The sequence below is a fragment of the Oreochromis aureus genome, linkage group 12, assembly GCF_013358895.1.
Source record: "Oreochromis aureus strain Israel breed Guangdong linkage group 12, ZZ_aureus, whole genome shotgun sequence".
NCBI lineage: Eukaryota > Metazoa > Chordata > Actinopteri > Cichliformes > Cichlidae > Oreochromis > Oreochromis aureus.
Window position 1 is genome coordinate 13,680,943 of NC_052953.1, and position 131,094 is coordinate 13,812,036.

General features: G+C 41.2%; 1 protein-coding gene across 3 annotated transcripts; it reads right to left on the reverse strand.

Annotated features, from left to right (window-relative positions):
- Positions 1-16,435: 16,435 nt before the first annotated feature.
- Positions 16,436-121,446, reverse strand: sema6a (sema domain, transmembrane domain (TM), and cytoplasmic domain, (semaphorin) 6A). Of its 3 annotated transcripts, none has more exons than XM_031727303.2 (19): positions 121,071-121,446; positions 75,965-76,115; positions 74,987-75,104; positions 63,674-63,734; positions 62,312-62,374; positions 61,575-61,676; positions 53,840-53,930; positions 52,399-52,518; positions 51,813-51,901; positions 49,920-50,137; positions 48,140-48,271; positions 45,898-46,053; positions 43,229-43,402; positions 41,059-41,199; positions 40,855-40,932; positions 37,021-37,079; positions 36,078-36,098; positions 32,353-32,532; positions 16,436-20,841 (listed from the first exon to the last, which is right to left on the reverse strand). In XM_031727303.2, exons 2-19 carry the CDS (start codon positions 76,062-76,064, stop codon positions 19,679-19,681), a joined length of 3,066 nt encoding a protein of 1,021 aa, XP_031583163.1. In that variant the 5' UTR covers positions 76,065-76,115; positions 121,071-121,446; the 3' UTR covers positions 16,436-19,678. The 3 variants fall into 3 exon arrangements, with proteins under 3 accessions (XP_031583163.1, XP_039476595.1, XP_031583165.1); XM_039620661.1 differs by lacking the exon at positions 121,071-121,446 and adding an exon at positions 79,604-79,785; XM_031727305.2 differs by lacking the exon at positions 32,353-32,532 and having other exon boundaries at positions 121,071-121,445.
- Positions 121,447-131,094: the final 9,648 nt, after the last annotated feature.

The following is a 131,094-nucleotide window of genomic DNA, read 5'->3' on the forward strand; positions in this document are numbered from 1 at the left end:
ACTGTTCTTCATGCCGGGTCGTGTAGTTGAAGAAAGGAAACACTCAGCTACTACCAATATAGGCTTCAGATCTTTCCATGTATCTTTACACACAAGGACTGTGGGTCTCATCCTTCGTGTATTAGATTCAAACTGATTTGGGAACATGTCTGAAAATCTGAATTAGAAAGGGACCTTTGATGGCCAGCATGGCAAGAGGGAAAGAACTCAGCAAGCCAGACTTGTAGCAGTATTCAAGAGCACTCGTGCAACTAGGGCATCAGCTGGGACTCTGATATCTGTGGTGTCTCTGTTCCGATGATGGTTTTCAAATGAACCAATAGCTGGAACATAAAATAGAAATCTATTCTATATCACTTGAAATGTAAAATGTTGTTGCCCCTTTGCATGCGAGGCTATATCTGAAACACTTGGGACTGCATCTCTAGAAGAAGAGTAAGATTAAAAATGTTATTTATCGTGTGATGGAAAGTTTGTTTTGAAATGTTTTGCCCACACCTGCTTTAAATTGCTTAGCCTGCTTCTTCTCACATTTCTTGGAGCTGCAGTACTTATGTTGGATTTTGCTTATTGAAAAAGCCTTCCTCTTGGGAGCAGAGCGACTGCTTTAAGTGGCCACATCTGTGGTTAGTCAAATATCCCTTTTCTGATATCAGAACTGCAGTTTGGGACGACTGCCACCACTACACACGGCTGCATCTGCATTCGCACATGCTGAGCTGATATCACCGCGAGGCTGTAATGTGTGAAGATATGGGAGGTGGATCATCTGGTAGAGGGGATCTGCTTACCCAGGCCTCTATTTTAAGTTTTTTTGTATATTTCTCCCAGGAACACATTTTGGAAAATGGGGAGTCTCCTTATGATAGAAAAAGACATCCGATTTGCACACACATGCTTAAAAGATAAGTAATGATAAAATTATGTGTTTAATCGTTTAAAACCAACCATAAATCTTTATGTGGAGACAATCATTTTGCTTTCAAACACGCCATTCTCTCCTTCATTTGCACGATAAATCTGAGCCATAAATGTTCCTTTTATTTGCACATCTACAGCTACCCCTGCAATATCTTTCTGCATTACCTGCTTCTGTACTTGAATTCATCTCCCTTTTACATCATATCTTGGAGAAAATAACTTCCGATGACCTTTCCACTCCTCTCTGTACACTAAAGTAATTGCAGTCTTGTGGGCGTGTTTCAGCATAACCCATTCCTCAGTCCGAGGCTGACTCCTCTCGACTGTGTCAGAGCCAAAGATGTTACACAAGCACACAAGCATCCTTCCCACGTACTGTAATATTTTTCTCACTCATGCTGCTGTTTCAATACTCAGAGCCGTTGAACTCCTTGTCTCTTCCTAACACAGTTTCAGTGCAGTTCACAAAATGGTCACGAAGGCTCCTCTGCCTCTAATTCCATCCAAATATGATCTACTGAGCACATATTTGCACTAATATCAACTTAAAAGAATTTAGCCTTCAACATAATAATGATCAGTTTTTCAACCAAGCCAAAGATGATATTGCTGGCATGTCACATACTTTATTTTGGCTCTATTACAAACAAGCTGAATTATATCCAAAATGACCTTTCTGTGCCAAAGATATTTAGATAGTTTGTGCCTGTCCGTCTCAACATCAAGGCTGTTCTTTTCAAGTTGTAACTTAGATAAAGCGAGACAGAGACCGAGTGAAATGATTATCATGACAAGCCTTTCACTTTTTCAGTCTTATAAAGCTTAATGTGGATGTCTGAGTCAGACAAACCAGACAATCTCCTTAGACAACAGTTGCCAGGTGTCACGAGTTCAGACAGTTTTCTTTTCAAACATGTGAGACCGCTGAAATGCTATTAAGGCACTCTTGATCTTTGCCGAAGCCATAGAATAACTTGAATCATGAAACTACTTTTTCTTAACAAGATGTTCTGACCCAGTGGGGATGACTGGTGGCTCAAAGCCTGCTTACAAATCCCTTTGTGATCTCAGCTGGATGTTCTTGTTTTTTAGGGTATGGCTGCTAAAAGAGAAGAGTAATCACACTCACAAAACAACATGTTTCTTTTTACTCTTGTGACTGACAAGCCCAGGCAATCTCATCCAACAGCAGCTATCAACAGCCATGTCTTTCCTGGATGAATGACCACTGTGTAAGATGAATGAATGACTGCAGTCTTCGACAGGAGGTCTTTCCAAATGTAGACCGCATTTCCACATAATTGGCACCTTCTGCATCATGGCTGTACAATGGCATGAGCTGATTTGTAAGTCCACCAGAGATTTGCAACAACAGCATCTCCAGAATATATATATATATATTTGTTTTTTCTGTCTAACAGCACCTGGAGTCAATTTTTCACCTATCCAGCATTACTAAGTTTGACTCATATGTTTATGGTGTCAGTATGATGAAATATTTTGACTTTGGTGACTCCCTTTCCATCTTTCATTGCCACTGATCTATAAAAATCACTTGTCAATGTTTCCCATAGGAGTTATTATCACTTCAGTCCTCATGTTTTATCTAGAGCAATAATCCTTTCTAAGGTATCCAACAGTTTGATGTTTGATTGAGTACTTGAACTAATGGCAAACACATCAGTCTCAGCTACACTTAGGGCTATTTGTCATCACTGGCAGACTGCTGATGTTGTGACGACACTGCATACTGACGCTGCAGTGACCTCGCCAGTGCACAAAGCCCGGGTAGGTATACAGTGGTGGAAATAATTATTTGATCCCCTGCTGAATGTTGCTGTTTTCTCACTTACAAAGAAATAATCAAAAATTCATGGTAGTGAACTAACGATTTGATTCCCAAGCAAAACATGACATAGTGCTTGGTGGATAAGGAGGACAAGCTCACCCGTGTGGTGTGTACTCTGTCTCCAAAGTCGCTGAAATGGTCTGTTGGAAAGATGAAATCCAAAACACTTTCTAGCAACATTGCAGGAGTTGCCAGATCGTTGATGTATGGGGCCTCAAGCAGCGTTTGGGACTCCTACTCTAGATTTTTTCTGTAGTGATGGACTCCTGAGGCAACATATGAGTATGGCCACAATGTATCAGAGGTTTGAAAGTAGCATTTTCCTTCATTTTTAGATGAGCTACCCACCAAGGTTAACAAGCCTTGTCTACCCAATCCCAGTTGGCAGGGCTGCCACCAAATGGGATGCTGACAGGCTGACTATTTAAACCATAGGTGAAGCCTTCATTCTGTGCCAGAGCAAAACTGGGAACAGTGGCAATTAAGGGACTACTCGATTTTCTCCAGAGCTCTGAAATTACCAAACCAGAGCCGAAGCCTCTGGCTACAGTTTAATATCGTGCCCAGGACAATTTGTCCTGGTAGGTTGAGTTTCGGATTCCTTTATTCTTTGTTATTCTAATGGTGAATCTGATTCCTAATGATATTGTTATTTCTTTGATTTCAATCTTTACGACATTGTTAGCATGTCGTCTAGCCTTATTGCATTATTGATTTGCGGTTGCTGTGCAGTTATCATGTAGTTTTGGAGATCTGTTTATGATTTGCTGTGCTAGTAGTTTTGAAAACCTGCGTTCATCCGTCTCTGTGTTCATATTAATGTGAGTCTCTTCTCTCATAATTTGTCTTTTTACTTATTTCTTCCACTTCCTGTCTGTTGTCCCACAATTTTCCTCATTATCATCATTTGTGTGTGATTGCTTGCACTCATGTCTGACCACAATCTTGTTTGCCCTTCTGATCAGCCTTCTGTGTATAAAAACTCCCAGCTTCCCCTTAGTCTTTGTCATGGCATCTGTTATATTTCTCCATGTCTCTTTTCTGTAAATAGCCTTGTGTTTTCCTTATATAATGTCGAGTTGCTGTTTATTTTTTTTATTCCTTGGACTTTATCATTCATGCTCCTGTTTCCAGCCTTATTACAGTAAAAAGGCTCATCTTTGGTTATTTAGACCAGTATTTCACTCCTATACTTAACAGGTCACATTATCACTGGAATGTGGTGCTATCATCCTGATATTAGCCTAGATCAGAACCACACTGTGGAACCTCACAGACCCATATATACTGAAATTCATAAATCAAATTTCAAGCTGGGTGCAGATTTGCTTTATATTTTATCTGTACATAACTATTTGTATCGTTATCTGAAGAAAGCTTTTCTCCATTTAAAAAGGAATCTGTCTCTAAATGTTCACCAACCCCCTTTTTTCATCTTTTTTTCACACTTCTTCTCTCCTCAGTTGAATGACTGGCACTTAGAGAGGGGAGTAAAAAGTAAACAGTCATGAATCCCTTTGATACTTAATCATTGATGACAGCTTCATCAATTTTCTATGTTGATGTTATCCTGGAAATTTGGTCAAGCAACAGCGAGAGCAACACTGGGGCAAGGCCTCTGCAAAATAAATACACAGTGAAAGATGATATAAAATAAACCCAGACAAAGGATTAAAAAAGATAGAACTTAACTAAAGCAAGATGTTATTGTACATTTTCACAGGGACGGGAAAGACCAGATCACAACCCCTTCAGTGTAGATGGATGAAAAACCTGTCAGCAAATTAACAAATACGTGACAGCTTTCACACATGCGTGTTTTCACTTCTGTCCCCTGTGGCAGATGCCTGAGAGGGAGGGAGGAAGGAGAGACTTTCAGCAAACTACTCTTATGACCTCTTCCTCTCACATTTTTGATGACTGCAAAGACATAAAACAGGTTTTGGGGCGAGGACTACAGTGACAGTTCAAACAAAAAGAAACCAAGTTCCTCTATTTAAGCTGCTCTTGTTTTATTGCTTCTTGGTCTGAAGGATCAAACAGCTTCTCTGCCTGTATTGACTTGTTTGGCATAGACTGTGTGATGGCAGTTTTACACACGTTGACAAAATGACAGACATTTTTTAAAGTGGCCGTGTCGATGTGAAACTGTGGCACTATATGGCAACCACAGGTGTCACTAATCACAATAATTAAGGCTCACTTCCTAAACAGAACAGAAGCTCCATTAATGTCAGCAGTAAATAGTGGTTACAAGGTCTAATTTTCTATTTAAGCAGTGATTAGAGAGGAAATTGTTTTGTGACACTGAAATTAAAATATTTTAAAAATTCATTAGATGATATATAAGGATAAGTAGTGTATTACTCACATCTGAAGCCAGTGATAACTGCATTCCAGGGGGTTATGAGGTTAGCAAAAGAAAAATAAACCCTACTGTAATAGGAAATAGCATTAATGATGATAATCAAATAGTAAACACATTTGACCAATGTTTGACTGTAGGAATATACAGAGCTGCATGAGATAACTGTGAAAAAGTAGAGAAACCTTGGTTGTTTTCTAACCTCTGCACGCCCGGCTAATTACTTCATGAAGTGAACGTTGGATTGGTTTCAGAAACGAATGATTGCTGGATTCATTTCCCCCAGTTCTGATACCAAAAGGCACGGAGGAAAGAGGTTTCAGATGCCGTTCCAACATCTGATGAGCAGTCAGATGAGTCGAAGCATAATGATGTTATGAATATTTGCAATACTGAAGGTTTTGTCACCCCAGTTGCGGCTCTTGGCTCCTCCTGTGACGACGCCATTAAGAGGAGCTCTTTTCCCATAAATTATGAATTTTACCCTTGAAATGATCACGATTTCTTTCTGCTGCTGATTGTACCAACAGTGCTGAAGTCAAGCTACATAACAGAAAGTCAGAGCTAAAGCTTTAAACTTTTCTAGACATTACCCAGTGGAGGTGAATATTAGATTAATCCAATACAGTCGACTTGGACATTTGCGGCCTTGCCTCTGCCAGCTCCCGAACAAAGTCTGTCTGATGTCTGATAGAGTGCTTGTGAGGACTGCAGCCAGCTAGTGTCTTGCCTCCTCCGTCCTGTGTCCATCCAAGCATTATCCTGGCTTAAAACAAATGAAATATTTCCACTGGCAAGAACTTGTGGTGGTGTTTGTGTGTAAAGAAGAGCAGTTTCAGACAATGTCCTGATCTGATTCTCCCGACATTGTCTGGAGTTTATGTGTGAAATCAGCTTTACGTCTGAACACAAATACAAACCGCCTTCTGTGTTATCTCACTGAGACTTGCAAAACAGATCCTCAGACTTCAAGCTGATAGTTTTGTTAATTTTGTTAAAACTGTCATTCCCGCAAAGATCTGTTTCACATTCCCTCAACAGTCCCTCTACGCCAGTTTACAGCTTTGGGAGTGAGTTGTTTATGCGCAAACGCAGTGATGAGTCCGTCCTGTGCAAAATTAACAACATATGTGAATTCATAAATCAAATGGCATTTCCCATTTCTATCTTTGACACCTCAGTTGTGGTTCTTGGCCCCTCGCAGGGTGACACAATTTATAGGAGTTGTACTCCCATAAATTCTGTCTTTTTGGTTCTCTCTACATTTTTGCCCACATTTTCCTGCTGCAGAGTGCACCTACTCTGGTGGCAGTCTTTATCGCACTAAGGGCTTGTGCAAATACAACTTACACTATTTGTTCCACACTATATATACATATGGTGTTCAGATCAGGCCAATCGTAACTCTGAGCTGTGACTATGAAAACACCAGACATGTTTGCAGAAAATGTTGAAATGTCATGGAACAAAAATAATTGGATGGAGCTGTTTTGCTGTTATTTTTCACCCCTCAAAGAGACCGACAACACTGAGAAACCAGGTCACAGATTATGACTGTGGTATGAAGTTGATTGGCATCTTCACTCAACATTTGGAGGGTGTTTTCTCCTGGCCACTGAAAGCAAGTTTCTCCCCACAAACACAGTTTCACAGGATTATCCTTGGAACTCCTGGCAATATCAGCCAGTTAAAGCCTTGTGCTGGTAGTGTGTGTGCACGAATGCATGTGGGTTTCAGCTTTCTCTCCTGCTGGTGTGCCTTTTTGGGTTATCTCCCTTTTTCTTATGGTCATTATGCTCTTAGTGAATATATGTGTGAGTGTGTGCACATCCCACTGTGGATAAGACCAGAAGATGAGGAGCAGACTTCCATCCCAAGTCTCAGAGCTCCCCTCCAACATCACCCATGGGCTTTGTTTTGATCTCCTCACCAGCCATTCTCCACAGCCACCTCTTAAGCCCCATGCATACTGTACTGTATGTGTGTGTGCAGGGCCACAGGGATGAATGCACAGTGTCCCCTTAAGCCTTTTGTGCTCCAAATTTACACTGTGTTGCCCTTATTCCCACTGCCAATTTCTCCCCTGCTTGTACGTCAGTGTATGCAGTTCAGGGCTTATAACAGCAGAGCAAGGCTTGGCTCTTTCCCCTGTTCACTTTGCCATCAGAACTCTCAGAGGTATACTTCTCTTGCTGCTTCTTTACAGCCTAAGGCTTTTTTCAAAAGCGTGAGAGACAGTTGCTCTCGCCCTGGTTCCTGCAAATCCTTGCTGAGACTCTTCGGCTGGATTCTTTTTGGGTTCAGAGAAGTTTGAGCTGAATGATGCATGATTCAGTGCACTGGAAATCATACAAGAATAGGCTGTTATCACCATGACAGTGTTCAGCATGCTATGCTGCATCTTTCTGCTTCCTCACTGAACCATCATATCATAACACCCTTTAAAGGAAATTTTAATGGATTCCTGGTTAAAGTAAATGGACCGGGTGCAGGCCTGGAATTCTAGAAATTAACATTGTATGAATATGGACAAAAAATGAGAGTGGCTACTGGTCATACAATGATTCACTGTATTGTAGTTTAATACAGTGACTCTCATCTTCACAGTTTTGTGTCAGGATAAGGTCATAATCTATTTGCTTCCCTCTATTTTTATGTTTTTGTATTTCCACATTTGACTCTGTTTTCTGTGGCTGTCAGACTTCATGATTCAATTGCACAAGTCGCTTGGAGGCCTATTTCATTGTTTAAACCTTTCCAGGTTTCTCCCACTTCACAACAAGGCCACCTAAATGCCTTAAAGGTACATTTAGTGCTGTTTAAGTGCTTGAGATGTGTTAATGTGCTTCCTACAAGGGTAAAATGTCTCTAGTGTACTTTTATGTATTCTACAAGGCAATAACGTCTGCTCTGCACTGAATTTTGGCCAGCATCCAGATTATTGCAAGACTTATTTCAGCTTAATATGAATTAATGTAGACAGTGTTTAGTGCACAAGGCACCAGGTGCCATGTGAAATACTGCTGCAAGAGAGATCCTCCACTTAGCATGGATTACTGCTGTGGTCCTTACTGCCACTCTTTTTTATAATAATTATTCCATTTACTTTCTAATTGATAACAAATGTATTGTTTGGCATTATATGTCATCAAGAACTTAATGAAGGTACAGAAAAAGTAACGCCATCAAAAATTAATCGAGTATTTGATTAATATTTTGTTTAATTGTAAGAGCATCTTGTGGGGCTGTTTGCAGCACTGCAGGAAAAACAGGGCAAGTTCACAGGAAAATAATTTTTCTTTTCAAGGAGTCCCAGATTCTAGAATTCATAAAGCCAGAATTACTGGGCGCATGCAGCCACATGCACAGACAGCGTAATAAACAGAAAGGAAAAACGTTCTTTGAGATAAATATGGAGACGCAAGGTTAGGCTCTGATATACTTCATATATTTAGATTTATTTGACAGAGTGGTGAAATTATGTTAAACAGATAAACAAAGGCCCCCTTGCATTCTGACTTTTTTGTTCTGGCTAACTGGTTCTGGCAGGTTTTAACAGCTCTGGCTAGCTAGCTAATTAAGCTGACACTGCTGCTTTGAAGTGTTTGCCTCCAGACTACTTTATGGTGTTTCAGGCTGACTTTTTAACAGAAAGTGTTGATGCTGCAGTGTAGAGTGTCTCAGTTATTTAACTTTCACATAATCCTTTTTAGCTCCCGCCCCCCTTTTTTCTCCAAATGTGTTTGATATATCTGGTCGTCACATTGAACAAGATAAGGCGTTATAATGAGGATTAAGAAATGTGCATATAGTATAATGCTATCTAAAGGGTAAAACTGGGTAAAGCAAACTTCCCCAAATGCAGAAAAAGAAAGAGAAGGACGAAGTTGATATGACCTTGAATTAGAGCATATTTCCCAACCTGAGCCTTCATGGTTTTTTGCATTGTCCAAAATTTGAAGTAGCTTGTACATGCATCAGTATGCATCTAAAGCACACCTAAGTCGGCTGGGAACACAGTGATTTCATCCATCCTTTATGTACAGTCTATCCCTGCAGTACTTATTGTAATATTATTGTAATATTATATCCATGTAACTTTATCACTCCTTGTATTTACTGCTTGGAAACATGGTAGCTTACCATAATCATCTGTTTCCTTGTCATTTATTTTTCATAATTTTTCAGCAATACAGGAAATACGTAAATAAAAGTAACCCCAGAATTAAACAGTTACATCTTCTCTCTCATAGTGTGTGTTCTAGGCTCTCCTTTTTCTTTTCATTTTCCCCTAATCGCCCAACAGGTCGCAAGATTTCAAGATTTTTTTGTGTTAAAAGGGAGTTTTTACTTCCCATCATCACCGAATGCTTGCTCATAGTCGTTTGTGTTATTGTTGGGGTTTTTCTCTATAAGACTCTTTACCTTAGAGTGTAAAGTGCCTTAAGGTGACTATTTAAATATGCCTAATAAATAAGCTTGAATTGAAATGGGAATTATCTCTTGTTTTTTTAATACACATTGATTACTATTATATTTCTTGTCTGTAACAAACCAGTGAAATCAGTTAAAGTGATTTAACTTTCATTTCATTATAAACTTTCATTCTGAGATCATTTAACATAATATGCATATAATGTGCAAATATTCTCTTTCCTATGCTCTCAACAATAAACTGACACATTCAAATACTCCTTTATTGATTTTTTCCCCTCTAGATTTAAACAGGATTTTTTTTTCTTTTTGTTTATTTTAAATTAAGTAATTTTTTTTTACTTTGGAATGTAAACTGTGTTTCTCAAAACCTCAGATTGCCAGAATAATTACAGATGACATGACCTGAGCGTCCTCATCAGTATGATCCCAGACTATAACACGCGCACACACACGATTGTAAAGCAGACTCCATTATGACACTGACCGTGATACATTAATGACAAACCAGCCAACATGGGAATGGGCATTTAGGGACCTACTGACCCCCATTAATGACTCATAGAGAGCAATATAAATTCACAAGGGACACATAATTTATCGTGTTAATGCGTGTGTGAGAGGGGAAATCTGTTTGTCTGTCTGCTTTGCTGTCTATTTTGACTTTAAATCCATGGTCCCTTTTTTCACACTTGGCAGGTAATTATTCCCTCCGCTTGTTTATTTGTCTGTTTTCTTTTGTGTGTGTGCGTGTGTGTGTGTGTGTGTGTGCGTGCGTGCTTGTGCGTGTGTATGTCTTTGTGTCTACTCCTTTTTCCTTTTTTCTCTGAGTCATTGTAGCTGGAGAAACCATATTTTGGAAGAAAGATGCATGAAAAAACCATTAGGGTGTATGCCATTAAGAGCAGTGATTGGTGTAGACAGTATCAGTGAGAGGATAATGATTTGCTGGATGGAACAAGGCGGATTAGCACGCAGCTAAGCTTGTTGTGACCACAGATTGTGGGGCACTCGAAATGAGCACTTCTAGGCCACGGCCAAGCAACAAGCAAGGTGGATTAGAGCTGTGAGGGTCTGGAGGGGGTTGGGGGCCTGCTGGCTCCACGAATGACTAGGTTAACGTAAAAGCAACTTGTCTGAAGGGTTTTAATGGCTGGCTTGTTGGTTGGTTTACTGGTCTGCTGGTAGGAGGTTGGATTGTTGGCTCGTTGAAAGCCCATCAGGCTTCCATCTGTTGGGGAAAATAGCCACCAAGCTCTGGATCAACAAGTCATAATGTCAGGTTATGAGACAGTTTTGATTGATTCACTGAGATTTAAACTAGAAAGATTTACAGCATGTGGTATTTCCCAAGCAACTAATCATTGAGTGATTTAAAGAATCTCTCTGGCATCCACAGTCAAAGTTATATTTATTAGAAACATACAGTTTAAACTAAATACAGTCAAATAATTAAGTAAATTGAGTTATGTGGCACATTTTAAACCAAAGTGTTTCCCAATAAGAAAAAGAGAAGGTTTTCCAGATGACTCTCTGAACCCACATTCATACTAGCATAAATAACACAACAACAAACCATCTCGATCAACCTCGAGCAACGTTCCAGAGATCAGCAGCATGTCTCAGACCACTTCTGCAATCATCCCAGGGTCTTGGCGCAATGACAGCAAAAACTCGTCCCATTTTTTTTGTTATAAGCTTCAATTGTGGGATGGTCAAAAGTTATTGGCATGCAAACCTTAAGGATCTAGAGCGAATATACGGATGCCCCATGTCAACCACGCTATTGGTCAAAAATCTTAGAACACCCCAAATTTTACAGTTTTTTATTGAAAATTATGCAGTTTAATGTCTCATTCCACTCTGATATTAAAGCATAGTACAAACAAGCAGTTGGAGTTAAAAAAAGAAATCATGAAATTACTTTGTAGACCAAAATGTATTCTAAACTTTTGACTCATCAAAGTAGCCACCTTTGGCAGATGTAACAGCTGAACACACCCGTGGCATTCTTTCTACAGTATAAACCAAATATTCCTCAGAAAGTTCTTCCCATATCTGTCACAGAAGCTTCCATAAATGTGTGGCACTTGTAGGTTGCTTTGCTTTCACTCTTCTGCCCAGTTCATCCCAAACCAGCTCGATGGGGTTTAAGTCTGGAGACTGTGCTGGCCACTCCATGTTTTCAAGCTTGACTTCTTGTTCTGTTTTCTTGAGGTAGTTCTGGCATATTTTGGACTTATGTTTTGGATCATTATCTTGCTGTAGGACGAACCCCTGACCAACTAGCTGCATACCAGAGGGTACTGCATGGCGACCCTGGATCCAGCAAAACAGCCCCAGACCATCACACTTCCTCCATGTTTGACAGTTGATGCCAAACACTGTAGAACCATCCTTTCACCTACTGGATGGCGTGCAAAGATCCTGAGTGATGAACGAAAGATTTCAGATTTTGATTCATCAGTCCATAATACCTTCTTCCAGTCTTCAGTAGTCTAGTGATGGTGTTTCATGGCCCAGGCAAGCCTCTCTGTCTTATTCTGACGTCTTAACGATGGCTTTCTTGCTCCAACTTCAAGTCTTCGCTTCACAGTTAAAACTAAGACTTGCTTATAACGACATCCTTGAAGCTGTTGTCCTGTGAGCTGCCTATCACGCAAGCAGTTTACTCTCAGAAACTTGTCCTCTGATTCAGTTGTGTCTTTGGGTCTGCCAGACCTCTGGCCAGAGTGTGCCCCAGTTCCTGAGTGCCTTTTGATGGTGAAAGAAACTGTACTCAGTGACACCTTGACTTTCTTTGCAATTTCTCTGCAGGAAAGACCAACATTTGTAAGTGTTATGATGGTCTGTCTCTCTTCCATTGTTAATTGCTTTTTCTCACCATTTTTGCAGCAACACACTATTTTTTGCAGTACAGCACTGTTCAGTTGATGCTCACGAGGGTACGGTATCACAGTGTGTTCCAACACTGTTTTTATGCAGACAGAGGGGTTGTAAGTAATCCAAAAAAATTGGAACACCTGTAGGAATTAGTAGCACCAGCTTTCAAGGCTTGATCAACCTCCACTGCTGCAGAACAGCTTTAAATTGTTAACCCAGTTTGCATTCCCTGAAAAGGCCTTTTTGTATAATTCTGAAATGTACATTATTTTTCAGTTTTGGGTAACCTTACGTGTTTTTTTTGTTTTTTGTTTTTTTTAACTCTGGCAGTTCACTGCTTACCTTTTTACCATTTCAAGCTATTCATTGGACTTCAAAGTGAATTGCAATAAATAACTGGAAAAATATGAATTTTCTAAAACTTTTGACTGGTATATGGAGATGAAAGAGCACTTAAGTAAATAATAAATGTTGTCACTTTTTTCTGGATTCTATAAGACACAGAGTGCAGTGCAAAGCTGCTAACACAGGAGTATTCTGGTTTGCTTTTGTTTTCCCAGTCAGTAACGCGCCGGCAGCATTTGGACTAATTGTAAACAAAGCAAAAGACGATTCATCAGTTCCAGTTTACAGTCCGTTAAAGTAGCACAGTTTAGATGTAACAAAGCCTTGAAGAACTTTTACTAGATGTCATGGATTTAAAAAAATTTAGTCTGAAAATTGTTCTGAGGTGGAAGAAATAACTCAATAAATTATAAGAGACCTCCCGATAAGCTGCAGGCTTAAAAAGATGGATGTAACTGCAGGGTCTTAAACGTGAAGCCAGTACAGAGGTGCCCTACACCATGACTCCTTTAGTAAAAGAAAGAAGAAAGAAGAAGAAGAAGAAGAAGTATAGTAGCATAAAGGTATAAACAACACGCTCTTTGGTAATATTCATGCTAATTTTCTATTTATGACTTGAATTGCTATTTTCAAAACTTACCTCTCCTGCTTATCCAATTAAGGGTTGGGAGGGAGCTGGATCCTATCCCAGCTGCTGTAGGGTGACAAGACAGGGTAGACCCTGGACAGGTGACCAGTATATCGCAGAGCTTCATATTTTTCCATGATCCTATAATATATAAACTACACAGCTTGTGTGTCCTGCTGATCACAGTATCAGGCATTACTTGCTGTCTGTATCTCTCACCATCAATCTGCCCCACAACCATACCCAAGTTTTGACTCCTTGAAAGTTAACCTTTGAAGTACACTCTGACTAGCTCTGTGAAAATACCAGCTCACACTAGTCATCATTAGATACAATTGTGTGCTTGTCATGTTAGAGAAGACTTAGTGGTGAATATCTGAATCTTGATCTCTGAGTAGTGCAACAACACAGGGGTGCCTGAAAGGAAACTTCACAATGCAGCATTGTGAAGGCAGCGACAGGCCTCATTAGCTGCACCGCATCCTGGTTATCTGATCTCCATGCAAAGGCTGACTTATACCAATGATTGTGACTCGTGACTTACCCCAAGATCAAAGGCAGAGTGTCAAACTACATGCCAAAGCCACATTTCATGACAAAGCAGTACCAAAAAAGTGCTAGAGCGCGAAACTGGAGACCCTTATTTGAAATGGGAGCTTTTCTGGTCAGTGTTAGTCAGCAGTGATCATCTGCAGGTAATGAGATTTGTTTTCATGATCTGTGAGTGAGGAATCTAATGAAAGTTATACTGCAGGTATTATAAGGTCAGACTGACTGTCAGTAGGGGAATTTGAGGTGAAGTTTTGAACTGTGGTTTTCTCTTTTGTCTCCCTTTATGTGAAACCTAAGAAGGCTCATCTAATGCCTTGATTCATTCTTATGCACCGAAAAACAATAATCTCTTACACAAATCACCCACCTGATACTACTGAGTGATGGCTTGAATTAAGCATGCCCTTAAACATTATTTGACTCAATAAAGAGAACATTCAGGGAACCTGAGAGACACTGTGAAAGATCATGACAGCAAAAACCATTGTGTTAGAATCTTGGGAATCATGTTTGAGTCTTGTTCAAAATTACAAGACAATATAGTTTGCAGTGTTCGTGTACACTTGATAAATGCAAGTCCATTATTTCACCTCTTTTTATATTGGTTTGAAAAAAAAAAGAGTTCTGTGCTAAGAAAATAAACTCTAATGTTAGTTTTTAGTGCTGTTGATAAGACAAGATATGTGCCTGAAATAAACATAAATTAAAGTCAGTGCTGGGCGTAACACATTCAAAAGTACAGAATTACTGAAATCACATTATATTTTTCAGTAACGTGGTAATGTAACTGTACTAAATACTGTAATTACACTGGAGATAGAATTGTGTTCTTCTTCAATTATCTTCATGATGGTATGATAGGAAAAAAACAATAAAAACATCAAACATGACTCTTTCTTCCTGCACTACAAACAGCTGATATTACTTCATGGTGAAGAAAATGGTGATGTCGTCCACAACCTCTGAGGACAGGAGATGTGGAAATTAAATTTATTGTTATTGTACAAAAGTACAAGAGTGTGATGTAAAATGCAATCAGTATCCAAAACAGAAACATTCTGCTGACTCGAACTCGACTCTTTGTAAGGATAAACTTTTCCTTTATTTGTTGACTTTTGTGTTCAACCTTAAGCATTAGAAGCAAAAAACACACTAGAACAAAAATCTTGAATGTTCTTTTTTATGACGAGGATTTGTGTCATTATCTATGTCGTAACTTACGAAGTAACTGGAAACCCCTGTTAAGCCTGCAACCCTCTTCTACGCCAGTCGTTGCTGCGGTAACCTCACGTTTAGTTACATTTCTCAAGAAGTGCACATCAGGTTATGCTGAGGGTTACAGCTCAGGGTTAAGAAGGATTTCTGCATATGTTGTAAGTTACAGATAGATTTCCCGCTGAAGCATTAGGCATTAGGTTGATATTATTAACTACTAATTATGTAACAATTTATAGGTCATGTGACAGAGCAATATATGAAATTAATGTAACAAGTAGTGTAACAAATTATTTTCTTCATTGAGTCATTAAGTAATATACCACATTGTTTTAAAGAAAGGTAATAAGTAATGTGTAATATATTACTTTTTTTTTTTTAGTAGTAACTCCAAGACACTGTAGTACTCTGTGGGCTGATTGGATACTGTGAATGGATTTGGGGGATCACTCTCTGTGGGTTAATCTCTAGTGGCCACCTGCCTCTCATAGTCATTTGATAACAATATTGATTACTGTCATTTTGAGAAGTTAACAGGTAATGTTTTTATCTGTGTTTCCAAAGTCGAGCCATCTGTCTCTGCCCTTGAGAAGGGATCGAACTGATTTCACTTAAAAGTCCACGTACACAAAACTTGCAAGGCTTTTGAATGGAAGTGAAAGAAATCTCTGTTATATTTCATTTGCCTTCAGAACATCTGTGAAGAATTTTGTTGATTGCCTGTATGGCATTAAATGGATTACACCAAAAATATAATGGGCCGAGCTCCTTCTAGGTTAAAAGGTCATTTGGAGTGCTCAGTGTACCAACCTGCATACAGAAATCTGCTTTCAGTCTCCATCAAGCTGCCTGCTTCATTTAACCAACATGATCAACCATAGAAATGGAGTACAGGTTTCTTCCCTCTGTCTTTTTTCACTTATCTATAATGAAGTTAAGAACTACTTAAATTTAAGTTTCCTTTTATCAGCTCAAGCTTGCTTTGTAGGAAATGTTTGTCAGATCTCAAGGGGTTGGTGGTGGTATTACAAGCAAAAATAGAATAGTGTACTTCAGGTCATAAAAGTACAATATTTTCTTAAAAGGGATCTTCTATCAAAAGAACGTTTAAATCCTGGGTAAAACCAAGGCTTGGTTTTCCCCAGACAGTGTTGCACAAAATCCAGCGACTAAAGATGTTCCCAGAATAAAGATAACCTCAGGCTAGGAAACAAGTGGAAAGAGTCAAGGACATATCACAGTCTTCATGACAAGAATTTTATTTTCTTTTTTTCTTTTTTTATTACATTTTGCATTAAATTAAAGAGTTCTTTTTTTCTTTACAACATACATTAAGCTGTGAATCAGATGTTAAGGAAGTGGAGAGAGTAGGGCAAAAAACTTTGTGACGTCACGATATCTTACAAGCTTACAAAGTTCAAAAGTTTGAGAAGTTGAGAAGAGAGTAGATTTGCATCTAACAGCAGTGTATTATAACAAGGGTGAAAGACAAAAAGGCACACACCAAAGAACCTCACTGTCCACAGCAGCCTTCAGCCTTTAAAACGCTCAACCTTTCTCTAATATCAAAACACTTGATGTTGCTGAATCATAAATGCACCCACAGCCAAAAGTACTTGTCTACACAGGATGTGGACATTTAACCTTCAAACCTAGACAGGTTCTCTTGTTCACATTCAGTGTGGACATGACAATTCATCCAGGTGGGAGACAACGCAACTGAGCATTTCAAAACCAGAAATACTCAGCTGAGGACAAGCCTTACTCCAGGCGTGGGAATGTTGCTGGTTCATGCACTCAGTGCACCGGAGGGTGTAAATAAGGTGTTCAGACACTAATTTAAAACAAAGTAGTATTATGAAAGTCTGGAGTGAACACACCTCTATGCTTATCTGAAGTTTGAAGGTCCTCGCTTCAAATTAATCGATGCTATAACTGTTGCAGCTTATCCCAGACCATGTTTTAGATGGGACACGTTCCTCTCGGTTCATATTTTGAACTAATCCGTCGCCCATGACCTTGTCACGTGCAACCATTCCCTTCGAGCATCTATGTACACATTAGTCAGGTCCCAGATCCTGCATGTCAGTCTTATTCGAGCTGTGGACTGAGACACTCTTGGCTTTCCTCCAGAAAGAATATTGATATCGAGAAAACTTTAACCTATCTACACATACAACACTAAGGGAGTGCTCCAATGACTTAAGTGTTTCAGTGTGGGGTGATCCATAAAAACCCTCAAGTAAAAAGGAAGTGAAATCATCTGATTAGTTAAACTCTCAGCCATTCATAAGGCTTTGATAACGAGAGTTAGTGAGGCAAAATAAAATAAAAAATCTCTAAACTTCCCAAACTGTGTTCGCTTACAAAAAGGGGGTTAAATAAAGTACAGTTTTTAATAGTGTTGTTTCAAAATGTCATCTTTTTTTTTCTTTTCCACAGGAACCAGCCTGTTTATGCAACCGTCTAACAAATGAATGTTTCAATGCACGCAAGAAGCCTCGACTCGTGTTAGCACACTGGGTGTTCACGTGTATCTCATACTGTACGTTTGCTATGGTGCTATCGCAGTGCACCAAGGGAAGATACACCTACGTTGGCCTCCTTAAGCAACAAATGTTAATTGTTCCGTTAACCAATTAACCATCACGCCAAACGAACACCAAAAACAAGTAAAAACAAATACCAGGACTTTGTATAAAACAGGAAATCAAAAACACTCACAAAGTCTTTATCGACACTGCCAGCACAACATAAAGGGTCGTTTTAAGCGCATTAATGGCACAATCAGAAATGAATCACAAAGATGAGTGTGTGTGTGTGTGTGTGTATGCGTGCATGTGTTTATGTGTGTGTGCCAGACAGAGAGAGAGAGAGAGAGAGAGAGTGTGAATGAAGAAAGGAATTGCTCCTTCCTCTCTTCCCTCTGGTCTGTAAGTGTGTTTTGTCTAGGGACCAGAATTACAACAATAACACCTACATTCTTTAATTGCATTTTTATCAAACAAGGGAAATATCATGACATAAGAAAAAAAAAGAAAATAAAAAAATACAACAAGGAGACAAGAGTTAACAGCTATTAAAGAAAACATTGTCACTACTTCAGGGTGTAAGGCACAAATTTACATGTGGAAAAAGAAGCAGGCAAGACAGATGTTCCTACAATTTCCTTTTTTTCGCCCGCTCTTCCGCGTGACGCCGCTAGAAAAGACGATACGTTCCAAGATGGAGGCACCGCTCGTTTGCTTGCAGCCTCACTTGCAGCTTCTTTTTGTATGCAGATCCCCCCCGTGCTGTTGCTGCAGCTGCTTCTCTTATATTTGCAACATGCAACAGTGAGCTTTGATGGCACCAGTAAGCCAGCAACCAATCAGGACAAATGTTTGGGACTCACACAAAACCACAGTGCTGATTGCAGGAGTGAAAGGGTGAGATTCAGGATTTCTTTTTTCTTTTTTTTTCTTTTTTTAAATGATTGGTCTAAAACAAAGGAGATTCTGGTCCGTAAAAGTAAAAGTCCTGGTCTGGCACAGTTTAAATAAATATCTCCTCGTCGTCACAGAGGTCACGTATATTCTCAAGCTGCAGGTCCCACTGAGCACACAGTAAGACCTAGTTGAACTTTAGTCATTAAGAAAGTTCTACTGGCTCCAGTTTAATGACTTTAAATATTTTCTTCCTCACTCTTGATTAATTAATATTAAAAGATCTCTTCTTTGTCCTCTTTCTCTCCAAGCCTAGAAAGTCAGTCTGTTTGTTTTTCAAAAGCACTTAATAAAAATAAATACAACAAGCTATTAGTATTAACAGTCATGTGTTATTCAGTCACCAGTACAGTAGAAGATTCTTCTGGCCCAGGCTTTCAGTCATGCCCAGGCAGGACTTGATTGCTGTAACACTGAGAGGCTTTTCACAGTTTCTGCCAGAACTCAGGCAGCTGTCTGTCCTTTCAGTCCGAACTCGTTCTCTCTGAGTGCTTGTTTGCTCAGATCCTCCTGTCCTCAAGGTATTGTACAACAATTATTCTCCAACCCCCTTGTGACGTCTTCGTATGTGCTTTTACCAGCATGACGAAGTATCGAATCAAGTCTCAGTGACCAAAGACACCACAAACAAGAGAGCCACTGTCTTGAATGCTACAGGGTGCCAATGGATGAAATATTCAGGACAAGCATCATCTTCTTTTTCAGTAGCACATGTTCCCATGTGTGTTTACAGAGGAGCTGTGAGCCAGCCAGAGCATGAGCTCGATGACTGCCACAACCGACAACAACCATGGTATAATATTTACATATTTATATAAAAAGAAAGTGTTTTCTTTAAGAAAAAAAAACTGTGTTGCATTTCCACTGTACTGTACACCAAAAAACAAACAAAAACACAAAAAGGAGATGCAAGTTGTACAGTATTCCCTGTTTTTTCTCTCTGCCAGAAAACACCTTTCACTACTGTCTGTTCACATTGGACCGACAGGCTAACAACCTAACTATGTGCCAGAGTCACTGGACTTGACTTTTGTGGAGAGTGAGACTACAGAGGGTTTGGGGGGGACATCAGGCTTGAGATATTTGACGCCCGTTCGAGGCAGTGATCCATAGGAGCTCATTCCAGGCTGCCTTGACAGAGATATGCCCTGTGCTGTCATTTGTATGGAGTCCACCCTCTGAGGCGCAGGTGGTGGAGTCTCAACACGGTTGAAGCTGTGGTGTCTCGCCAAATGGGAGGAGTTAGAGGAGTTGGTGTTGTGTTTCTTGAGGGCGGAGGATCCACAAGCAGCAGATGCTGATCCTTTCCGAAGCCCGTAGACTGACGAGTGGACCTCCAGGCGTTTGCCCATCTGTGGGACAGCAGGTGGGATGGTGAGAGAGGCCTCCCGCTGGGGCACACGAGGTGGCAGCACCACATCTGGATCAGCCATGTTGAGGTTGTGGCACGGGCTCTTGCCTGTCTTGTACTCCAGGGTGGCCCCCTGGTCGTCCATTACACCGTGGCCCATGCTCATATCGCTATGATGGGGCTGCTCCACATACTCATGTTGGTAGGACTGCTGGTGCTGCTGCAGATGAGGCTGAAGCTGGTGCTGATGCTGCTGCAAAGGTAGGACTACGACGCTAGGGATGTGCCCCGGTGAGGCCCTCAGCGGCAGGTCGGTAGAGATAACAGGCGACCCCATTGGTGGCATGTCCTTGGTGCATGCGTTGATGAGGTTCTGGTTTCTCTCCCACTCACGGCTTCCCCGGCTGGGCTTACGACGCGGCTGCATGGGGGTGGATTCAGGCGTTGGCAGAGCCGCAAGGTCCAGGTGGTGTTGGTCTGCTTTTATGAGCATCTTCCCATTTGGCGTCAGTCTTCCATTGTGCATCAAAGGTGTGAGAATAGCCTCGGGGCGACCTTCTTTGGCCTGCGTCTCAAACAGACCCGTCAGCTTGGTTACACTGTTCATGGATCCCCGGCGGGAGTGGAGGTGGTGGCTGTCCTTTTCTTTACGGCCCGTCAAGTCCATGTCTCGACGACGATGGTCACAGACACAGTAGACAATGATGCCAGAAAAGATGGCGCCCATGGCAAATGCTAGGATAACGGCGATGGCCAAGAGGGTTACAGGAACCAGCTGGTCACGACCCTTCTGGTAGCTCTCACGGATCACGCCTGCAGAGAGACACAGAGATGACATTCAGACAGGCAGACTAAAAAGAGATGTTTTGAAGCCAATTGTTTCAAAGAAAATAAAAGAGATGCTGAAAAAGATTCCTCTTAAAAGATGAAGCAAAACATAAAAACCAGTTACAATAATTAAGATATCTTCTGGGCAAAAAGATTAACGGTTTAAATAATTTTACGAAAAACATGCAAATGCAGAAGGATTTGTTCCATCATAGGAAACATCTATTCAAAATTGTAGCTTCAAGTAGCAAGATTCAATGTTTCCCCCAAAAATCCAATCTCAGAGTGAAAATGTGTTTTGGAGGGGTGATTATGATTCACATTTTAAATCCCAGATAAAACCTTCTGCTGAAATGAAAAAAGATATGAGCTCCGATAAAGGAACCTGAAATACCCGAGCCCTTTCTTCTCATAGATGCAAATGGAAGACTTTTCATAAAGCTTGGATCCAATCTCATGAATCACAGAGAATACATTAAAAAGCCTCTGATTAGGCGCTAAATCCAATGAGCTGTGTCATCAGTGTCTTATGAAAGCGCCACTTTCAAAGACTGGCAAAGACGCACTGTGATACGGCCAAATAAAAGATAATTCAATAAAGGAAGCTATGGAGCATTTTAGCGGTGGGTGAGCGGGAGCGGCAGGTTGTATTTAATAAAACAGGGTCAACAACAGACTGCACGCACGCACACACACGAGCGTGGACACATGCACCTAGCACACATGCATGCTCAAAGATGATAGCCTGCAGCCTGTGGATGAATGCAGACATCTAATGCAGCACACTATTCTTTGGGTTAAGCACACCAGTCCACAGCCGAGAGATTTATAATGCCTTCACACATGACCTGTGGCCCGTACAGATCAGTTACCACAGATAGAGCCCACCTGCCTAATCCTCCATCGTGTAAAGGGGCTACAGCAGGGGCACTGCTCGTCTCCACAACGTGACTCAGTTTCACATGTGTAAGGCATGTATAGATTCCTCAACACTGAGGAATCTTTACCCCAAAATGCTGAAAAAAATCAAAAACAAGCTGGAATGTATGTGAAGTAATTTAAGCTGATATCCGTGAGTCTTTTCTGTACAGAGGAGGTTTGTTTACAATGAATCGGTGTTCTAAAATAAGCAGTAGGTGGGTGATATGATTTGTATAACAGCTTTTACAAATCAGACATTTTCATTTACTACTAATCCAGCTACAGGTGGAAAAATTGGATGAAATTTTGTTTTTTGTTCCTTTTGTTTCACTTCTTTGAGATTGCTCTTACTGAAATGCATTAATAAAATATTTCCGCTGCCACCTTCAGACTCTGCCTTGTTAATCTTTTTTTTTCTGATATTTTGAAATTCAGTTTTTGCAATTTAGAACAGTGACACGCTGCGCGAGGAGCAGGACTGCCTGAGGTATTATTGCAGATAATGAAATATACAATGGCTGCATGAATATAAACATTTGTTCACAGGCAAGCTGAACAACAGTTGTCAACAAGCAACGAGTAATTTCGTCCTTTTACAGTTTGCCGTCTTCACGAGTCACTTTCTTCATCTTCCTTGCAAATTTTTCAATTTGCCCTGTAATTTTTCAAAAGCAGTTTCCACAGAACAAACATTAGTTCCAATAATTCTCCGAAATCCTGAAGGAGCTGGGTAATCATGTTTGGCTTTTCAGCTCAGCGGTGTCACTGAGGATGTACTTGGAGAATATCTTCTTTCTGCATTTCCTCAGTGAGACATAACACAGACACAGAGAAAGCATGGTAATCTTTTCTCATGGATCTGAAATCCACACTGTCTTAAACTAACATCCATAATCTGACTCGCTGCAGTCATACTTCATTAGCCCAACAACATGAGTTAAAGCCCATTTTTCCTAGCCGGAGTTAAGCACTCTTTAGTCTCTGTCTGGACTTTGAAGCTCAACCTGGATAAGAAAGGACACTTACATTTACCCAGATCATTCCTCATTTATTGTAAAAACAAAACTTCACTTTTCTCCTTAATAGAGTGCTGACAACATGCAGCACAGCCATAACTCACTAAAAGTTAAACAAAAGGTTTAAAAAAGCATCTTTCCCGGCCAAAATCTTTCCTTATCAAGGACACGCTCAGCCGTGTGGATAGTGTGAGAAGTGATGAGTGTTATCTGCAGCGAAGCATCCACGTCTGACGAGTGTTACGCTGCGAACTTGCGTGACCAAATGGCCGGCCTGTCTGATGAAACATCTGCTTCCCATCTCATCCTGTAACATCTGAGAACGAGAGAGATACTTTTCTGCGCTGCTATCTTTAACTTTGACTTTCCACTGTCCTCACTTAGATCTTTCATTCACACTTTCTGCCACTTCTCTCCTTTGCAGAAACAATGAATCACTTTTTTGACTTTCTTCTTCTTTCAGAGTGTTTTCTTTCACACTGTTCAGCCTCCATATGGTAAGTGTTCAATTCAGTGGAGACCGGGAAGGCTGTAATTACAACCTTGTGATCTTTCTAAGTTATCACCCTTTAGCAGAAACAACAGCGGCGGTGGGGGCTGGCTGCTCTTTGAGAGTTGCTGGGTTAAATATTTCAGCGCACACAGAAGGGATGTAAAAGGAATTCAGCTTCACTTGAGAACAGGAGACCTGGAAATCTCCAAAGGACAATTATGTAGGAAAATAAAAGTGCAAGCATAAACAAATACATTGGCAAATCTCTCGTTTTTCCATAATCCTTGTTAAAAGTAAATACTTTCATATGTCTCTGTCTGTGGAGCTCACATAGAAGCTGAAAAGAGGAAATCAAAACTGTTATGAATTTTCATGACAGTGAATTTATTACTGCTAAAGGTTAACTTTCTGCGACTGAGCGTTTGGACTTCATATTGAATAACAAAGCCGGAGGGCGGCAGAGCCAAATGGTTCTCCATTCTGGTGAAGGAGGTGAACTGTGGAGCTGGATCTTTGTCTTCTCTTGTGGGTGTGTGAGCCAAAGTTAAAACCCTATTTAACCTGCCCTGTAAGGCTCCTTTTTTTCTTCTTTTAAAGCTTTTATTCTTTTTCTCCTCTCCTTCCTCCATCACTCACTTCTCCTGCACACGCAGACATTTCCAGAAGGTACTTAGCCCAAGGCCTCGGGTAAAACACAAAGAAAAAAAAAAAAGCAAAACTTTGAAGACTTCCATCTTTCAAGTGAGGAATTGTTTCTCATCTTAACATCAAAGAGGATGAAAGTTGCCACAGAGGACACCAAGGCCGTCTCAGTTGAATCACGGGACCTCAGGGTTTTGAATCAAGATGGCTATGCCGCTCATTTCTGATCATTTGCGATCTTTGTAAACTTTCTAAAACTTCCACTACTTGACCTTGAAAAGTATCAAAGTGTTGCTAAAACTCACAGATTTTCCGCTTTAGTCTCATCTTGTTGAGGTTCTGACTATACAGTGACTTATAATCTTCTGGTTTCGCTCTTGCCTCGCCCCCAGAATGCATCATAAGGCATCCTGCAGTTCAACACTTCTCTCAGCGGATGAATTGATTTGAATTTCACACCGCCTCGAGCCTCAACATTCAGATATTAAACACATATCTCAGATACTCAGATATGTCTTGCTGTCAAAACAGGCCGGGTCGGCAACACTTACTTATAAATCAGAAACATTGTAATCTATTGTGACTGGAACTTGTGAATGCTCTCTCTATCTGTCTGACACACACAGATGCTCTTCCACTCTTTTAATCTTTTGAGACGCACCAACTGACTTAAGCCCACAGAGCTTGTCTTTGTGTTGGTGTAAAGAAAACTTCAAAGGCAGTTAAAAATCACAGAGGGGTTACAGAGAGGGCCCTAACCTCTGACTGCGGGCGACTGCATAAAGACATTGTCTGCAAAATGATAAAAATCTTAATTGCACTTAACTGCTACTTACTATGTTTCACTCGCTGAAAGATAAAACAGTGGACCTTACCGACTACAGACAGAAGAAAGGATGAAAAAGCAGATAATGTTAAGTGGTTTGCATTTATTTACTCTGACGCGAGAGCTCTGAAAATGCCCTATTTTTTCATTAGGAACCAGTTTGTTGTCATCTTTTAAAAAGGACACTGGTATTTGGATGGTGACAATTCATTAACTTCTATTTAAATCCCCTGTTAGGAAATTATCCCATTAAGTCTTGTGTATGTTTGGGTTAAGAGCCACTTGCATTAATGGTGTTATTCAATATTAAAGCATTCATCAGACAATCCTGAGTCAGAGCAATGCATACTGATGAGCGAGTTAAGATATAATTAAACCCCTAATTATATTATTCAGCACCTGAGGTATTAACATTGATGTACTAACCTATCCAACTCCCTGCATACAAACTGTAATATTTAATAGTCACAAGATATCAGCATAAATTAAACATCCCATTTTTCATCAGCTATTTGATGCCTTGATTTGACAGCGCTCCCGTTCGGATTACTGGGTGATAGATTTTTACATGCTGATATACTGAACACAAAAAGGTCCCTCACATTAGAGTTTAAATGCAACTGTTAAAACAGCTTGTCACTATTTAAACAACGTAGACTTTTAAATCATGTGTGCATTCGTGTCTATAATCTCGAGTTCTTTCAATTAATATTCAATCTCGATGAGTCTGAGTGTATTTCACCATGTCGGCTGCAGAAAATGACTTCTGTGTATCACTGGAGTGCTATGTGTGTGCTAATACGCATTGTATTTCATTGAACGTATAAAGGCAGCCATTGGTAATTGTTTAGAAATGTTTTAGTGCTCAACAAGAGAACAAAGCCTCGGCTTGTATCTACTTGATGAGGGCTCACTCATGGACAACGTGAACATAACTGTTTAAATCCAGTTCAAAGTATAATAATGACAGCTGAATGTGGGTTAGACAAGCTTCAAGAGCACAAAGGGATGAGCCGCAGTGATATGAGATTCAGTCTCACATGGGCGAGAGACAAAGCAAAGCTTTTGTACGAACCAGCAACGGTTAGGGGGTCTTATTAAAAAGCATAACCAAAACATAAAAGTGGAAAAGTAAGCAGCGAATGTGTGTTTTAAACAAAAGCAGTTTAAGAGAACAATAAGCTAATCAGTGGAGGAAATTATGGCTTATGGCTTGACGTCAGTCCGGGAAGTGCGTAATGCTGGGAACGCATCCAATTCGCTGTTTCTATTATGATTCACAATGAGCTGCGAATAATTCATCTGCTTCACAAAGACCCAGCCCAATCTTTGACCAGTAAGAAACACTGAACCGAAATCCACTACTTAATTGCGAAGGTGTTGGAATGACAGGAACATGGGTTGTGGGAACATTTAATTAAAAAATTTTTTTTAGTCTTTGCCACACACACAGACATTCAGCCTGCCCTAAAGGGCCACTCCATAAAGTTTTAACTTAAATCCTATCATCCTACTTTACAGGATTAACCTTAATCCTATCATTCAACTGCAAGGACATATGAAACTACTAACATTAAATTTCCAAATCTGCTAAACCTCATAGGCTCCTTAAAAACTTCAGGAGCCAAGTGCATTATCTGACAGTGAGCAGAGTTCGTGGTAAACTAAGTCTAAGCCTCTATTACCTCAAAACCTCTTGGCTCACCTACAAAAGAGGGCATTCTGAAACAAGAGCCATATCCATAATAATCACACAAGCAAGAAAATAATCTTTTATCTTTTTTTGTTGCTCACAGGTTGCAAAAGAAACGCAGCTACATTGTAAAATGTGATCATTACTGGCCACATTCGAGATTGTGACTCTGCCCCCTTCTTCTATTTAGCACTAGTTGTTTTTGAATGAATTGTAGAGCTAATATAAAGACAAATCAATGGTTAAAGGCATCTTTATGCGATATAGAAGTATCCTTTTTGGCTTTTGTTTTTTCTAAGAGTACAGGATTAATTGTTTTTATAAACCCATCACTTAGCTTCTCTCTTGGAATAGAGCTGGAGGTTAAATTTGATACAATAGAGTGCAATACAGTAATGCTTGGAACAATTATTTGACTGCAAACAAACATGTGCTATTTTCTCTGCTGCATAATTGAACATTTTTCCTGGTGAAAGTAAAGCTAACATTTAAGATTGACAGGGCATCCCCAGTAACTACGGTGAGATGTTCAGTCAGCTGCTTTCCAGCAACTGAGATGAAGTCAAATTCAAGACTTTCTGTCATAGAAAGAATTGTGCTGCAATCCTGTCTGAGCAGGGTCATACTCTCCTTCTATCATAGCAGCCTCACCTTGGCACACAGGTGTCAGAGAGCTGCCTGCAGCTGAAAATAACCCTTGCAGAGCAGCTGTCAGATGACAACAGCTATTAATGTGAAAACCTGACACTGAGGGAAATCATACCGCTAAAAAAGTACAGTTGTTGTTTTGTAACATTAAAATTAAAAAAAAAAATGTAAATGAAAATATACTTAATGCTGTACAAGAAACACATTAAATCCAAAAAGAAGTTTTCTTCATCTTGTTTCCTCTTTTTAATCAGTGTGGTAAACCAATACTTAATGGTACTACACGAGAGAGCAAAACATTTCATCAGATAATTATGGCCTCTAATACTTGCATTTAGTCTCTTAACACTTTTTAATACTTTCTTAGTTAGTCTATAGTAAGAATTGCACTTGTTGCCTGGATTATGTGTAATACTCAGGCATTAAAGCTTGTGTAGAAATGTCTATATGCTATACTTTACACTCAAAGCAACCAATAAGTCGTAGCTTTTTGAAGGGATAACACTTAACTTCAAGCTCCACACATTACTTAATTGGTAATAAGGAAATAATAAATGTCTTATTAAAATATGAAGAACATATATAGCATCGTTAGGAAGTTAGACTACATAGCATATTCATAAGTAAGCTTCTTTTGGCTGCCCCCTTATTTGTCTTATGGTTTACACACCATATGCATATGCAGCCATCCTCGGGATTTAGTTTCTCCTGGTCTAAAATCTGGGATTTTATATGTGTTAAAATGTGTTACGTCAGTGTGTTAACCAGTACACTATGGAGTCACAGGATTAATAGTTAACAAAAAAACAAAAACAAAAACAAACAAAATAAAAAAGACTGTTAGGAAACACGTATAAGATTTGTTATAACCGTTCCTAAAAGCATTACACACACTTTAAATCAAACTTGTACAGTTTGTTATTGTTAGAACATTACTAATGTGTTTTTGTTACTAATATTAATACATGTTGTGTTATTAAAGGTTTTTTTATTTTCACTTAAAATGTGGAAAATAAGCCACCAAAACAAACACGTGGAGCTAAATGATAAGTTGACCCATTGAAAATAAGGGAGCAACCAAAAATAATTTCTCCTGTTATACATCCTTTTGCTACCACATCTGTGGTGGTTAGGGGTTATGTGAATTCAATTAATTAAACTTTCTCCTGCTTCATGTTGGTGCTGACTTTTTAAAGGCTTCCTTGGGGTTCCTTAACGTGACCCTAAAGCTTAATACAAGCCTTTACATTAAAACTGAACTGGACTATTGTGGCCAGATTTTGTTGACCACAAATAAAATACTTAATTTGAAAACCTTTTATTGTTATTAATTCTAATTAATAAATCTATTCTGTTGATAATCTGGGTGTTTTTTTGTTTGTTTGTTTGTTTGTTTGTTTTCCAAAAATAAATATGCTGTAAAAAGTGTTTGTAGGTAAATTTAACTGAATTCAGTTTCCTGTCTTGATGTATGACAAGATATCAGTTTGGCTGAAATTCCCATACCGATGTTTACAGGAATGCTAATGTAATTATTATTTTAACAAAGACCTTCAACATGATTAATCACTACCAGACTCTTGTTGTGGCCCATTGCTAGCTAGACTTTAACATGAAACCAGTGTTCAAATCTAAACGCAACCTAGCTCAATTAACCATAAAAATATGGAAACTAATGACTGAAAATTAAATATTTAGCAAAAGTGATATTAAACTGTAAAAAGTAATAACTGCTTGCTGTTCATGATTTGCTTCCCAAAAGCATCAGCACTTACTGTTCACAACCTGAGTCACAGAAAATGCTACATTACTGCAGATAACATCCTGTATTTTTAGAGCAATTTGTTTCAGTTTCACCAGATGTACAGTTTGATTGTTTTTTTCACATTCAGTTCTTTTAGCGTTAGCTAACTAAGCATAAAATATAGACTGAAGGGATAGAGAGAAACAATATTGTTCACTTTGTTTATCTACAATATATCATTTCCTCTCTGATTCACCTGTCCTGCATCTTTTCTGTTCAGATCTTTCAGCTAGTTCATTCACCTGCTGTCTGTTTACCGCTTTGTTCAATGTTATATTATTGCCCTGTTCTGTCTAATAAATCTTTATCATGTGTACCTCAATCCCTTCATTTCCCAAGTCTCTTTCCCCTCTTGTCTCGCTCCATCCCCCTTTCCTTCCACCTCTCCACTTTCTTTTTCCCTTGGATAGCTGCTGTAATGAACCCATAAATTGGAGCAACACAGCGGTGGCTACAGGTCGGGTTTAAGGGGGAGGGGTGGATGTAAGTAGGGAATGAGGTGGGTAGATCTGAGCCTGCCAGAGAAAGGGAGACAGGTAGGGAAAAAAAGGAGAGAGAGCAAAGTGGGGAGCAGAGCAAGGATTCATTCCTGCAGACAGGGGAAGAGATATGACTACAGTTGGAGAAGAGGCAGACTGCAAGGGGAGAAACTGAAGAGGAAGAGATACAGAGATGGTGGAGGAAGAGAGGGGGAGGGACATTTGAGGAAGGTTTCTCCATAAATTGGTTCAGGAATTAATTTGAGCTAAGGTAAGGTATAGCCTTGGAACATGCCATCCCAGTCAGATGAGAGGTCCTGTGGAAGGGAGACTGATCACAATGGCAGCAGATGGTGGAAAAGGCAGAGCTGGTGGTGGTTTGGGGGGTTGGATGAGCAACGGGAGGACAGACGACGAGTGTATGGTGGAATGACAGAAGTAGAAGAAAATATAACAGAGGCAGATGATGCCCAGACAGACAGACACACAGACAGACACTGAGCTCAAATGTACTGTGAAACACAAGCAGCCACCTGACTACTGTGAAGGCTCCACTGGAATGGCAGACAGTGATGCTGTTGGGTGCTGAATATCATTCGCGTGCAAATACTCATCACTTTGCAGCATTTCTAATTACTCTGGTGGTGCTGGACTAATACATATTGGCAGCACTGTAATATTCATTAGCAGATAAGATTCCACAATGTCTCAACTGCAAATGAAAAAGTTAGGGACGTAATTGTAATTTGTTTTAAATCACAAATAAGCTTGCAAAAGACTTTGGATATGAGCTAATACATTTTCACTCAAGCATAAACTTGAGATTGATCGGTTAAATGTTTATCCCTGATTTCTTCTGCAAAATAGGCTGCGTGGATGTGTTTCTTTGCAATTAAAATTCCGATAAAATGACTTCTTTGCTTTCTTTTTCTAATATAGCTTATTCATGTTTGGGTTTTCACTCTCGTGCATGCAGTTTGCTAAGTTTTCACAGTACAGTTGACACCTGAAGCCAATCATACTGAGGGAGACAGGAAGGAACAGGAGGAAGGATGGGTGGAGCGGGAAATGAGTACTCTTGATTGTGGTGCTCAATTTGCCATGCTGAAAGCATTAAGCTGTATGGAGGCAAAACTGTGCTTAATACCATCAAAGCAATCAACACAGGAAGAAAGGCAAATATATAAATAGCAAAAAAAGACGTAGTGTGAGATCAAGCCATGCAAAATATCAAGAACTGCTCACAAGAAACCACGCAAATCAGTAAAATAAGAAAAGAAATATCATCAGAGCCGACTTTCATAACGAAGGAAAAAGAAAAGACCGTAGAGCTAAAATTGAACAGATAAATAGTGACACAAGCTGCAAAAGTGTCTCATAAAAATGATAATAATAAGAATAATAATAATGACCATACAGAAAGAAAAAAACAACAACAGCAGGAAGCATTGTATTGAAATATGAAGTCCTCTTGCAGTTACCTGAGCACGGAGTTAACCACAAATCTCCCGAAATCAGAATGTTATTCTTGGAAAAAGCTATTACCGTAAGACAGCTTTGGCTCTCGTTACGTTTGATTCTCAGCATTTCTTGCCATTCCTCGTTGGGTTACACCTGCTCAGGCAAAGGCAACAAGGGGAGCGACAGCATGTTGTGATGCTGGTTGTAGGCATGCTGTCTGAAGTCTCTGCCACCATTGTGCTTGGATCTACCTAGTGGTGCTTAACTGCTTCCAGCTGACGTGCTTCAATCACTGCTGTGCCTCATCACTTTATTCCATAGACAGGAGACACTTAAAATGTGCACTAGTGACTTTAGCTAGCCCCAGTTTATGCTTCTCTTGTGAAGACACTGCATTTGAGTCATACCGCCATGTATTTTTAAACTCTTTTGAAATGTATTTATTCAGCGCAGGTAAAATCAACCCGTCAATCTTACTTGTCAACACTTCAGCATCTTCAAAGTCTCTTCCAACCCTGTGAATGAGAAAGTATTCTGTATGTTCTTTCTTAGGTTGAAGCTGCATTTATGCCCTGGGTAACTGAAAGAGGCATGCATGTTTTTTTTAAACACTGACTTCAGTGAGGAAACATTTTAGACTCAGCTCGTTAGCTGATTTTTCTGTCTTTCTTTACATTTAGTATGTTTATAGAGAGCATGCTACTGCATCTTTCAGGCCACAGTCAGAATGAAAATATTAATGTCATTTCAATGAATGTTTCGGGGTAATGCCTATGTTAGCATGGACTGCATTAACTAGCAGAAACATGTTGCATGCTGCTATAATGGCTTCTAAGCTTTGTCTGTTATAGTAAAGAGCAGGCTGGATTGGCAGCACCGCAGTGACCTTTTTTTCTTTCCCTCTACGATGTGGGTTGTCCCTCTCGTCTCCTCCCCTTCCTCCCTTTTCACTCTGACTCATTTATCCAGTGAGCCGTCCTTGAGGCGGTACAGCATTAGGCAGGTTGTTAACACAGGAGAAAAGGGCGTTCAATGTCATGTCACCGTGTCGCAAAGCATGACAGAGCTGGGGACTGGGCCATCTTCCCAAGGAAATAAATACATCGCCATCTTCCTTTTCAGAGTGTAATGGTCTGGATATTACATCTCCTGTGGGGCATTACAATCCACGGACAATAAATCCATCCTACAGAGTGGTGTGTGCATGAGGGTTGGTGTGTACATAGCCTACATGCTACCTTATGACCACCGAATGTCTATGTGCATGTACCTACAAATGTAAATGTGTGCGCATATGTTTCAGTGGGGGGTTTATGTGCACAGTGTGAAGCGATTTGTCCCCTAGAGAGAAAGCGATCCGCCATCTCTACACTTCGTCAGCTGGAAGCAGCTAGGCGGCCGTAAATCTCAATTACGCAAACCCTTCCCTTCCCCTTTATCCCTCCCTTCCCCCTCCCTTGCCACAGGTGACAATGGACCAAACTGACTGCTATTGTGACGTTCCAAGGCTTACCATTGGCTTCTGGTTGAGTCTGAGAGGGTACGGCCATGTAGGGGTCCTCCCCTTTGTCTGAACTCATGGGGGGGTCCTTCCGCTCCACCATGCGGCCCCGCCCCAGGGGGCCATCCGCGGCCTCAGGCAGGGCCGAGGTGGGAAGGGAGAGGGTGTGGTGGTGACGGTGGTGATGGTGGCCTGCCGGACACAACACAGGTTAACTGACTCTCGTGGCAGTCAGGGACCAGATTCAGTGCATGAAAGCACAGCAGGGGTGCTTACACACACACACACACACACACACACACACACACACACACACACACACACTAGCACGCACTTGCTGGGCTGTGTAAGGCAACAAAGTGTGACCCTAGGCAACTCATTAGTGAATGTGTGCGTGTGTGTGTTTCTTTTTGTCTGTCATTCTCAGAGTCTCTATATCTTTATCATTCTCCCCCCCTCCTGTTCTGACTGACACTGTTGGGCCCGTCACAGCTGAAAAGAGTACAATTGTATTTCTCTACAATCACCGTAGGGTGCCTGCCTTTGATATGAAGGACAAGAGACAAAATTTCTTTTCCATCGCTCCTGTCAAGAAGTCTGCCTGTAACTTTTCTCCAGCTAAAGTGGTTCTAACTCTGCTCATGTTCATCCTGCTCCCTTTCTCAAGCTAACTTCAAATCTGGCTTTCCAATCATTTCTGCAGCAATGTTTAATTCATTTCGATGTGCACTGATGGCTTCTCCAACTCAAAATTGCAGTCTGTATTAAACAGCAGCCGAAAGAAAATTAATATTCATTCTGCAACTATTTTTTTAATCATTTTCAAGCCAAAATCCTAAATATTTTGCAGCTCTAGTTCCAAACCGTTAAGATTCACTGGTTTTAGTTACTGAATGTAATAGTGTGCAAAAGAAAAACATACAATTTAATAATTAGGGTTTTTTCAGACAATACATTAAGTAACTGTACAATACAAAATACATATTATTTTCATCTTGTCTTCACTGCTTAGATGGGATATAATTTCATTATGACATAGTGTTTACATACTTCAATACATTTAACTGAAAAAGTGTGGCATGCATAAAATGTCAAACTCTTTGGCAGGTGTTTTATCAGTTTCTGAAACAAACACATGTCTATCCTCTGCGCAGTGGAGAAGCTGCTGTTTTTGCATTGCTCTTAATTCTTTAATTATCTTCGAGTTTGTATTAAAACCAAACCATCTGCAGAGGAGAAATTTGGCTTGGAAAGTTGCCATCTTTGGAAACCAATGTTGCGTATGTCCCCGTGCATCTGAGTCAACACAGAGGGCACGCTCAGAATAAAATGCAGCCTGAAAGTATCTGATAAACTGTTTACCTGGTACTATTTTCCTACTGATCAGATGCTTCTTACACCCCTCGGAAACTCATTGAATCCCACCGTTTATTTTAACTGAGGTGATTTTTGTGGAGCACTTTTATTCTATTTGGGCTTTTAAACTGATTATAAGCAGAATATCAGGCTCCATGTAAATGTACCCATTAACACCGAACAAAATACACCAGCTGTATCTCAGAGGAAATAAATGCAGTGCTACTGCAACACAGTACTCTTTCGTTTGTGGAGGATGGATCATACCTCCCTCCTCTCTGTCCAGCTTTGCATATAACTCATACACTCTGTGCTTGCCTGTATCTGTCTGTCTTAAGTTTTCTCATTTTGTTTCATAGGCAAAATCTGTACATAAGCTTTGCTGGAGAGTTTATTTTTGAAGCATGCTAATCACATTACCATCCCACATGCTTACAGTTAAGCCACCCTACACAATTCTGAAGAAGCTATACATTGTGTTTAATGTAATGAGCCGCGTGTTTTTTGTTTTTTTGTTTTTAATCTTCCCTAGATGCAGAGTGACAACACTTTTATCAACAGCCTCTTGTGGAGCTCAGCCCCCAGTTACCATTTTGACACGCTATCTGCGTGAAGGAGGTGACAGCAATGTGCGTGTGTGTGTGCATGCGCATGTGCGTTCCTTTTCAATATGTGTTTAGGCGTGCGTTTGAAGGTGGAGAGGCATTTCAAAAGGCTAAGGTTGATGCTGCTGGTAGAGTACGCACAACAGGCACCTACACAACACCACCCAGAGCCTCCTCCTCTTCTGTGTGGCGTGGCAATCATTAAAATGATTTATTTAACTATTGGCCCAAGGCTGAGAGATTAGTGTGACAGGCCTATTTTATAATTCATTCCCCCACCGCCAGGGGAAGTGCAATTTAGGCAGATGACACACATAGAGAGAGCTCGGAGCCTCAGAGCTCCTCCACGGATCAGGGGAGAAAAAAAAGGGGGGCCTAAACTGCCGACGGATGCACATCTCTCTCTCTCTACAGATTAAAAGAGAGGCAAGGAAGTCTAGTCTGGAGTAGGAGAGAGGAGAATGGAGAAAGGGCATTTATTTATCTTCAAATCCATATCAACCACTGACAGATAGATGGAGGGGCTGAGACTTTGTTTGGGGGGGGGTGTTGTAAACTAGGTGTGTTTAAGTGTGTGCCTGAAAACACACAGCCCAGCCTGTGGGAGCATATTCAGCGCTACAGGGGTGTACACCAACACAGATGCTTTTTCCATGACCCTGGATTTCCAAAAGGAGGGAGATTCACAGTGGGGGTACAGCCACAGGAGGGTTAGCGAGAGAAAGTGCTGGGCTTTCTGGTACGGCTTCAAAATATCTATTCTTGTCATTCTGTATGGATCTGGCTGTTTTGATCTGGCAGCTGCGAGGTATGTGTGTGAGAGAGAAAGAGATTCACTAAAAACAAAACTAATGCCTCCTCCGATTAGATAAAAATAAGGTGGATGTGCACGTAGGTGTGGGTGATATGGATAAAAGGGACTTTACTGCAGGCTAATCACATCTGTGTATCATTCCTTAAAGAGACTTCAGTGAGGAAAATGGTATCAATCGGCGGCAGTGAAGTGTGATCGTAATATCGTGTTGTGGGATTAAGAGAGTAAACATATCTGCTAGGAAAGGAAGCCAGCCGTAGAACAGTGTGCATGTATGTCTGTGCATGTTTACATTAGCCCTTTTGAATTAAGCATCTCAAACTGTGCAAAGAGTCTGTGCAGTTAGTGGGAACATATTTCCAGACTCTAAACAGGCCGGTTTTATTTCTCGCCATCTTTCTCTCTCTCTCTCTCTGTCAGCACATATCCTGTTTAATGTGCATGCTGAAGTATTTCTTTACCACCAAGGCCTTTAACCACTAACAACTAGATCTATCCAATTAGCAAAGCAAAGGTCAGGGATAATCGATGCTGTTGCACATGGGGATAAGGCGATTGGGCACTGGGAACAAGGAGGGGGAAAAGAGAACTAATAGAATCACAATCAGCATTAAAGACCTTTAATTCTGATTTCTATCACTACGACCTTTATTCTAAACACTGCGAGGAGCACAGGGAGAAATAATATGAGCAATGAAAGTGACCGAGTGTACTTTAATGTTTCATTACCTTCGTAACTGGAAGGGACGTCTATCAAAAAGAAGGAGTGAAATCAATTCAGTTAAAACCTTGAGTCATTAATAACCCTTCTTTATACATGTGGGAGGAGTTTTCATTTCCTTGAGAGGGGATGATTGACTGACTAGACGAAAAGGTGTGGCTGAAGTTAAAGACTAAAGGGAGATGAAATGCAGCTCCTGTCTTTTATTGGATTGCCTGTGCAGGACATGCGGGGTACTTACCATTCAGGGCCACAAATGTATCTAGAAGAAAAAGAAAAGAAACGAGGGAGAAACCTGTTATTGCTTGCAGTAAAGGGAGCTTATGCTTTAACATGATCAAAAGCCATGACTTTTAAAGTAATTTAAAATCGACTGGCTGCTCGATATTCTCCCAGCCCTAATCAGTGGTGATCTATATAGCTTCTAAAGCTAATGAAGGTCCAACACTATGGGTTCCCTTGACTAAACATACTAATGAAACCAGAGGGAAAAATGCATCGCCTTTATTTACTCTCAGTAAACAGCTGAAATTGAGATGAGATGAACCAAAATGAATGATTTAATATCAAATTGTTTTGAAGTTTCTTTCGCAAACTCAGCTGCTCACTAGAATATCAACAAGGTTTCCCGTCGGATAAACCCAAGCTGTTATTTTGGACATAAAAAGATAAGAAATACTGTCTCTGTATATGCGCCATTCACTGTTGTAGAGTAAAAGAGGCCTTTTCGAGACTTTTTGGCCTCACTCGGTTGAGAGCCCCTTCTTGTTTTGTGTTTCAAAATGAACCCTGTGACTGCTCACAAGCGAAATCCCTTCCCTGTGTTTCGCTGAATGTTTGTGTTGTGTTTTCGAAGTGATTTGCAAGAAGGAACCTCAGTCTTTCGGCAATAGGACACAGCACTCTATTGACCGGGGGGGACCAAAAAGCAGCGGGAAAACAACAGAGGAGGATGAGGGCCGAAAGGACAGATGGATGGAAGTGGGTGAAAGAGAGGATTGTGAGAGTGGAACAGGCGGATGGGAAAAAGGTAACGGCAGCAAAGAAGCACACGGAGAGCCGAGAGAAGAGGGAGATGGAGTTAACAAAGAAGAGAGGAATGGTGGTGGGGGTGGTTGTGTTGGTGGTGCTGGTGGGGGTACAGAGTGAAGGAGGAAAGATAAGAGTGAAGAGGGCCTGCTTACTTTGGCAGTCTCCCAGGCCATCTGTGTTGCCATGCTCCACGTCCTGCTCAAAGGCTGATCTGCAGGGAACAGAGACATCATGGTCAGCAGTGGAAAACAGGCCAGGCCATGCAGGCTCGCCACACCTAACAAAGTAACAAAGCTATAGGAAAGCAACTACAAAAAACACCACCAATCGCAGCATATTCTATGCTAACACACAGTGTGAGCTGCAGAAAGCCCTTTGCTGGATCAGAATCAAAGAACACCTAGCAGGTGCCCCGGAGACCTAAAATCAGTGGCTATGAAGAATGCAAGCAGGTTAGTAAATCCATAGCTGGCACAAGACTTATTGCCAGTAGTGTTGATAAAAACAGATTTTCTTTTATGTGGCTGCAATGAAAACTATTATCTCATGCTCTAAAGCTTAAAAAAAGTGTTCAACAATTTGTATCCCTAATTGCTTCCTTGCTGGGAGTTAGATGGGACTGATTTCTTCATCTACAAGGTGAATGTGAAGCTAGCTAACCCAACTTAGTGCAATAACATATGTGGAAAAACATGGAGAAATAGCCTATAGCTAGAAAGACTAAATTTTAATTTAGTGAGCTTTATTATTAACGTGAAAGCATGCTATTTTGGAAACACCACTTCCGGTTAAGATAAGCTTGCTCCAGTTTCAAAATCATCGTATAGCTGCGACAGAAGTTTTAATCTTCTCACCGTACTCTTAGAAAGAAAGCAAAAGGGTGTATTTCCCAATTTACTGCTTTCACGAGAACTTCACTTCGTACAGTCTTGTCTTCTATTACAGAATGCAGTGTGTGACTCAACTCGCTTTAGAAGAGATGAGTGTGTAGTTACAATCACATGGGCCAAGACCAGAGCAGTGAGGGGTAACCATGCTTGAGGGCCATCATATGACACAGAGGGAGAGAGTTTAGAGATGTGATTTTCTGATGCAATCTGCACCAAGACCTGTTTTCTCCCCGAAAGACCACCGAGCAGGCAGTAAGAAGATCTGTGAAACAGAGCGGACCAACTGTCAAGCAGGATCACGATCACGCATGACAGCTCTTCACAGTCCTCCTTAGCCTACCCCCACTCCCCACCCATCCTCTGCTGCTGCTCCACCTCCTCCTGCTTGTCCACCCGCCTCCCGCCTTCTTCACCCTCCACTGGTCGCAATTACAGAATAAAGAATTATTTTCTAAAACAGCATCATCCAACCTTTGTGGCCTGATCCGAGTCGAAAATGTGTGAAAAAAGCAGCAGATTTAGGAAGAACAGACAGTTGGAGCCCTGTTGTTTGATACTCAGATCATATGTTTTGAAATATAGTCACAAACTAATTTACTATTCTTTTTTTTTTGCCCCGGTTTAACAGAAGCTTAATTTGAAAGGAGAGGGTTAACTTTACAGTTTTGATTGCTAATTTCCCCTTCAGTTTCAAGCACAACAACAACAACAACCACTACACAATAGCAGTATCCTCTCTTCATATCTGGGGGTACAGTTAATCAGCTTATCAGATTTGCTTATCGTCCACAGTCATAATCACAAAGCAGATGCAGAGTTGCACATTTGAACCTGTCTAAGCACAAATACAGTCCAGGCACTCTAGGAATCTGCTGGATTTTCCTCAACAACATCATTACCTCGTCCCACCCTATCACAAAATATTATTTGGCCTGCAAAACACAGGTGCGTCATGGTTTCCAATTCAGGCTTATAATAGCACCAAGGAGGGCGAATTAGTAATGAGCAGACATGCTATACAGATGCAGTGTCTGGGCTTTTCTTGGCACATATAAAAGTGAATGAACCAAAGTGCAAACCTTTAGTTAACGGGTTCACGTCCTATGGCGGCTGCATTATAGCAACAGAAGTGCAGTCTGTTCAAGTGTGACATTACAGATGGTTCAGCTTGGGGTTAAGATCCCACCGAAACTACATAATGCATATTTAAATCAGATTCAAGCAACATTGTACATAACTGGAGGCAGCCAAGCCCTCCGTTTTATATTACCTTGCATCAGACGTGATTATTATGTGAGATATGTGGTTGCACAGAGAACTGCTTGCCGAAAATGCAGGTCAGGCATAATAGCATTAATTATTCATATCAGAAGTGAATGGGCGGCCAGGGATTTCATATACTGGGTGTACAGTGTAAAGAGAGTAAGCATAATGTTCCCTCAAAGTCACCCATTCATTTTGATTCATGTCTTTGATTTACAAAGGATCGGGGGGCTCACAAGAGCACATTCACTCAGTTTAATCCAGAGAAAACTCACTGCAGTGTTTTAGACAATGGTGGAAAAACACTGCTGATGCTCATAACAACATAACTGGGCTTTTTGTTTACAAAATTAGTACCATCCAGGATCATATGCAATTAAATGTATGAACACTGGGCAACTAGGGGCCATATTGCAGGAAACCAGAGTGCAAGCTGTTTATAGGCAGCGGGTATAAGAGGCATAACTTCACATGGGAAAGCTGGCACACTAGCGTTAGGGCCAGATGGAAGAAGAAAGGAGGGGAGGGTTACAAGAGAGAAAGAATATGTCAGAGGAAAGATAGAAAAAGAAAGATGGGTAAAAATAGAAACACAGACATGGATGGATATACACAAGTAACGCGTAGCTGATTAGGTAGACAGTCAAGGAAGCAGGGTTTTGCTTTTTAATTTTAATGAGGAGAACGGAAAGTGAGAAAAGCAGAATGAAATTGTCTTCTCTGCAGGGATCCATTTGTGTAAGCAAACAACAAAATGTCACCGACTCTCCCCTCCCTTATTTTATCCATCCTTCTGTCCAGCCTGGCAAATGTTTTGAATGGCTCACCACAGACCTGCAGTTCCTATCAGATCTAATCCCGTCCCTCTCTCACTTAAAAATATTGTACAGTAAAGGAGCGAGGTCATCTGCCCTCTTAATGCCTGTGTGTCAGCTCCTGCTCCTCCTGCTGTGGAAACTCAATCAGAACAGTCCACCGCTTTGGCTTTGCAAAGTAATAATAGGATGAGCAGTGTGCTTGCGTGTGTGAGTGTGTGTGTTTTTTTCCACTAAGTTTTGTGTGTGCATGCGGGAACGTGTGCCTTTGGTGTATTGGCATGCCAGACCAATCATTTTGCAGCAGGGGGATCAAATTCATTCATCGTCAAATAGCCAGTGGAGCACCGCGCCTTTTGTTATGACTTCATCTGCAAAATGTTTTTTCCCACCACAAAACTCCATATGCTGTTTGTTCAGAAAGCATAAACTGGTTCTGTGTCATGACTACAGCCACAAATTATAGTTACTGCGACCATCCAGCTTTCCCGAGCGCTGCGTACCAAACCCCGAGCCCGCTGCAAACAACACTTTCCTTCCATTCATCCTTCCAATAGCCCCTTCAGCTGAAGGAAATTGCAGTTACAAACCATAAAATTAGAAAGATCACAGATATGACAAGCAGAGAGAGGACTGGCACCAGGTATGACAAAAAGGCGAAATGATGTTTTACTAGTTCGATTCAGCCAATTCCAAAGCAGTCCACAGAAACAGTTTAAATGAAAAAATACACTGTTAGAGATAAATGTATTATGAGATGATGTGGTGGGCATAGTACATGCATCTAAATACTACAATACCCATGAGCCTCAACTGCAGTTAGAGGAAAAGGAAGAGCAGCAGAATAAAAGAGTTTAAAAAGCTAACAAATAAGTGCTAAATTTCCACAGAGCATATTAACCAGCTCACTAACGTATATAACAGTATCTAAGTTATTGAATGAAATTTAATACATTTTCAGGGAGCCAAATACCCAAAGCATGCAGCTCCTTTGACTTCGATTGTCTTTATTACTTACTTGGTGTTGCCAACCACCTGTCTGCAGGCTCCTTCTGGGACCCAACCACAATATGGGTCTCTGGAGGCTATACAGGACCTGGAGAAGAATTGCACACACCATTAGGCCCATTCTGCACATACTGTTTTCTTCTTTCAGGAGGAATCAACATTGCTCAACCACTTGAGTAGGAATGATGATTTAATAGAGAAGTAGCAAACTTACTTCTTGCACCGCCCGTGCCTTTCACACCGAGAGAGCGGCACTTTAACCACACAGGAGGTGAAGGCGACCCACAGAGCGTGACTCTTGCTGTCTATCTGTATACCTATGATGCGCTTATCTTCTATTCCATCTATGCTGCACCTAGAGGAGGAAAAGAAGACAAAAACTGATTACTGTGTATTTTCTTTTTCAGCTGATTTATTGTGCTTTTCAGTAGATGCTGTTAAAATGGTGAATGCTCAATAAACTACAGGCAAAATTTCAAATAAATTTCACAGTTTCTTCGGGTCTTGGATCCACATGGTGCCAAAGAGAGTGGATATCTATAATCAGGTCTTATCAAGCACAGTTCTGACTGAGATCGCAAGAAATCACCTGCTCTTTAACTCTCCTGTTTTCAAAGGGTAGGCAACCAGAAAAAGTTGGTTTAAGGAGCAGACTCGGAGCAGCTAAAACTCTTTGTCTCATTTCATGGAATGAACTAAAGGGCCAGCATAAGATAAATGAGGAACATTAGCAAAGCTGATCTAGAGTATATCGCCCTTAACTATATGGTAGTTTAAAGACAGAGTCTAGAGAAAAGTTGGGCATCGTAAAATGAGATTTAGCTCATTTAATGAAAGAAAGGGGAAGATTAGGATGTGGCAGAGAGACAAACTGTGAGGTCAGGGAGGACAGAGATAATGCTGGACTTGGGAACATGAGGTCACAAACAGAGCGGGAGATAAAGAGAGATAAAGAAAAGGGTGATACAGATACAACAGATAAACAGACAGATGGGCACTGTGAGCAGTCAGCAATAACACTGCACTTAACTGGAGAATCCTCTAACACTAACTCAAAGCCCCCCCAGCTCCAACATTCCTCTATCTCAGCTAGTCTTCTTTGTCTCAACAGCCCCATAGGAGTGCACTGTAATCCCTCTGGGGCGTGTCAAGCATCACTCTATCCCTTCTCTCTCTCTCCCTCTGTTCCTCTGTCTATTCTGCCATCCAACTCCTGGGATTTAATCTTTCCTTCGCAGAGCTTTGGTCCTGTATTAACGCTCTAAATTGGGGCTTACAGTCCATCTACACCGGGTAATGCACAGCAATCAGGCCTACACTGATCCGGCCGGCCAGGCAGGGAAGCAGGCAGGCAAAGTCACACACCGTATGCGGCTAAAGCCAGATGGCCATCAGCCCACGAATGCTCGGTCCCAGCCAGAGAGACACAGAACAGGAGAGAAGGGAAACAAAGAGAGGCGATACTGGGAGAAGGCAAAAGGAGACACAGCAAGTAGAAGTGAAGAAGTAGAAGCGAGGGCCTGCCCTGCATCCCGGACATATGGCCCATCACATGGTCGCAGCATGTTGGATAATCAACAGTAGGAGCCTTGAAAGCCCTCCCATCAAGTCTTCCGTCTCCTTCCCGTATTCTTCTCTGCTGCCTAACACAAGCCTCTAGTCTTCCCATCTCTTCCCTCTGGTCTTTACCACTCTTCTCTCTCCCTCCTGTGTTTGTGCTTCCATTCGCTCCCTCTCATCCATTACCTCTCAACCAAATATTTGTTTTGGCAGAGTGAAACTGTGGCTGATTTTTCCTTATTCACTTATACTTCAGATGTACAACAATACCCAGCTCGACCCTCTGTACCAAGTTCATGAACACGCACACTCACACACACACAAACACACTTACATCCATACATGCACCAACAGATGTGTAATGTATTAGCGAGAGATCCCAGGCTGGCTCTGAGACACACACAGACCTCAGTGTGAGTTTCTATGCGTGTGCTTCCTTTAATCAGCCAAGGTTTTGGCTCTGCTGTGGTTGCGAACCACAGTGCTACGTTATCCAGAGCCTTAGGGTCTATGTCTTTAATTTAGTAGCTGTGGCTGGGCAGAGTGTAACCTGATAAAACTCTTTTAAATGATAGAGTAGCCATCTGGTTGGCTGGCTTCGCAACATAGCTTGGGTCAGGGGAACGGACTGGTAGTGATGGAGCTGGTGGGTTGGTGGGTTGGCTGAGCCGATAGATGGTGGAAACAAGCAAAATTAAACACATTCGCTCTCTACAGAGCACACACGCATGCAATAACTGTACTTTTTGTGTTTATAGCAACTGTATCCATGTGTTTCTCTATTTCTGTCCATTGCATATACACGTATGCTCGGTTTTACATACTTGTCAGGGTTGTAGACACTGAGCTCCTCAAGAAACAGGCTCTCGTTGAGGAAGCCGTTGTTCATCTTGGCCAAGAATTTGAGGATGATGCCTTTCTCAGACCCCAGAAATACTACTGTGTGGTTTTTATATGGCCCTGCCTCATTGTCCACCACAATGCGCGTCAGACGATACCTGAAAAAGGAGCAGCAGGTAAAAAAAAAAAAAATCAGTCAGTTAATTAGCCTGTTAGCCTGCAAGCAGAGGAAAATGTTTGCTCACTAGAAAAGCAACACCAACAGCAGGGACCTAATGCAACTGTTTTCAACTTTTTCTTCCACATCTGGGCCACTGGAAAAAGTTAGCCAAAGAACAAAATGAAAAAAATAGGGGGATGTCATTTTCCAGATAATAATTACCTAATCAGCCAATCAATTAACACACCTTCCATCACGCACGTCAGATGTCTAAAATAGACTAAAGAACAGCAGGGGGCGTGCATTAATCTCACTAACTGATTGTCATTTGATTAGAAACTCACAATCTGATTGCCATAGGGCCTGTCAGGTGGTTCCTCAAGTAAAAGCAAAGAAGTTGCTCAAGCAACAGATAACAAGCTCTACTTTCAATTTCTAATTGACAGCTGCTGATCGCACAGTTTGGCTTAGCACCAGTTGGATGTGCATAAAACTCAGAAGCATACCAAACACTTTAAGGTTGGAAAATTAGACACCTGCCAGTCAGTGAGTTCTGGACCGGCACCCTGTTATCCTTGTGGGTGAACGGGTTTTTAGAAATACCTCCTGAGGCTGTTTACTCTTACCGACTGATGCAAATATCTATCTAAGATACTGTTTAAGTCATCACAAAGGCATGCTGCCTATGTGAACACCAATAATCACCAATTATTTTTAATTGAAGTATATGTGATTTAAAGATGAGAGTGTATTCAGAAATCTTGGAAGTTTGTTTTGCCCTCGATTAATGTTTACCAGATATTGTCTAGGTGAAAAAGTTTGTCATCAGATCATATTTATTTGGGGGTGATGAGACTAAACTTAACCCTACTGGAGTACAGTTTTACACCATGAGCCCATTAAAAAATAATAATAATAATGATAAACACAGCCACATCCTCTTATCCCATTCACTGTTTTTGTTTTCTTTATATATCCTTTGAAATGCTCTGTGCCTCCAGCTTTATCTAGTCAACATTACCACCGGTCTGAAGATTTAATTTGATTTTGATCTATTCACTCATAACAGATGCTCCAATAACCATTTCAATGAGGCTGATCCCAGTTAAATAATACAATCTCAAAGAATAAGACGTTCACTGTCTTTCCTATTCAAGATAATAAAAATCACAAGAAGGGGATTCTTCACTGTCTCACCCGTCTTGGTGATTCATTGTGCCCAGACAGCTGAGGTCTGTGCCACTGCACAGCAAGTCTCAAGCGGTCTCAAGATGGAAAAGATTTTTCAAATTTGAACTTCTTTCTGTGTATTGAGGTGTCCCCTCTGGGGTGTAACAAGGATCAAATCCTATTACCGATTTCATTTCCAATTGACTTCAGCTGAAGAACAGTATTCCACATTGAAACCCTGACAGATATCATAAGAAGCCTCACTCCTCTTCCACCGCATATGCTTTCATGCTGCTTTTTGGGACTACATAATACTTTCAAGAACCGACTCTGACTTCCCCGCAAACTCACCGTGCTCGCTGTGATGACATTTCAAATCAAATCAAATAGTCTGATTGCTGATTATGTAAAGATAAAGAAAAAAAAAACCGTGTCACTCATAATGTATTCTTGTGATATAGCACACTAATGAACACAGAGTTGTAGGGATAACCTTGATGAAAGCTGTTCATATTCTGACTAAGCCACTGCAGTATGTAGGTCAGAGCTCGGCAAAGGAGCAGCAAGATGTGATATGATGCAAATAACTTGTAAAACGTATGAAGAATTCTTTATGTAGCTATCTTTAAAGTGATATTACCACCACTGAGGGCTGTCAAGGATCAGGCAAGCTGTCCCAACTTTAAATCTCGAGCAGCTGTAATCCATATCCAAGCCCAAATGAAAAACTAGATTTTTTACTTTTTACCAAATGCTCTGTCAGCTACTTTTGCCCTGCCGATGGGATGGCGGTGTGCTGTCGCGTTCCCCCCAGAGGCTGAAATGTCTGTGTGTAGTGCGAGTAAAAGCCAGACAGACCTTTATGATCAAACGGCATCAGCCACAGTGCACTGGCTTTTGAGAAATGGGCTCAACTACAGAAACTCACAGGAAAAGTCACCACTGAACAAAAAAAAAAAAAAAATTTTTTTTTTTTTTTTTTTTCCCAGTGAAATCTCCCGAGAGGATTTTAAACAAGTGACAAAGAGCTGAACTCATTGTTCTCATGTAAATGACACATTTCAGCATGAAGATAAGCATCACTAAGGATTCAAACTGTTTGCTTTGTCTTCATGACATCACCACGCTGTCACTCAGAGAGAAAGCTAGTGTAGCTAGGTGTTTCCTCTACTACAATGAAAATAGGTCAGTGGCTGGAGTACCTTCAGGCTTTCTTTTAATGAGCCTGATTCTCACAGCAGCACTTCATGTAATTATTGTCCTGGGCTGAAGAGGCTCGTAGCCTTGATGATGATGATGGCCTCTGGAGTGTGCGATACTTACCGAACCATGGTCTTGAGAAACCAGGGCCTGTTAGCAATGGAGGGTACGGCCTCGTCCATCAGAGGATGCATCTTGATGAAGTTGAGTGTGTCATCAGGGAACTCATTGGATACCTTATACCTCTCCATCGGTGGAGTACCAGCACAGTTGCCAGGCCTACAAATGGAGTGGAGGAACAGGAAGGTAATGAAGAGGAGGGATAATGGCAGAGGGAAAAAAATAGTGAATAGAATATGGAAAAAAGCACAAATGAAAAACCACCACTTTGACCGCGGCAGGAATGAGACATTTTTTATGGTAAGAGCTTCAATGGAGGAAAGAAAGTTCAACTTTCTTAAAATCAATGAAAGTGCTGCTTTAAATGACTAAACTCTCATTCCAAGAGGCTTTTGGTCACATAGGAGGGCGCAAGATGTCTCCTTTTCCGTGGCTTCAGGCTAAAGCACTGAGGCATTGTATCTATCTGATCCTTTTACGGGGAGTTGGTGAGCTTCTTGTAAAAGAGAAGCTTCTTTTGATAGCATATCCCCTTTGCAGCCATCTCACCTCTGAGAGCCTTTAAAACCCTTTACTGCTTGGTCTTTGATACCCTGCCATAGCATATAATCCACAACAGATCCCAGAAATATTAGCCATCTGGCCACTAAATGTGTGACATGAAAAGACCAAACCCTATAGTCTGTTATAAAAATATACAAACCTTACTATGTGTATTTGCACATGTTATTTTTAATTTATTTAATTAGAATTTTATTGACAGAATGATGCAGTGAAAGTTTTGCTGATTTGTATGAAATAGAAATTCATTCGTGATAATGAAATCTCCATGTTTACATACAAGACCTTCACTGTATGACATTCTGGTGCCAAACTAAAACTTGATTAGATAAGTGATCTCCGTTATATAGTGGCTGTGTGCATCTAAAGCCATTAGAGACGCATGTGAATTTACAACAAATTACCTTGTGGGCTGAACATGATTAGCAGAATTTTCTGTGTTATATGGCGGCTGTGTGCATCTGAAGTCGTTTATAGCAAATTATCTCGGGTGCGCAAGATAATAACTTGCGCACACCAGATATAAACATCAACTTACAGGACTTTAGGGAACCCCATAGAAAAACATGTCAGCTGATTCTAATGCTAAGCTAATCTCAAATTTATTACTGCTTCACTGTAAAAGAAGAGAATAATAGTTTGTGCTAGAATTATAACATTTCTGTTACTGCATTTACGTCGGGGCGCATATGGGCAGCAGAATGAAAGCAGACATCTCTTAAATACAAAAATCTGTAAATGATTCAGTATGAGTGTCTAACACATGGAGTAACAGTCTGCTGCGGAGCCAGACCTAGGTGGCTTTGTTACAACTCTCCGTCTGTTTGCTCAGTGATAAAAGGTCTGAAAGAACCAAGGGATGGAAATGAAATCAATCACATCAGTTACTACAAAAACAATGGTGGCTGTACCTGCTCTTTGAAGCGTCTGACCTTGTTGAACATAAACAAGTAATTACATGCTAATTGAGGTAAGTGCGTGAACTCACACAGATACGCACATTCACACAATGCATGGAGATTAATGCACAAAATACAGTACGGACTCTCTGATGGTGAGGAACTGTGTCCTCAGCCATATGGGACACACACACACACACATTTATCATGGCCCAGATCTTTGTCGCAAATCTCTCTCTCTTTTCTGGAGGAAAGGAGAGCATCTCTTAGCGCACTAATTAGTTTGCAATAGATGGGAGATTGATCAGGTTGGTACATTTGTGGAATTAGCCAGCCATCTGTAAAATGATGTCATGCTTCGTTTATTGATACTAAATTAGCTGCGTGTGAGGTGTCGGTGGCAGGGGTAAGGTGAGGTAATGGGATATGAGTGCAACTTTGAAGAAAGGTGGTCTCTACATGAGTAGGTGCGTGCTGCATGTGACACAATTTGACACATGATGAGCATTTTCTGACGAATTTAGCGATGCACTAAAATATGAGGCAACATGAGTTAAGAATATGTGATAATTATCACGTTGTGGTATAACAAGTCTTATGAATTGACTGCATAGTTACATATCTTGTCTGTGCGTGCACGTGTGAGACAGCCAGGAATGAGGAGAAACACAGGAAGAGAAACACTCAGTGACTGGTGTGTGTGCGTGTGTGTGAGACGGCCTTAAATCCTGTGCGTGCCTGCGTGTATGCAAGTGTGCTCGCTGGTTAATTAACTGCTGCTGTACCTTGGCTTGGGAACCTTCTCTTCAGGAAAAGGTGTCCAGGTGGAGTCTGGTGATTTCTGTTCTTTGAAACGCCCTGTGAACGTGTTGGCCACCTCCGCCATGTCATAGGCACACACTGCCGAACCTGGAATACTGCGACGGCACACACAAGCACACACAACTAAATAAACAATCCTCTTGACTGAGCATATCAAAGAAACACCTTGCTATCACCAGGAGACAGAAAAATGGATTTACAATCCCTTTTCAGAAGGGTTAAATCCCTTGAGGATGGCTTATTTTAGCTGTTGCCTGTTTACACTGGGTGATACAGTCAAGTTTTGAGTGTTGTGAAGGTTCTGCCAGATTAAAAAAAAAAAAAAGAGGCACGTTGTTTATCCTCACTTCCCTTAGGTATACAAGAAGACACTTTACACTTTTCTCTATTTTTTAACATAATTTGATTAATGTTTTCATTTATAAAAGCATTTATTTGTTTTGTTCTCTTCTGATCATGCATTCACTTCTGTGTTATTGAATGTAGTGATTTATGAGTTCACACATTCCCTTACAGTAACCTCTAACACTGACTTTCCCCGAAAGCCTCCAGGCATCAAAGTTCATCACCAGTCCACGCTTGGGGCCAAATATGGGCAACAGATTATCTTATTATCACTTTTCATTCTAAGGGGAAAAATACCCATCTTATGATTGCAGTGGAGCCACTGATTTCTTTGTGTCTGTGTGAAATCAATGCATAGCAGATTACTGAGTCACTTTTCTATTTTTTATGCTTTTTTTCTGTCCAGAAATAAAAACTAAGGGCTGTTTACAGAAAGAAACCTCTCTTTCTCTCTCAGCTTGCTGGATTTCCATGCTGTTACATCATGGGTTAAACTCATCATGTAGACATTTGGAAGACAGCAGACACAAGGGTAGCATTATTGAGAGCAAGGTCAGAAAGCTGTTAATTCTTGTCTTAGCTACTAAATTACAGTAATTACCCTCCGCATTGAATATGTACAAAAAGTTAGACAGTCATATGTCTGTTTATATCGGGCTGCTAACGAGACAGAATTAGCTGGCCGGTTAGCAAAAGTCTGGGCCGTGAAGCAACTCAGCAAGACAATCGAATGACACAAAACCCTGAGTGCTGCCTACTGTCTGAATGTGCTCCCTTCACCCCCTATGAAATGGAAAATTAATGCTAGGATCAAAACTCCCGCTTATAGAAATTTTCAGAGGCACTGCTTCATTGGGTTTTAATGTCCATTAACCATGCTCAATTGCGTTGTCACAAGCAATTGTCTTATCTGCTAAAAAGCAGCCATAAAATGGAAAATTACAATATGTGTGAGCTATCAGCCAAGCTGTATGGCTTTGTGGTAATTTTCAATTTAGATAAAAACTCCCACTGACTGCGAACATGAAAGCCGTGCAGAATATGAATTATAAAAGGGAAAATAAGATTAAGCACCTGCATGTCAAAAGGGCAACAACGCTGTTTTGACAGAAGATGTGAATGTTGACCCAGTGGGTTTAGAAATTACACGCCGCCAAGAGGCACGGCAGGGACACACGCTACCAACGTTAACAAAGGTCAGACTGTCAAAGTGTTGATGAAATTCAAAATGTCTTTCAAACTGAGAAAGATAATCGGTTTAATAAAGGGAAAGTTCATGTGCTGGTGCATGTGAATTTATCTGAGATGCTGGGAAACGCTGGAAAAAATACCCTCAGCAAAACCAGTTCATTGCTCACTTTTCACTGCTTGTTTACTTTTACCTTCTGTCGTCGTTACCTGTTGTAAGGCGTGGAGAAAGTTGCCATCACTACATCCCTCCCATTGATGTGAATGACATCGGTCACAGCCTGCAGGATGTTGAAGTAGAAGTGGGAGTCGCCAGGGATGGAGCAGTTCAGGCGAGACTTTAAAAATGAGGTCCACTGCTTCTCCAGAACACGCGGCGATCCGCCTCGGTCGTTCTTACAAACCCTCGCCACCCGTGGAAACACCACCTGAAGAAGTCAAACGTGGGTTATATTTAAGAAGCTTAAGATTTCACCTTGAGATTTCTACAGTCACACATTTCACATCGATAATCTTATTGCTATAAGGCCTTTTTGAATGGGAGAAATTGTAGGTACACCACAATGTGTTAATCTAGGGTTTCGTCACTTTATAGCAAATTAAAGACAGAAGAAAAGTGGTGCATTTGATATGCTGTTAAACAGTCAGCACCTGGCAACAGAAAGTTTAAAGTATACGGCTTCAAATAGGCCCGAGCTCTGTAATTACAACTCTGTCGTAAGTTCACGTAGCCAGAATTGTAATTAGTTGTTGTGACACTATACTTAACAGCTATAAATCTTGCCCTGAACTGAAATTGATGGTGTGAATTGGAACAAACATGCATTTAAAACAGATCCCTACTCACACACCCACAGACAACCACACACACACCCTCACTCTTGCAAACACACCACGACCCTCCGCTTTCCCATTGAACCATGCACAAATATGAATTAAGCAATGCAGCAATTCCAGCTAAGACTCTAGAACCTGCACAGGCCCGTTCAGTGTGAAATTTTAGATTACTGAGATTACACAAAGTGTATCAGTGGGTCACATTTCTGCACTCGCTAATCTGTGAGCGACTTGATACACGCATATACATAAATGGTCCAAATATACACATCGCTTCGCCAAACAAATGCCTTAGTCGAGGCTTTTTAATTCACTTGTGCACTGAAAGGTTTATCCTTTTGTATTTTCTAGATAACAACGTAACAACCCGACATTAAACCTAAAGCAAACAACTTGCCACAGCGGATTTATCAGTTTGCCATAAAGCACAAACGACTGTTTACATTGTCAGGGTAGGCCAGTCTTTTTCATAATAATAAAGAGATATCAATTCACTAAATGTTAAATTGCTCTCTGCGCCATCAGTTCTACCACCACATACATAATTATACTGACACTGCTTTCAAAACACCCGGCAGATTGAGAGGCCTGATCTGTATTCATGCTCTGCAATAACACATGGCTGTCACTTCTGGCAGTGAATCCATTATTTCTATGTTACCTCCGCTCTGTTCTCATCTCGTCCCCTCTGTCTTTCTCACTCTCTCTTATGTGTTTTCTTTCATTTATTCGGCACAATATAAAAAGAGTGATTCATTTGCATAACATATTTTCTTCTACCTGGTGTCCAATTAAACTTTTGCAGGACAGGGCCCAAAACTGAAATGAAGAGATTAACAGAAACGTTTCTGTCCCTATGGTGTAATACCTGAGAAAAGCTTGGGTTTTTTTTCCCTTCTTCTTCTGATACTTTGTCTCACTTCTAAGAGACACTTGGGTGGTTTCTCTTGGGAAACACTGAGAGGGCAGGCCAAATGGGAGCAATGCAGGACGGATGCGGACGTGCAATTCAAGTAATATATTTAGACTTTAAAATGGGATCTCAAGACATCCATATATATTTTTTTTAACCTATTTTAGGTGCTGTTTCCTGCCTAGTGTTTATCTGTTGCTGGAAAAGGGTTTGTCCACTTTGCTGCTCCTAAAAGCCTCCTTCCCGTTACGCGATACCCATATCCTGTTAGTTTCCTTGGGCACTTCCTGATTCTCCCTGTAAATAGGAAGTCACCTCTGATTAGAGTTTAAAACAATAGTGTCTGTGCTTACCTTTCCCATTGTATTGTACTCCATAGCAATTTCCCGAAAGAAGAAATAAATGAAGTCTCCATAATTGACTGCCTGGACGAAGTAGGGCTCTGCGAAGGGAAAAAGAAAAACTATCATGAGTCAAAGAAGCATTTTTGCAGTGACAAAACAGTCCTGACACCATATTTCACAGTAAACAGCCAGAATATCTGTCATATTATGCAGAAAGGTTGCGACTGCGAGCCTTGAGAGCCTCAAACTATCATCCATCATATCAGCGAAACAATTCACATGCAAGAAAAGGCGGATCTCTCTATTGAGTTTTGACAGACTGGACTTGTGCTTGTTTCTCCCCAGGGCAGAGTAATTTCAACACTACTTGTGCAGGTTGGCAACATAACTGCATCAAACAGAGCATGTAGCATAAACGCTCCAGCTCTTCATACCGTCATTCATACACAGAGGGACAAACACATGTTTGCACATGAATCATAAAATACAAACACGTGGTCAAGCATGCATGTCCGAACCCTAGTTTTTTTCTTTAACTTGTCAGTCAGCCTGGCACTTTCCAACCACAGGGACTGTGTTTGTGTCCCCTACTCACCTTTCAGCCATTTGGAGTCATGTTTGACAGTGCGCAGAGTCGGGCTGTCTCCAAGGCTACGATAGATGACCGCATCGATCGCTAGAAAGTCTGTTACGGTGGCCGAGTACAGCTTGCCATCTGGTGAGCGAACACAGAGGGAGAAAGCGCAATAAGGAGGAAAGATGTAGACGAAGAGGGAGGGGAATGGACAAAAAGCCAAAGACACAGAGAGACATAAAGGAAAAGGAAAAAAGGTGAAGAGAGTAAAGTTAATCAAGACAGAAATGCATAAAGCCACCCAGAGATTCCTGCGCCCTGTGGTGAGATACACAAACATGTTTCAGATGATTCAGACCTGGAAAATGAATGAATCACACAAACAGAAGGCGCTCTTTGATGGACAACAAACAGGCTGTACGCACTTAAACATTTGTAATTGGCCAATCTTGCAAACACTCTCCAAAAGCACAAACACTGTAGCCCTGCACTCGCATACAGTCTTCGAGCACCACAGAAACCCAAAGTCGCACGCTTACATGCACATACATACACACACATTCTTCACAAACACAATCCACCGCTAGCATGACCTCAGCCTGCCTCAGCTATAACCACAGTGGAAACTCAAACTACATAATTGAAAGGATAGCAGTCAGAGGAACCCTGTTGATTACTCAGTGCTTCCAGCTTCTTCCAAGCAGCTCTGCTACACATTAACTGGTCAAGCCAGGCATTTACTCTTGTCCTCTGCTTTAAACCGGCAGGGACAGATCATCAATACTGCCAACAATCGCTTCACAGCAAATGTGTATAGGGACTGGATGTCTTTAGCAGCCCGTGGGTTCATTGCACCAGAAGAATCTCACCACGCCGACGGAAAGCTGACTCATTCTGGTCACATCCATTTGCGACTTATTTTAATCTTGAGCATTTTGAATGGAAGTGAATGAGAGACAAAGAGAATGACAGAGAAGTACAATAGAAGGCGCAGACAGATGAATCTGTTACCACAGTACTATTAAAGTGTTTCCAAAAGGCTCCAATAAGAAGAGCAATGTAGCTCCAAATCGAATGACTTGCTCTAGTGCATGTAACATAGATTGGCTTTCTTTTTTGACATGTCAGAGTACTGCCATTAGAGTAAACCGCAGGGTATTAAGAAGAATATTAAATAGAACCGCAACTAATCCTTCACTCAAATACACTCAACTTTCCCATCTAGCTCAAACTGTTTCCAGCGTTAAATAACTGCAGATAGGAGAAAATTGGGATTAATGTTTTTGCCTCATGGCATCCAATGAAGAGTAGAAATATCACATAAACTATTTTAACCTCATGGAAACGTGTGTTTCTTTCATTTCAACCCAAAGGACAGTGACTGAAGTTTGAAAATCACAATAATGTTAAATGCATTATAGATCGCTGTCAGTTTAACATGCGCAGAAATGTTTAATCTTACCAGCAAAGAGGGCAACGTTGGCGTGCTTGGCATCATACGGACAGCGCGCCATTCCACTGATCTCCTCTCCCTGAGCCTCCAAGGTGTCAATCTAAGGTCAGGAATGAGATGAAAGGTCAAGAGAGGGTCAAAACAAAGTGGTGTGCGGTGTCAAACAAAACAATGTACTTGAAAAAAAACTTAGGAAGTCTTGGTTCCCAGTTGGAGGTAAAACTCTAGGAGAGGAAATGTGTCCAAATGTCAAGACAATCAAAAACTATAGGCAGCGCTTAAAAAGTGTTGAAGTATGAGTCATAATAAAATAGCCCTCAAAAAGCAGCCCGGGAGTGTATCCATCTAAGTGTAGCCTTAACTAATATCACTTGTATGCCATTCTGGTGTCCTGCTGAGGGCTGCCAAAGCAACTGGGAAAATCTCAAAACTGTCACGGAGGGGAAAAAAAGACATTTCCGCAGCAACACGTTTCACAGTAGTGGTTCGCTTCCCCTGTCATCCTTTATCCTTCAGCTGTACTCATTTTAAAGAAGCGTTATAATGACCCTCAAGACCGATCTTCAGCCCATTTACAGCTTTCCCCTGTCCTGATTTCTAAAGCTTGAGCTTTTGTTCTGAAGAGGAAAAAATGAGCAGAGGAAAAATAAATTAGCACACAGCCCTGAGCTGGGAATGTGAGAATTTTTCACAAAACCAGAGTACGTTTTAAATACGAGCTCATACGGTGCCGTTTTTTAAGTCGTATTTTGCAGCACAAACTTTTTCATGTGCTAAGAGCTCTTCCTTGGGCAATGCTTACCTCCTGATTTTGTATATTTCATAAGACATACTAATTTTAATTCTGCCCCTAGACAATCTGAAAGTTGTCTTTTCTCAGCATTGTGAGTTAAGTAATTCAATTTTGTTATTCAGTCACTCAGCAGTCTCGTTTCTTAGAACTATTTTGAGCCATTGTCCATTGTTTAAAAAGTGCTAGTTTGTGCCTCCTTAGTGCGTTGATCACTGTGAACTGGAATTTAGACAAGTTTCTGTTGTTTTGAGTCCAGTTTGGTTACAGTGCAATTGGCAGAGCATGGCAGAAATCAGATGTGGGTGAGAGGTCACTATCATCCCACCGTGGGTAGGCTTGTCTTCCCCAGCATGCCTCAGGACACTCTCTATGGCTTAAGCTCAGGAAAACACACACATGCACACAGAGGAGAAGCTGCGCTGCGCTGACCAGAAGCTGAGGTCAAAGAAGATTACAATACACACACTTTGCCAACAGTTCACAAATACATAGTCATTTTTCTTCTCTATCGCTACTTCTATCTATCCCATACTCTTCTTCCTTGCTTCCCTTGCTCTCGACAAAGAGGTCCGTAGCTTGCCAAGGCTGCAAACTGCTTACGCCGCCCTTTCTGGTTTCTAAACAGGTCATTTTGTTTTCTATTCCTGTCTCGGCGGAAACGGTTATCATCTGCCCACTAAAAAGGTCACACACACACACACACACACACTCCGGCGCAACGCTGAAAAAGCTTGCCAGAGAAATTGTTGAGGCTGATTTGGCAGAGAATATTACAAGTGACCTTTTACAACAAACACAGAGCCACCAGCGGCAGTGTATTTCTCGATTTCTCATTCCTTCTGTTTCTCCAGAAATTGTGGAAGGACAATATATGGAAGCAAGCTGGACATATATTGTTATTAGATTGGGGGGAGGGGGCTGTAATTATAGATTAGACTGAGTTAATCATAAGAGACGTGAGTAGCTGAAGGTCGTGTGTGTCTACTGAATCACAGCGTCTGTGTGTACAGAGTAGAGATGGACCGATCCGATATTACGTATCGGTATCGGTCCGATACTGACCTAAATTACTGGATCGGATATCGGAGGGAAATAAAAAATGTAATCCGATCCATTAAATATCAAAAAAGCACCTCACAAAACTTGCAACACGGCGTAACTCGGCTCATAACCGTAGCATGTCGGAGCAGTATGCATCACGTGATAGAGCGGCTGTGTGTATTTGTAGCCTCGCTACCAAACCAGCATTTCATCTCCGAGGAAGTTATCCCAGAGAGAAGTAAAGCAAGTGTGTAAGTTCATCTCTGAATGTTTGTAAAGCGTTCCCACGTTAAGCTTAACAAGTGATATATGGAGCGACTGCCTCTTCTTGCTGCTGCTTCAATCCTGAAACTGCTTAATGATCAGCTGATCGGCTTTTCTGTCGCGAGTCCGTCTCTCTTCTTTGTTTTTGGCCCACTTTGCACCAGAAAGAGGAAACCAGCGGCTGAACAACAGCAGCACGTTTAAGCTTGATAAGCTGTTGTTAGAATTTATTTAATATTACTTTCTACACCAGGATCCTTTTCTATGTAGCTGACGGCTGGTAACTGTGCAGGGGCGGATCTAGCAAAGTGTAGCCAGGGGGGCCGATAGGGCATGAACAGGGAAAAGGGGGCACAAAGACATACTTTTCTTTCTTATTCTCATTTAAAATGTCTAGCTTTTAATAAATAATTATCTGAATCTTACACCCAAAGTTTTAATCTGATGTAAAATGTATAGAAGTCCATTACTGTATATAGTAACTGTTAAGTCTAATATACCCTAGTAAGCTATAGTACTTTTTCCTTTGGGAAGGTACCATCTGTGCAGTCTGCAATTCTGTAGAAGAAAGATGTTGAATCTATTTAATTATTCTTGAAAAATAATTTATTTCTGTGCATTTTTTTTCACCCTGCATCAAATTAAAGTTGATTACATCGATTAAGCATCATGAGGTGGAGGGTGGGGGGTGGTTCCCTATTTTTTTTTGCTGGGAGTTTGCAACCCTATTAGTTAGGTTGCTTAATATTTCTGCTAAGTACTCTTTAAAATACCAGAATAGGGAGGATGGAGCAGGTTTAAGTTTATTAGATTGATCAGTGTTGCTGAACTATGAAATATTTTGGGCGAGGTGTATTTTTTACACACAGGTATAACAGAATAGCTTTAGTGTTGTTGTTTATTTAAACTTGAGTATGAACTTATACAAAATGCAGCAAGATATTAAAAAAACAGTTTTATTGATTAAAAAACACACTATATCGGATTCATATCGGTATCGGCAGATATCCACATTTATGATATCGGTATCGGTATCGGACATAAAAAAGTGGTATCGTGCCATCTCTAGTACAGAGTGACATGGGAACTTAGTTAAGCTTGAAACGTCAGCAGCTTCTGTGTCAGCTACCTAACACAAACACTCCCTCCTTCTCTGACACATCACAAATGCACACTCACATATCTCTCATGCCAAAGGAGCAACCCCCAGCACTCCATCTCCTCCGTTGGATTTCACCAAGGTAGTGACCTTTGTCTCCTGGGTTTGGCCGGCTGTCATTAATCTATTCCTGCCGTTTGAACAGGGGAAGACACTCCCAACCCGGCCGCAGATAGCGCATGGCTTCAGTCTCCTGTCAAGTTTGCATGTGAAGAGAAACAACAGCCGACTTCCATGCCGTTGTCTAAAGCAATAACCAGTGGGTTTTTTTTGAAAGGGCAAAAGAAATCTATAAAGCTGCCACACTGAACCGCAATGTTTTTTTAAACGCTACCATGAAGAAATTTGATGTCTAAGCGGCCAGATGGATTCTTATTCCTTTACCTTGTTTACCAGGAAAATGTTATTATACTGTCAACTCCACTAGCTGCAAAAAAGAAAGAAGTGCTTCAACTTAGTGGGAGCACAATTCAAAGTAATTTGAACAGTGGCGCTGTCACACTTTGTCAGGCCCGCCTTAAAAGCGCACTGATCTATAGGGATCTACTGTAGCTTAGCAGAAGAATGTACAGCAACCTTGGCTGGGAGCGCAGTGCATCTAGATGAATTAATTACTACAACAGCGCATTGGTGTTTTCCATAGGCTATATGCTAATTAATTAGACAAATACAATGTAGATCCAAAACATGCCCATCAGGAGTGTTTTAATTGGTTCAGCATCAGCTCCAGTATTCGGGGGGTGAGGGACATGTTCTGATTCCATGTCTCTGTTGTTTTTATGAGGACGCTTTTATGGGCTTTATTTATCATTGCTGGGGGATTTGTGAAATCTTACTGAGGACAAACATAGGGTAAACTGAACCGGCGTCCCACTTATTAAGTGTTTGCTCGGAACAGCTTCCTTGAAATATCACAGACTTGTTTATTTAAAAGAATAAGCACAGTAAAGGGCATATTTACTGAGACATATCCATTTCCAAAACTGCGCTTCCAAAATAATGCATGACTTAGGCACCTCATGAAAGGCCAGCCACTGTCAGACTATACTGGTGCTGGCATACTGATACATTTTTACATGGTGACCTAAAGTTTGTAGCACGCTTTTAGACCCAGAAAATTTATTTGTATGCAATCCATACACCTGCAACAACCTTCCACATCTATAAAGGTCAAGTGCACAAGTTCACACCTGGACCAGGAGCAGTTGTATAAACCAAACAAGGACATATCTCCTGGGGAGATTAATAGTCATGGCCCATTTCTCTTCAACCTGTTTCTGAGCAGTGGGAGGGTGAAAACTTTCCCCGACACCAGAGCAGGAAATTCAAGGAATTCCAGCAGCTGCTGAAAGAGATACGTCTTTAGTTTTGTTTTTTTTCATGGGGGGAAAAATATATATATAAACTAAAATTACTGATCTTTTTGAATACGCTTTACTGAAGAATCATTACACAAATATAACAATTGCTTTTGTTAATTATGTAAGGTTACTATTGAAGAATTATTCATTAATTAATGAATGCTTTTGCATTGTATTGAATTTGTATTGTTTTTTATTACGTGTCAGTCAGACAGCCTCTGGGAAAGCTGCAGCAAAAAAAATGGCATGGATGGAAGCATTTTCACCTCGTCATTTCAAATGCAAAGACTTGGAACGGATGAAATTTCCCAGTACACCTCGGTTCGCCGGTATCAGGTCTAAAACGCATCACCTGGGAGTCGCTGCCTCCAAGACTCCCCACTGATTCCCCCTGCTTCACCCGGCAACAGGCGATGAAACTGACTCCAGTCATATATCAGCCCAGCTGGACGGAGTGTTTATTATTACAACACAGCAAGGGAGTGACAGAGGGAGAAAGCAACAGAGGGAAAGATGGCGGAGTGGTGGGAGCAGTGGAGGGGGGGGGATTAAGGCTGGCTGGAGAAGAGGAGAGGTAGGAGGGAGGATGAATAGAAGAAAAAAGGGAGTTGGGTGCTGTGTGGTGCTAAGGGAGAGGGCTGTGCCATGCTGCCAAGGTGTCTGCCTGTGTTTTTTCTATATGAATGCATCTGTGACAGTGCATGTTTTTTTTAAATGTTGACACCACCAATTGAAGAAGCAGCTAATAAAGAGAGAAAATTGGTAGGTTTGTTTAAAAAAAATAAATGACAGAAACTCAAAGACAGGTAAAATCAGAGGTAACCAGGCAGGGGGTTGATGGAAAAACCAACACAAAAACCAACATGAGGTGTTGCTGGTTTGGGCGGTTGCCCTGCCTGCCCCCTCTGTCTCCCTCCTCTGTCTTCCACCACCTTTTCTCCCCTTCCATGCCTCCCTTTCCCTCCCGCTTGCCCTCGCAGCACTGTTGATTAATGTGGGATGAGGCTGGCCCCGAAACAGAAGCTCTTTTCAGTGCTGTCACACTGGGGAGATGGAGAGGCAAACTGTGGCCAAGGTGGATTTAACCACAAACACATATACGCACACACAAACACACACAAATACACTTCTGACCAAGCGAAGTGGATGAGCCCAGCACGCCATCAAAGGCCTGGTATCTGCCCAGAGAGTTTGCCAGCCTGCCAGCAGTACAGTGTGTGTGTGTGTGTGTGTGTGTGTGTGTGTGTGTGTGTGTGTGTGTGAGAGAGAGTGAGATGCCTATTTTAAAATGTACACAGTTCACAGTCAGTGTTTGCATGGGTGCACATTTTCTCGTATATGTGTTTCGTGTGGATTTGTATCTTTGCGCCCATAATCAGTCATATTTTTTGCATTTTAAAAGGTGTCAAGACTTTCTTGTAATGATTTTGGTAATAACTCAGTTGTTTCCTGGCTAAAACGGCTATTTTATTCAACTAAACATGAGTGTTTTAGGGGGTGTGGAAGGGCAGTTGCAAACACATAAATTCACTTGGGTAAGGTAGGGCAGGTCGGACTGAGCAAGTACGAAACATGAATTTTAATGATCGGTTTTCTTTAAAGAACAATAGTTGCCTTTTTTTATCATACCATTATTGACTGAAGTTTTACTTTTAACATAATTGATCAATAAAAAGCATCAATTTTTATACCACAGGTGCATATAAGGCTGCGTGTAAATGTGGAGTCATTTTACCAAACCTCACACTGATGTACAACACTCCCTTCCTATTAACTTCAGCCGACTAGCAGCGACATCAGTGCAGTAACAGCTAAAACACAAACCTTGAAACCATAACCGGAGGCGCTATAAAAGCTAACCATGCCTGATAAATGCGGAGACATAAATTCCACTTTCCCTATTGGAGGAGTCAGTGAATTGAAAGACGTCCACTTTGTGTGCTTAGCATGCTGAACCACAAAGGCAGTGGAGCGAAGATGTCTTGCTTTTCTGGTAAGCAGATCTGCTGAACCAAAGCAGGGGCGTTTTCCCCACAGGCCACCTAGATAACATCTCTGTGTGCTTTGACCATCACAACACATCCTTATAAACCACAGAACAACACCCTTCAGGACAGGACTGCTACTAAGTCTCCCTGTCCTTTTGTCTCTATTACTGTCTGCATGTCTATCCGACTGTCCCACTGTCCCACATTCTTTCTTTTCTGTACGGTGTCCTTCATACTGGGTCTGTCTGGACAGCAGTCCATAGTATTTGTACAGTATTACTATGATTAAAGCTCTGATACTGATCTTTGGTTGGTTTCCAGAAGATTTGTCATAGAGTATGCTAAAAAAAAAATTAGATGAATACCAATTAACACTGTAATATTTTCCAATATTTTCAACTGTTGCTTAGCAAACTTAGTAGGTCAACCAAGCTGAACGAACTAAGACTATAATAATTGTGTTCACTTTTTCACACTGGAGCATCAGAAACATCAGATTTATGTCAACAGCAAATAAAAAAGGTTTGAACACAGCCCATCTGCTTTTAACGTTTGTCCATCTGCTTCCATGTATGCTAAACTTTAATCATCTCTCTGTATCTGCTTTTTTATTGGCATCTCTATTTTGGTGCACTAAGTCAATCTTAATGTGTACCTCTGCTCTCCTTAGTGACTCATAGGAAATAAAATGCACCATTTCTTTTCGTGGTTTTACTTTTCCTGAAGGAATCTTGAAGCTATTCCATAAATTGAATATGGACGGAAATATGTTTTCAGGAAAAGGTTAAAACAGATCTGGCGGTGTGCGAGCATGCATGAAAGCAGGTAAGATTGAGTAGTTTTCTCTGCTTCTGAACTGAGTTTGTCAAAGTACACCTGAAGGTAAAGGCACAGGAGGACGGCCTGCTGAGTTGTGAAAGTCATCCATCTATGTCCGTGGCTCCATAGCCCACCCCCTCTAAACTCTCACATGGCTGGGGTCAAAAATCCTATAAGTGTGTGTTATGTGTGTGTGTGTGTGAAAGAGCAAAAAGACAAAGTGGAGAGGAATTTGAAGAAACCTTCTGTATATGGTAGATGTGAAAAATGTCACTGAGATAAAACAAAAGTGTGTGTGTGTGTGTGTGTGTTTTCCTACCTTGTAGGTCCGACAGGAGGGGTTGAAAGCATTTGTTCCACAAACAAATAAGGTGTCTTCATTTTGCTGCAGAAGGACTTTGATGAAATTGTGACACTCATCCTTCGGGGAGAGCAGGGCAGGAAAAAAAGAAAGAGAAAAAGAAGAAAGGAAGTCCATGGTGACATCTGTATCTGTAGCCACATGTGGGCTGTTATTTTTTTGCTTTTCTGTCTTTTGAAGTGCAGCATGTGGCACGCGGTGAGCAGGGAGAGGCATATGTAACAAACACAGTATCGTGACATGCATTTGATCACGGCACATAAAGGCAAATCCGCAGGAGATTTTAATGTGCCATTTAACGTCTTCTCAAACAATAATGAAAGTGTTATTAAGTTCAGGAAAAAAATTAAGTTATACAACCATGAGATATGAAGATTCCCACTGATATGCTCTATAAATTCTGACAGCAGAAGGTTATATGAACTGCAAGAAGTGTGTTATTGCACCTTCAGGATCTTGTGTCTTTAAAATGTGTGTTAGAGTGTCTGTGTGTGTGAGTGAGAGAGAGAAAGACAATGAAACAGAGACTGTGCGCAATTACATCAGTTACAGGTTGTCTGCCATGCACAGTGTGTGACTGACTAAAAAAAAGGGGAAAAACGTGAGTGACGTTTGCTCTACAAATGATGTTCGGGTGTAAGCACGGAAGCTGCAGTGTTTGTGTGTTTGAGCGTGTGTGTGTGTGTTTTCCTTACCTTATGCTTCCCTTTCATTCTGCACGTGTCCACATCTCCCTGTCTGGACTTCCATGTCATTTTCTGTAGAAAAAGATGGAAGTGAATTGAAGCTAAAGAGAAAAAGAGCGAGTCACAAAGAAAGGAGGCTAAACAGTGAGGTGGGAGGGGGAAAAAACAGACGGCACTATGGAGCTCAATAACTCTATCTATATTAAGATCAATAATCATCATTTGAGATTCTACATCATTGATTTCTCTCATGGGGTACCTGCTCTGAGGCAAACTTTATTCTAAGTTTGTTTGGAGATCATTTTACCTCCTTGAACATTGAATTTTCTGCCAGAGGGAAGGAAATACAATACTGACCCCGGATCAGAACAGACTGTCCAAGGACAGATCCGTGGACAAATCTGTGGATTAATAGGCTTGCCATCTTTGCGTGTGCACATACCCACACACACACACGCACTGCCTTGACCTGTGGATCAGCCCTCTTTTACTTGTCACTCGACTACAAACAGACATACGGGTAATTATACTTAAGTTATAGCCATGCACACAAACGTACACGCACATACACTCCACGCCTGTCCCTGGCCTGTGTCACCTGAGGGTCAGCTCCCAGCCGCAGGTTCAGACCACTATGTACCTGCCGCTGTTGTACAACATGTTTGGAGCTCAGCCACTGATTAAAGACCCTCGGTCATCAATCAATCTGCGCGTCTCCCACCAGCCTTTCATCTGCAGCCTGCTCTCATTAAGACCCACTTGCCAGGCTCTGACATTGAAGTGGATGAGGTGGAAGGATTGCTGGTTGTTGTATACACGAGAATGGCCTTGTCTGAATTCTGTTTGCATGCATTATGTTTAGGGCAAACGATGCTAGCAAAGAGTGGTTGAAATGGAATAAAGAGTGGGTTACAACAGTCGAGGCCCTATGTAAATATGAGGCCCTTTTTTGAATAATTTGAAACTATACAATGGGATCTTCTTCACCTCTGCATCCATATTGTCTTTCTTCTGCTATTCATCTAACGTTTGCTTTTGCTCTCCATTTCCTGCTCCTCCCCCCTTCTCCTTCCTCCCTCTCGCTCTTCTTCCACTGTCCCCTCAGCTTCCGTTACGCACCCATCAGACCTCTCGCTGTCCCACTGATGAGCGTGGATGACGCAAGCTAGCTGATTGATTAAATAATCTTCTTAACAGGGTCACCATGGCGAACGCGCCAGGTCCAATCGGTGAGCGGGTGAGTAAGACTGCTGGCAGGCACACAAATGCACCCACATGCACATACGTACACACTGTAGCAGTCAGAGTGAGGTTACACTGTCAATCACGCAGAGAACAACGCATCCTCAAAGAGGCAGACGTCTCACTCACCTTACTGAAAAATATCTCTTCACTGTTGGCAGTGTCTGTGTCCACTGTGTATATATGATCCCTGCAAGTGATTGAGGGAAAGCGAGTGAGGAAGGGAGAAAGAGATTGGGAGAAAGAAGAGGGAGAGATGAGAAGAGGTCAGACAGCAGCAGACAGTCAAAATTCAACAAACAATAAACCCATTTCTTTTCTTCCCTCTCTGTTTTCCCCCTGCAGGCAGCAAACAGCGTCAGAAAATGGGGCTTTGTATAAACTTTGTTCAAACTTCAAAAAATGACAATAAACAAAAGGAGGCCAGATCTATTTGCTCTGTCAGACAGAAACAGTCAACAAAGGTTCGGAGCGCCGTGGCGCAGGCCTGGGGACAAAAGCCTCTTTGTCCCAGAGAAAGGTCTTGGTGGGGGGTGAGGGAGGAGGGAAGGCTTGAGACGGGAGGTGCCAAGTCACTCAGAGCTGTTCAGGTCAATTAAGCCTAGTGTTTGAGCCACAGGAAATCTATACTAACACTCATTATAGCTCAGACAAGAAGACTTATGTGTGTTGGCCTGGAAATATACAAGCTTCTCCTGTGTTACACAGTCAGGCCATAAAGGCCCCAGCAGGGCATATGGAAGACATAAAAATCACAAGGGTTAACTACATCTCAGACAGACAGACATGGCTAGTTGACCAGCCGTGCCGCTACACCTTCTTACCGTGGAGAATTGGGGTGCGGACATGGAGAGGGGGAATACAATGGTGTAGAGGTGGGAGGTAGAAGGTGTAGAGGTGGCATGAACGGAAGAGTCAGAAAGGAAAGCTGGTTTATTTCTTTTAAGGAGAGAACCAAAGGTGACCGTGCCAAACGATGTAACCACTTTAATTTGTTGAAGATTAGCTGTTGAACGTGTTTTTAATCAAAGTGTGTAACAGTGGCATCATCAGACTCACGGCTTAATTATATTCCAGCTCCCCAACCTGCGCTTAGCCAGCCTGGCTGCCTTGCTCTCTCATTAACTAAATCTAATAAAGTCTTTGGAGGAACAGGCATCTTGAAATGAATCCACTTATATCGCTTTCCTGGGGGCCACCTCAGTCTCATCGAGGATAAAACCCAGTCTACTGTACATTATCAGCCACAATTCTTAAATTGAATAATTAATCTTTAAGAGTGGTTGAAATTAGGAAAACATTTCAGCTTTCATCACATTTCCAGAGAGGCCAGGGGCTAAATACCTGTTTTTTCTGTCGGTTTAACTTCTGAAATTTCTCAAAGAAACTGTAAAATACATCAAACGAATGCCTGTTTTCTCTTTTTTTAATTTCTCCATACTGAGGCTGTTTATGGTTTCTATAGTAACTGTCCAGTGATCAGACCTATCAGTATAAAAAAATATACATAATCAATATCATCGCCGTCATGAAATACACAAAAATTCGTTAAGCAAATTGCCATTTAACACTTAAGAACAAAAAATGTCACACGTTCAGTTTTTTTAAAACCCTTCTCAAACTAATTTTCACAACACAGCGCACTCAAAAGTCCATTTTTACGGACAATAATGACTCATTTCAAAGTTGGCCTGTGGATTACCTCTCATAACTAAATGTTTGTGATTATTGCTTTCAGCTGAAATAAAAAGAAAAACCTTTTCATGAAAAAAGCCAAGAGCAAAGTCAGCTTTAGGTCACTCAGATTCATCCCATGGCCTTCCTTCCAAGTTCCTTTGCTCAAGCAAATGCCAGATGCTGACTGTCACTGCGCAGTCTGCCGTGATTAAAAACTGAGCAACAACAAGTTACAGGTTGTTGCGGCTCAGGCCAAAACCACAATCTCCCCTCCAAAATGTTTTTGATTAGGCCAAACTGGTTCCACTGCCATTGAACTGCTCGGTGCTAATTTTTCTGGACTGATTTTCCCGGGTCAGTCGGTCTTGCCTTTTTCAGTATTCCTTTCACTGCAGTCAGAATTACATGTTCTAGAGTAAATTTAAAAAGCTGGCTTATAAAAATCAGCACCACTACATTTAAAATAGTGGAAAAACAGAGACACATTTAAATGGAGATGAAACACACGAGGTGATAAAAACAGTGGATGATGATCACTAAAATGTTCTGACTTGTCTCCTTAAGTTCAGCAAGTTAACTTGTTTTATCTTTATATTAAAATTCAAACTTCATATTGAAAAAGACCTAAATAAATCAAAAGCTATTAAATCAAAGGATTACTTAGCGGATTTATTGTAATCCCCTGGGTTATTTTACTGTCTGCAATTTTAAAACAGCTCACGAGCAATCTGTAATTGACTTCTCCATAATTTTCAGTAGTAACCATCCCAACGATTCTCCCTGACTTGTGCCTCTCTTATCCCGGTGCTGACAAAGTCCTCTGGGCTGAGGCCTTCCCGCCGCAGGTTTCTGGTTCCAGCAGAGATTAGAGCGAGCCAAGCGATGAGGCGCTCCTCAAACATCCTGACTGGAGATGGGGGAGTACAATGGAGCGGCTGTGTCTGTGTCAACACCAGCTTTCCAAACACACACACACGTGCACGGAACAACCCCCCACCCCTGAGTCTTTACCCCAACAAAATTTCACATGCACCCTTTCCCCTATTCAGCCCTGCACCTGAACTCATATTACAACACAGTCACTTCCTTGTGGTCTCTGAGTCACATCAATGAAACACGCAGAAGAAAGAAAAGAAGCAGAGGCAGAGTACAACATGTATCTGTACAACATTAAACTGGATGTTGTAAACATCAGTACTATTTTTTTTAAAATCTGAAGTTTTAAAATCAATTATCTACCTTCCAGGCATTCAGTATTCCAAGTTACATTTATCTTTTATTATATGAAAGTCAACTTGCAGAGATGAAACCTGCATAAAACACAAGATCCATCACCGTCACATTGTTGCTAATTTGTTATTAGTTATTGTCATGAAGTATGATCTGACCTTTTAAACGCTTTAAAACTGTTACTATTATTTCATTCTTGATTAATTGATTAACATTCAGCTTATGTTATGACAAAAAATGGTTGTTTCCCACACTCCAATATAGACCCCCTAAAATGTACATTTTTCTTGTCATATAAACCCACCCACAAAATATCCAATGCATATTTTCTTAACAGGATAAGTTCTGAGAAAAACAGCACATCTTCACACAGCCAGAGAATCTTTTGACATATTTTCTTGAAAACATACCTGAAATGAATAATGGATTTTTCTTTTTTCTTTTTTTAAATAGTTGCTGAAAAAATTGATTCTTGGATTATAAAGGCTTCATATAAACTTTACACTCTAAAGTCTTCGAGAACGGCGCATAAATTGATTTTCTTTTTCAGATTGTGGTGGGTTGAAGGTAAGTCATTAATTTGAAAAACTCTCGGGAAAATAACCAGGAAATGTTTTACTACTATTTTTATGTTACTACAAAATAGGAAACCTTCATCGTAGATGTCACTTTGAATATATTTCAGCATTTCATCTGATGGTTTGCAAATATTTTAGCCCCCAGAATAACCCCGCAACATATTCTGATTTCAGAGACGCTCTTGCCTGCTGAGCACAGTACAGACTAAACAACCTGTTGTGAGTAGAAGCTTTTGTTCTGCTGGGACAAAAGTATGGCAAAGACCAATTTTATTATGCAACATCCCATTTCCATATGTGCTGAGCAGTTCACTGTGAACACAAAAATAGGTGTCCTATTGTCTATTGTTTTCAGGCCTGGAATCCATTTGCCGCTCTGATGTACGAATTTTACTTGTAAAATTATTTATGAGAATGAAAAATGTGATACTCTGTTTAATTTGCATGCAGTATGCAGCTTAATCCAGGTGTTTTAGATCAGATAAGTGTCTTAGAATCAAGTTTTGTAAAGAATTAGAGAGCATGGCATAAGTAATAATGACTCTTAGCTCACATAGATTATCCACAGAATTTCTTCTTCGCTCTGCTCCCTTTAGGAGTTCCCACACAGGATCATCTGCCTCCATCTCATCCTATTACCAACATCCTCTTCTGTCACACCAGCCTTCGTCTTTCACTACATCCATGAACCTTCTCCGTATTCTTCCTCCTGCCTGGCAGCTCCCTGTTACACATCCTTTGCCCATTATATCCACTATCCCTCCTCCGTACATCCAAACCACTTCACCATTCTTTCTAACTTCAGGAATATAAAAACTCATGTTATCGGTATAGTCTACGCTTTATTGTTTTTCTGAACCTCAATACTTTAAAAATGAAGATTTACTGTGGGCTACAACTTGAGCCGTGTTGTGTTGGCCTATATTTGTTTGGCAAATTGGCAACATTAAAAAAATGAAATATCTGCACTTAGCAGCTCTGCAGTGTAACTGTAGACACAAAACTATCACTGGATTACTTTGGTAGTGAAGAAACTGAGAAAAGCCTAATCGTTCCCATGCAAGTCGTGGAGTTGGCAGGAGTTTTGTTTTTCTCTTATTTCTCATGAGATTCATAGATGTTTATTCATGCTGAATGTGGGAGATAAATAATTACATCTCCAGATCCTGTAAGATGCTCAATTTGAGTGTGCGTGTTTAAAGTTACAGTTTTGACACAACTTGCAACAATCAGCTACGAATTCAAAAGTGCTTACAAGGAGCTTCTGCTGCAGTAACTGTGAGAGGTAACCCTTAGCAAACCTCTCATTGTTTTTAAAACACCAGTATGCACCTGTACCTTTTAGTTTAGGCAGTATAGTCTCGTGCCCTCTGCCGACTCCTCCTCCTCGTCTTCCCAATAACCTCCTCAAGAGGTACTCGTCACATCTTGAAATCTTTGCCATGCTCTTTGCAAGTTTTGCTTGTTCTGATGTTAAGTGAGATTTTTTAAAAGCAAATGCGTTTGACCCGGTCTTTACTTGGTTACAACTTTAGTAACTTTCTTAGCTAAAATCCACAAGGTGCTTTGCTGCAAGTCATTCACTTTCCCATAATTTTTCCGCTTTCAGCTGTAAATCAAACAGTCTGAGGATGGCACAGTACTTTAACACAAAGGAAGCGGTTCTATAGCGCTGTGGTGCAGATGATGAAATTAGAAACACCGTGAGATTGTGAGGAACGAGAAATAACAGGCGTCTTTGACAGTGGATGAACGCGATACATTGGGTATCAATGTGAATCACTTGGCGTGGGCTTCTCATTTCCCGAAATCCTGGGACAAAAAATGCGTGAGTAGGACGGAAGGTATGCAAATATCCTCTTAGGGACAAAGATGGAGACACTGTAAAAAGATGGGTACACAGTGAGAAAGAGCTGAATGATCCAGTCAGAACAGTAGACTAACTGAGCGTGGGCAAGAGTGTGAGATTGAGTGCAACAGAATGACAGAAAGGGTCTGCGTCGGACATGTAGCCATGCGTGGCCACGAGAACACAGGCTCTTTGTGTGGAGGAATGTCGTTTTCATAACAGCGCATTTCTTCTGGGGTAACCACAGGCCAGCGCGGTCCATCTGCTGGGCCTTTGTGAAACTATCTCCCACTCCAGTGGCAGAAAATAGGGGAACACAATTAGAATGCGCCCCGCACCTTATTCCACCATTCCACTTTCCGCAAACCTAACCCACCCTCCCACAGTTTCTCTCTCGTCACCCTCTTCACCTATATTCCCCTTTCTTCATAACTGGATCATGGGTGGTGGAGGATGGCCCATTCTGCATTGTTTTGGCTTTCACTGGTTCAAATCCTCTTCACAAAGTAGGCGGGAGGAAACTGGGGAAGCCAGCAGGCACCTTCAGGCTGTGAAGGGAGCTGTTGAAGTTCTGAATGGGCTGAGGGCATCGAGAGGCCCTCGGTGATGTGGTGGCATGAAATCCAACAAGCCAGGGTTCACTCACCCCCAGGCTGAGGCAGGTTGTTCTTTTCGAAGGTTGAATTTCTCATTATGGTTTTCAGCATTCCCTCCACCTTTCCTTTTGTGTGTATTTGTATGTGAATGTATGTGTGTTTTTTGTGCGTGGCTGCTTCAGTATGGTAAGGGGCATGTGTTGGGGGTGCACTCTTGGAACAATTAAGCAGATATGCATAATCACAGTATAAGATGAACCTTACCCAGTAATCTTACATTTAACTTCCAAGGAGCTCAGTATGGGAAATATTTTGTTTGTCATTCCTAATTTTTAATTAATTGTTTTTTTATTCCCTTGTAATTAAATTGTGAATTGCCTGTGTAGCCCAATTCTAAGAACATGCAATTAAGCAAATTGTTAACGTACAGTAAAATAATGCTCAGGATGTTCTGTTGTCTAACACATTACGATATGATAGTTTTAACTTTTGCCTATAAACTACATTAATTTAAATTCATATTCTATACGTGCATTTATCAGGATACCATACATTTTCATATAAACTATCATAAAGGTTTTGTAGCATCTCAGTGCCTTTTGCAGGCACCTATCACCCAGGATACTCCTCACTAGCTAACCAGACAAGCAACGAGAACAATGTGGCACTAATTCTAGTGCAGGAGTATACTCCAGCCAGGCTGTGTAAATATTTCTCTTATATGATCCGCAGCAAATGTCCAAAGAATGGGTGAAAGGACATTTTTTCTACATGCTTGCAGAGTTATTTTATGAAATTAAACTTGTTCCAATTTTCATTTCAGGTGATTATGATTACCGAAGCTGCAAAAGTTGGTTCAGAGGGTGGACATAGCTGGATGTCGTCGGTGCTGCGAGGAGAGGGAGAGGAGGCAACCGTGTAATCCCCATCATTAGTGGGTTTTAACAGGATTTGGTGGAGCTACAATAATAGAGACTCTAGTGGCCTCCACTGCGAGACCCAAAGAGACCCAACAGGGAAGAACAGCAGCCACAGAGGCATGGCTGTTCTAGAGGATTCAACGGAGACAAGGTAATCAGGATTTTTGAGTGTGCGTCTGTGAGCGTGTCTCGCTGTAATCACAAGTTTTGGCCTTTCACTCACGGTGATCACTCTCTCTCTTTCTCTCTCTCTCTGTGCGTCCCACACACACACATTCTGTCTCTCTGATTCCCATGCTTCCCAGCCTCATAGAGGGGTGTAAACAGAGTGTGGTTGGTGTTACCATGGTGAAGGTTGACTGTGGCCTAGGAATGGCGACTATGCCCTGCATGTGGAGAGGTCTAGGATATGCTCGCAAGGCAGGGTATATAGCAACACGTCCACACATACCCACAAGCACAAGCATGTATGGACTGTCTTTATCATTCTCTGCATGTCTTTTCTCCAGCTGGCGTGAACCTTTGAGACACCTATTCATAGTTTCAGCCATCACGTCCTTTGGCAACACTAGGCAAACGACATATTGGAAACAGGCCGTGACATGATCGTACAGACTTTAAACAAATATCCGTGTCAGTTTAACTTATGTGCCAAATCAATTTTTTTTTTAAAAACATACGTCTATCTTCTGAAAGCAATTCTGAAATTTCTAGACTGACTTCTTCATCCAAGGTTGAAGTATTGCACCTGCCTTTGATGTCCACACACACACACACACAGTTTTGCTGAGCAGTGAGTGATTATCACCACTATTTTGCCCTTATCCTTTGTATTTACCTCCAAATAAAGGTGGTCAGACATTGTGAGGGGATAAAAAAAGAGTGTTAATAAGACTGCTTCCTTATGAATATAGAGAATCTGTAGGCAAGGGATGAGATGTCTGGTACTGGAAACTGCTTATAGTCTGTTGATCAAACAGGTTTGGGCAGTCTCTAGTTGGATGCAGGCAAACAGTTGTGGAGAGCAATTGGCAAAACCAGTGGTTACCTTGAACAACGGCTTTTTTAAAGCATCCAAACAGAAAGTCTTGGTGATCTGTTTTACCTAATCAAACATTCTCCAGAGTCCAGCAATTTCACTGGGGAGCACAGGATTAACAAAATTTGCCAAGATGTCATTGAAACTAGAAAAAATATATCCCAAAAGAACTTGATCTAAACAAAAAGTATTAAAACAATAAAATAAATGTTTAAGTAAGTGAGGCTCTTTTAGGTTAGACTTAGTTTGCAAAGTTTCCAAACTAAAAAGCAGTTCTCATGAAAGTGGAGGTTTGTGACGAACTATTTTGTTTACAGCTGAAGACACACACACACCTAGACACACAGACAAAACCATATTGCTCTGACACACACACACATGTGCAAAGATCACAATGATGAATCTCCCACTGCACCATGATGAATTCCCTCTGAATGGAGTACACAGTGTACCCTGACCATGAAATATGGACCTCTGGGATGCGAGTCCTCCCGCGTCCGTCTCTCACTGAACAAATTATTGCTTTTACCAAACGTGACTCTGCTGCTAAACATCTAAAGTACACATGACAGCAGACATGCATAAACTACCAAGCTTGCACATTAAGATGTTTTTATGTTCATTACCTGCACTTTAATATACACCATGTCTCGGTTTATCATGGATAATGTATTGTTGATTGCTTCAAAGCAATCAGTTTGCTCCAAGGCTGGATCTGGTGGTCATTAGTATGACTTCACAAACACCTCTTGGCATAACTTCCATGTTTTATTTTCATTCTACTTTATTTCTCTTTAAGATCTTATTAGCAGAAGATCTGCTGTGCATCCCTTCTGTTAAGAGAAAATATTTAAGTAAAAGTGAAAGAAATCAATACTATACTCAATCCAGTGCCAGTCTTATTAAATCCTAACAAACAAGAGGGCTTTGAAAGGCTGCATATGAAAAGACTGCAGTCAGATATGTTATCAAGCTGTAGCATCCCTCTGGATAATGCGCTTGATAGAAACTTGGCCATGGAATCATATTCATAATATTAAAAACCTAAAGCAGTCATGAACTGAATACATAATTAACACCCAATATATACAAGTCTAATAAGGCTAATGGTGTTTTACAAATATTAGACGAGATATATGACCTCATCAGCAGAGGCTATTTTCTTTACACTTGTACAGACACACTGGCTAAAACAGGGCTTGATCGCCTGATTTCACCATATCAATACACTTCATTCAAGGCTTAAAACTAAGGATAAATTATCAATCGCTGCATCTGTTGCTCAGTTCACACATTGCCAAAGACTTGACTCTTTCTCTCTATGGATTAAGGCACTTTTGTCTATTTACAATTTCATTAGTTGCTATGTTTGTATGCATCTCACAGCTTAAAAATCTTGTGATTTTTTTGCCAGCACCAAAACAGGAGCCAAAGGGATTTAATACACTGAGCAGTCATTCAAAAAACAGCCTGAAACAGTGTTGGGCTTTGGACTGCGTTCACAGTGGCCATCTGCAAGCTGCTGCACACCAAGAACTGAGGCTCACTGGTCTAGAGGCATGATGGCAGAGCTGTGTGACGCTGGCTCCAGAATAAACAAGCCATTTGACTGGACAACCGTCATAAAAGCAACTATTGATGTTGCCTAGTTTCTTTTGTGGGGGGGCTGGTTTCCACCATTGTGCGTTGTTTCGTGGCATGAGTCTTGCTGGGTTAACTGCTGGCTCACTTTCACATTGATTTCTGAAGTGGTAATTGTCTGTGTTGTTTGCCTTAAACTGTTTGTCATTTAACTTTCACGTGTCTTTATCGACATTCTGTTAGAGCCGATGGATGTTTGAGGAAGGGCCGTCATTTGTGTGTCCATGTTATCGACTCCCAGCATTCTTCTCTGTGTCCGGATCAATGGCGGTCATCCGACTCAGTCTAATCTGAGGCAGCCATTCCAGTCATTCGGGGGTCACATACCTCGGCCATGTGTCTGCTTTTAGCAAGTGTAGGACTGTTGCGCCGGGTCACCTCACACATGCAAGCCACTGCAGACACGATCACAGACTAGCTTCCTCACCCACCAGCACACATGTTCACAACCCTTGAATGTATATATTCATTTACACACATGTGGCCATCAGACAACTGGTCAGCATACTAAACTTGACACATATACACACCCTCTTTCACTCACTCTCTTACACACACACACACACACACACACACACACACACAGTCAAGCCCCTCCAATAAACCCCATGTGTCTCATTTCCCTCCCTTATCCCTAAGGCCCTGCCACCCCATGTGGAGCAGGTGGGCGACAGGCAGACCAAAGTCTCTGGAAAAACCACTACACACACATGCATACATACACACACACACACACACAGTCTCTCTCTTTTTTTAGTCTGGTTTTTCTCGCTCTCCATACACCTCCTCTTAATGACCAGTGATATGTTAAAAAACAGCTCTCTTAAAGCAGCAGCCTCCCTCAGCCACTTAATTTGACATGCTTCGGAGGGAAACAAAGAAAGACCCCTATTGTGGCTTTCAACAGGATCCAATCAAGCCTGCCACTCAATTAGCTATGGAGGGCAGAGAACAAGCACATAAGGATCAGTTTTATTAAGGCCTTTTTAATGCTACTATAATGTTATATGCTGAAGGTAAACCTGCCTGTTAATGGAGCTGACTGGTTGTCAAACCACTCACTTTGCAATGAGGCGAAGCAACATCGCCATTTTTAAAATACTGATGACAAGAGGAAAGACAAAAATCAATATTGATTTTCTTCATGGCTCCAGATGCTGTAAGTGAGTTATATTATCTCAGGAAAAATGAGTCACACCCAAATAAAGATGCACAGGTGAAAAACACATTGATGGATGGACAAAAAGCAATAAAGGTAGGTGACAGACTGGGGAGTGGTGGTCAGCCAGACAAAGCGACAAAGAGTTTTTAAAAAAATCGATTTTTGGGAGCAACTAGGCCGCCATAAAATGAAGGAACACCTTTTGTGTGTCCTGTATTGCTGTTTATTGACAACACAAAAAGCAGAAAGAAACTGTTTTCTTTGACATTAGTTTTTAACTTATCTGCAGTTTATCTCTGTGTTTGTGTCCTTGTTTTTTAAAAAAAACAGGGCACGAGTCTATAGGGACATCGTACAAGGTAAAGAGGGATTTGGAGGACGGTGAGCTGAAAATAGAAAACAACAAAGAGGTAATGAAGGGAAAAAGTCCAGACTGCTAAGTGATTTCAGGTCTCAGCATTTTGCTCTGAATTATTCCCTCCTGATTAACCAAAACTTTAAAAGAAACCAGCACAGCAGGCCCCCGAAGTTCAGCTTGATGGTTCAAAACGTGAGGGTTTTACATTTATTGAGCTAAAACAGGAGTTCACAAAGCAACTGTAATTAGTATTAGGTCATAAAGAATAAAATAATCCTGAAGACACTTAACTTATAATGGCCTGCATTTATACCTTATAATTATTCCATAAATGAAAGCAGAATTAATGCCTGTCTCTCTAAAATTGCACAAATTGAGGTACTATCACCCACCTGGCAGCGATGTATAATGTCCTGTTCATAATCATGATGAGCTGAATGTCCAGTTTGTGCCGCTGCGTGTTGTTCCTTCCAGGTTTGTGGCCTACAAATGCTGGATACTGCTTTGTGTCTGCAAGAAGGAGGACAAAAATTAATCCCTGTGTGTGCCCACTTATAGTAGCTCTTGTGAGGGATTTTGTAATTTATGGCTTTCACAGCTTTTGTCATACATCCCAGGAGTTTTGGGTCAAATGTCAACCTATGTGTCTTTGCTGGATAAGAAAACGCCACCGCAATTGTCAGCTGAGGCTCTCGTGTAACCATAAATTGTAGGCTAAAAATATGCTGCACTGTACCATGCAATCGTTCTATTGTTAGTGGCTTTGGATGAAAGCGCTTAGTTTGAATAAACACTGTGATAGAGGAGCGCAGGTCTATGTGAGGCTTTCTGGCCTGCGTTTCAGTTCCCTCGGACAGCGTTAAGCCCAAAGTGAGCACAGCAGGACAGGACAGGGAGAGACACGGAGAGAATCAGCGGAAACAATGACCATATCTTTATAGCCTGCCACAGCATTTACACTATCACACACAGCATTAGGAGCCCAACAGAAAAATAGCGGATTATCCTTTGATGTAGGGTGGTCTCCATTTCAAATTCTGCCTTAAGTCTTTCATTTTTGTGTGTGTAGAGGGCCTATCCTTGGGCGCCAAATTACACTCCATGCCTTCAGAATGGGTTGAGTGTAGGGGATGGTGGGGGTTGCTGAGGAAAGAAGGGTTGAGAGGGATGTGGACGAGTGAAAAAGGATAGAACAAGTGAGACAGATATCGAGAAGGGGATTTGCGAAGTACAAAACAAAGAGGAAAGGGAAAAGAGTGCACGCAGAGTGCGAGGGAGGACTTGTAATGAGAGAAGGGACGGTGCTCAAGCAGAGAACGAAAGAAAGACGTAAAGAAAGTGAAGAGAAGCAAGAAAAAGGATATACTTACAGTTGCCGTGTGAGATGCTAATAGGCTCACTGTCTTCGGGGAAGCCCGCCCCGGCTATTTGCAGTAGTGTGAAGTAGAGTAACAAGGCCTCTGACCTCATGGTCGCACCAACACTGCTGCTGCTGGTCCTCTACTAGAGATTTGCCTCAGCCTGTACAAAGAGAGGCAGAAGTGGTGGACAAGGAGGAGGTGGAGAGGGATGACAGAAGGGGAAGAAAGGAAGGAAAAAAGGAGTTTGTCAAACAGTGTTTTCAATTAACTCTTTCATAAATTGCTTTCCTTCTTGGGTTCTGCATGAAACAAAGTAATGAGGAAGGCTGGAGACTCGAGGATAGGCAGAAACAGAAAGGAATTACCCAAAGAATTTTCACTCTACCAGATATAGCTGTTTGTGCATTTTGTACGGCCCAATGCAATGTGCCAGAGATGTATTTGTGTATGCAATTTTGATGACTCAAGTAAGCCACGATGGAAGCAAAACAAAATTAATTGGATTAGGGGTGGTAATATGCGTCACAGATCGATGTCAAGCAGAGAAGATCTCTGTGCCTCTCTCTCTCTCACTCACTCTCTCTGTGACAGGGTCTTAGTGAAGTGTGAGAGCTCTCGGTGAGATTAGCCTGCTGAAAAGTATCAGCAGCACCTGAAGATGGAAAGGAATGGCATGGCAGGCACCTAATTTGCCACTTGTCTCTTACAAAGGTAGCAATCCCATGTCCTAACTCCTACAGGTTGATGACTTCCACGGACTCAATTACCAGTCTGGCTATTAAATATTTCATTTTCAGCACTGCTCTGGTTGGAGAACTGTTTCCATTATTTCCTATTCATCTTTTTTATTTTTGCATTTGGTCTCTACACGTGGTATCTGTTCACAGGATTCATCATTTCCATGCTTCACCATTCATCGCTTCTATTCCAGCCGAGCAATGCATTCTGATAGGGTTGCGCTGGGTTTCAAACGACGGGGTGTCGAGTCATTCGCTCCTCATTTATGCAAATTAGGGATGTGTAGTATGACTCTGGAAACTCCCCCAAAACTTTTTATCCATCCATCGTCGATGTAAAATTAAAGTTGATTCTCAACTCTCCTCATTTCTTTCCAGTGTTTTCAAAAACAATTTTGCCAGACTCAAAAGTTTGTCAAACAGCCACCATGTTGGTTACGTTTTATAATCCATGAGAAGACAGCCCCCATGAGGCTTTCAACAATCAGGTGCAGCTTAGTGTTTGCATGATGTAGGAGGCTGTAGGAGAGGGAGAGTCAATTTTAATCATCTATTGTGGCAGTGTCTAGTACAGGGTTGAGCAATTCATTTCACCGTGGGGCCACATGAGAAACTGGGACTGTTGTGGAGGGCCACAACCCTAAAAGGAACCCAGTTCGGCTCATTATTAATTTTATCTCTTTATAAGCTTATTGCTGAGGCCCTCCACAATAACCCCAGTTTTTCTTGTGGCCCCTTGGGAAAATTAATTAACCACCCCTTTTCTCGTAGCTTGGCCATTGATCTTCCAAAGCTGAGGTGAAGGAAGATCCCTCATGTGCAAAAACCAAAGACACTATATAAAAAGTGAACGTAACCATAGTTACATCACCCACTGGTTAGTGAGGCCTTTTTTTCAGCAATCATTTCTGGCGCTATGACAGATAAGGGACTGGGACTCGGCTAACAACTTGTCAAGCACAAGTCAGTAGCTAATTAACATATTCTGGATAATTCTCTTTCCTGACTCTTAGAATTACCATAATTTATAGAATACCCTTTAGGTTCTATTCAGTATGACCTGAAATTAGTCATTTAGCCCATAAAGCATTTACTGAGGTCATAGAGCACAGGAGCCGTAGCCCTTTTCCCATAGACGTCTATACAACTGAAAGTCTTTTTGCAACCAGAGAAGAGGCCCCTGCTGGTCATTAAACACATGGAAATTTAAGAAACTTTCATTTTCAGACCTTTAAACCTTGTCCATCTTTTATATGGTCTGTGGTGGGGGAAAAGTGCAACTGTGGACATCATCATTTAGCTTAAGTAATAAAAAACCTAGAAAACTCCACATGCTCAGCAAGCTAATTTTTCAAATGTAACTTATATGTGCCCGCAGAAGTGGATTTTATAGGAGATGCCCTAAATTGTGTTGATGTAATGTCTTCATAGCACAAACCATGGCAACTGAGCTTTTGTTGCAGCAGTTTGTGGCAACCAATTACAACCATAAATCATCCAAGACAATTATTGCGTCTGTAATCTAATCAAGAATAAAGCATTTGATTTGCATAAAGCACCTTCTTTTTTTTTTCTCCGATGAAACTGCAGGGGTGAGGTTGCTGGGTAAATGGAGTAAGGGATGCTTCAGGGATGAAGAATTGAATAAAATAGTCGATTTCATTTGCTCCAGTCTGATAAAAGTTGTTTATCCCACGCTGTATTTTCATTTGCTATTGTATGTCCAAGGGGAGCACAAACTGTAGGGAGGAAGGGGGGAGAAAAAGAGGGAGAGGGGAGGGGTAGCTTTCTCTTTTCTTTGTCATGTCTCTCTCTCTCGCTCTCTCTCCATCTCCTGTTCCCCCTTTCTCTCTCCATGCTCCTGTGAATCTCATTCAGGAGAGGAATGAAAACACTATTCACTGGTAGAATCATTTTAACACTGAGGAGAATACCAATACTAAAGCCTGGATACGACCTTGATCTCACAAGCCGCTCCGTTCCCCTCCCTCCTTTCTCACTCCCTGGTCTAGTCCTCTTATCCTTACACTTGTTTTTTTATGTACTACTATATTTTATGAAGGGAAAAAAAATACAAAAACTGATTTTTCCTGCAGCTTTTCCTTCATCATACAGTTCAGGCTGACTGAGCTGAGCTTGCACTGCACACTGCGACTTTATACAAATTGTAAATAAAAATGCGCTTTTTCTACACAGTACAATGAACAACTTTAGAGGGCTTAAATGTATGTCTGGCCTGAGTTTTGACCCTGAACTCCTCCAGTAATTGACTGATTGATGAGCAGAAAGTGGCATAAGACAGAGGGGTTACCCTATAGGGACCTAACTGAATGGATGATGGATGGAGGCTGCACTGACCATGAAATCAAGATGTGAGTGCTGTACAGTAAGGAGGAATAACTATAATTGTATTTTTAGATAGGACCTAATTATGTCGGAAATACCTGTTTCTTCCACGCAGATCCTGTACTTCTATTTTTTTTTTTTAAACATCAAGAGATTAATCATATGGTAGACATTTCTTTTAATCAGTGGACGCCTAAGGAGAGGCGCATCGTCCATCTATATCAGTGGGTTGTAAAAAACTGTTAGGCAAACCATCTCACACTGCCTACTCTGATACACAAAATAAATTGAGCGCAAAATGGCTTAAGTGAAACCCCTAAGACTTCCAGTGGACCTTTCATTACCAGCTGCCGCACATGAGTAACAGTAGGGAGCGGGACACAGTCTGTCTTTACCAAATTACACTCGTTCTATGAAAGAGCAAATTGCTTCCTTGTGTGAGAGTGTTACTGTGTGTGTCTTAGACTCTTATTTAAAATGTTACCTTTATATAGTACTGTAGACGTCTGTAAAGACGCGCGCAAGCCGAGAACATCCAGCAATTCAAGCTTTGGTAATAAATTACCTGCTAGCAAACATCTGAATCGCACAGGTGGGAGCGTGTGGATTTCCTCTTTTGTAAAAGCTTTCGTTGAGAAAGTGTCGTAAGAAATAAAGTGCAACAGTGGATCCCTTTGTCTCCTACTCAGGCTTTTAATAGCTAATAACATTTTGAGAACCTTAGCTGCTGCTCCTTTACAACTCCTGCAGACTTGCAGTGATAAAGTAGCTCTTTGTGTGTGTGCGCGTGAGAGAGGGGGTGGAGTTAATCAAGCTGGATGTTGGCAGGAGGCCGCCAGCAGGTAATAAAAACACAAGGACCCCCCAGAATCCCTCGACGTACCACATCATCTTATGAATAACACACGTGTGCATGCGGGCACATTCATTCACGCTCTCAGTCGCCTTGTGGTGCGCAAAACTAGAAGCAGAGAGCCTGAAAAAACACACATAAATCCCAGTGATAAAGCAATAAGCAAACGCATACATCTCGAAGAAGACAAACAATCACAGATGCAGGCAGCTACCCGTGGGGGCAGCTGACCCAAGCTGCATTACCTTTAACAATAAACAAATTAGCTGCCTAATTATGTTATTGCCGCTGTTGCATCAACATGTTAACTATGGTTGCTTGGAGCTTAAACATGAACACAATAACACACATTTATTATAAAGACAAGGTCAGCCAGAGTGCGCTTTAGGTGATGAACGGGAAGGAAGTGTTGGGCAACATTTAGCTATAGGTTTGTTTGTCGGTCTCGTTAAATCTCCAAACAAACGTAAAGCACACAATCACACACCTACACACCTAGTTAGCCTTGACAAGGTCCCAAATGTTCATCTTCTGAAGTCCCCACTTTGCTAATTGCAGTGGAGTGAGAGACTGCCATTCAATTACATGTGGAGGACAACTGCTGATGAAAGACTGATGTTTCTGTATTTGCTGGTAGCCCAAGAGAAACAGCAGCGACAGTCTGTTAGCTAAAAAACAATAATTTTGTTGAGAGACAAAGCCATCTAGGAGGATTGTCTATCAGGAGAAAGTGATGTGAAATTGGTACAAAGCCATACAGCCTGAAGAGGGAAGCTGTCTGGGTGGGTGGACGGGTCCACAAAAAGTAGAATTTAACATGAACGGCAGCTTTTTATTTTTGTTTCCTACATTTTGACCCAAACTGTGTGTTAGCGCTAACCAAGTGTAACTGTGGCACTGTATGATCAGACAGGAGTTTATTTATGACAGCTTTGCTGCAATTGCTGCACACTCCTGTGGATACTCATGCCGGATCAAAACCCTTTCTCTATGCAATTCTCTGTGGATTTCCTATGTGCTTGTGTTTGATCGTTCGCACTTAACTTCGTTTCACGGCCATCAGTCTGTACTTGAGACCTTGCCTTTGGATGGCTGCTACGTATAGGTGGATTTACAAGGCACAGCTTTACAGAACAGTCCTCTTGTGTGGGTGTGCCTAATGTTCTCTCATCAGACAAATTGCGCAGCAGAGATGATGATATTTTCAAACATCTCATTGTCATTACAGAGTATAAGAGACATTTGTTTTTGCAATTGGCTTTTTGATCATCTCAAGGAATGAAGGAAGTGTTCCATATAAAGGTTTTAAAGTAACAGCTTCTGGTAAATGCTGTCTGACAGCTTTGATATGAGCGCAGTCTGCTTGTGTTTATATTTGGCAATCTGGGTAATGTCCACAGATTGGTTTTGAAGGTTTTACAGATGACAGGAATGCCAAAGAGAAGGGTAGCTTACTGGCAATGTGCTGGTACGTGTCTGTAATTATGGTCAGTCACCACATTTGCAGCAGTTGCAGCCATTTGTATTTGTAATTGGAATTTAACAGTATACAAAATAGAGGCCACATTAGTATTCGTTTTATCTCTTTTGTGAATTTTCAGTAGTAATAAAAGTGTTGGCCTAACTACGTGAACACACGCATTTGTCAACTTTACTCGCAATCTGTAGACCTTTTGGAATTACTCCTGAAGAAATAGTTCCAAAGAAAATTGTTAACACATGTTCTGTGAAGAAGAGAAACTATTATGTGTGTGTGTGTTTTTAAAGTCATTTTGTATTTCTGTGATTTGAGTCACCTGCAGTGTGCTTGGGCAGAGGCAGAAAAGTAAAAAGAGAGGGGTCAAACCTGGACAAATGGAATCAGAACCGACAAAATACCTCCAAACAAGAGATAAAGCAAGGGTTCAAACATCAGTAAAAGCAGTAAAAAAAAAAGTATGTCTGAGAGTAAGTAGTACTTTGTATGGTTGTTGCTTTTCAGAGTTGCTGGAACCCAATGAAAGCTAAAGTGATTTTACAGGCGAATGAGTGACAGCAGGGTAATTCCAACAACTTCAGAAGTTTCTGTTGTGTGACAATCTCCCAGCGTTAAAGAGAAGAAACAGGCTTTACACACGCGTGTTAACACAGCACAAATCACAACACCAGACCGCAATAAAACCAGACACTTTTACAACACAGCCACAAAAATATCATATTGCTAAACCCTAACCGAGATGCCACTACTATCCACTATGTCACCTGTTCACAGGCCTGCTGGAAGAAATGCTGTTTGGAGGTGAAGTGTGAAAGCAGATGAGAATTGGACCAGGTAGAGAAGGTTGAAAAGACAGACAGGTGAGAGCAATGCATTGATCCACCATATGGGAATAAAAAAATGGAACACATCCAACCACCTAGGGCTCCCAAATGGGGAGGATACCTTGGCAGGTGTTTACCTTGTCAGTCCTGGCCTGATAATCAGAGAGAAAAGACAGGAGGAGCTGTCTGCCTGAACCCAAGAGGCCGCAATAAGAAGAGCGAATGGAAAGAGAGTGAGAAGGAGGAACTTGTCTGTCTTTCTGAGACCAAGAGCCAAACTAGCATCCAATATAAACACACACAGACAGACACACACTCGCATGCATACTCCTACAACAATCCTTGAGCTATCAAAAAGCATACTGGTGCTTTCCTGTTCCTCCTCCGTTTTTCATCCCTCAGATACTGCTTTGAAATGAATATCTGTATGGTGGTAATCCATCATGGTTTGATTATTAAAAGACAATGAAGTGGACATGAATGAGGCACCCTGTCGCTTTAGGCTCTTTATGGAAACAGAAGCCAAAATCCGAGAACGTCTCCCTTTAAAGAGGTGACGGATTGATTCTGGAGGACGGCCAAAGACGACTCAAAAAGACGAAGAGGGGGGAAAAAGGGGAAAAAGAGAGACAGGAGAACAGCATGGGAATAGAGAGGCAAAGTGCCAACTTGAAACAACTGTAACCTAGCAAAGATTTTCAGAGACTGGTGATAAGTGCCTATCTTTATAACACTGCCTCTGTGATCTAACAGCTATTAGGCCTCGACATGCCTCTGTGATTCTTAATCATTAAAAACAATTATCTGTTGTGAAGTAATGGATATCCTTTTTCGGGATGTTTTCAGGACACTCTTCGTAGCAAATTACCATAGATATACAAATGAGGATTAAAAGAAAAAAGTGAAACCTAAAAGAGAAGAGAGCAAAGCAGGGAGGGGAAAAGGAGGGAAGGTTAATGCGTGTTCACTGTCTGAGAATGATCCAAAGTAAACTGACATCACACCAACCTCGCCACCAGCACAAATCAACAGAGGAGAAAGATGAGAGGAGATAACTACCACTCTACAATGTTCGTGAAAGTAGGTCAGGAACTTGTTGGGCTGCTGGGCCAGAGATGAGCTTCCAAATTTACCCTGGAAAACCTCTAACAGATAAATGTTTAACCCTCAAGACAAATATATTAGACAGAGGTAGAGTTAGTTTAAATGTATGCTAGAAAACAAATGATAAAGGGAAATAGCGTGCATTTTACTGCTGAAATGTTACTGTGCTGCTAAGAGGGGATGGCTCTAGCAATGGCAGAACTGCTCAGGCAGTTAGTGAATCCACCATAATACTGAACAGTTGCAATGCAAACTTATTTTGCCATTAAAACAACCGTATGTATTGTGTTTGAAATAATGCTAAATTCTTTTGTTTTTAGTGGAATCGACACATTTTTGGTGGAAAAAAATTTCAGTTTTCTTTTTTTAGTTCATTTTTTGGCAGCATGTTGCTGCAGTAGTTAGCACTGTCACCTCACAGCAACAAGGTTCCTGGTTCAAACCCAGCTGGCGTCTTTCTGTGTGGAGCAGGCATGTTCTCCCTGTGCCTGCACGGGTTTCCAGGTATTCCTCCCACAGTCTGAAGACGTGAATGATTCCAAGGCCGATTGTTGAAGTGTGCAGAATAAAGCGCCGTATGAATGTAGCTTGTAGTCTTTGAGTGATCAGCAAGACTAGAAAAGTGCAAGTACACTGCAGTCCATGCGCTACTGATCAGTCAAGTCACAGCAGGCTTTGATTGCATGCAAGTTAACAGTCCATGCTCAGTGCAAATGAGGGCTGGCTTTTGCCAAAATGCACTGGATAATGACTAGCTATAATCTGGTGACCATTTAGTTTTTTATTGCAAATTATTCTGCTTTAGCAATTTCTGCACAGAACTTAAGGTCTTTGCCAGGATATGTGCTGGCTACACCCAAAATCCCCCAAACTGGCCAGAGCCTTTAGCACTGCTCAACCCAACAGATTAACCAGTATGTTTCCTGATTGCTTAATAAATGAATTTGTGAAATTTGTTACACACATTCATATTTCGTACTGGATAATTTGTAATTACTTTCCTGTATCATCTAGTGCCATCATCAGGTGAAAACAGCCTATAATTTGCTTTGTATGCACAATAACAAATGTTAGGATGCTTATGTGCTAATAATAATGAATATATCTGGTAGATGCCAGATAAATATCTCCACCTTACCATGTGAACATGTTCAGCATTTAGCACCTAAGCTGCAGCGTCTTAATCCAGTGTCAGAAAGCTACTGTAGACTCTTGTTCTAAGTCTTGATTTCTTTCTCTTTGTCAGGCCCACATAACAAGTTGCCCAAAATTTTCCCTCACTACCTCTCTCAGGCATAATGAAAACATTTTTTCCCTTATCACCATCATTCCTCCTTTTCTCAAATCTGTCTTTCTACTAATTATATTTTCAAATCTCCCTGAGAACAGCAGCAGAGAAGAAAAAGGTGAATGTGGGATGTAGGTTGCTTCTTTCCTTTGCTTTGTCTGGAAAAGGCATTTATGAATCAAAACAAGACCCACTCAGTGACACACATTCAACCACACACACACCAACACAAAGCCCAACTCATATCACACACACAACGGCTGCTTAAGAGATCGCCCCCCCCCCCCCTCAAAAAACAGGAGGTTACCTGTTTAAATATCAGAACCTTTTCCAGCCCTGTCAATCATTGGTTGTGACGATATTAGCAGGGCACCCTAATCACTCTGCAAGCAGCTGATACAGAGCTGTGTGGGCAAAGCAGAGAAAATTGCTGCTGATAAGGACATGCTTGGTACCACATGGCCTTCTCTGTCTCTTTTGATCCAATTATCTCTTTGGTCTGAAACTCTTCTATCTCAGTTTCTTAATATTGCCTGTCCCTTTGCTTTTAATATGTCTTGTAACATCAGGGCATTTTTTCGTCAATACGCATAGTTGGTCATTTTGAGTAAAGATCAGCTGTCTGTGCTGTTAAGTTTAAACCTTGTCAAAAGAGCAAAAGCAGCCAAGCGATACCAACTGAGACTCAGAGTGTTTTTTTTCTGAGGGAAGATATGTATGTTTTTTAAAAAAAGAGTCAGACTGTCACTGAGCTAAATGCCACATTAACTCTATGGAGACAGATGCTGGAATGAGTGAAGTGGTGCCCTGTGGAGCAGCGATTGGGGTGTTCAAACTGTCACACGGCATAATGCGCATTTTACTTAGAAACTCACTTCATGAAGGCCAACTGCAGGGTGCCTTCAGGCACTGCTGCACCCTTTCATGCTATGCTTAGTCATAAAACAGACCTGGGACCTCCAGCCTGTAAGGTTGGTGAGTCAAGTAATGCTTTAAATTAGGGTGCCTGGGGTTGGAAACATATGACAACATATTTAGAAATGTGTGCCCAATACAGGAAGAACTAAATGAATCTCAGACTCTTGTCTTTAGTAAACATCAGCTGAGCCATCAGCAGGGAGAAGCATAACAGAAAAATCCATTTCTGCGGTGCTCTGGTGAAGTACTTCCAAATCCAAAATGCATGAGCCCTAAAATGATTTTTTATGTAATTTCTACAAGCAGAAAAAAGTTCACTAGGAGGAAGAGGGGAAAGCAGGATAAACTTGCAGCAATCCATGCATAAGTTTTCTGAGTCACAGCAGAAATTAGTGTGGGCATTTAGAGAGGCATAGGAGAAGAAGCTGAGGGACATTGTGTCCCCGGAGTATTTTTCTCCCCACAAATAAAAGAGGATGAGCAATCAATAAAACAATAGCTGTAATTCTGGCCCAAGAGCTGGATAGTTGCAAACCCTTTTCCTCGACAGGCCTGGGCTGTAAATGAGAAAAGTCTCAGAGTCAATATTCAACGACGGCTCGCTAAATGGTTTTTACTATGGTTATAAAAGGCTCAAGGAGATGTGGAGGAAAGAAATGGAATTTCTATTCTCCTTCCTGGACCTTGACTAAATAAACAAAGTTGTAATCAATATGACATGTATGTAAAAAATCTAAAAATCCTGCATCACACATTTCTGTGACTAACCAGACAAAGACAAAGAATGTACCACATATAAATTCATAATTCTTGTGGCCTTTTGTGTTGTTGTTTTAGATTTGCACATGCTTTAACGGTCAACCTATGCAGCTGTTTTTATTGCATTCTTTCCCTCTGCTTGCAACTAAACTAGAAAAGCAGACACAGGATATAAGAGGGTGGCCTGCAGGGACTGAATAAGAGGTGTTATGATTTTCTGTTGTTCTATCCATCTGGTGCAGTTTTCACATCTCGCAGCCTCCTGCTTCTTCATAATAGGTGTGCTTCAGAGTTTTACGAGGTGTGATACAGTCTCTGTCAGTGCCTCATTGTGTACCTAATGCAGTCATCACTATATATTTCCATTCAGCACACTTTACAGCATGTTCAAGTGTTTTTTGACAATCAATCCAAAGTTGTTTTTTTAGGCTATTGCAAGAATTCACAACCCTGTGCTGCAAACACTGCAACATCAACGTACACATATCATAAGCAATGGGTCCAAAGAAAGAAGCACAAGCTGTATAAATGCCATGTAACCTTGTAAATGATGCTGCTGGATAACACGTTATGTGCATCTGTTTCTGTCATAAAGCCTGCAAATGCACCTTGATTTAATTTGCTGATTTTACCATCACACAAAATCATTTCAGCTTTGTTAATGACATTTTTCTCGTTGAGCTTCCAGTTCATTTGATGCAGGTTCCATTATGCTAAGTGACTGAGTCTGTGTCCTCGCTGATAACTGACTGGCTGGCCTTCCGTTCCACAGCAACAGGCCTATCAGATCTGACTGAGCATGATCCTAATCTCTATTAAGGTGGCCACGGACCGGGAAGAGAAAAGCACACCGCGAATACACACTTTCTTGGTCCTTTTCTAATTATCTGTCTCAGACATTTTCAGTCAGTGTCTGTATACCTTATGTTTTCTCTTTCACTTCCCTGCACACCCCGCAACCAAACCCCAAATCCGTCTTCAAAATAGAATAAAAACTCCTCCCACAGATGCTCGCTCTTTTATGACAGGAAACATAAATTTATAATGGAGAATGGAATAAACTAAACACAATTATGGTCTGTGTTAGCCCGTGATATTGTGATACTGATAACAGAGTATCTTGTTTTGTGTTAGTGCATCATATCCAATAGCATTATGAATCATCTGTGATAAACCAGGACATTCAATCCTGCCGCAGCACGAGGCCGCAGTCACTTACTGACAACGCATTGTACCACAGTAGCTGTTGTATTGCCAATGTACAGAATGAATCTGTCTGAATTGTTATCTCCGTAGACCATATTGTAGGAGTGATGCAGCTCACATCCAGCTCTGTACTAATGAACGAAATGACAATGCTCCAGCAGGCAGATCACTGAGACATCCCACCAGTGTCCAAAACAAAATGTATGGAAATGAAATCTATTACACAACACAGAACACCTGCAAATAGCTCTGAATGTTGTCAGACTGCAGCGGAAGTTGTTATTACTGTTTGTCAAAGGATGAGCTAACACAATATAACAAGTACAGTTACCAACTCTGACAAAGGGAAGACTTTTGAATGCTATTTCTTCTTTGTGTTTTGGCTTAACTGCCAATAATGTACCCTGCAGGAGAACAGAATATGGATAAATGAGTACATTTATGAAAGGGAAGACAAAATGCCTTAAATGAAACACAAGGGAAGTGATATAACGATGTAATCCTTTACAAACCACTGTCTATGCCTGTAAACCTGATGAGAGCCAGGCCGATCAGTGTAATTAGTGTGTCACTATGCCCACGCTACACATGCTACTGTAGCTAGACGTAAGACACGTTTCATAACAAGATAAACGCAAGCTTGTCTAAAGGCAAGCCATGACTCAGTGGTAGCCCATGGTAATGTAACATTTTTAATGTAAAATATAAAATGTGAACAAAGATGTTTGTTTTTTTATTTCTAGTCTTATAAAGCATAAATAATGTTTATTTTTAGTCATAAACCCACACCCAGATTAGTAATGACTTGAAAACTTAAAAACTGCAAGACTTAAAAAGCACCTTCAAGTCTGTGCATACATTCAGGTTCCTACAAAACTAGAATTTCAAACTCAATATAAACACACAGGAAAATACTCAATAGAATTTTCAATACCGTGGATGAAAAAAAATATGTCTATTAGAACAATACAAACAATAAAGCTATCTGACACAAACATTCAATACCCAACTGTTGAAATATTTATACTATATATCATTTATCTTAGGTGTTGCAAAAACAAATTAAAAAGATAATAGTTTGTGTTGTCTGAGGTGTTGGTGTGCTTCTGGTGACTCACTGCTGACACTGTGTCTCAAATATAGTTGGTTAGGCAGGTTATCACTATCTCTGTCTACTTGCTGGTAGACAGAACTCAGCTGAAATCTGAGACTTTAAGAAAGACCTTTCAGACACTAATTCTTGTGATATCTCATTTAAATAACACCATCCAATACATTTACAGATGGGAACCTCTCACGTTAATGTTACATTATTAGCCATTTTAGCCATCAGGTAATTGCTAATAGTTAACACATTAAGGTGCCAGGTTAACATTTATAATAATTTCAGAGTTGTTAAATGGGGGGCTTTACTGACCTTTCAAATTTCCTCATAAAGTTCATGTGTTCAGCTGCTAGTGAGGGGAGGGAGAGGAGTTGTGTGTCAACTGGAGCGGTCAAAGTTGACACTGTTGCTAACGAATATTCAAGTCAGTTCAAGCAACAAATCACAAAAGTTGCCTCTAGGCGCTTTATATTATAAGATAAAGACCCTACATTAATACATTATTGTATTATCCATCCATTTTCCTTTTTTTCAGTATGACAGCCCGAGCATCCATGAGGGTGGATTATTACAAAACCATAGTAAACTCGAGGTATGTTTTAGTTTTCGGTGCATGTAGTATATTTGGGGTCTCAAATAAAAGGTAAAAATTTACCTTTTACCACATGATCTGTGGATCCGTTTTTTTACTGGCAAACACATCCTAAAACTGAGAGCATTCGCATGACAGGCGCTGAAGCAAAAGTTAATAAACACTGAATGCCAGCATTATGTAATGAGCTGTATGAATACTGCTGCCACAAGAGAGGTGCATTCTTTATAATGAGACCACAAAATCAATGCAGAGGAGACGCCGCGCAGCTCTGCAAGTTCATTTAGGCAGCAGGATATAAGGAAAGCCCTAGGATGAGAGTGAATCTAGTTAAAAATGTTATGTGATCAGCTCAGGGAAAAGAAATACAATCCTCCCAATGTTCCGATTGTTGCATAATCGTAATGAAAGTTTGTGTGGCACTCTAAATGCCTGACTGGTTTGGAAGCACAAGTGAAAAAGTACATATTGTAATGGAAGTAAGAATACATGCTGTTTTCTTTTGTGAGGTAATTTCAAAACAGATGAACACACGCAGTACAGCCACCTTTGGGTTCCATACTTGACAATGAAGAGGTTTTAAAAGAAAAGCTGCAATTCAGACGCACAGAGCTAAGACGTACTGCACAATAGTGTTTTTATAAAGCTGCTGGAACCAAGACTCACGTCACGAGTTTTCATATGCACAGTAATCATGCAATAATTACAGTGTACCATTACACTGAGCACTGGTTGTCTGGTTGTACTTCAGACTTCAAAATCATATCTAATTTGTATTAAAAAAAAGTGTCAAATTAAATCTGAATCACCTCCTTTCTGTTTTGTAAGCGTCAGAACACAATTTACATTTGCGCCGAAGTGTATTTAAGTATTGCATGAGCGATTAGGAGATGCAGCCCGTGCACGGGATCACATATATTGCATTCTCTGTCTCTGCCTTCCATCACAAATTTCAGCAAAGTGCAGATGACGGTTCTCCGATAAGTAATTTTCCATGCTATGTCAGAGCCTCTTTGTGATCACTAAATTCTTATATCGGCCGTGTCAAGCAATTTTTCTAATGGAAATGTTGCATTAATTCAGTGGCTCGGGCCATACATCATGCCTGTATATTTCCCTTGTGGGAGCTGAGGTGAACCAGGCCAGACAACGCTAGAGACTTTCTATGAAACCATGCCATGCTATGTTTGGAGTGTCTAATGCATTTGTTCTTCGTATCCAAAAAATGCCACTGTATCTGGGTGGTAGGATCACGATCACTGGATACTTTTGTCTGTAGAGATATAACAATACAGAAAAAATATGTGTAATCAAGAATAAAAGACAGATTTATTTAAGAGTCACGCAAAGAAAAGCAAAGTATAATTTGCAGAAAACAAGTGCACATTAAACTAGAAGAAAGCCTGTTTACGCATAATTACTTGGAAGGTGGAAGATACAATTACTCTTTCTTTCCATTCTAGCTATTTTCTCCTTTTCACACCATAATTCACCAAGTGTTGTTCTTCTCAAGTGATAAAAGCTTCAACAGCCTACCATTTCACGCCTACAAATCCTGATTACTTTTTTTTGGGGGGGATGGAAAGTAGGAGGGGTTAAAACTTGCTTTTAAATCAGCCACCAAAGAGTTTAGAAGGAAACCTCAAACACATAAAGCTTCTGCTAAAACCCTCAACCGAATCTTTTGCCTTTCATCTGTAACCTTCGAACCTCTTCCGTTACCCCACCCAGGCAACTTCTAAAGATGTGCATTTATGACACCCTGCCAGCATAAAGGGCAGTACAGGAGAAAATAAAAGTGAGGGGAGCCAGAGTAAACCTCAGCCCTGAACTATTGTGCTCAATCTGAGTGATAATGAAGGATGGAGTGCGAAGACACCGCGGAGAGAGACTGCAGTGATGGAGGGTTGTGAGTGTTTTTGAGACGTGGTTATGTGCTTGCCCTTGCAGGTGTTGTGTTACAGTCAGTTGGTCGGATGGTGGGCGTGCGCCTACCTGCAGCTCCCAGGTTTTTACACCGTGGGACACACAGAGGGAAACCTGAGCCAGTCGAGCCCACTCACCGTGATGCTAAGCTAATGCCAAGATTACTGCTTCCTTTCAATCAAAACCCTGAAAAAAAACCTAGTTATTTCCCTCACTGCCTGATATCTTTGTCTACAGCTCTGTCTGCCTGACTGACTGCCAGACAACAAACTCTCAGCACAATCAGGTAAACCAGTTCCTCTTAATTATATGGTTTCAAACGTTCAGGAGAGTTTAAGAAGAAGTTTGGGGATCGGTTGCCGAGGCGTGCTAAAGAAGGGATAAAAAATAGGTTCTTTTAATGTCTGGTTAAGCAGACATATCTATCATAGCTGTTTATCCAGAGGATGATGGGAGTTTGATGAATCATACGGAGGGGGGCTCCTTCTTTGTCTCAAACACTTTGGAGTTTGAAAGAGACAAAAGAGCAGCAGTGCTTTATCAAAGATGAATGATTGAGAGCAAGAAGACATTGATTTATGCCCGCAGTGCCATACCTGTACACCTTCATTTTTGCAGTATATGCTATTGCAGATGACTGATGTTTTGACTCTCTTTAGGGGGAAACAGTGTAAAAGTTTGGCAGTTAGGGCCATCATAGTAACGCCAAGGTTTACTAATTAGCACAAGGGAAAGTTCAGAGTGATAGAAGTGGAATTAGTTCAGTAACTTCTCATTAAACAGTGGATTGGACAATTTTTTTTAAAATGATAGTAGCAACAAAGGAAAATTTGGGAAATTACCAATTATGTTATTATGTTCAGCTGGATCATAATGAAAAACCAGATGATTAATAGTGTAATGGGGTTATTCCTCGGAAGTCCAGGAATCCCGTTTAATAGCAGTGCAATAGTTAGTGGGATCTGTTCAGACTCATTCATAGAGCTTTTTTTCCATGATTTTTTTTAAAAGCAGAAAAAGGAAAGTATTTTGACAATGAGCTGCTGAGAATCAGCCGTCATTGTAAAGTAAGCAAATGAGCGGAAACAAAGAGCGCAGGATGTGCTCACGCTTTAAAGTTTTCTGTTGTTTTGTGACAGCACACCCTGCGGCCCACACAGCCTCTGTTACACTGTATAAAAATCTCTCCTTGGCTCCTGAAGTAAACATTAACCAGACATATGCACACCTACTTGTATACAGAGGTCAGGAGAGCGGTGGCATTTCATACATTTCATTGCTTACTCTAGCACATCGCCAGTACATACACGAACTAGCGGCCAGCAAATAGAACTTCCATTTCTCCAGAGGTTTGTTCCATTATTGTATGTATCTCTGCGCGCATGTGTGCGCATTTCAGTATGTCTGCCTGTGTTTGTGTGTTTGTGCTGTAACCAACCATCTCATTTCCCCATAGGAGGACTTAGTCTGGCTGAGACTGCATCCTCCAGCACACTCGCATTAACATTTCATCCTGATTGTCTCTGTCAAAGTAATTCATCATCATCGACTAAAAGACTGGGACTGGAGCCTCCCTCGACTTCACATCTCTCTCCCCTCCATCTCCCTCCCTCTGTCTCCAGGTTTCCTCTTCGTTCCCATTTCTGCCCCCATTTTTGGCTTTGCCTCTCTGGCTTTACCTCTCATGTCCTCTCTTGATGTTTCTCTATCTTACTCTGGTCCATCTGGCTCTTGAGATAAACGCAAGTCTGGCTCTCCTCACCCAGACAAAATATCTATAAAGATGAACGTAATCACAGTTTGGTTATTTAGTCCAAGTGACCCTCCTGCGGAACATTATCCATCTGTCTACCTCGTTTTTGCTTACCTCAGTCACTCCTCTTTTTGGGGTTCTTACTCGCCAGGGTTCAGATTGACAAGCAGATTATATCCAGGGGAAAACGTGATTAATGAGTTTGTCTGAATAATGTAAATCAACCTAATGGAACTGGAGACACCAAATGAAGGAACAAGAGGGAAGAAGAGATAGAGGAGGAGAGGGACAGGGGTTGCACAGGGTTCAGATTTCCACTCAACTGAAATGCAAAAGCAGTAAGCAGGCCTCAGCTGCTGTCACACCGGCCTTTGAGGGAAACAAAGAGGAGGATAGACCAAAAAAGTCCTCCTTCTTCTCCTCATCTTTCCTTTCTTTTGTCTTCTTACTATGAGTCCCTGGAGTACCCTGCCCCTCCCTCACATCCATCCCTCCACTCAATCCTCTCATCCAACCAGATATGATCCCTTCCAAACCATTACCACCAGCAGCACCACCACCACCACTAATCCAAGGACAGCGACTGTGGCACCACGCACATGCACACACTTGCTCACACACCTTCACGTGCACACAATCACACAGAAAACCTAAGAGACAGCACTTTACAGTCTGCTAGCTGCAACAATGAAATCTGTGCTTTACTGACAGAGTCAGGACCCCTAAAGACATAAGAGGATCAAGTTGCTCATCCGGTAACTTAAACCATTTAACCATTTGTGCACTTAATTCCATTGACATGCAATTTTTAAACAGAAAACAATGCAAAGGAGATGTCTTGTCAAAGAATGAGGCTTAAGACTCTTAACCGAAATGAATTTGGAGGACTTCTCGTTTGAAGAGACTTCAACAACCTTAAGAGTGGAAAAGCTGCACTTTGTGTATTTCTTTATAATATTTTAGAAAGAAAAAAAAGGTGCAGGGACTTTTAAAATTGGCTTCTTATTTTTGTCTTTGAAACAATAATAAACAAAACAAAAAAAACTCAGCATGGTGTGCTTGTGTAAATGCAAACTTTGTCTTTGTGTAATTAACTTAAAAGCTTAAGTGCTGCAGTCCGGATCCTCCACAACATTTAGTCTCATTGTTAAAGGAGGATCTACGGATTACTATTGTTACTTTAAAACTAAATCTGCAAAACAAGGCTAGTACAATGACAATGAGATAATTAGCAGCACTGCTTACAGGGGGGTTTTGGATTTAACCCGATAAAACACAATACTATACCTGTCTTGGACTAATTTTTCAGGCTTGTTTTTCTGTGTACATTTGAGTTCCTTCTTCTTCTAAGCCATTTTTAAGTGCTAAAACTATGTAAAATAAGTCCTTTAGCGTCAGTCCATTCTCTTAATCTACCTTTTTGTAAAAGTTTTAGAATTTTTTTGATAAAAGATAAATAAATAAATCCCACAATTAGCCAATCCCATATCTTATGTAGTAAGTAACTGCAGGTTATAAATTCGAAAATGTAATCACACAATGCTGACTACAGGCAGGACTGCCCACTGTTTCTGATCTAAGTCCGATTTTACAGGAAAACTTTGACTAGAATAAATAATAGTCATTAGCATGTGCAAATCATCTTTAACACTGCATGTCAAATCATTTATTGTCTTTGTTTCTCTCTTTCGGGTTGTTAATTGGTAGTCCCTTTAGTTTGTGAGGAACCAATTCAGTGCGACAGTCCAAAAGACTTCATTTTTCATTTTCATTTTTCTTCTGCAAAGATAAGCCATCTGTGAAATGATACTGTAGAGGTTCATTCTCTCGTGGCATATTAATGTGATGAATTAAAATCACACACTGACAGGTAAGGATGGAATTACAATGGATGCTTATGAGGTGTTTTAGTGGTTGTATGATGGTAGATTTAACAAGAAGGTCCAGATTCATATGGCCACTTTTAACTATATTTAATCGGAAGGATACACGTATTATTGGAATTAAATAAGCAAACACTAAAGCGGGATTTGTGTCAAATGTTATCTGCAGCTGAAGCAAGTGAGAATATTGTGTGGCCAGCAGCTGTCTTTAATTAAAGCTTGTTCAAATGGGTTCCTCTCCTGGGGGGTAGAGCAACAAGCAAGTAAAAAGAGACTCAAAGTCTGTATCCTTCTGTCATGTTGAATCCAAGCCATTTCTGTAAAATCAATCACAAGCACACAGAGGTGTGCCTGCTTCTGACATGTCTGCAAAAGAACACAGACACGTGCCCTTTGACACCATTTCTACATCTGTCAAAGACTGAAACTGACAAGTGAAGTGTTGTCAAACTGCGGCTGGGGAGCAAAATAGCCCTTCTGAATTGCTAAGGGCACTGTTGCTACCTTGGTATCCGATGGTAGCGGCGGCAGCTAATCCCCTCGTGCAGCAGCAGCAGAGCAGACCACAAGCATGCACAGAAGACTCAGACGAGGTCGGCTGAATGAGGTGAATGAGGACAGAGGTCTAAGGTGATAGGGTTCTATATCCGGAAGTGATAAAGCCCTTCAACCTAAATTCAAAAGGAATTATAATTATACTTTATTTTTTACTCCGACACAGAAAACCTGCGTCACTCGCATCCTTATGGCTTATGTTCAGTACAAAAAGGTAATAGTTCCTAGAACAAAAAAAAAACAAAAAAACATTGGCAGGCAACATAATCCAGGCCACAATTACCTTGCCTAACAAACCATAATTGGAAAAACAAATTAGTAGTACATAAATGTAATTTCTAGGGGACAGGGGTTGGATGAGGGCCACAGGACTCACAGAGCTGCATTCTCTCTAATTACATTTGACTTTATAAGTGTACATTAAAATGAATTTAGTACACAGTATTAATCCAAATGGAATAGATAATCTAGAAGGCATACAGATGTAATCTCGAGACATGTCATTTCATTATGCTCAGTGATGTTACAGTTTATCAGCTACAGTAATGGTAGTATTGTTCTGTGGTAAGAATTAGAATTCACCCAACCCCATCTGCCTTTCATTTTTCAGATAGGGTAAAATTACCCCTGAAACCAGAGGCCGAAGCAGTCTCAATAAATTGGCATAGAAATTACAACCAGAGAACATCACTGGGCAAGGACCCAAATACTTTTCTTTGCAAAACTAAGTGCCCTGGTGGCTGTGTTCACAAATATGAGATAGATCTACATTTCAACAGAGCAGTTTTCTTGTTGCTTTTCATTCAAGTGCAACAACAAGACAAGTAGTGAGGGCAAGTCTGAAGTATTGATCTTGTGTAAAAGCAATACAACATTACATATTAAGAAAAGAGCCAGTTACTGTTCATGTCTTTTTTTTGCTCTGTGTATTAACACCCGATACGCCTTCAGATTACAAAATTGCCAGCCCCTTCTATCCACAAATATAAACTCCTGTGTCTGGATTTGCCAGTGTAAAAAGTTTAACTGCTGTATTTGCATCTATAGCTGGTGCTATAGACTAGAGCTAAAGAGATGCAACAACAACACAAGCTAATCCGTGCAATGTGCCACCGAGGGGTTTAGCTCTGGGGAGGGACTTAGAAAAGAGAGAGGGAGAAGGGAGGGGGACTTAAAGCAGTCATTGTCCCTCTGGGAGCAGATTAACTATTTTAAAAGCAAAGGTGACGTCTACTGCTGGCTCGCTTTGCAGGCTAGCCCACGTTCTGAAACTCTGTGTAAGATTACGGTCCCTCTTCTCTTTATTTACTTCTCCTTTCCCTACTTTAGCCCTGTAGCTTCTTTTGCTCACTTTCTGTCTTCATCTTTCTCACCTCACACTCCTTTCTCATGTGCACAGGCTTTCTTTTAATCAAGGAGGAGACAGGCATATGCTCACTCAGAGCGACAATCAGAAATGCCTGTTTCAGGAGTGGAGCCAAGGCCATCATGAAAGCACCGGGTGCACAGGGAAGACTGTGCCGATTAAAAGTTATTATGCCGCTGCAATGCCACCAATGTGTGAATTGGGTTGGGTGAAGGGCCACGGGGAGGGCTCTGTCCATGGGGAGCAGCACAAATGTGCAATGAGAAAAAGGGGAGTACACAGGGGATACAGGGGATGACACGACTTGAGAGAAGAGGGAGGAGAAAGTAGGGCACGCAGGAGCAGACTTGGGTGTAAATATAAGGGTTTCTTGTGTGGAGAATGATCAGGGGTAAGGAGATGAGGCACTACAAATAATCTACACAAGGGAGTAAAGAGATAAGTGCTAGGCTATAGAAGGCGGAGGCGAGGGGGGATTTTGAAAGTAGAAGTGAGAAAAGAGAGGGCACTGCTCATGGGATATACTCCTGTTTACTTAAAGGAAAACAAAGACTGGCACTGAAAAGCCTGGCATGGAAATACAAATAAATCCCCTCTTGCCACCAAAGTCTTTTTATTGTATAAAAAACTGCATGAGGCAAGGGAGAAGTAAAAAGAACTTCACTCCAATTATTACATTTCTCATGCCTTTTCTTTCTTGAAATATAAGTGTTGTTGAGTGTATGTATTGTAATAATTCGCAATGGAGTTATGTTTTTCTTTCTCCCCTTTCACAGCAAACCAGTCCCCCTGTGTGATCTGCATAATGCATGAATCCTCTGCGTAGACTGTCAAGGGAAACACAAGGCACAGGAGCAACAATAGAAAGCAAACTTGATGTATAATATGTAGTTTAATGAATTATTACATAGGCCCCTCAGTGCTTTCCTTGAAACTGTAGGAGTCCTGTTCTTTCACTATATAAAGACATCCTACCAAAAGTATTCACCGCGAAGAAACATCCTGTTGATACACTCCAGCACTCTAGTACATGTGAATACCCCCTGAGCACACACACACACACACAGATGCACACACTGAATGAACATGCTGCACATGAACGCACATCAAGGCCTTTGTGTCACTGGATCTGTCAATCTTCTTCTCGTTTTTCTCCTCCTTTTTTCAGTTTACTCAAAAACACACACGTACACACACATCCATGCCAACACAATTCAGGTCCGTCATAATGAGGCCATCATGATGAGGGAAACACAGAGTCAACAGACAGCCTTTCATAGCACAAAGCCGCGGAGTCTCCACAAGTCTCCGTGTGGAGCTAGCTCCAGTGTGTGTGTGTGTGGCTGCCAGGCAGGGTGGGCCCCAGAGGAAAGGCTTACATGGCATGACCTCAGCGAGAGACTTCCCTCCTCCAGGCCCTGGCACTCACATGCACACCCAGGAACACATACACACACACTTAGATATATAGAGTGTTCCCAGCGTTCCTGGCAGCACCAGTCCAACCAGAGTGGTCTGCCAAATCTTTCAGTAACTTCTTCTGATGATTTCCTCTAAGCCTCCCTGTACAGCCATGATCATTCTTATATCTGGTTTTATTCCACTGGTAGCTTTAGCTAAAAAAAAAAAAAAAAACAACTCTTAAAGTTCAATAAAGATGCACCATCTCGTCCTCTCAAAAACATTTTTCAAAACAGTCTAGATTTTTTTTCTTCTTTTTCAGTGCCTTGAAACTGTGAAATTACTCAACAGCACAAACACAGGGTATGCCAGTTTCACTCAGTGTTCATATCAGTCAGATCTTGCTAGCCCAGTGGTAGCAAGAGCATTGGGTTTGTAAGGATGCCAAATGTTGGTCAGTCGCCTAGACCGTCAGGCAGGCGGTTAGCGAAAACAAATTTTTCAGCTTTTCAACAACTTTAAAATTACAGTTTCTGTTGGTTCCCACTGGTAAACCCTCAGATCTTCTTGTTGTAGAGATATTTAATCAAAATGGACTCATAACAAGTAAAGAGCCATCCATCCATCTTCTCACACTTATCAAGTTCAGGGTTAGGAATGGGCTGGAGCCTATCCCAGCTGTCTCTGGCAACTGCAGAGTTAACTCTGACGCATAGACACCCATTCACATTCAAATTTACACCTACAGCCAATTTCCTAACAGGCCATACAAAATAAAATATTCTTTGGATTTCTTTATGTTTTAGTTAGTGCAGGGAAACTGTACAGAAGCTATGTTATTTATAACATTCATACCTTGGTAGCACCCCAGAGAGCTGAGCGTGTGGCCAGTGGGTTACATGCTCAGCTTTAACAAACAAAACAAGAGATTTTTTTGTTATTTCATTCTATCCAATATGGACATTTTTTTATTTTGTCCACATCCAGTTTGTCATGACTAAGTCTATTTTGTTTATTATCTTTCCAACATCCACCTTACATATAATGCAAATCATTTCCTCTGAGCTTGTGCTAAGGGCAGAATCCCAGATTTGCATAACTATAGCAAGAGATGTACTATACTGCACATTGCTGCTGCATAATTCATCTGCATTGCAAGACATAATCCAAGAAAACCAAATATTAGAACTCTGAAAAGCAAACGAACGGATAGTCGGAATGAGGTGCCTCCATATGCAATGGCATGGAGACACTTGCGAAGTTTTAAGGGGGAAATGCAGACCTCGGTTTAAGGACAGCCAAACTTTCTCGTGTATATTTAATGTGAAAAACCATATTCTCCTCTCCCCCATCCACAGTGTCATCACAAAGCTAGACCCGAATCGAGTTTGAATGCGGTGATTTTTCATGCTTTAAAATGAAGACCCGCTGCCAAGAATGCACAATTAAGATTAAGTTTGTGCTCAGATGACAGACGTTGAGTCGTCATGCTAACAAACTGAATGAATTATAGATCGCCTGCATCACCCCACCCAGAGTCTATCTTTGCCTCTATCTTTCTCTTTGTCTGTCAAAATGTGATGAGCTACGAAACTTAAGAAGCAGCTTTGGGTGTGAAACTGTATCCCTCTCTGGGGGTTTGAGCCATTTTGTTGAATTTGCATCTTAACAACCTTTCTGAGTAATTGAAAAAGTGGTGTCAGAGCCCAGAGTCTTGATCTCTGATATGGTAATTACCTTCCATTTATGCCAGAGACTTTCAGGGAGTCCTGAGATCCAGAGGCAGCAGCTGTCTTTGAGGAAAAAGCGTAATGACCTGCATATGTCTCCTTCTTTTTGGGAGCTATCAAAATGCATTCGGTCGGGTATTTTAATCTGTGGTTGACATCTCTGATTATAAGATCCAGTAAAGTTGTCTAATCTTCTAACAGCAATGGAAGGAAGGAGGTAGGGATTAAAAAAATGGAGGGATGGGGATAAGGGTCTGAGGATAGGGGCAGACCTTTCATGTGGTTTTACCCCACTCTAAAATGGGTTCCAGAAGCGAGCATGCTGCGTACACACAGCACTTAAGTCTAACCTTTTGATCATGAGCTACTGGTTTGGTTTGGTGTGCGTGTATGTGCGCTGAAAGATGCATATGAAGATCATTAATCAGTGACACTGCTCACACGTGCAAGCACACACACGCACACAGTGAGAAAAACCATCAAGTCCTTTGTTTTTATTTAGGTTATGTGGTAAACTGAGGAGAAGCTGGAATATGAGCTGAGAATAAGAACTTAAATGAGGCAACACAGAAGTGCTTGCCACTGACTGAAGCACACGAAAAGCCTTGAAATCAGTACTTTGCCGTACATTCTTTAATGCTACAAGCAATTAACTGCAACAAAGCCTTTGATGCCAAACTCCTTGCAAAGATGCAGACTAAAATGTCCACAGACTCTTTACTGTCCAACATGAACAAGTGTTTAATCTTTTCAGATGCACCTAAAACATGGCAGGTGACATACATCAGCTGCCTGTTGTACTGCTGTAGAAACCAGCAGCTTTTATCATCCTATTCAGCACCATCTTTCAACTGTGCCTATGGATGCCAATGCTGCAAAATGTCAAAACAAATAGCTCAGAGGAACTACTTCAAGAAAGAGACGTCTCGCAGATGAATCTGCTTGTCTCGGGTAATGTAAACATCATACTCAGCAAGGGTGTGTGGATCCGTGTGTCTGTGTTGACAGGCAGACACATATATGTACATATGCTACACATAACATAGATGACTCCCACACATTGTCTGATATTTGAAAAGAGAAAGAATTTCATCCTAGTGGAAGAAGCAACAGTGTAATATCAGGCGAGCACACGTGAAAAAACCAGCAACAGAATCAGTAAATATACACTTTTTAATTGTGTGTGCTTGACCTGCTGCGCTGCATATGAGTCAACACTTTCTCTCAGTCACCTCAATCACTGGATTAGCTTCAAAGTCATTTGTCAATTAAATTGCCCTCTTTTGAGAGCCGAGTCCAGCCACAAATCATGTTCAATTGGAGAGGGAGAAATTATGGTGGTGAGAAGGGAATAGGAACAAATTAAATGATCCTTGAAACCTTTGTAGCTCCAGTTCTCTGATTTATCCTTTTTATGCCTTTAAGATAAACTATTGGCATTAGCTTCATCAGCTGCTTTTAGCAGCATAAATGCATGAATATAGATTGACTATTGGTGAAGGTGAAAAGGCTAAAAGCCTCATAAAATTGCTAGATGAGAAATGATCAAATAAAGATTTTACTTTTAAAAAAAAGTGCATTTTTTTTCTTGCAACTGAAGGTTTCTCTCTTTACGTCCTGTGCAATGTCACCGTCACAGCCTTGGTGCTAATTACATACAGGACATTATCCCTTGGTATACATGTAAGTCTTCCTCTAAGTCCCAATCAATACAGAGTTTGTTAAAGAGCCACTAATGTCCGTGGCTCCATGCTTCGCAGACACTAACGACCTCGCTCTGGATCAGCCACGACAGCTGAAGACACCCAGCACACGCTGCAATCAATACTTTCTCATACTGGCTCAGTCTTTAGCTCGCTGTCAATCTCACCATCTGTCTTACTGCCTTCGTATCTCTTCTTCTTCTGTTACCAAAGGTGTAATCTCTCCCCCCAATCATTTTCTATACCTCCTATCTCTCCATTTGAGCCACTCATCCACTCTTTCCCTTTCCAGCTATTGGCTGTCCATCTCAATCTATTTCACTCTGTCTCCTTTCTTTTTCCCTTCTACCCATCTTTTTCCCCTCCCTTTCTCTCTCTCTCTCTCTCTCTCTCTCTCTCAGCCCAGCCAACAGCTTCATTGTCCTTGGGTCGGGGTGAACAATGTCGTCCCACATGGGGCCCCGGTGCAGTCCCAGCCGAGAAGGCAGGGAGCACCAGAAAACACCCATAACTCAGTGTTTCAACTGGGCTTCGGGATAAAGGGAAGCCTCACACATGGCTGACTATGTGGGTCAGCCTGGGATCATTTGTAGACTAGAAGGCCAGCAACTGGCACCAGAATCCCCCACTGAGGGTGTATATGTGTGAGCGTGTGAATGAGTGAGTGGGTGAGTGAACGAGTGTGTCATGTCCCCTTGCAAACCTAGTGGTGTGAGGGCCCCACCTCCTCCCCAGCTCAAGTTCATCTCAGCCAACTATTCTATGGGAAACCTGCTCTTCTCTCCATCGCCATTGCTGCATCCCTCCACCCCCATCCTCTACGCGACCGCACCCCGATGCCTTTGTGAGCAGCGGGGACAAAACAGGGGGCTCTTTGGGGCCACCAATTAGTCCTTCCCCATGGGGCGACAAGGGCGATGAATAGAAAGGCCCCCAAACCGTCCACGCATATAATCTCAGCCTTCGCTTTGGAAGTTACACTGTCACAGCCACACAGATTCCACCTTGTTTTCAGAAGGGCCTTCTTGATTTAAAGACACGGCTCGCTGGTCCAAAAAGCGAGCATCCGGATGCCAGCGAGTCACTTTGTCAGAAGAATGGGATGGAACTCACTGTGTGTTCACCCCGCAAGGCACACAAGGATGCCTTTTGGGAGGTGAAGGGGGGGTTAAGAGAAGGTGAATTTTTCCCATCAATCACCAAGTGACATAAGCAACAATACCAACTTGGAATCCATTACCAAAACAAACAAAGACATAGCAGGAGAGTCTGCAACAGGAACCCAACACGGCTGGACAAGCTATGTAAACTAACGTGGTGACTGAGTAGGAGCAGGGTGAGCCTTTGAATGAACACAGTGATTGCTGGTGAACCGTAACACAAGTCACAGTGACGAGATGTCTCAATAGTTGCATTATCACTGTTAAGAGTCCCTCCCTCAAGTGCTTATCGGAGATGGATTAGCTTTTAAGGGGAGCCTTAATTTGCAGGAAAAGGCTAATTTCTTCCTGCTTCTAGATGAAATAAAGGCTTTCATGAGTCAAAATTGTAAGTCAAAATTATCTCGATACAAAAATTATTCAGACACAGACTCAAGAGATTTTTGTCTGAATTTAAAAGCCCACACCTTTTAACTACGCTAACATTCATCTCCTCATCCTTTTGAAAAACAGTTTGAATGCATTGACTTTTTCTCTAAGAGATAAGGCGCCCAAGAAGCAAGCAGACAGTCTAATTAACACACACACACACACATACATACACACACAGATTTAAACGTGCCATTTTCTGTTCTCACCTTTTTTAGACTGGCCATTGGCAGAGAGCTAAGAGAACATAACACAAAAGAAGGGAGAAACAGAGAGAGACCGGAGGAAAAGAGGAGGATGAATGTGAGATATTTATGGACATGAGTTTTCTCCAGCAATCCTTTCTCCTGCTGCTCATCCTCCTGTCCAATGAACTGAGTACTGACAAGCCAAGACAGGTTAAGCTTTTACGGCGACCTCCCATCTGATCAAATACCTCTTCAAAAATAAGGCAAAAAAAGTCCCAACTGTCAGGCACTATTGTGATAGGCTGTGGTCATGCATTTACATGCGTCTTGGCTCAGCTGTTTGCAAGAAGAGAGCCTTGTGCACAAGACTTCAAGTAGCTGTTTGTTACACAAGCTCTCTTTTTCAGCTAATATCTGTCTATACATACTATATAGCCACACTTAGGAAATACCTGTTACCTGAAATTATTATTTAGACTAGCTCCAGTCAGTTGGAATAAGACTCACAATCCAGTGTAACAAAATATATAGACTTACTTTACTTAACTGCAACTGCAGATATGTTCTGTTATTTGATATAGGTTTATTGAGGCATAAGAGGATGTGTTGTCAACATCCCCGGTTAAAAATGAAAGACCAACTTGCTCAGACCAGATCCAGGACACCTTCCACCTGGTCTGAGCAATCGGATTTCATTGCATCCTCAATACATCCTGCATGCATTTGTGCCTGTAGCTTACTTAGAGCTGTCCACTGGTGACTGAATCCTCCAGGATCCATAATAATGCTAGTTATGAACAGAACCATAATGATGATATTTTTCTGAAATCCTCTTAAGTGACACTGTAGCAGTCTTTCCTAAAACATCATGAAATTGCATCATAAATTTTCCATAGAAAGAAGTTTAAATCTTACGTGCTGTAGAGGTTTATTGAATAAAAAAATGTACAAGGCCATGCTTCAGTTAAATGATCCTCTCCAAAAAGTCATTTAATAAAAAATACATAAATAAATAAAAAACTAGGCTCCCCTCTGAACAACAGCAAAACAGAAACAGAGAAATATCTGCTCTCCAAGTGAGGCGCATGGGCTCTTTGTTCATCATCATCAGCAATAGTGCTCCGCCAGACTATTTAATGCTTGGCTGGAGAGTCAGGCAGCATTTTATCTTTGTTTCAGTTCCCATACCTGAGGAATACTTTTATATTCTCAAATGTTACACAGGGCAAGTGTCTCAGAGTCTGTAATTTATGAATTACAATTCACAGTCGCTGTGTACCAAACACAAAACAGAAACCTCTGCTGAGGCTCAGGTTTTTGTGATGTAAAGGCGACGGTGTCACTTAGAGCATTTTCACCTGGTCATCTTCCACAATGGTATTTTATTACCTTACAGTATAGCCGGTATGCCATCTGAAGGTGAAAGCTGCTTTGTGGGTTCTCACTGAGAGGTGGGGGAGTGCAGGAGGGCTGCTAGGCAATAGATCAATGACTCCGTGTTTCCACAGAGAGAGGGATAGGAAGTACAGGGCGAGCAGCAGCCGATGCCTTAAAATAGTTCTACCGATTGGAGCTCAGCTTTAACCCAAATAATGGAGAGGCTGACCAAGGTCTGCCGAGGTCTGTACATTTTTGATTAGCTCATGACCTCCGGAGAGTAGAAACAGAAGACAGATTTCATACAGACGAGATAGAAAAGTGGGACAGGAGCGTTTTTCTGACTTTTTCTGTCTCTGTCTGGAGCCTTGGCCAATATTTTTTATTTTATTTTTCTAATTAGAGTTTTGAGTATAAAACCAGAGAGAAAGGTGACAATGTAGCTCATGCACAACAGGTTCGTGTGTGTACTGTTAGAGCATGTGTGCTGTGTCTGAGTAATCATCCATCATATCTGTCAGATTAGACCTACCTAGTAATGGCTTCAGGCAAATGTCAAACAGTCAAACACACATGCACGCGTGCATGCACGCACACACACACACACATACAGTTTAAGACTTTTTTTCAAGATACATAGCTTGACATTAAGTAAGTATTATTAAAGACTCCTCTTCTGAAGGGACAACAGTTCTACAGCAGACATTAGAATAAGATTAACACATGTGGTATGAACATTTTGTTTTAAAAGAACTTTAATGACTCCAGATTTTTTTTTAAAAACAGAAAATCTGAAGTAATCTGATATGGGCCATTACCACTTTGAGAAGTATCCGGTGGCACAGGCACACATATGTACATCCACTGCAGATGTTCACCCTCTTTTGTTCTTAGCTCTGCTTTAAAGCTACAATGTTTTGTTCATTAATGGTTTCCTCAGCTGAAGAAGATAAACTGAGGAGACCATTTGTGGTCAGAATGTTTTTACCTGGTAACTTGATGGCAGTTTGCAGCATAGCTTCACTCTTGTTTGAACCACAATGTCTCTAAAAGCACTTTACTCATGCAGCACCGTACTCACTCTCTGTCTCTCTAGAGATTTATATGTATATATATATATTGCATCAACTGTTGTTTTTATACTTTTTTGTTCTTTCTACTTTTCTTAATATTGATTGCTGTGTGTGAGCCAAGTTTCCACTCGAACACATAAAGGCTTTTCTCACTTCTGGTGTAGACATTTGCATTATCTCACATTGGTGACGATATTGCTGTTTTGCAAAAACGTTCACATACGCTTCCCTGCAGGGGCACAGCATCTTTTTGACCGTTTCATTAATGTAGCCTAATGAGAAAAGACAAGACTCAGCTTTTCCCTGACCCAGAAAATGAAACAGCGGATCAGCATCCGATAAATAGACAAACCATAAATGGAACCATAAATAAGAATGAAGTATATAATTAGAAAGATGATGATTCTAGACAAGCCGGCTCATTAGAAAAAGGGACTTGCGCGTTCACCAATAAGACTTTTCCTGTCGACTAAACAGATTCCATTGGAGAGCTTCATTATGGCAGAAGTAGCATTCTCTCTTTCTTTCTCTCTTTCTCTGTTTCTTTTCATTTTTTCTTTTCTCTATCTGTTCTCAGTTTTTGCCCCCTACTGCCCTGTCCATTTCTTTCTCCTCCCTCTTCCTCTGTTCCTTTCTGCACTCAGTCTTCTCCCAGCCTCCTCCGCCCTCCCCCTCCGCCTTCGCTCGCCTTTCTCAGGGTCAATTAAGCTACAGTAACTAAACAGCAGTGCACCCTGTCACATTCCATCCAGTCCCACTCAGTGAGTGACTACAACTTTCAGTAAAACAAACGGGCTTTGAAGGGACCCGCTTCAGCAGCTATTACCATATGAACAACTCACTTCCTACCACACAATGAACTACCTTGACAGACCTTCTGTGGCCTCAGGCTGTCCTTCGTAGAATTGTGTTATTAATGGAGTATAAAGAAGGGTCTGTGTGCAGGCTGTCTGCCCTGTTTCGCCTCTGGTGCTCTAGCCTGGTCTGGCTGGCTATGCCTTCCCAGCGTTGCAATATTCAGCTCATGAGGGGTCAGCAGCAAAGACGCTCGCTCACACACACACACTCACACGCACACGTAAAGTACACACGAGCTCACAGCAGGGTGTGGGCATAAGTACAGAGAACACGGAACATGAAATGAAAACTTTGATGTACACACACTTGCACACATGTTCACACAAAAACATGCACACGCTTTCAACTATGAGAGTGCCATACTGTGCACTTGAGAAGCCAACCTCCAGCAAAGACAGATCTATTTCTCTTCCCCTCATCCACCTCCTCACACAAAGAGTACAGTATGTCAACAACTGACATCTTTAAGAAGGATGAAAACGTTCCTCTCCTTTCTCGATGTTTTCAAACTAAAATAGAAAAGTTCACACTACAACACAGATCTAATTTAAACTGCAGTTTACCGCAGCTCGGTGGAAGTCTGACTTCTTCTGCGAGAAAATTCCTTATGCACAACAGTTTGCGTTGTACTGACAACAGGTTTGTAGAGAGTAAATAGCAAGAACGGAGCCGCTACCGTGAGCCAACGACAGTAGCTTAAGAGACACAAACACGGCAGACAGCAACAGCAACAAAAACGAATGAAACTGAAACGTGTCGGTCTTCATTGTCTGATTGCACTGCAATGCAACTCCGGTGCGGCACTTGCTATGAAAGGTGTCATTAAATTTTCCTGGCTTGTTTTACTTGGCCAAAATATCTGTATGTGTACAAGGACAAACTGTACTTGCGAGTAATATTTCTCAATCTACCTGCAGGCAGGTAGATCAGCTTTTCTCGTGACCTGATACTTTCCTGTGCATCTGTACACCTTAAAGGCTAACACAACAAACCTGCTACATTCATGAGCAGCCATACTGACTGAAACGGAGACGGGGGAAATATCAGATGAATTGGTTGGGCACCCGACACGAGTTTGTTTGTCTTATCTATATATTTGATCTGGTTAGGGGAGGAAGTTTTGTTGAATGGCTCTTTGTGATCCACCACTACAGCTTATAGTTTACATCCTCAGGCTGCAGGGTGGGTGGGCAGGAGCACAATCAGATGGGTTCAAGTGAACACTTAATGTTCTTCTCTGCTTGAACATAGCAGACCAGATCTATAATATGCTTCAGCAGGAAACGCAGAGCACACCCTGCAATCAGATCTACTTACATCACAGTGACATGTCTTTTCTCCACATCACAAAGAGGGGGGAAAAAATGCTAAATTCACCACACTGCCAAAAATTGTAATTGCAGAAATAGTCACGCTGTTACAAACCGTGACTCGGTGTTCTTAGTTTGGCCTCACTCTGATGTTCGTATTCGTGAACATATTGTAATTCAAAGAAATTGGAAACAGCAGATGGCGTGACAAAGTGTTATATTATGCAGCAATATTGTACCATACCTTGTTTTAGTGCTCCCAGTTGAGTTGTAGGAAATGATGCTGCCAAAAACAATCAAGCCAGAGAGATCTAGCATTTGTGTTAAGTGTGAGAGATTCACTAGTATCTGTCTCTCTGACTAAAACATTGGATTGATTATATTTTATATAACACCACTGTACTATGAGTGGCCAGTACATATTTTTAAAAAGTATCTCAATCAATGTAATGATTAATGTAATTCTATGATGAAAACAATTTGATACACCATATTGTTTCTGTTAATAATAGATTATTTTATTGTCATCAGAAGAAGTTAAAAAAAAGGAATACCTACTTATTTTCTTAACCGTTTATCCACTTCAGGGTCTCGGGGTGGGGGGTCTGGAGTCTCCACATGTCACCAGTAAAAAACACACAACTTCTTCCAGAACTCACAGTGTTGTAATTGAATAGTTTGATTTATAACAAATACTCAGCAGTGCATGACAAAAAAATAACCCCACCTCCTCATAAGTGAGATCCTGGAAGCAGCAATGGTTCCACTAAATGGCTCAAATGATTAATTGACTATCACTGTAGTTGTTAATTAATTTTTAGTGGATTGCCTAATAGATTAACCCTTTAATTCTTTCAGTTTAAGCTCATACATTCCAGCTGACTCCTTCTTTCATCATTAAATTGTGGTCTCCAGCAGGCACCTGACACTAGGAAAACAAAGAAAACCTGAGTCAGAGAATCCACCTTCTCATGGATCAGATCTTCATCTGACCACAAAGTCATCTGACTCCCAGTGCATGTCTGACCCACCGTCACTTGATACACAGAATCCAGCCCAAAACCTGGATAGCAGATACCGGACAGGTAACCCAGCCCATCGAATCGCATGCCTTTAACTTGTGGCAAGGCGTGTTTCTTTGGATACCTCTGTGCACGTACCTGCGTGCTTGAGCATGACCGTGTATATTATTTTATGGAGGTCTTCTAGAATTCCCAGATAACGGTCATAATCCCATAAAAGCTTGTCAAAAGCTTGTTATCGCTCACAGATGTTTGTTCATCAAACTCCACCTTAAAACCCCTCAGAGGCGGATAAAGTTCCATCATCTGCCAGGTAATAAAATACACTATTTGTTCTCTTATTCAAATGTCTGCAATACAGGTGCGCTCGTCTCTCTGTCCATTTGAGAGATGGTTATCAGTTAAAAGGGTAACCAAAGCCTCTACACTTGTCAGGTCCCCCCTTTTTTCTACATTCAGCTCCTCATTAGGTCCCACTGTGAATAATATCTCCTTTTAGCTCTGTTTACTTGAGGCATATGGCAGGCCTACAGTAGTCAGCAAGCTGTTTCCTATGACTAACCTTTCCACTACGGTTTTATTGGTGCACTCTTATGAGCACATCATATGGTGACTGCAGCATATTTGACCCATGAGCTGAACTCATGATAGCAGTGGTTTCACCGAAAAGAGGAAGACAGCGGTCATCCGTGTGAGGAGGAAAGGCACACAGGGCAAACAGTATTAATGCTTCTATTGATTACAATCTCGCCATCCGCTTCTACACTCTCGTTAGATGTAACACAATGCATCCCAGGGAACGAATAACCATTGCTAATGGCTATAAAAAGCTCTTGAGAATCGGCTAACATTCTAGCCACTAAAATCAATATTTCCCCCAACCACAATCTTTATTTAATCTCAGTATAGTGGCATGAGGAATTAAGGATGAAAAGCAGATGAGAAATTGCTCAGTCAGAACAGAGTAAGAGACACCGGGTTATCCTAAATTGACTGAAGCTTAGCCACTAAATCTTAGCACCTATCTAAAGTTTACACAGTACCCCTGTTTGGCTGCAACTGATTCAGACATGCTCAAAAATCCACTCTGTTGCTATCCAGTGAGGTACTTTGGATAAAAATAGCGCCTCTCTTCCTGTGTTGTGTCAAACTGACTCCAATCATTCACAGAGGATTCCAAATAACAATTAATTAATGAAAAGTACCTCCCCTGTGCTCACCGCTCCAGTTGACGCTGTAGTCACAACCCAGGCAGTATTTACTATAAGTAATTAGCCCAGAGTTACAGGCATGGAAATCACCGTGATGATGGAATAACTATCTGAATGCCTCCAGGGTGGGACAGGAAACGAGAGCACTCAAACAGACAGTCATGCCTTATTATGCAAGTGGTGGAGGTAAGAAATACAGCCTCCCCAGGTAATTAAGGTCGTGTAGGCAGCTTCTTACAGACAATTGCCCTGAACAAGCCTGGTGTGAAGTGAAAGATGCTGATGTAAAGTGGAAGTGAAAATAACTGAAACTCTGCAGTGGTCTGACCTCTGTAATCAGAACCAGAATAAAATATTAACTATTCAAGCATTAAAAGACAGACGGTGTGAGCAGGTTACATTATAGATGGATGAGTTGTATCATTTTAAATATCACAAATGTAAGTGGTGCTAAAATGGCAAGCGCAACTGCATCGCATACGTATAATGTTACTCTAAACATGTGCAGCTTGAAGCACACTTCACAGTAGCCATAAATACTGAATTCTCCTATTGGATGTATTTAAGCCTGTCATTTAATTGCTCAGCTGTCACGGGGTCCTGAGTTCACATGATTATATTTGTGCATACTTATGTGCATGGTGTCATGTGTGCGTAAGAAGCACATGAACCACTGTGCATATAAAGCATATGGCAATATACTTAAGCTTAGGCAATTACTGGTAACCACATCCTCATTCTTCACAGGGTTTGTGCTATCTGTGACTGTTAAATTACCACAGTGTGGGTCAGCCAGGGTTACATAGCTTGACTAACGCAAAGTACACACTCACATACACCATCATAGTTGTAAGCACACACTAAGTCCTTCACCTGTTAATGTGTGAAACAAATGACGCTTGCAACGGCGCCAGAGCGAACACACCACCATGTCCCATCTTATCAGCTGGCTGCATGAAACGCTGTTTGTTCTAGATAGAGTCTGCAACAATCAACCAGTCTGCTAGAGGGGATTCAACTGGCCCTGGATGACTGCACCTCACAGGACTGAACAGAGAAGCAAATCCAGTGCGGCACGGGGGAAGGATGGAGATCAAAGTCAGGTACAGACTGAATGACAACAATAGGCCTACACCACGGGATCAGCTCAATGCTCCAAACTCCCAATCTTATCTAGGTCAGAGCCACACCTCCACAGACTCATCACACTGCCTTTTCTTGCTGTTTGATTTCTTTGTTGTCATGGGTGGTGATGTAATGTAATGTAATTTTGAAGTGTAAACTCTCAAGATGAAGACCAGGTAGCAAAGCCGTGGATTTCCTGTGTGAAAACACTCAGACAAGAGCAAAACTAGTTTTTGGAATAAGTCAGCCAAGGAGGAACCAAAACAATAATCTTCTAAAATGTTTTCTAATTCCCAGTACCATAAACCCTTCAGTACACATTAAAAAGGTGGGAACCAGCTAATAAGACATAACTTTCTGTTATAAATATGATTTTTTTTAAAAAACACAAAAATAATTTACTTAAGGAAGAAGTTATAAAAAAAACTTCCTTCATCAGTAAAACTCTCCGAAACCTCGTAAATGATTAACAGATGGTGCATCTACACAGCATCACCTTCCACCCAGTGTTCCTATCTAGTTACCAGGCTAGCATTACTACACTAGGTAAAATTAGGATATCTCGTCCATCCAGGCTTAGCTCACATGTACCATGACAAAAACCTGCAGAAGGAAAAAAGACACGAGAGCGGTGGTTGACTAATGAATTAGCTTTCTTCTGTTTTTCCTACCTGTCAACCAGCTGAGAACAGTTAAAAGCCTTTATGCAAACAAGATTTGATATTGAGAAAATGCACAGATTGTAATAATCTACCAGAAACAGAAATAATTCTCTGTGATGAAGCCTGACCAGTGTTGACTCATCAAATTCTCTTCAGAGGAGCTCGGCACGTAGCCATCACTCCTCACTCTAATTCCAAACCCAATTAAATAATCAAGGGTTCAACTGCTGTATAATACCATAATCAATAGACAGAAAATGTCTTGGTTATTGGGATGAAGTTAAACAGATCCCACAGAAAGTACAGAAAATCATCAGAGAAACAGATGAGAAGGTCCAAGATTAGCTGAGGATGGGAGCACATCAAAAGATCCAGCGTTTCTGTATGCAGCTGCTGCACTGCCCAATCAAACCAAACTCGGAGACCAAAATAAGCCTCGCTGCACATTTCTCAGTCTCAACACACACCAATTTATGCAAGAGTGCATACCTACACAAACAAGACACTAGTTCAAATACATGCACTATAGCCTTACCCACCTTCACAAGCCCAGAAGCATTCACCTCCAGAATAATCCAGTCAGCAAACCTTAACAGGTTTAGAAAAGCAAAGCTTTTTAACAAATAACGTAAAAAGGCCCCCAGTAGGCTGTGATGAATGAATCAACCCAAGCATGCTGTGAACATTATCAGAGTGGGGGATGAATGAATATATTATCATGCAAGGCACAAATTCTCTTCTCCTGCCTCACAGCTTGTCTGTCTTCCTGCCTATCAACCTGCTTGCCTGATTACCTGCCCACATACAGAGCACCTTTTGTCCAGATTAAAGGGGGATGGATGGGGCAGGATGAAATATTATTTCTTTTCACGAGAATTCATTTTGAAAAGGAGATGCGTTGGTTTCTTTGCTGTGCCTCAAAGCTTCACTGCCTCCCTTCCTGACTGTCCAGACTCTTTCTATTACCCTCTTTGACAGGCTGTCTTCCTCTGTACCTGTCTTCTTAAATGTCCCAGTTATCTCTAAGTCTGCATTCCTGCATGCCCCTAGCCTACTGGATACCCACATAACTGTCTATCTGACAGTCTTGTTTATTTTCCCAGCTCAAGTTTGCTGTCTATACATTACGTTTATGTCACTAATTAGCACTAACAAATACATTTTGTGAGCAATTTACAATAATTGAGTTACATTGGGAAACTGCTACAAAACCATGATGTGTAATTTCTCTATTTAATTTTAAGTTTCACTGTAATTGAAACATGCCTACTGGTTTTCTCTGTTTGTCGTATTTTTGCTAAGCTTGGCTGTCTGCTGCCATTTGGGGGCAGTCAAAAATAAGTTTAACAACTGGAAATGCAGAATTCTCTATTTTTATGCGTGCACTGTTTTTGGTTCTTTGCTGCTAGAAACACCAAAGTCAAAGGTTAGAAAGAACTTCATTTTAGGTGGGTGAAACTGAGTGTAAAAATAATTAAAATGATCCCCTGCAGCTACTGTCTGTGCTTCTCCTATGTGCTTCTTCGTGCTCCATTGTTTCTCCCACTTCTCCTTCTTGCGGTGTACTGTGTTAATTCGCTTTCCTGGTTAAGCCAACCTTTCAACCAATCATCATTTGACCTACACGTAGCGTCATCGCCCAGGGGCGACACGGTGTTTGCTCGTTGAAGGACTGTACGCGAGCCTCCATGTTGTTTGAATTCCCATAATCCATCTCCCTGCGTAGGTGGGAAGCTACAAAAACAGACACCAACGCGGGACCGTAAATTGGCCTTCAGCTGGCTTCGAGTATAAATGGACAAAGCTTTGGATTTTTAACTAAACCAAAACAACAATTTTTCTTTTGAACAAGTGTTTCAGGAACCTAACAACACGTGGGATAAGCAATCTGTTTACTGGTGTTTATGTCGAAGTCCTGCATTCTGCACCATTTACCCCGGCCTCCTTCCTGTGACTTTTCTGCTGTATAAGGATTTACGCTTTCCTGGATTGCAAAAACATTACCTGTAAACACCATTATGGAAGCTATTTAAATATATTCAACTGGAGATACAGTTGCCCTTCTACCTGCCTACCTGCCTGCTAGTCACCCTGTTTGCCTATCTGTTTAGTTTCCTAAGCTCAGGCTGCTGTCACACCATACATTTAATCATTACAGGAGCCCTGACTATACCAAGCAGCTTCCCTGAGCTGACTGAACTACATGCATGAATGTGTGTGTGTGTGTGTGTGTGTGTGTGTGTGTGTGTGTGTGTGTGTGTGTGTGTGTGTGTGTGTGTGTGTGTGTGTGTGTGTGTGTGTGTGTGTGTGTGTGTGTGTACGCCTTTGTAAGGCCTCCACTCAGCATAGTGATGATAAGTACTCCCAGCCCAGCGCTCTGCATGAGCTGATGGACAGACAGGCCAAGAACACTGGGAGCCTTGTGGTGAGTCGTGTGTGTGTGTGTGTGTGTGTGTGTGCGTGCGTGCGTGCGTGCGTGCGCGTGCTTTCAGTGTTGCTTTTTTTTCTTTTTTTTGTTAACCAGCCACACCACCAGAGCTTGCCACATGGCTGCAATTTGTTCATTAACTATGTAATAAATGTACACACACACACAGAGGTAATATTGTTCGGAGTTCTGCCTGATTGGATTCTGAAATAGAGGACCCTCAGGGGAATCACTTGTAGTCTACCAGCCACTGTGACCAGGGAAAGACAGATTTTTTAACAAGGGTTGAGACAAATGCTGAAGAAGCACACAGAGTCTGGATTTTTCTACCTCTAATAAGAAACACTGTGAATATAAACTAAGATAATACAGGTTGGGTAAGGTTTTTCATGTTAGTAACTAAATCTACTCCTTGATTCTGATTGCTCGCATATTACCAGATGTAACACTCATTTCTTAATACTGTTTATGTTTATGTACCTAGAACTCTAGAGACCACTGTAAATAATTAATATGAACCCGGGACCAATTACAAGAACTCTATGATCATCATCAGTGAATCAGATGAGTTTGGGATGGTTGTTACAAATCACATGCTGACTCGGATATCAATTAAAGGTTGCTTAAGGTAAGCTTGCCCAGCTCAGAGCAAGCTAGTGCTTGTTTGTATCACAGCAAGCAACATTAGAGTATCGAATGGCAGATAATTTAAACAGAAATATTGCTGTGGAGGGGAAAAAAAATCCAGAAACGTGGATAATAAACGAAATCTGTCAAGTTCTGTTTGGCTCTCGTATGTAAACCAGCAGTTCGGCTTTCAGAGACAACTGCTCCTCCCACATTCAGCGAGGCTTATAGCCTCTGGAAGAGTGACTGCTGCTCTGCCTTGAGCATACCGATCACCTTACACACTGGCTTTCCTCTACTTTGACAAGTGATACACATACATGTACATCAACACGTGCACAACCGTGCATGTCTGTTTGCACAGCTACTCACGGAGCTATAAAATCTGCACACACACACACCTTTAACCCCTCCCCCACCTGGATTAATTCACCTGCTGCACCTGAGAATGCAAGCACTATGATGTCACCTGCAATCCCATTACTTCAAAAGCACAAAAGCACCTCAGTGCCATCAGTACAAAGAGCAAACACACCCTCTCACTTCTTCCTTTGTCTCTCTGTCCCCTAATAGTAATTCCCCAGCAGAAAGTCCATACACAGTGAAGGGAGAATTACAGTGTGCTGTACAATCAGGTATTCTTGAGTTTCTGCCCACTAGCACCCATTACGTGCACCACCTTAACAATGACAAGCTTTCTTTATCCCTCTTCAGTCTTACTGACATGAAAGAAACTGCCCTGACGCATGAATTTGTGTGCACTAAAAATGCGCCTTGTGTGCGTATGAGTGAATTTGTGTGTAATTGTGTACACGCATTTGAGTGAAAGGTGGTTGTGCAGTGAGAATCCCATGATTACAGTGCTGCCAGTGGACTGCACTCCCAGAATCCCCCACTGGAAATACTCACAAGCAGGGAATGATGTGATGAGACAAGGCGATAATACAACCACCACATTAGTGCACGGTTAGCCATTAAAAGACCCAGATGAGATTATGAGGTCATATGGGAGGTACAAAGCCTACAGCCAAAACAAGAAGTCCTTCTGTGAAAGTACCGGCACATGTTCATGTTTTCCTTCTGCGTGAAAGGAAGCAAATATAAATCTAGAGAGAAGGAGAACGGGGCCGAAGAAAAAAAGAAAAAAAGCAACGAGATAGGCAGATGATAAAATGCTAAGAGACTGAGAAACAAGAGCTGATAGCATGAGGTATTCCCTGCCTTGGAAATTTCCATAGTGGTCGATTTATGGACTAATCCATCATGGAATAACACATGAATTCAGCATGATTTGCCATCAAAACAACCAACTGAGCATGAAACAGGCGACCCTTGCCCATCTTCCATTTCAGCTTAGTGGAAGGATTTTTCCATTGTAAAGCAAGGTGAAATAGCAGCAGTTCAATGTACTGTAACACACTGGAGATGCACCAGCCCCATGAGCCTGCTATTCACAAGATGACGCCTACTGTGAAAATATTCTTCTGCTCTCTTTAGGAAGGAGAAAGCGGAGAGATGGAAAGAGTTTATGTACGTATGCGTGTGAGAGAGAGAGGAGATAGAGGATTTACTGCTGAGATAAAAATGGAATCCATTTTGGTTCTTGAAGCACTCTCACCCACAGCGTGAGGACCTGCTCGGTGCGTTATCCTGGCATTGCTCTTTCAGTCACTTCCCCTCTTCCCTCCTCTGCTCTCTTTCAATTGTTCAGTCTTCCCCACACTACACTCTTTATATAATTTCCTCTTTTCCTCCTTAGTCACACCTCCTTCCTTTCCTTTCCTTTCCTCCTCTCTCCTCCCCTTCTTTCTCTCACTTTTCCTCTCTCTAGGCAGTAACGCACCCCAACACTGTCTCAGGTCCTGAAACTATGGCAACGGAATGAGAGAGCAAGCGCTCTCTATGATTAATAGATGAGAGATGCAGTGCCAATCGCTGGGGCCTGGGGAGGAGGGACAGATGCACTCGAACAACGCCACGCAAACACGCACACATAGTCGCAGAGAGTACACACAATGAGAGCACACTCAAACCCCCCCCTCGCCATTAGCCACCCTCTGTGCTTTGTGGTACTATACGCACAGAAAAGGGTCTGACTTAGGCACTACACAGAGACACAGACACATAAGCAAATTAAGAGGCAGTAAGCAGGGTTTTCCTGATGCTTAACATCCACATGACACACACACTTTCTTATTGGCTCCCAACAAGCAAACTAACCACAGAAATAACCACAACCACAGTAGCGGATGCAGCCCTAATGAGTCTTAAAAGACTGTGGATGTGTCCATGACTCACAGCTGGCTTCTCTTACCTGCAAAAGCACAACAGCAGGACGGGAACTAGGACATCATATTTTAACACTGTGTGCCGTGATTTACATCATCTGCTCTGTAGTGCAAGACTTGGTTGTTTTCAAGGCCACTCATTCATCCATCTCCCAGGCAATCACACAAAGCCCTGCTGTTTTTGGATTATCCCTGCAAATGTATTTCCTTTCCATTCCATCTGAGTAATGACAGGCAACCAAACCCAGCTGTGACAAAGGTATTACCACATGTTAATGTAGCATACACTAAGTGCTTAAAATAATAATATGAAGAGAAAGCGCACAATTTAAGCTGATTTGAAATGTTTCAGTGGATGGGTTTTCATCTAGCATGCACACGGCAAAGTTTGGCTTCTCTCAGTCTTCTCCTAGATGAGCTGGCTATCACTTTCTAATTCACTTAATTTCCAACAACAAAGCATTGCCAAGGACCAACAGCCAAAACACCAACAGACACTGCTTGCTTGGTCCTTCATGCTTCTGGCTTTTTTGGCATGCAGTTTACAACACGCTCAATCAATTATGCTAATGTAATGAGTATGAAGAGTGTTTAACACATGGATGGTTAATTCTGTGGATGCACTGTAGAGTCATTTTTATGGAGCCACAAGGGTTAAGGCTAAGTGGGAGAAAGCAGCCAGTTAGAACAACACATTGAATCCATGCATGCGTGTGTGTGTGTGTGTGTGTGTGTGTCTGAATGTGTGAAAGACAGCGAGAACAAGAACAACGCGCAGAAGCTAGTGATTAGTGATTACATTCTCAATGAGCCATGCTGTGAATAGAGCATACAGGACTCTACAGCACTGATATATATCAAGTGCCTGTAGTACAGTGAATACCATTTATCATCTCATATAAACAATGAGCAACATGTTCCAGTAAAAGAAGACTGTATGGTGTATAATGAGCAAATAAACTTTTTTTTCTTAAGGAAATCACAAATATGAGTTAAACAAAAGTGTGGATAGATGCAAATTTCAGCACAGGTCTAATATCTTTTCTCTCTCTGTCAACATTTTTTTTTTTCAGATGAAATGATGTATTTATCAAATAATCACAGAGCTCATTGCCAACAAAAAAAATGAGACGGAGCAGCAGAAGGTTAAGTACAAAATAATGTTTATACAGAGCAGTTGTATAATTTGTTGTAGCAGGTTAGAATATCCTCCTGCTTGTTTTTTTTTTTCACCTTCTGAATCACAGCAGACTCCCACTGAATCTGAAAAGAGAGCCAGCCAAAAACAGAAACTGTGCCATAACATCTGTGATGCAAAAGTTCAAACCCAAGCTTCTTTGATTGAGCTGACCCGCGTTTCTAAAACAAAATGTGTTAAAAGCACATCCACAAAGCCGGGATTATGCTCTTTCTCCGGCTTTGTTCTGCTACTAGAGGTTTGTTATTTAGTGTTACGGTAGTGCAACTGAGGCGGCAGCAATTTAGAAAGACGTGGAAACTGAAAATGGGGTAAGCATCAATAAATCACATTCAGATGACTAAGATGCGTTTGATGCTTTCTTGTAGTCTAATTGTTTCTAAAAAAAAAAAAAAAAAAAAAAAAAAAAAGCCCACACACCAAGAATGTGCATCAATAAAACATGGCTTTTATTAAATATGCATAAATACACACACTATTGAATGCAGACTATTGACACTGACTGAATGAGGACCAGTAGTTAACAGTGGCTGACTGTTGTGGCTGTTTATAATAGAAGGCCAATTCATTTGAACAGGAGCAAAGCTCTTTATCAATTATTCAGACCCACTATATTAAAGCAACATCTGCATCTGTCCTTAACTGGCAAAGGTAAAGACAAACTCTGTCTCGCTCTTCCTATTTCTGCCTCTCTCTTCCTCTCTCTCTCACACACACACACTCACGCGCGCACACATACAGTGTGACAAATTCACATCAGTCACACACAATGCCATCCCCGTTGCTATTGTTAGGGGATCGGCGGATCAAACGCTCCACAGAGCATTGCTCCAAATACAAGCAGCAACTCTGGTCGCCCTGCTTTATTCCGTTTTTTTTCAGGAGGACAACAGGCAGACTGTTGTCACAAAGGTAATCATGCTGTAATTCATGTGTCAGCACAACCAACATGTCAACATATAAAGTGCTAATAGTAGGATTAGCACTCTTATTGGTGGTGCTGTAGGCTTCGCGAGGCAATATGGTGGGACTTGCAGCCTGTGCAACATCTCAAGAAAAAAAAATGCCTCCAGGATTTTTCAATGCCTCCAGGCTAATGTTGTAGGAGGAGAAGAGGTAACATGTTAAAACGTTTTTGCTCTTTCCCCATTTAAGATCTGTGTGTAATACCCAGCACAGTATGCTGACAGCAAAAAAACATAAGGTCACACGTGAAAAAACACAGAGGAGACCCAAATATTTCCAGTCATTTTGGGGAAAACATGAACTACAACACCCTTTCCTCTCAGAGCTGGTGTGAAATTGTTCTTTCTTTTTCCACTTTTTTTTAAAAGGCTGATACACCATGTGGTGGATCTGGAAAACAGTTGACACGATGCATATTTTGCGGTGTGCATTCAAAAGTGCTTGGATTCACCCATTTCTATCAGCTCACTTGCACACTTTCTAATCTATAACCTACATTCAGAGTTTGAAAATCCCTTTTCCAGCTATTCCCAGTGCCTCTGGGGAAATCGAGGAGAGGAGAGGAGAAGAGAAGAGAGGGGCAATCACAGAGTAACTGGGTGTTGGCACTTGTGTTGGATGTGGTTTGTGAGGCCTCTATCTCTCCTCCAGGTTTGTTAAATAAATAGAAATAATGTGCAGAAGCACTTCTTCTACTGGCAAATCCACTTCTCAACCTGCGCCCCTGGTCAGAATTAGAAACATTTGACTGATCTTTTGGAAAAGAGTAACAGTGACCACTCCATCACCTGGTGGCTGAACACACCCTAACCAGTGTGCCTGTCCCTCTGTGTGTATGGAACACACGCAGAAAGCGAGAGAGAGGCAGAAAGTCTCAACCCGCAAAGTAGCTCACTTCGCAATAAAAACATGAATGTAAAATGATTAATTAACATCACATCCCTGTGATTCAATCCAGAGTTTTGTAGAAATACTGTGAAATAGAAAGAATGTAAACACAATTAGTCCATCCTATGAATATCTGCTTTACATTGTTCGTAATGTGGAAATAAATTGCAAATGAAAATCCCGTCATGCACTGTAATAATGAAGCGAGGATTCGAGTATTATGCGTTTTCATAACATTAACATTAATATCTTAATAAGTGCGTTTAATGGCTGTAGTTTGAAAGTAAGCACTGTGAAGTCATAGGAGCGGGAGGACTACAGTCGGTCCACTCCAGCAAGTTCCTACAAACACGTTTCTCCTCCTTATTTTCATATTTTGAAATTATACACTGGTATTGTTTTTTCTCGTGTTTAGACGCACTAGTGTGATCCAAAATAGGTCCTCAGACACTTACACTTCTTTCTACTATATGAAAAAACAGCATAGGAGGGATTACGCACGAAATTATGATTTGTTTATATCACCAGATGGTATTTTTCTTGCGGAAAAGGATCACAGTTCTCATATGAATCTAAAATGTACACTCTCTGATTCACACATTTAATAAAAATGCTTTTATAAATACGCGAAAGCACACTAAGTTGATACGGTTACCGCGCGAAGCTGGTGCACTTGTCGCCCGGTAGCCTGGCTGCACAGAAAACAAGCCTCCGGGGTTTGAGAAAGGCTGGTACGGGCTATGAGCGCATGAAGTTAGACGTAAACAAAGAAATCTCACCTTCAGCTCATGAATGGATATCCCTCGGAGTGGTTACACAGCTCTGCCTTTTAGTAATCCATGAGATGTGTCCCTCAAAGCAGTTCAGATGGTGCTCGCTTTAGGATAACAATACGAGCGCTACTTTTCTCATGCGCTTCTTTTTGTTACATGCCGCGCTCAAATCACACCACTCAAATCGGAATATCCATCGGAAATCCACACTAGTGACAAAAAAGGACGCTTTGCCTCGTAAACTTCCCTCAGGTAAACTGTACGAACACAAACAACCGGGTGTCCCAGAACTAGCTACGGAGCTGAACGCAGTCCCTTCCACAAAAGCCGACGGTCATCCTATTTGGAGATGAAGCTTCTTACCAGACTGAAGCGGAGCGCAGCAAGCCCAGCTGTCACCCACCCGCTACACACACACTCTCTCTCACACATGCATAGGGAGGAGCTACGTCTATGGAACGGGAGCTATTGTGTCAATGGGTGCCAGTTATGGACAACTGTATTTCTATTTTTACGCAGTGGAATGCGCGTTGGAGAAAGAGAAATCTTGGGGGCTATTAATAGTGTCGACACAGAAAAAAAACAACAAAGAGGTTACTGGGAATGTCAATAAGATTAACTGGTATTCTGTATGCTGCTCTGCTCCGGGCCGCGGATGCAAACTGTCACTGGTAATTTTGATGACACAATAAAGATGCAGGTCCTCCTTCGACCCCCCCGCCGCCGCCGCTTTTGTCAATGCGAATCGGAATATGATCAGGTTCAAAGTCTGCTGCCAGTTGTCTCTGCGCTGATCTCAGTGCGCCTACCGCCTTCCCTCTTAGGTGGTCCCGGGCCTGGCACGCGCGCACGCACACTGCTGTAACTGGGACTTTACAAATGAGCCCTTTCCCTTTCCTTGACCCTCATCTCATCAGAGAGGCCATCAGGTAAACATCTGAAAACAACAGCGAAGTTCAAAAAGTTGTTGCTTAAATTTATGCTACATGAACTATCTGATGTTAGCGATGCGTGCTCCACTTAGCCTTTCCCCGACTCTCTTACACACACACACACACACACACACACACACACACACACACACACACACACACACACACACACACACACACTAGTGTGTACACCCAGCATTAAACTAAGCCAAAATCAACATCAATTTGTTACATTTAAAACTGAAAGCCTGCCACAAAGCACAAACATAACTGCTTGCATGTGTGTGTGTGTGTGTGTGTGTGTGTGTGTGTGTGTGTGTGTGTGTGTGTGTGTGTGTGTGTGTGTTCTGTCATATACTGTGTTTTGTGTATCTGTGAGCATGTATGTCGACATCTAGATCATGTCAAAAAAACTCATGAGAGGCAAAGCTAACTTGTGTCAGGGTTTGGGCTTATCATTACATTATAACAAGCCACCTGTGAACGCAGCTGTGTGTGTGTGTGTGTGTGTGTGTGTGTGTGTGTGTGTGTGTGTGTGTGTGTAATTGTGCTCCTGAGTATAAGCCTGTCAGGCACTATTGCTATAATGTTACTGTAACAGTTCAGTACAGTGTGTCTCCACCGGCCCAATGCCAAACTCTATACAGTGGTTCCTCAGTGTAAACTAATGCACTCCTGTCTGCCAACCCTTGCCTCATCTGTTATCATTTAATTTGCTTTAAAAGCAAAACTCATTTAACATCATGCAGTTGAGGCATTATAGAGGACTGTACAATGTGATGGAGGAAACATAATCGCTTTGCTGCTTTTATCTTTTTTTCACTGCAGATATCTGTGTAGTTGTTAGAAAAATCTTATATTGAACCGGCTGGAATTAAAACGTGAGGTGCATCCAAACAAAAACACCTCTTTGGCAAATATTTGACTGGAATGAATCTCATCTTATAGTATAATTATAAGCAACAATTTTGTGTGAAATCATTAAATCTGTGTGAGAAATGCGTTTGATATCAATGTACTGCGTGCTGTTGACGAATGCAGGTGAATCATTATAGCTACTACACACACACCCAGATGAGAAAAGTATCTCGATCTTCTAACATCAATAGTCAGGCAAATGCTCCAAGTTTCAAACCAAATCAAACTACATACAACTCCTGTGTATTTCACATACTCCGTCTTTACAATCTTTAATCTCTCTCCCTCTATCCCACTCGCTCTCTCTCACACTCTCACATACACTTTGAAGTGGAAGTGTTGCAAAGTGTGGGAGGCGGGCGGGATATAATTCGAGCTCAATAATGTCAAGATATACGCCAGTTAGTTTGAACTCTGGAAATATGCTCATGTCAGAGCTTATCTCGCTTATCTTGGTAAAGTTATCCCAGGCGCATTAGGACTCTGTGTGTGGAAGAACTGTGGTTGAAATAGAGCAACCATCAGAGCCCAGACTGGGACAGACAGCAGGCACACAACAGCGATTCTTCAGGGACTCAGCTCGGCTCACACTCAGGCCTTTTTACATCTCCTGACTAAAAGAGTACAGCTCTTATATTCGCCTGTCTTCTCTCCAGCCTGTAGTACAGAATCCATGACATTAACTTCCTGGAGTGTCACAGATATCCTCTGCTCATTTTATTGGCTTCCAGTAATGTCTTACAACTAATTCACATCCTTGTGCTGGCCTTTAAGGATCACAGGCACCTTCTGCCACTGTGTGGCTTTAAAAGTTTAGTAGCAACGTGCAGCAATTTCCTGTTCCTTTGGCACTTCAGCCTCCTTTGCTGCCTTTTCTTCTGTTAGCAAAAAGTCTCACCACTGGAAAAATACTTAATTACAAGTAAGTAAGATTCCTGCTTTCAAAGTAAAAAATAAAGTAAAACTATAAAAAGTAGAATACGTTACTGTTCTGCTTAACCAAGGTGGAGCTAGGTTTTACTACTTTATTGACTAATCTGTAGTTTAACCCTCTGCTTTCCTAAAGTGGCACACGTCAAATATCACATTTTATGACATGGTAAATAAGGATGTAAGAAACAGGAAAATATTTCTAACCTCATTTCTATTCATTGCTTTGAACTGCTTTTTAACATACATTTAAAAGAATGTTTTTCTATTTTTTTAAATCAAACAAGCTAAAGCGAAAATGTTTGCTGTAGCTGCAAATAACTAATAACTGAAATGGCACAAAAGACTCAGACTATAGAGAGTTTTTCAAGTGATCACAAGACCAAAATGCTGGAAGCATTGGTATCATCTATAACAGCATATCACATGAAAAGTGACTACAGCTGTCAGATAAATGCAGAAGAGACAGAAGTGTTTTATTTATATAAAGTGGCACAAAGTGAAAGATAAGCAGAATCAAATGGAAACACTTAAATAATTCGTACAATATCAAAACTGTACACTTGGTTTTATGTAATTACCTCCCAAATACTGTATAAATGTAATCCATACATCCATACATCCCTTCTCTTCTGCTTATCCTTGTCAGGGTTTGGTAGGGTGGGGGGTAGCTATGGTAGCTGGAGCCTTTCCCAGCTACCATAGGGCGAGAGGCAGGGTACGCCCAGTCATTCACAGGGCTAACACATCATCACAAATAAATTTTCATAACATGCAAGTGTGTATTTATTTACATTTACATAAGCAACCGCTGTTGCACTGATATGCACTATGACTGCAACATACAGTTCATGTGGAATGGATCTCATAACCTGCATAAATTAAAATGGAAACAACATCCTAATAAATTAAATAATTTGTCGTGCATCTAAAAGTGAGTCTAAATGTGCAGAGTTATACATCAGTAAGAAATAAAGACATACAGTCGAGATTGTCAAAAGTTGCACAGCTTATCCCAGAATTTAGCCCATCTGAGAATCAAGTAATTACAGCCTCAACACCAAGATAATAATATTAAACAGTGATGTAAAAACTCTTCTGCTATATGGTTCAGAATGCTGCTGAATAAGAATCATTCCAAAACAGCTCACTATAAAATAAAAATCCTTAAAATCTATTGGTGAAACAAGAACACCAACAAAAACATACTGGAAAAGACGAAATGCTTTAGCATTGCTGATGAAATGAAACAGTGATTTTTTAGATAGCTAGGCCATGAATGCCAAAATTCCTAAAGTAGCACTTAAATGGATACTCCCAGGAAAGTGAAAGCAAGACAGGCTCCCTACCCAATACAGAACGACTGTGTTTAATGTTGTAGCTAGTCAAGTTTGAACAGAGACAAAATGCACCATATTTTCAACTTAAAAACTTAAAATAACATTTATAAAAAACATACATAAAAGCAGAAACAGAATCTAAATAATATTTAAATACTGTATTTGAGTAATATGTACTTTTACATTCATGTGAAGATATTTAAGCACGTCATGTCTGTACTTGGAATCACCAGTTTCCACACAAGTTATTCCAGTGTTTATCTGAAAGACTCGTATAGGTTTTGTAACTAAGCCTGCAGGAGACACTGGAGTTTTGTTGTGCTTTATATCACAAAACGGTGTAGGTGATTGGGTGTCTATTTGAGGCCTGCTGAGCTGTGTGTTTTACAGCTGGACTGCTGGAGGAGCATCGTTTGTTAAAACTGCCATTGCTGCTGTTGCCCGAGTCCTAATGGCTGCAGCTCACCTGTGGATCATACAGACAGCTGAGAAAGAAACAGAGCCCATTTACAGAGGTAACTGCTATTGTACTGTTGTCAGCCAATCACTGAATCGGCATGCTACCTGCCGTCTTTGTACTCTAATGGGTGCTGCAGCCTGTTTATTTTCCGAGTATAAACAGAAAAAACAGCAGATATGTATTTTCCTCTAAAACTTGAGGCGAACATACTGCTGATCACTAATCTTTCTATATGCAACGTTTGGTGCATTCTGTGTTCAGCTGTTCCTGTCATCTTATAATTGATATCCCAATGTGGATGCTGTAAACAAACAGGAAAGTGAGGCTTACAAGCTTCTAATCTAACACTGGCAAACACCTACATGCCTGAAAATGATGCTGTTGGTTTGTGGAAACACTGTCAGAGTTCACTAAACTGTCTGCACAACTTTCAGGGCCATAATATTCTGTTAATGTGTTTAATTTCATATGCAAAACAAAGCTTTAATTGAACTTTAATTTAAAATATATTCACGTTGCAAGTTACTGCCCTTTTACAGAAAGTGAATTCCTTATTCTGCAAAACTTATGTGCATTTCTACTAAAATAAGCTACATGGTGACACTAGGCCAATTTATCATCAGGATAGCTTATTCAACCTACTGGGATTTAATATGTCGCAAAGTGCACGCATATTCTCACCGGTTTTCACAAAAAGGATAATATTTGTGTTAAAATATGATCAGAAAAAAAAAATCAGTGTAGCATCAGTGTTAAATTAACCAACACCAAATTATTCTCTGCATTTAACGGAAGCTATTATAATACCTGATACCCAATAAAGCAAGTTAGACATGTATGAGCTGCAGATTGTTGTTACATAGTTCATACTGGTGACTAAAAACAATGCCTACAAACATACAAAAAACAGGAATTAAGTAGCATATATTCTGCTTTTCCTTTTCCTTACAGAGTGCACATGTGTGTCTTTGTGTTTATGTGTATCACACATCTGTTATTATATTTCCTCCTTGTGAAGTAACTGTCAAATACCTCAAGTGAAGGCTCTACAGATCCTGGATGATAGTCAATTTATGCAGAAAGACAGGAATATATTATATAAATGAAAACGATGTGGAACCGTTGCCTGTAAACAGTGGAATAACGATCATCAGATGCCTGAAAGTTCTCACAGGGAGACGTCACTCACAGGTGGATTCCTATGGATGTATATGTGCACAAATGCACATTAACCTAGATTAACACATTTGCGCACTTGAACCTGTAACACAAACACAGAGAGAGAGAGAGACAGAGAGACAGAGTGAAACAATGAGGTTCGGGGGTGATATTATGATAATTGGGAGACAATATTAAGTATTACAGGATATACAGATCTTCCATTGTCACCACATTTTTAGCACCAAGTGTTACTGGCAAGTGACACTTTCACACAAGTTTAATTGGTCTCCTGGAAAATTCTAGTTATTATTTTTACCCTAACAGTGCTACTCAATCAAGTAGAACGGCTGTTAGCTAAATAAAAGAAAATGTTTTGTATTCAGGAATGACTAGCTGCAGCAGCAGCAGCAACATAAGCACGAACTTTACTCTGTTTTATAACGGACATGAACAACGGTAACTCTGAATGTTTAACACGGCAGCAGTTTAACATTTTTCACAATGTTTTATCATTTTTTATCAGGGGCTTGTGTGTGTCCTGTAATTTTATGATATTGCAAACTGGCCACAAATGCTCCCACTAAGAGGTGATATTGTAATATGAATATGTGGCACTGCAGAGCACGGTATTCTGGTAAGGATATGAAGTCGACAGTTTCAAAAAATATTAAAAGCTATAAGTCAGAGGCAAGTACATCAGGATTTATGTCCCAAATGTGTGCATCTCTGTTTTTAAGTGCACACATCTCTGATTAATTGACCTATAACCGTAAATCGATGTAAAACATGGCCAAGTAAAGCATCCGGGAAAAAAAATGTTGTAAGAATGATTATCCGTGCACAAACACACATGCATATATGCAGACACACAGCAGCCTGCTGTGCCTTGCCCTAGCCAGCTTCAGTTTCCTCTCTGCATCCAGGTTGGCATGAAAGCCATGAATAAGTTAGCATTTCTGCATGATAGGTCTGTAACTAGGAGTGATGGTTAGAGAGCATAGTGTTTAGGATCTCAGATGGGATTCAGTGTGCATGTGTGCATGAATAAATGTGTATCTACGTGCTCCAGGTATTACTCTTATTGTGGGGATATACAGCTGTTTACACAGTGATGTGATGGCGAGTTCCCTTTGGTACTGCCTATTCTCTGTGATATCAATTATTAAAGTTTTCAAAATTTAAGTCGGAAACATGCTTTAAGTTTAGGGTTGGGCAAGTAGCTCTTATGTTTGTCTAAGTATCCGGGAAATTAATATGCAAGTCAATCTAACGTCCTTTCAAGCCCTGGATACAAAGACTCGTGGTGGCGTGTGTGTGTGTGTGTGTGTGTGTGTGTGTGTGTGTGTGATGTGTGTGTGTGTGTGTGTGTGTGTGTATGGGTGGGGTGGCTGAGTGCTTGTCCATGTGCGCCTGTGTGCTCCCTACTCCCTTATCCCTCACAAATGGACGTCATGCTGCTGATGAGGTCTGAAAGGGAGAGGGGAGAGGTTGTTGACGTCAGCAGCAAATGGAAAGAGAGTTCAAGCAAACCAGATGGTTCCTCATAACCAAACCTCAATATTGCTGGAATAAATTTTTCTATTTCTGGGATAAAATATTCTGAGGTCCACATATATTTTCCTGAAATTTAGATCCAGTGTTTGAGCCCTCTCACCTAAGCTTTGTAGGTGTCATCATGTCACCTAAGGAACTTTATCAGATCAATAACAAATTATCTTATAGTCAGTGGGTAGGCTACAGGAGTCTTCTATTCAAATAGTTAATCTTTGAATGAATCTCTGTGCTCAAATATGAATATTCCCTTTCCTTAAATTGTCTATGAAGGTACTTACACTTAGAGCAATACGCTTCATTTTAGCTTCCCCCCACATTTTGATGTTTTTCATTTTGTTCCCCAATCTGTTTATTGACATTTTTCCATTTTAGAACAGATGGGTAATTCTGTAACATCTGGTAAATGCAAGAATGATAACACAAAGGTAGAAGTAGTAAACAAAATAGAAACATTAGGGCGGGAAAGAGCAAATGCTACTTTTACTACAGAGTATTCTACAAGTGTGTAGAAACTGGGATACAGTAAGTTCATTTCTGTTTCTGTAGGTGCAAACACGGTAAAATCTAAATGTGGATTTACTGTTTTTATAAATGAAGAGTGTTTAATACACTCCGTCCTGCATATTGGCAGCAAGGGGGTTTCTCTCTGGAGTGTATCTGTCGTTCTGTGTTAGACCTGTGATGGACAGGCAACCTCCAGGGTGTCTCACACTAGGAGAGGCTGTCACCTAAGATAGGCTGCAGCTCTTCTTTATTTAGGTTTTAACCAGTGTCCCAAACTTTTAGCAATGAGGCTTAAAGCCATAAAGTTGATGCTGCTTCTTATGGTCACATGCTTGATAATGCTTCTTCAGAAGTGTCTTGCAATTCCAGCTTTTTGGTGATGTAGGGGTTATTCTTCTTGCTAAATTTCCTCAAGAAGTCCTTGATAATGTACTTGATATGCAAAATGAGGTATTTGAGGCTTAATCTCCTGCAATACCAACTTGTCTGACTATTAGGGTGACAAAGTAGATGATGCATTTTGGGAAAAGAGTGGGTATTTTGTTTGACTTGCCCTGTTAGTTGCTGTGTTGGGGAATCCAATAGAAAGTGCAAAGTTTTTGCAAATGAATTGTGTTTCTCCGAACGACTATGAATGCAGTAACTTGTAAAATATTTTCCATTCCAGAATAGTTTAAAAGGAATTTTATGGCATTGCATTTTATGCCGAGAATTCATCTGCTATATTCTCTTTTCACAACATGAGGAGATACTGCTTTGAAAATTTGACTAAAAGCAGAAGTTTCTCTAATTTTACCTCGATGATATCATTAAAGGCAACTGATTTTGAATGACTGTCAGTCTATTATGTATACAAAACAAAGCCAAAACATTACGACAACTCCTGTTTAATATGCAGTTGTTCCTTTGTGTGCTGCCAAAACAACTCCAAACCTATCAAGCCTAGGACCCGAGACCTAAGCAGCAGATCCCTTAAGTCCTGTAAGATGTGACTTGAAGCCGCCACGGATCACATTGGTCATGCACTTCCCCCACCACCTTGTCGCCACTTCATGATTTATTCCTCTAGTGCTGTTTGAAGATACTCTGAACCATTTGTCTAAGTCACCAACAATTTGGCCATCATAAAAGTCCCTCATGTCTTTACAACTGTTCACTTCTTCCACATGCAGCATGTTGAGTACAAAACCAGGACTTGACATCCAGCAATTGTTATGGAACAATCGACTAAATTCCCTTCATCTCCATGACCTGATGCAACAGAAAGGTTAATTGTGGTTATTTGGACTGAAAGGTATAAAAGTTTTCCCAGGTTTATATCCTATGACGTTTTGCCAGAAGCAGCTGACCTTTGTCTCCTTGCTCTGTCTACATGAGCAAGCAAGATAATTGTGTACAGTACAGTGTACCTTGTTGCACCCACGAATGCATATCAGGTGTTGAGTGAAATTGATTTTATGAGGAAATGATGCTGCAGAGCGCAGCGTCACTCTGAAGAACTACAACAGCATACAAAGTGGAAGCAGATGTTCCCCTGACACTGCATATTATAATTCCCATCTTCATGCCAGACTGTTGATCCAGATCCAATTCCAAATCTAGATTTGAACTCCAGCATCTCAATTTTGTGCCCGAACTCCACCTTTAAACTTCACCTTGTGTGTGGTAGCTGATTTAATAACAGGTATACACAGACCCCACTGAATAAGTCATCTAGCCTCTACTGACACACCCATAAGGCTCATCTATTTTTCAGTCCTGGGAATTTCTTTTAGCATCTCATTGCCATTCTGCCTGTCTGCCCATGTCTCTCTGCCTGTCTGTTTGTTTCTGTGTAAATAATATGTCCTGTAGTCAACGACATATTCTGGTATGATTCCTGTTAGAGTCATTCCTGCTTTCTGGGAAGTCCTAATGGGTTGCTTCTATTGAATTGCTTATGTTTGTTTCTGGTTGGGGCTGAGTGGTTGTGATCCATGTAACAGTAGGTGGTAAAAGAACCAGTCGAAATTGGACTTTGTAATGAAAAACCACGGGAACTGCATTTACTGCTGCCCTTAATAACGGCTGGATAATTCTGTGTGTTGAAGTTGATTGTCAAAACAGCGTGTTTTTATTATAGCTTGTATTGCAGTTTGTATCCCTTCTTGTCCCCAGCTTCACAGCAAAAGCAAGTTTAGATCCAGAAATATTAGGGATTTTTTTCACAGTTTCATCCGAGAGTTAATGTC

Excerpts from the sequence above, each read along its gene's own strand:
- sema6a (XM_031727303.2), bottom strand. The coding sequence starts at position 76,064 with ATGAGGTCAGAGGCCTTGTTACTCTACTTCACACTACTGCAAATAGCC. Across the intron at positions 41,200-43,228 it reads AGTGTCTACAACCCTGACAA|GTGCAGCATAGATGGAATAG; the intron begins GTATGTAAAACC and ends TTCCTCCTCTAG. Across the intron at positions 20,842-32,352 it reads GACTCAACCAGAAGCCAATG|GCGTGATCCGTGAGAGCTAC; the intron begins GTAAGCCTTGGA and ends GTCTCTCTGCAG.